Source organism: Bombyx mandarina, chromosome 13 (genome assembly GCF_030267445.1).
Source record: "Bombyx mandarina strain Sakado chromosome 13, ASM3026744v2".
In the NCBI taxonomy this organism is placed as follows: domain Eukaryota; kingdom Metazoa; phylum Arthropoda; class Insecta; order Lepidoptera; family Bombycidae; genus Bombyx; species Bombyx mandarina.
Window position 1 is genome coordinate 13203069 of NC_143220.1, and position 144179 is coordinate 13347247.

Genomic DNA, 144179 nt, shown 5'->3' on the forward strand with positions numbered 1-144179 from the left:
TGATGTCACCATTCCTCATGACGAGAACCTCGTGAAGGCAGAAAAGGATAAATTAATAAAATATTTAGACCTGGCCCACGAGACTGCCGCCATGTGGCATGTTGATTCCACCATCATTGTTCCAATAGTTGTGTCGGTACACGGCTTGATAGCGAAAAGTTTCGATCAACATCTTAAGAAACTTTCGTTATCCAGCTGGGTTAAGGGCCTAATATAGAAAGCAGTTATCCTTGATACTGCACGCATTGTGAGGAGGTTTCTCACTCTGGTGTCCTAACCACTGGTGGCTTGTGTCGTAGACACCGCCATCAGCGGCAATCTATTTTTATATAGTGTTTTTAAAAAAAATGTATTTTTAATATATTTATAAAAAATATAATGTAATTAATAAGATTTTAAATAAATATAAATAAATAATAATAAAAATCCTAATAATAATAAACATAAAATGAAGAAAAAAATAGGAATCGTTCTAAATAAAGAGCCAATTCTTATTTCCAACAAATCATCGGAACTGTCTTCACAACTTATTCGCTTCAAAAATAGGGTGATTCAAACACACCACTTAGACACCAAACAAGGGTGTATTAAGTGTGAGTTAAAATTTAAATTGATTCCACCCTCCCGCGGGAGGAAATTCAAATAGTGCAAGTTGTGATCTCGAGCGAGTAACGCTGTGTTTGTGGGATTCTTTTTTTGTAAATTGGACGCCTCGGGCTGTTTATACCAAAGAACGGGGCCGCTGACATGTATGCGTATGTGCATGCGCCAAACGATGCTATTACATGCTTCATTTGTAAGGGTGCAGTCCCTATCATCTCTACAGTCGCTTGAAGTGCGCGAAAAATTTACAAAGAGACAAAACCACGAAATATCATGAAAACAAAATCGTCGTCGATTTTTAATTTTACTAGTGGTAGGACCTCTTGTGAGTCCGCGCGGGTAGGTGGCCACCTGCCTATTTCTGCCGTGAAGCAGTAATGTGTTTCGGTTTGAAGGGTGGGGCAGCCGTTGTAACTATACTTGAGCCCTTTAGAACTTATATCTCAAGGTGGGTGGCGCAATTACGTTGTAGATGTCTATGGGCTCCAGTAACAACTTAACACCAGGTGGGCTGTGAGTTCGTCCACCCAGCTAGTTAATAAAATAAAAATAAAGAGGCAAAACCACGAATTATCATCAAAACAAAATCGCCGTCGATTTTTAATTAGTCACTCTCGGTAATTCAAAAGAAAAATTCAAATTTATGTTTCGAATCGTTTACCGTTGTACACAAAGCCTCGCGAACGGCAGATGAGCTGTAATATCATGCAAATTTCTACCGGTTTGAGTATGAAATTCATTTTATTTTTTCCTTTCATTTTCTTTAGGTTTCGGGGTCATGTCGTAAAAAGCTTTTACATTCGTCTCGCTTACAACATTCACAAAGGCGCGGCTGTTTTTCAAGGAGAGTACTCGATTAATTGACCTACAGTTGAAGTCATTAATGTTTGGGACTAGACAATAATAAGAAATGCCAATTATATTACTATTAATAGCGGTGTGATAAAGTTTTTTGTATTGCAAATCTTTGTAAAAGTCTTTGCAGGCTGGTTGAGAAAGCGTCGGTTTTTGGAACGAAGTTCCTTATGGGACGATGCGGAGGGGTACACTTACCGGGAAAAAACGTCCGTAACGTAAGATTTTTTCTATTTAGTTTGTTATCAACAGATGTCGCTGCACGCAAATTCAACAATTCCTGAATCGCGGTGACGAGATGTTACACAGTTGATAGAGGTTCTCGTATTTCTCTTGCTAAATCTTACTTATCTGGCGTAGAGGGATACCGTGGTCATGCAGACGGTTCGAGCAAGGCGGGGCTGCTCCATTGCACTGCAGAGTGGTTGACCCTTGCGATTATTTTTATTTTTGTCTATAAAAAAATTATAATAAAAAATGTATACCCGAATAATTATTTTCTTTATACCTCGAATAGAACTTAAGATTAATATTTTTATAATATGGAACTTCATTCCTATCCGGTGTCCCACGATACCACACATCTTTTTTAAGAGTGTTTATTTTCCTGTTCGTTCGGTCCGCGAGTCAAATAAAAACGTCGCATGGATAAAACTGAACTTTTAACTAGACATGGGATAGCCCTTTTCACGAGACTTCGCCCTTCAAACATCTGCACGAATCAATCTTAAATATTGAATTTGCTTCGTAATCTGATAGAAACTTTTACGGGAAACGAGTTTCTATTACGTTTTAAAGCAATTTGTTTCGCAATACGCACCTACATTTTATATATGTAGGTGTCGGTGCTTGAAACTTGTAAACTGGGGTGGTATTCCAAAATTTTAATTACGAACGTGAGGATGAACAAAATGAGATTTGTGAGCTCGTAATGTTTCAATTTATTTTCCTCCACTTATGAAATTGTTCGGTAAATGGAATGTTTGTCTATTAAATTATTAAATTATGAATATCAAAATACTGAAACACTTTTAAAATTTTCGTAATATCGTCGAAATCGCCATTCTATCATTTGGACATTAAGCTTTTTAACTCACTGAATTCGAATTTCAAATGTCTCATTCCTTAGTTTTACTCCCAAAGGTAACTAATTGAAATCGAAAAATTAACAGACTATCTAGAATACTTTAATCGGATTTAACTGTAAAAGCTTTTTTAGTTCTATTTAAGCCCAGCTTGACTCACTTCTGCATACATATTTTAAAAGAATTTTATTTAAAACCCGTTGTTCGTTAACTGTCAATTTCCAGAGCTTAAAAAAAATTACACAGCTTTTTTTATAGCGATGGGATTTAGACGTCGTGATTGGTGATCTGCCCAGAGAAACTTTTCACTTAAGCTTTAACAGGGCTCCTCTTTAATCCACCTTATTAATTAATCAGTTAATCGAACCTGGGTTTATTATTAAAGTTTAAGGGTGATTATTAAAAGGCTTTTAGTCTATTGTTTAGTATTTTATTATCATCTAATAATTAGTAAAAATATTTTATTATAAACTAGCTGACCCGGCAAACATTGTTTTGCCATATATAAGATTTCTAGGGAATTTCTAGTGTAGAAAAAAAACTAACTTATTGTAAGTGTGTAAGGATGTGGTAAATGAGTGAAAGAGGTATGTAGTGCTGTGAACGATGAGGGAATATATAATAAAAATAACAAAACCTCATTCAATCACATGATACCTCATTATAACAAAAAAAAATGTCCAAATAAAAAAAATATGTGAGGGGTGGACAACCCTAATCACTTAGGGGTATGAAAAATAGATAGTAGCCGATTCTCAGGCTTACTGAAAAAATTTCATGAGAATCGGTCAAGCGGTTTCGGAGGAGTATGGGAACGAACATTGTGACACGAGAATTTTATATATTAGATAAGTTATAATTCAGAGCTGATAAAATCAATGTATTCGAAGACATTTGTATCAGGATTGGAAAGGCGCCCTACACGTTCAAGTAATTTTTTTGGACAAGACAATACTTCAATTTAAAAATTTAAGAATATATGATCAGAGGAGTTATATAGCTTACAAATATATTTAAGTTGATTTGATGATTGCTAAATATCAAACATTGTTGTATTACCATGTGTCTTTAGTATTTCTTTAGTATTTCCTGAGCGCTGTACACGCGCATATCATTCTTGAAGAAATGTTTGCGAAGAGTACTTTGCGGTAAGCTTTGGCTTAGCCAGAAGCACTTTAGCATTGATGACGTCCATGCGCGATCAGGTGGGTCGTATGCTTATCCAACTACAATTGAAATAAAAAATATCTATTTGAAAGATAAAAAGCTTCCAACTCACCTGATATAAAGTGGCTACCGTCGCTCATTAGTACACTACCTATTGCTAAGAACTCTTTCCAAAATGTTTTCAAAATAAACATGTTACAGCGCCAGTTACAGGGTATATTAAGGAGCATAGCATTTTCACGTGCTAGGAGAAGATCTGCGTCAGTTAAAAGAATTGATAGTTATTAAAATACTTTCTTTTAAACAACCTATAATGTTTTTTTTCCTACCTATGCTGATAGCCTTGAGAGGCTATTTCAGCTTTACCCTAGCGTATAGGTGAGTTGTCGGGGCTCAAACCGGAAGTGTTGCTAACACTGGCCCTAGTAAGAGAATCTTCGCAGAATCTACCACCGGATCGGAAACGCGACCCACTGCGAAGATCTGGCGAGAAACTCAGTTTGCTGTGTCTATGGGTTAATTTAACCGTCGAGCCCTTCATCGCCAGCAACGGCTTCAGCGAGGACGGTGACCGGTGATTAAGGTACCTAAAAGCACCGTTGATGGATCGCGAGGAACCGTAATGACGTGTTTAGAGCGATGTCGACTGTTACCATCCTATGAGTATTAGCATTAAACTGAAATTTTATTCTAATGTTATTTTTGTGAATGTTCTCTAAATTGCTGTTTTAGAGTAATAAAGTTAACTTCAGAAGAAAACTCTTAAGTAATTAAAAATGTATCAAAAGTTATATAGCCTGAAATGTATTTACGGGAATTGCGTCATTTCTGTTTTGCCTGTTTGCTTCTCATAAATCTCACGCTATCTCTACAGCGATATCCATTAACGTTTCCTACTCCAAATTTAGGTAACTAAATTTTCAAGGCATTTTTAAAAGTATGTAATTATGTTGTAAATCCTTAGTAAGGTAACAACTTAATTAGTTATCTTGATTGTGCTTTTTTATTATATGGAAAAGACTCAATTAGGATTATTCGCTCGAAGCATTATCTAATGGATGTATGATAATAAAATAGGGAAAACTTGTAGCATACAAATATGTTGATAAATAGGGCCACATAGATTTTTCACTAATTTTCTCGCTGGATTTTTTCAGTAACACCGAAAAAGATGAAGCTTAAGCAGCTCTTTTTTATTACTTTTGTAGGCAGACAAGCCCACCTGATGGTAAGTGGCTACCGACACTCAAGGACCTCAGCAATGCCAGGGGCAGAGCCAAGCCGCTGCCTACCAACATTTCTATCTACATTTACTTGCAAGAGAGCAATCGGGTGACGAAAGACAGCGTTTTTTTTTTGCTTAGATGGGTGGACGAGCTCACAGCCCACCTGGTGTTAAGTGGTTACTGGAGCCCATAGACATCCACAATATGAATGCGCCACCCACCTTAGGATATTAGTTCTAAGGTCTCAAGTATAGGTAAAACGGCTGCTCCATCCTTCAAACCGAAACCCATTACTGCTTCACGGCAGAAATAGGCGGGGTGGTGGTACCTACTCGCGTGAACTCACAAGAAATCCAACCACCAGTAATTACGTATTTAACTAAGTACTTATTTCATTAGAAAAATTGGTACCCCCTGGGATTCCAATACCGGTGCATGGCTCAACACGAATGCACCGCACGCCTTATCTTTTAGACCACGACGACTTTAGGCTTAGGATATATCACCGAACGAGATGTCCACTGACTATTGTACTGAATATAGCTGGCTTGGTGACCGAGTGGAGGAGGGGAGGGATGAGCTCTGCGTGGATATTTCCACCCGCCTGCCTCAGTTAAGTTCTATTTCATTCGAGAATCGCTTGTTGGTTCTCAAGCAATTCTCTCCACTCCATCAACATGTAGATGTCACCTTGATGGGGTGGTTGGCTCATGTCGATTTTCTGATATACAACAAAAAGTATTGGTGATTATAATCAGTCATTATAAATACTCCATTCAAAGTTTGCAGTTCAAAAAGCTGTTTTATCGTTTTCAAACTGGAATGCCGTTTTACTTCAGAATATATAATTTTTTTTATTGCTTAGATGGGTGGACGAGCTCATAGCCCACCTGGTGTTAAATGGTTACTGGATCCCATAGACATCTACGGCGTAAATGCGCCACCCACCTTAAGATATAAGTTCTAAGGTCTCAAGTTTAGTTACAACGGCTGCCCCACCCTTCAAACCGAAACGCATTGCTGCTTCACGGCAGAAATAGGAAGGGTGGTATCTACCCGCGCGGACTCACAAGAGGTCCTACCACCATTAAAAAATACTTCATACAGAATACTTTTTTCCTCTTAACCATAATTCATTACGGTTAATTCTTGAAATATTTGGAGTACTATTTTTATAGCATGATGTTCTTTTTTCTATGATGTATCGAACCAAGTTATGGTGGAAAAACTACGATTTATATTGTCACATTTCATATTTGAAAATTAACTAGCAAGTACCGTTTCTGATCTGAACAACGTGTATATGAGCAAACAATGGGTCAGACATCATAATAGGAACAGACACCCACCGACGCGAGCTCTACCGTATTTTGCGTTGGGTTCCATTCAAGTGTATGGCTCAATTTGTAGTGCTGTGAATTTTACGAACTGAAGAGTGAACGTACAATTTTGTTTCGATAAAGTACTGCAGATACTTTAAATTATATACTTGAAACAACGGAAAAGTTCATATACCTGGGCTCCATAAATACCGGATCGTGCGAACCTGACATACGAAGACGTATCGGTATAGCAAATAGTGCCATGTCTCAGCTCGGTAGCATCTGGTCCGATAGTAACTTCTCCATAAAAACTAAACAAACTTGTGACCGGTCTGGTGTTTTCTATCTTCTTATTCGATGCGGACGGATCGACAATAAAGAAGACTGATCGGAGTCTGGTCAACGCGTTTGAGATGTGGTGCTGGAGGAAGATGCTGCGAATTCCCTAGACGGCACATCAATCCTGGAAGAACTAGACTTCTTCACAAGACTTTCCACCACCTGCCTACGAAGGATTTTCGAGTTTTTCGGTGACGTTTCGAGAAAGAAGGATGACCTTAAAAAACTACTCATCACTGGCAAAGTGGAAGGAAAGAGGCCAAGGGGTCGAAGTGCCATGCGCTGGTCTGGTCAAACTAAGACGATATTGGACAGAAAAGAATGGAGGAACATATTCGGAACTAAAATATTTTCTAAAGGTCACAACCTTCAGCATTGGGGAACACATGCAACGAGGAGGAAGATATGTCAATTCTTCAAATTATATCAATTACTTATGATTATTTATGCGACTTTTCTATTTTTGTTGTTTTGTTAATAATGAAAATTGAACCATTTGCCATGTGCTTAATGGTGATTGAGAAAGCGTTTTTCCTCAGTTATATTCTTTCTCCAACAGCTTTGTTTTTCAAACCAGTACGTCGAAGTTACCTGTTAGACTTAGTTATACTGTAGTTGCAATGTTCCGAACAGCGCGTCGGCCGTCGCGACGCCGGCAAATGGATTGGATGTCACCACTACACGGGAATGCACGCACGTAGGTAACGGATTCGATCAATAATTTGGGAACAAACGTTTTTATTTACTCGTTTTTAGACGGGGAAAAAACAAAACAGATTCCTATGTTTTTTTCCGATCATAAACCTATTGTAAGTCTATTCGATGTTTGTAAATTAGAATAGGTATACCAATAGCCATTATTGGTTATTAGAGATTCTCGAAATAACTGGTTATTCCACTTTCGAGTTCTGTATATGTTGCGACCGCCCTGAGAGAAGCCGAAAACAGAAGGAAATGGAAGCTGATGGTACAAAAAGCCATGAAGGGCTTTCAGGGACACGACCTTCAGCAATGAAGTATGCGACTAAAAAGAAGAAAAAGAGAATATACTGCTTACCCTCTGTTTATTAAGTGAGTTAAGAATGAGCCCTACAGTATTTTTTACGCCTGAAGACATGTTCTTCTTCAAACAAGGCGTTCGAAGAGTCATCAGTGGTTGTTAAGTAGCAGATTGACTTGGTATTGATATTCATGACGGGTGGCGACCGCTTCTCAGGCAGCATTTAAATTGACAACCAAACCTGCATTCAAATTTTAATAGTTTTTGTTTACACATCAAAAAATTACGCAGCGTGATGTTTTTAATACAATTAGCTGTTTTTTTATTCTGCTGCTTACTCTTCAACTACGTTTGGCTCAAAACTATTATTTAGCCTTTACTAGAGACTTATGGCGTGTACGAGCAAATTATTATTATTATTTTTTTTTCCCTACCTTTGCTGATAGCCTTGAGAGGCTATTTCAGCTTCGCCCTAACATGTAGGTGAGCTCACGGGGCTCAAGCCGAAGTGTTGCTAACACTGACCCTAGCAAGAGCAGTTCTTTGCAGAATCTACCACCGGATCGGAAACGCGACCCACTGAGAAGATCCGGCGAGAAACTCAGTGGGCTGTGTCTATGGGTTAATTCGCTCGTCGAACCCTTCGTCGTAAACGACGGGTTCGACGAGGACAATGACCGGTGCTTGTGGTACCTAAAAGCAAATTATTATAACGGTCGAATCTTGTCGGTAGGATGTTCTGTAGCCTACCCAGATAGAGGCTGGGTAGGTGGCGACATTTACATTATGATGCCTATGGAAATTTAAAACCAGGTCAGTGAAATATTTTAATATAACTAAGGTGTACTGCATTATGAGTTATAGTAGTCCTCAAAATTTCTGTCTTTACCTTTCTATCACAGCAATCTTTCTAGATTAAATGGGAAAGTTAAAGATGACAAAGCGTACTTTTCCATCCTGTATTGTTGGGTAGAAGGTTTTTTTTTGTAACAATTCAAAATAAACGGATGAATACTGCTACATTGAGTGTCAACTTTTTGTACGATTTTTTTGTGGCACTGAGGCCTTTGGGGGAGAGTGATTAATTAAAGAGGGACATTTCGAGTACACTGTGTTCATTTTGTGGAAGCCTTTCAGGCATTTCCGAGTGAATGTTTGAGTTTTACTTTTGCAGGAATTACGCTTTCAAAATAGTTTGCAAAGGGAAGGCTTGCCTTTTGTTCTTGAAGGCAGACGACCACACGACCTAGGTGATGGTGAATGATTACCGTCACTCATGGACGTCAGCAAGTATAGTCAAGCCGCAGCCTACCATTGCGTTTCGGCTTGAAGGGTGGGGCAGCCGTTGTAACTATACTGAGACCTTAGAACTTATATCTCAAGGTGGGTGGCGCATTTATGTTGTAGATGTCTATGGGCTCCAGTAACCGCTTAACTTGAAGTCGTCGTGGCCTAACGGATGAGACGTCCGGTACTACATTCGTGTTGAATGATGCACCGGTGTTTGAATCTCAGGCGGGTACCAATTTTTCTAATGAAATATGTACTTAACAATTGTTCACGATTGACTTTCACTGTGAAGGAATAACATCGTGTAATAAAAATGAAACCCGCAAAATTATAATTTGCGTAATTACTGGTGGTAGGACCTCTTGTGAGTACGCGCGGGTAGGTACCACCACCCTGCCTATTTCTGCCGTGAAGCAGTAATGCATTTCGGTTTGAAGGGTGGGGCAGCCGTTGTAACTATACTGAGACCTTAGAACTGATATCTCAAGGTGGGTGGCGCATTTACGTTGTGGATGTCTATGGGCTCCAGTAACCACTTACCACCAGGTGGGCTGTGAGCTCGTTCATCAATCTAAGCAATAAAAAAAAAACACCAGGTGGGCTGTGAGCTCGTCCACCCATCTAAGCAATAAAAAAAAACTCTTCATAAGCCTCATTTGAAGAAAGACCTGTCATAGCACTCATTAACGAGGAGGGGGATTCATTTCAAAATACGTACTGTGGATGAACACAGTAATTCTAGGTAATGTGAATTAACTCTGCTCTTGGGGCGGTAAAAAGTCCCACAACAGCAGGAACCAGTTGCTCTCGGAGTATAAGCTTCCCCAAAACGCTTCTATACAAACACCTTTTTGTTTCTTTAATAAGGATAATAATGAGACTACTCAAACTTGTTCTATAATACCAAATGTTCAAGACTTGTGTTTTCTCGAAAATGAAGCCCAGTTTTAGTTCACATGTAAATCACATTTCCATATCAAAACAAGGCATATGAACGCTATTCGATGTTTGTCGACCGCTACTACTAAACGGTTACAATCTAAGGTAGGAGAAGTAAAGCCGTGTCTTTAAGGCAAGCGCCATTTTTACTGAAAGTGTCAAGTCGGTGACCACAACTGCGGTCACTGTCCATTGATTGAAGTCAGGTATTGTATAATGGCTGCGATACCCCTCCTCCTTAAAATCGGAACACATGACTACTTCGAAGATTAAATGTTTAAGAAGGTTGTATTCATAATACATTTTACCGCCAATATAAATAGCACGCCCCGTAGCATCATGTCTTTAGGGGTCATTTGAATATAGGTCAGATACCAACTTTCGTTAAAAATTGTGCATTCAATACATTGTTGTCACTAAATATGATGTCCGTCATATAATGTTGGTGGTATATGTATAAAGGTATAAAGATACAGCAAAATCTGTAATAATGCAATGATCACATACATATTATTATCTCAAGACATGAGGCAGAATTCATAAAAACTATCAACAGGAGAATAAACAAACAAAGCTAAAAACAATAAAACAATTTACATTTCTACTTAAGCTACTACTGAGTTTAGTACCAAAAAACAACAATTTTTAATTTTAAATACACACACAATGCTAACACAAAACTTCAATTACATCGCCGTTAAATCCACAATCCGCTTGGGGTATCAACAAAAACATTCTATGCTAATGGTTTAAACAGAACATTAAAGGAAAAAAAGAAAGAGAATTAAACACTGAAAAACATTTCATTACGAAAAAAGAAAACACGGTTAATGCTCCAACGCGAAAAAGGTACAGATATAAGCTACCCCTCCCCATTAAAACGGCAGATAAGGCTTGAGAATACGAATACGAAAGCTAACAGAGTAACATTATTTAATTATAATAGTTTGTAGCCTTTTATTCAGAATGGAAAGGTCGCAACGCCACCAAATTAGCATTGTATCTATAAGTCTGATTTATGTAGATGTCTCCTGGAAAAATTATTATTAAGCCTTTCCATTATAATATCTTATTCATATACTGTAATCCTTTTTTTAATGTGTTTTTTAAATATTAAAACTTGTGTACTATAAGGGAAACAAAAACATCATAATACAAATCCGTTAGCTTCGGTAGATGCAAAATCAGGAACACCGTGTTTTTTTTTTAATTATGATTATGTTGAGACAATTATCTAATAATGATGGATGACCGATTTAGCTTGGGAAATGATTTTTTTTACTACTTACTTTAAAAAAAAGATCCATTTCCCATTAAACAATAAAATTGAAATTTAGTTAAAACACGGCATACTGCGAAGCAATTTACCCCTTTATGTTCTGCATCAAAAATGATTCGTTCTCAAAATTAAATACGATTAAAATTCTCACAATGTACTAATGTAATGAAAATTTGGTCTCTGTAACCAATGTTAAACACACGACAAGAGTGCTGTCAGCTCATACATCGTTAATTTCCCGTCAACTCAAGTTTTTATTGTGTGTAATTTTTCCTTTTCTCACGAATGTATATATCACTTGAGGACGTGTGACACGGCGAGTGCATTTGTCTTACAGAGATAATGAAATCTACGCTTCAGTGATTTTCTGGTCCGTAAGACAAAAGTAGGATGTTAAAGTGAATGGGACGAAAATAATTAATTAGCCTTTTGGATTTTAGCAAATTAAAGAGTTCGGTTCATTCTAATGATAGCGTTGTTTCAATTTCGCATTTTTGTTAATTTTAAAATAAGACTGAATTAGTTTCACTGGCCACTTGTAATAAACAATCTTATGAAACTTTAAACAATCTTATGAAACTTGTTTTATCCCTCGACACAATGCCACTTTCTTTTATAAAACAAGATATTCGAGCCCCAAATTTTATGATACCCACCCAGATTTCCAGCACTCACAAATGCGCCCTTTAACTAAAGACCCTGTGAAACATTTCTACCTGCTTCCGATATTGCACCGACATATGAAGACTAGAACTTTAGTTAGGCATATATATACGATGTTTAAGGTACAAGATGCGCGCGTCTGTTATTGGGAAGGCTCCTGGAGGCTTTAGCCCTCCCCTCAGTACTAGTTCAGCGGTCGGTGCGGACAAACGCGCTTTGGGCGGCTGAATATTCCGCCCACGAAGAGCGTAACTTGCAAACGATGCTGTTTTCAAGTAGATTCAGTGATTTGAAGTGCAGTGCTTGAACGAATTAACGTGAATGGACTTGTTGATGGTTTTTGACTTCTTATTGGAATTTTCACGTAAGTTTTTTGAAGTCGATAATGTGTTTTAGTCATTTTCTAATTTTAATAAAAGTTTCCAAAATTTAATGCAACAACAAAATGGAATTACGTTTGGATAAAAATATTAATGATTACAAGAAAGAAACTCAACGCTCATAAATAAATTTTATTTGAAAAATTTGTCTCATCGTGAAATTTGAATTTATCAGAGGATGTTAGAAAAGAAACAGATATAAGCTGGATATAACTAACAAAATTTTATGTTATTTATTAAGTTCACGTAAAATTATGAAATTTACCTGTTCTGTTAAAAACAGTGTAGGTTGTTGGCATTGCCGATGTTGATGAGCCATGGTAACCACGTATCACCAACCAGATTAGCCATACGCCTACCTTCGAAACTAATATCAAGACTGTTAAATATGATGTACCATATCCTAAGGAAGGTCGCACACGTTTGGGTGATAATACCTATTGTTACAATCTATTGTTATAAGACTATGTTTTATCGCTACCTCTTTGTATCACACGAACAGCAATTTATTAACAGCACACACGTTCTTAACGAGAAGTTTTAAGGCTCATTTTTCCTCGGCATTTCTTTCCAACCCGGAACAAATTGTTTTCTCATCGTCCGAGATTCGAGCACTACAATAGATTCAAATGACTTTATCCGTTGCGTCTTCATTCAGCATTGTCATGTACAAAAAACGCGTTGGTGTAAATTATGTTGGTCTTTTTAAAATTCGTGTTCAGGACTGTTGATACAAGTGATACGGATAGTGGATGTCCAAGAATAATATTTGAATAATAATCGGGAGGGTCTTGTAACGGCCTGTTTGAAGATACGCTTTTCTGTTTATTTTTAATTCTGTTGAAGTGCTTTTTTGTTACAAAGGCAACGTTTGTTTGTGATCGTCTTTGGTTGTGGGAATGAGAAGGCTACGTTCAACAGACAGATATTTAGATGGTTTGATAATACGAAGACTTGACTCGACCCACGAGAGTCAGAGAAGTTCTTGTTCTTTACGAACCAACGCTCTCGTGGAGAATCCAAATGAAATCAAATAAATAAATAAATATTTACTAACAATCACGCCACGTTAACTGGTCCCGTGATAAGTTCGTAAATAGCTTGTGTTACAGGTACCAGATAACGGAAATAAATGTAAGATTTTTATTATACACATACATAAATTTAATATACATCCATAACCCTGGAAAAGACATTTTTATGTTTATCATACAAATATCTTCCCTTGGCGGGATTCGAATCCGCGACCCCCTTGTGTAGTGACCATGTCACTTACCACTACACCAGACGGCCGTTAAATCAAACTTTATTAGCTAAAACACGGTTTACAAAGTTGTTGATAGTTATTTTGTAGAACAGCGTGTTTCTACCAGGTCGGCGTGCAAATATTATAATATAAAAAAATATATATTTACATTAAATGCAATCAGTAAATATGTTAATTAATTAAAATATCAAACAATAAAATAAATTAATTGAATAAGAATCAGTTATTTATTAAATAAAAGAAAAACAAAGAACAAAAAGAAGCGAATTTAAAATTAGCATAATGATTTTTCATTTAAAAAATCGTTACCTGCATAATAACATCTTAAGGTTAATAATTTTCCAAGAGTTCCAAAATCTATATCATTGATTTACGGCATTAGATTATGCATAATGGTATTAGACATCAATCCTGAGGTCCATAGTTTATTGTTTTTAAAGACAGACGAACTACCAGTAATCGAGTTACATCGTCAATGCCATATCATGGCTCTGCCCGTGGCGTTGCTAATGTCCATGGGCGACGGTAACCACTCATCGTCAGGTGAGCCGTATTATCGTCTGTTTACAAGGGCAATAAAAAAATCTGAGCTACTGTCTAACGTTTAAATAGAATTTGAAGAAGTCATAGTGCTCAGGCAATCCATTGTAGGGGATTTTATTCCAAGCTCTATGATTAATTTTTTTAAGAACTAGTCATTTTTTTATCTTTCTGTTGTAATATGTATTTTAATATAAATTAAATTTGTTAATTTTTTTTTTTTTTTGAAAAAATCTCATCTCAATTTATTTATTTCCCGACTGTCGAAGACCGAATACCTCTTTTTATTTTGTCACTAAATTATTATATCTTTATAATAATATCTTTACGAACATGGTTTTGCGATCGCGTATAACTTATCACAGATCGTTGTCATTAACTGTGATTTGAAATTTTTGAATATACTGTCATACCCAATACAAAACACAATGGTTGTATCTAACGTGTCGGACTTTCAGGAAAACTTTTGATACAATGGTAAGGCACAGTCTCGAACCTACAACCACGCACGTAGCAAACAAGGATGATTTCGCTGAGGCATGTGGGTGTCAAGTGATTTGACATGGAGTATACTAATAGAGCACGGTCACACTTCGCTGTAGCTTGTGAAATCTTTTATCAATTCTTTACATATTATAATTTTGTTGAATCTCTCCTCAATACGGCAGATTCAAAATCATCTGATTTTCCAGTAACCACTGTATTATACAGTTTCAACTGAATCGGATAATCATTAAAAAAAAAACAAAAATAATTATTTGATACACAAATTTTGTAGGCAGCGGCTTGGCTCTGCCCCTGGCATTGCTGAAATCCATGGGCGACGGTAACCACTCACCATCAGGTGGGCTGTATACTCGTCTGCCTACAAGGACAATAAAAAAAGGAGATTACTCCGTTTTTTGCCATTAAAATTAGCAGTTTGACTGACATTTTAGATAGAACAATTTATGTTTTTTATCGTCAGTAACATCAAGCAAGTATCTATTACGTAATTGCGTTTTGATAAATCGCCAAACATTATTACGGGCGGCGAAAGGAATGGAACCGCTCAACTCGGAACGACACTGAAGTCCACGCAGGAATCATCATTATTCCTTGTGCGATAAAGTTCATTCTTGATGGCATGAGAGAACGCGTAAAATAAACATTATGAATGTGATATAAAAACGCGCCGCGGATGCTCCGACGAAAGGGATTCTTTCAGGAAATTGAGTAAAGATGAATGTGATTAATAGGTGCTTTACGAACTTGACTGCTGCCTTGAATAAATAATTCGTTACCGTTTGATAGTACATTAAGACAAATCGATGACTTTTAGAATCACTCAAAATGCTTATACGAGTATTCAATTAGGTACAAAACCTTCCGATGTATTTTTTATATGGATGGCTGAATGAGCAGGCCCCATGATGTCAGCCGTTTCCCGAGCGCTATGACATGTCCTTCTTCATAAGAGGCTTGTGGAGAGTATTAAGCGGTAGGCAGCGGCTTGGCTCTGCCCCTGGCATTGCTGAAGTCCATAGGCGACGGTAACCACTCACACAGGGCTGCATGCTCGTCTGCCTACAAGGGCAATAAAAAAAAGCTGGTTGGACCTGGAGTCGAGGGCAGGCATTCACCGTGAGGTCTAAGTCTAAATTGTGTACCTAATGACAGAAACAGGAAAGATGATGGTACTTACCCGTGTGAGCAAACGGCCCACCACCAGTAATTAAGCCAGTCACAATTTTTGCGGATTTGACTTTATGACTCTTTCAACGTGGAAACAATTCGTGAATTTGCCGTTTCACTACAAAATTGGGTACCTACATGCGGGATTTGCACCGCTACATAGTCGTAGCGTTCGGTACGAGTACACTAAGTACCTTATTGTTTAGGTCTCTACTGTTTCTATTTTGTAGCGAAAATGTTTTTTCTTAACTGTTCGCTGGTAGCCTAAGGGACTATTTGAGCTTCGCGCGGTCTGGTGGTTAAGCTCGCGGGCTCAACCTAAGTGAATTTGCTAACACCAGCAAGACCAGTGCTTTGCAGAATCTACTACCGAATCGGAATCGCGACTCACTGAGAAGATCCGACTAGAAACTCAGTAGGCTGTGCTTATGGGTTGAACAGAAGTCTTGCTCTGAAAATATTGTCAAATCGGATGGTATCACCGCATACCGGATTTCTTTGTAAATAAAAAGGACGCAGCGATCCTTTCATTTTTTTTAAATTAAATACGGTTCAGCTATTGAATAGGAGATTCGCGACAAACGCTTATGACGTGACGAACTCTGTAAATCTCAGTATGTGACTGCTTATATAAGATTTCGTCTATATGCTATTTGTAGTAAACCACAATTAGGAAAGTCACCTTTTAAGTTAAATGTAAAATTTCTTTAAACACACACAAAATAAAAATATTTAACAAGCATTTCGGAAAAGATAAAAACCGCAAATGCTATTTTCTTTGTACGTCTATGCAGACTGTATGTGCTAAGCAATTTGTCACGTTACACCTCACACCATGAATTTTTATTACGACAGACTTAGCTATCCCGAAGCGTGCCACTAAATTATAAGCAAGGCTTTCTCGTTCGCCACCCTGCCAGGGAAATATGATCGCGTGTGTCTGCGGGCGCTCTTCGCACGCTATTCGGATATTTTCCAACTTGTACTTTTGCAGCCTACGTCGCAAAAAATAATCTCACGACCTCTCACGGCATCGCATCGTCAGAAGCATCGATTCTTACAGCACCTTGAAAGTTATTTTTTGTGAAGTTCGTACCAGTTTTTGCAAAACAATTTATAGTTTGAAGTCGTCGTGACCTAAAAGATTAGACGTCCGATGCATTCGTATCTAGAGATGCATCGGTGTTCGAATCCCGCAGGCGGGTACCAATTTTTCTAATGAAATACGTACTTAACAAATGTTCACGATTGAGTTCCACAGAGAAGGAATAACACCGTGTAATCAAACCCGCAAAAATTATAATTTGCGTAATTACTGGTGGTAGGACCTGTTGTCAGTCCGCACGGATAGGTACCACCGCCCTACCTATTTCTGCCGTGAAGCAGTAATGCGTTTCAGTTTGAAGAGTGGGACAGTCGTTGTAACTATACTGAGACCTTAGAACTTATATCTCAAGGTGGGTGGCGCATTTACGTTGTAGATGTCTATGGGCTCCAGTAACCGCTTAACATCAGGTGGGCTGTGAGCTCGTCCAATCATCTAAGCAATAAAAAAGTAGTTCACATGCCATTTAAAATCGGTATTAGAATCCTTTTTTTTCCTTTCTTCAGACAAGTCATAGTCTTGACGGCTTTTTTCTTCACTTATCAATGGTATTCTTTTAGTAATTTTATCTCGAAACAACCAACAACCAGTTCGCGTAAGGAACTCCAGAAATGTTATTCTTTTAATAATTTCATCAAAAACCAGCGAGCTACCCAGCTCGTGTCAGAAATTAGTTCTAATTATCACCACAGAAGTTGTGTATTTAGTTATAACCAGAAACTTCCCTGAGTAATTTCGTACGTGTGTACTGTTAGTGAACAAGGATCGGGACGATGTGTTAATTTGGAATGTCATGCGATGAGTAACCTACGCATTGTTGGGGTCGTCACAAAAGAAATGTTGCACGAAACTACTAAGGTTTTCTTGCGTGTTAGATGATTCCGGTAATAGATGTTTGTTTCAATTTCAATGTTTCAGCCCTTGCTTTATTTTTGTTTGGTTTTGCGATTGTTTAACGATTGTTTTTCGGGTTTCGATATTGTGATGCTAATTTTCTTTATTGGAGCCGTCACGATTTAATGCGTAATACGAAATCTTTTTAGGGGGCTAAATAACCTTTACTTTAATAAGTTATTGTTTTGGTCATAAATAATAATATGTGATCCCGATTCCTGAATCCTTTGTTATTATTTTGTCCGCCTCTAGAAGCAGATTTTTTAAAATTTTCCTGTCTAGCTCCCTAAGTCGAAACTTGATGTCCTGAATAGTAGTTGTTTCGATCGTAGTGATTACAAGTAGTAGAACCTGTGAAACAAACATACCCTCTGGGATTACGAAGCTGGATAATTAAATCCACTTTGCGAATTTCGGTAACCGCCTAACACCAGGTTGGAAATGAATATGCCCATCACAGATAACAGAAATGTTATGTGATTTGGGGAATTACGACTATAAGTAACTAAGCTCTAACTTTAGTCTGGTATTGTTTTTTTGTAGAACAAAATGCTTTGCTAAGCTAAATTGTTAGTGTTTGTGTCTTTGAATGATTCTTCATTGTCAGACAAAAATACTAACAAATGGAATGGAAATTACTGGATGGAACCGGAAAAAACTGGACGGAACTTAAATGAAACGATAAACAGCAATAAAAATACTCCAACCAACATGTTCGATCATTCAAACTAAGCCCACCTGTGTGCATTTACTCAACCTTCTGTATAGTAAAGTGTAGACCAGACAATTTTGAACATACAAAACGCATTTACGAAGGTCAAGGAAGCAACGAAGCGAACGTAAAAGCGTCAATTAGATTAACAGCAACGCTCCCCAACGTAAATTGTCTAGAATGGGGTGGCTATCCAACTATATTAGCTATTTCGTATACCTTTACCACGTTATGTTGCTTGAAGTTGTGGTTTTTTATTCTAATTGATTTTTATCTTTACGAAGGCAAGCCAATATTTGGCCCAGATTGGATTCCATTATCAAACAGCCGAGGAAGATAATTAGGATAAAATGGGATGAGGGTGTTACTCCTACGATTGGCTAATTGAGAACTAAATAGATTAATACAGGTGATCTGGACTGATATGACCTCTGTATGTTTGGACTGTATGTCTTCCTTAACAATCAGCCAATGGTGATGAAAACAAGTACAGTTATTATCAACACTTCAATAATGATTTATGTCCTAGTACCATCAATGTACGAAAGTTGACACCTGAGTAATTTCAATAGACGTTTTTCTTTCAACTCCGATTATTAAGAAGATTTATTCTAAGCGCTAAGAACATTGTAAAATAAAATCGCTTTTAAGCTTCATTTAGTTCTCTTTATATATAAACCACGTTTCCAGCTTATTTCAAAGAACACTAAAGTAATGGATTTAAATGCTATGATTCTAGTTAATTTACACAATAGACATTCCAACTTCTAATGCAAGCTTGTGGTAAGAGCAATCGAAAATCGGTGAGTTTGCGGTCAGACGAATTTACGACTTAACTTTAGATCCCAACCGATAGAAATTAGTACCTACATGAATTAATTACTCTTAATTGTTCTTCATGGCTTTACTTTAAGTGTTAATTTTCATTGTATTTGGTTAATTGAAATACGATTATATTGAGTGAATTGTTGATCTTTCATTTTCATCGAACTTATGCCTCTTCTAATGGAAAGTAGTTATTACCGTCACTTATGGACGTTTACAATATCAGGGCCATAGCCAAACCATAATCTCTTCCAATCCCGTTTGAAAAATGTTTTTGCCCCGTGGTGGAGAAGTTCATTCATGAGCTGGGTAGTACGGATAAAAAATGATGACACTGACCAAAAGTCAAATCGAACCCTGTGGTGAAATAAATTCAAAACCTTTAATTATTTGTTTTAAACGGATTGTCCTTGTCATGTACGTACTCTCACTATAAGCAATTTTGGTATCAAGCGTTGATGCATCTCAGTGGAGACGATAGCATAGGCGATGCATCTACGATTGAGACTTCAATGTTATGTTTAAGGCGGCGCCGCGGTGGTAGCATTCTTAAAGTGTCATAGCCTCTTACTTTTCCGAGCGATGAAAAAGTATTTTTAACGGCCTTCTGGTGTAGTGGTAAGTGATATGGTCACTACACAAGGGGGTCGCGGGTTCGAATCCCGCCAATGGAAGATATTTGTATGATAAATATAAATGTCTTTTCCAGGGTTATGGATGCATATTAAATATATGTACATATGTGTATAATAAAAATTCTTACATTTATTTCCGTTATCTGGTTCCTGTAACACAAGTTCTTTACGAACTTATCACGGGACCAGTTAACGTGGCGTGATTGTTAGTAAATATTATTATATTATTATTTATTATTTTCATTCTTAAAATCAGAGCGGAGATGCTGGTACTTACCCATGTTGGTGAAACAGTTGAAACTGTCTTATTTGTATTTTGAACCAAGTATGATAATATGATAAACTTGTAGAGGACAAAATGTACGATGCTTGCTAATTTCGTCATTATTACAAGGCTTTGAAGATTGATTTACAACATGACAATGTTACGTTGTTAAATAGTTTTTGACAAAATCTGTGAAAAAGCACAAAGGACCGGACCAGACCCCGAACTTTTGTAAAACTCAATCAGTCACGCATCGCGGTAAAAATATTTTGTCTTTTCATTCTAGCGGTGCTCTATTGAGTACACCGTCTATTTTTAGGAATTGTCGTCCAAACAATAAGGCAATGATTATGTTACAGCGGTCGTTTAAATCATGCTAACATCGTACTAAGCGGCCATTGTTTACATCGAAGTGGTTGTGTCAATACAATTTTATTTTACTCCCTCGATTTTAACGACATCTGTCTTACTGCACGGACTTAAGGTGCATTTTTGATTTTTTTAATGTAATTTCGACGGAGTATTTTAGAATTGAATCGCGTGGGGTACAGGGTAGTGATTTATATTCGTCTTTTGTTTTTGGCTGTTTAGTCCGGCAATGCAGTATCAATGCACACGGTCTCGGAAAGTCGTTATTCCTTGCATTGTACTCCCGGTATTGTCGACCAGAATCATCGTTAGTAAGGTGTCGGCTGACGGGTGGTCGCACATTCAAATTCGATGGTTAAACTCATAAATTATCGCATTAAACGAATCACATAATGGTTTCGATTATAAATTGATTTCGAAAACGATGTTTTCGACTATATTTTTTTTCTTTGATAGAGGATAGGCAACGATATTGCTTGAATGAAATCCCAGAGGCACTAAATCATGGCGAAAATAATCGTCTCCTCCACTACTTTTACAATGACTCCAAGTTCATTGTTGTACCTCAAAAAACTCCACAAAAACACATTTTTTTAGTGACAAAATCACATGTCACAGTTTGATATATCGCGTTAAAGACAACAAAGGGAATTCACGTCCGTTTGTCAAAATAAAACGGCTTCAACCTACGCGTAACACGGAATATCACTATCCAAATATGAAGCTCACACGCAGGTAAATCTTGCCGTTTAAAATTTTGGACTATGAAATAATTTTAGTCTGTGTCTTTTGATGTCAAAAAATATACGACGAAATAGTTTCTGCTTTTCCGTACCATACAAAAGCGAACTATTGTAGTACGGTGATCTGTGATGTCTACTATTGTAAATGGTTTGCGTTGAACAATGAGTGACCATCACAAATACTCCCTTTGTCAAAGGCAGATGTATATTTTTATTATAGACGATACGTATCGATACGGAATGAAGTTCGGGTTTCGATAAAGTGTTGTGCTCGATCGTGAAATATAATCGATGTGGGATCGTTAATTCTCTTTTTGAAACAAGTTGCCGGTCGATAAAATAAATGATTTTCGTTACTGTTTTTAGAAATTGTGATTATTGAATAAGGAATATATCTGTCTTTTGACTATTACTTATATTGATTTAATAGTTGAATAAAAATATTTAGACTATATACGAATCAATATGCACGCTGTGTGTCCTTTATCGTAATTGGGTATCTGTGATAATAAATTGTCTTATTCTTTCTTTTTCTTCTTAATAAAAGTCTTTCTTTTTTATAAAAAAAATTTGAACTACAAATTGGGTGACCATATAGTTATATAATCAATATAATTGCTGACAAAAGCCTCTCGCTGTGACTTAAATTAAAACGTAAATAATGATCTACCTTTTCTAAGGAAGTGGCTCTCCGGAGTTAACAGTAGTCTTTAAAAGATTTCACGAGCACTCTGTATTAACACAGCCCCGTTAATGAGGCCGCAGTGAAACTTTGGAAGCGTTCCAGAGTTGTCCTGTAAACACTACAGACGGGTGGTCACTTATCTCGAAAGTATTTTCGGATTCTGTTGAAACTTGTTTTCGATAAAATTCGTTTGATCGGGTTTCGATGCAATTGAGTTTCGTTTCACGGTAAAAGGAAATAGGCGAACGTAAATTACTGCCTATTGGAGTTAAATATGGAGCTTTAGATCTTAGGTCAAAGCCTTTAGCTTGGCTTAATGCTTGATTGTTGCCAATTTGTTGTAACAAGCTCCCTACATGTTACTAGTAGCCTCGAGGAGTTTTTTATTTATTTTTATTACCCTTGTAGGCAGACGAACATACGGCCCACCTGATAGTGAGTGGTTACCGTCGTCCATGGACTTCAGCAATGCCAGTAGTTACTTACTTATATTATATTTTATACGTACTTATATCTCAAGGTGGGTGGCACATTTACGTTATAGATGTCTATGGGCTCCAGTAACCACTTAACACCAGGTTGGCTGTGAGCTCGTCCACCCGTCTAAACAATAAAAAAAATGTTCTTCATTGTGGAAAGCAGCATACATTCTATTTCAATTAATATTAATTCAAAACCGAATAAACAGCTTATTTATTTTAACAGAAAATCTACAGTAAAAACACGACGGCGACATACGTGATACGAAATTGAAATTCTTCACGGCTTAACGCTGTGGAAATTAACATCGAGGGTTGTAAGCTGCAGCTCGATCCGTCCTCCGCGGAGGCTCGAGCACCGCTTTTCCTATTAAATTTTGAAGCCGAAATGTCTGTACAACTTTTTGCTTGAAAATTCTCGGTTTGTTGTTGTACTCATGTTTCATTACTTAATCTTAAATCTTAAACTATCATGAATTAACAAAACTGGATCAATCACCGCTCTCGTCGTCTCATCCGTCTCCTTGCCTATTGATGGAGTTAGTCTAAGAAATACTCTCTCATATATTTTGCCTTTTGAAATTCAACTGTGTCAAAAATAACGAATCATTTCCAGCAAAATAATATTTAATCAATGGATAAGATTTTTTTTAATAACGTATGTATATTGTTCGAAATTCAAACATACACGAGTAGCCAAGAGCGCAGAATGTTGAAGTTCTAATGCTGTCTGTTCACAGCGGATCGAATAATGTTTGGTCACAGAAATAGGAATAATAGTGATCATCACTATCGCCCATATACAAAATAATAATAAAAATAATTCCGAATTATCTGTGCGTCAGTGGGGATACGCGCTGTAGGCAATTTTTTTATTTATTGCTTAGATGGGTGGACGAGCTCACAGCCCACCTGGTGTTGAGTGGTTACTGGAGCCCATAGACATCTACAACGTAAATGCGCCACCCATCTTGAGATTAAGTTCTAAGGTCTCAGTATAGTTACAATGGCTACCCCACCCTTCAAACCGAAACGCATTACTGTTTCACGGCAGAAATAGGCGGGGTGGTGGTACCTACCCGTGCGGACTCACAAGAGGTCCTACCATCAGTTGTTGTATTTGTGAAAGAGAAATGTCGAATTAAACCTAGAGTATTCTCCGAGCAGCCTTCTTGGAATATATATCACAAAATAAAGTCAGCCTCAATTTCCTATCGCAGCCTAGATGTTTTCAACGATGGTACTGCAAACAATTGCTTATGCATATATTATAACTCCTGAGATATCTACAGTATATTAGAACCATAATAAATAAAGAATTATGAATATTGTTGATAGCATTGAATAATATTGAGGATTGATCTCTGGGAAACTCCGTATCGAATTTAATACGTGTGTGTTTTCAATTCCAACAGTTATTATCCGATGCGTCAGTAGAAATGCTGTATCATTGCGACTCAATTATTCAGTGCCACTAGTTTTTACGTTGATCTATTTGTCATTTTACCCGCATCCCGTATTATCAAAGACATTGACATTGATCCTGTTGTAATTTTTAAACGTGATAGTACGAAATCGGTGGCTATAATATGTAAATAGTCAAAGAATTGTATTTTTAAAACAAGACAACGTTTTAAAATATGATTTCATACTGTATTGGAACATGCGAACAATTAACTTCTCAGTGGGTCGCGTTTCCGATCCGGTGGTATATTCTGCGAAGCACTACTCTTGCTAGGGTTAGTGTTAGCAACGTCGTCATGTTTGAGCCCCGTAAGCTCACCTACTTGTCAAGGCTACGCTGAAATGGTCTCTCAAGATCATCAGGTTAGGTAGGGAAAAAAAAGAAAACAATTAATTATTATTATACCCTCGATGTTTGGTGATAAGTACTGTGAAGGCCTTTCACGTGCCACGGGATTCGGTATCAGTACTTCTCAGTCATTTTTGTTCCAGATATTTGGTATACACGGTCTGTGTGCTCTTATTTTATTCTGTTACCTTTATCACTTGGAGGTGCGATTGAGAGCAGTATTATGATATGTTTGTACTTATACTACTTTTATTTAGATTGGATATGAGAGTTTATAACTTCTTAGTATATGGACATATTTTAGTTCTATTTGTGTTATCGTATTGGGATTTTTGTCTTGATCTTTATTTATTATAACACCATCTGGAATTGGAGCATAGACCATTTAATCTACCTGAATTAGGAGTGTTCGTTGGAACTCCGTTATTAGAGACCATTATGGGTATCATGCTTTGTAATTAACACCGCTTTTCGATATTTCTCGAGCACTATGCTTCTTTTTTACCTTTTATGCTTTCTACGTGGTTTTAAATATGTCTTAGCGAGAAACATCCTCTTGGCTTGACGTTAGGTACCCTCTCGACCCTAATAACAAATATCATCAAGTGGGCTGAAATCTCAACTAAATATATCTGTTTTCTATGTTAACAAAATAATAGTATTCTCTTTTGAGTTTCACCAAACATAAAAGCGATATTTTTAAGTGATTTTGATATAATATTATAAAATAGAAATATAAAAAATAAATATATAATATGTAATTGGTAATAATTGAATTTTCTTTAGTCCCCTTTTGTGAATTTTGTAAATTATCATTGTTTTCTAAAGTCTTGATAAACTAATATCTATACTGTTAAATCAAATTTTCAACGGGTGAACCTCAAATTCATTGCCAATGAATTTATGAATTAAAAGCAATATTGATGTATTACACTTATTAATAATTCTAAATAAGTAATTATTAGTATTGAATTGTCAAGATCAGAGCCTGCATGGAAAATGCACAGTCAATCAGAAGTCTACAATTCTACGGTCCGCATAAGTCTCCGAGTTCCCGTTTTAGTATACATACTGTACTAAATTTAAACTAGATCAATACGGATTATTCTCGATTAGGGTTCGCGATGTGTATTGTTGAATTTACTTTTTTCCGAATTACGTTTTTTTATTTATCCACCTAAACTCATTAAGGAGGTGAAATACCAAAGCGTTATTTTAATATTTTAATGTCAATTAAAAGATTCAAGTAACTATAAAGTTGTTTAAATCGGACGAAACAAAAGTATCAAATCATCAAGGCTTCATTAATGATTACAGCAAATGCTTTTACGACTGAAGATTTTATTCATCTTTTTTGCCTGGTATATCATCTGTGAATATATTTAAAGAATTTAAATTGTTTATAGTTAATTAGTACATAATATAAAACAAAGTCGCTTTCTCTGTCCCTATATCCCTATTTATGCTTATATCTTAAAAACTACGCAACGGATTTTGATGCGGTTTTTTTTAATAGATAGAATGATTGAATGTATAATAACATCCATTAAATAGTGGAGAAATCAATAATAAATTACAGTTTCCGAAGCGAAGCAAGGGCGGGTCGCTAGTATTATATATACTTTCATTCCAAATTCACACATATTGTGAAAAGGAACGTGTAACATGAAATCTGACAACCCTATTTTGGATTTCCAGTGCGCTGATGCAGACATTTTATTAATAGAAAATTTGAATTCTATTACCCATTCACTACGAAATGGACTAGTAATAAGCATTACCATATTATGAAATGGTGTTTTTAGAACTCGCTGTTTAGGTACTTGGCCTCGAATGAAGACGTAAAATAGATTTTCTAACCGATTTGGTACATTTAAAGTAAGTACAATTAACAGTATTTTAGTATCAAAACGAGGTCAAAATGTAATGTTTGTTTTGGTAAGATTATGTTAAAAAAAACCCTTATTTATTTGAATTAAAACGGTTATAGATTAGTAAATAGAAAAAGCCAAATTTGTTCCTGAAATACTTTTAATATCCGAATTTTGTTCGAATGAACCCTTTTATTATAAATTTGATAGGACCGGTGGTAGGAAGTCTTGCGAGTCCGCACGGGTGGGTACCACCACCCTGCCTATTTCTGCCTTGAGACGTTATACGTTTCGGTTTGAAGGGTGGGGTAGCCGTTGTACTGTTAAAACTGAGACCTTACAACTCATGTCTCAAGATCGGTGACGGCATTTACTTTGTAGATGTCTATGGGCTCCGGTAAGCACTTAGGATACGGGAACTAGTTAGGAATACACGGACACACCAGGTGGGACGTGTGCTCGTTCGCAAAATTCTAAGCAAAAAAAAGACTTCTTTTCTATTTCCATTGTCGATTAAACTTCTAACTTTATAGTAAGGGATCGTCGCTCACCGACATCATCAATGCCAATTACATAATCAAACGGCTGTCTACTCTGTTGGAGCCATGTTCAAAGCTAGTCGAGGAGGCCACCTCCATGTGGCATGTTCAGCTGCCAGTTTCACGATTTGTGACCCAAATCGATGATTTCGTTGTCCAGTTGGGTTGAAAGCCTAGTATAAAATTACGTCGTCGACACGGTACGTATCATGAACTGTCACTTTGGAGTTATGGTCACTGGTTGTTTCAAAACAATAGTTAGGAACATGGTCTAATTTCGTATTCCTAATTAATGGATTTACGGTTGACATTACCTTGGAATAAGCTAACATGGTAATTTATGAGGATTGGGCATAAAGGCTTAGAGTTAGGTCGATCATGTCCTTACGAATCCATCAGATCCAATATATTTGCATTATACGCCTTCAGCTTTAACATTAGGAGCAGGCTTCGATACCCCGGTATAGAACTCGAACTCGACAAAGAGGTCGACGTGCAGCCTAACCCATGCATCAGCCCGCTGAGTTTCTCGCCGGATTTTCTCAGAGGGTCGCGATTCCGATCCAGTAGTAGATTCATTCGCGAAGCAGTTGCTCTTGAGTTGCTAGGTCTCCTTCCGAGGCGCTCGGGCAGCTGTTAGCAAATACCACCCCTCCTGACTGAATCTTTGCTCACCCACCTTTTCTGGTGAAACTGAAAAGGCCTTCGGGTCACCAGTAATCTTTCAATCATAAAAAAGGAAAAGTATGTCGAATAAGTGGTAGAAATCTAAGAAAGAATGAAATGCATTAAATGCTTTGATGTATTAGCTATTATTGTTTCCTAATACCAGGTTATTAAGCCCAACTGCTTACTAAAGATTTCCGGTGGAACAAAAAACTTATCATTCGTTATCTCATAAATTTCACATTAGTTATGTTAGAAAAGAGACTTCTAATTGTGAGTAATTACCAAGAACCAACCAACAAGTTTTCCCCGAATTAGGTGAGCTTTCTGTATTTATCAAATAGTTTTTCTTGGTTAATCTACGCCGGGGTTGGTTTGCCCTTGTCCCCCGCGTCGCACACAGCCCTCGTCTAGACTGCGAGCCAAGAGGACCAAGCCGATCTCAGTTGCTTCCCGGCCGGTATCTGGGAAGGTTGTGTCGCATGCGGTTCGTTTGGCGCGAAATTTAAAATTTGTATTGACGCGAAGTGAAAATTTTGTGATTGTTTGGATTAACTGTTTTTTTGTGTATTGTGTAATAGATTAGACAGTGTTGTAAGTATAAAATAGTTAATTTAAATTTATACGACGGTTAACTTAGTGATGTTATGTTGTTCTATATTTTAAAATAGATATTTGTTTTTACTTTTTCTATTGGTAAAAGTCAAACACTAACGTATTTTCGTAACAATGCTGTGTATCTAAATTATATAATTGATTTATATGTCAAAATGGCAATTGGCATAATTCGTTTAGTTTAACATAATATCACAAATATGTGATCTATTTCCTTTTTTTATACAAAAATTGCAAGTTATGAATAAAATACAATCTTATAGCACAGACGTCTAATTAGCGAAATACCTCGTTTCATATAAACAATAAGGCTACAACTGAACTGGGTACTTCAAAACTTCATAAAAAGGCGAACAGAAAATATCAGAGCGTCCTTAAAAAGAGGAAAGTCAATTCGGGAACATTTTGCAGGCCACTCGAGATTTTGCGGGAAAAAGAACTCGCCTTCCGGTCCAACCATCCACCACTTATCGACGTCGGAGTTCGAGTCCGTGAATTAACAAAATTTACAAAAAAGTTTTGAAACAAAACCAAAGACACATAACGAGTAAAACACGTAAAATTAAACTGACCGTAACTGATTCTAAAGTCAATTTTGCGTAGGAGAAATTAACTCTTTCTAAGTCTGTTTTTACAGTCATATTACTCTACATCTATACTAACTGTACTGTAACTGTAACTATACTGAGACCTTAGAACTTATATCTCAAGGTGGGGGCGCATTTACGTCGTAGATGTCTATGGGCTCCAGTAACCACTTAACACCAGGTGCGCTGTGAGCTGGTCCTCCATACTGAGCAATAAAAAAAAACCCATCGTAGTAGAGTTCACTAGTTTTACCTGGAATCACTTAGGTTTCGTTTTGTGCTTTTCTAACGATCATCTGTCTGGAATTAGCTGTAAGAGGGACGTACATTATCCCGGAGCGACGACTTGTCATTCTTCAAATGAAGCTCAAGGAACCTAGCCATGTCCTAGCTGTCCCTTCCATCTGTGTTCGAACCCCTCGCTTGCGACGAAGGGCTCGACGAGCGAATTAGCCTATAGACACAGCCGACTGAGTTTCTCGCCGGATCTTCTCAGTGGGTCGTGTTTCCGATCCGGTGGTAGATTCTCCGAAGCACTGCTCTTGCTAGGGTCAGTATTAGCATCACTCCGATTTGAGCCCCCTACTAGTAAAGGTTACGCTGAAATAGCCTCTCAAGGCTATCAGCTTAGGTAATGGAAATAAGAAATCTGTGTTTATTGCCTGGTCTATGGAAGACAATATCCACTTTTAACCAGATAGGTTATATCTTCTGTATATTTCGGCAAAAGTAGCACTATACAGAAAATATGAGCTTTTATACGAATTAGGTTCGCAGGTTACTTTTGACCCCTCTTGGTTCTAAGTGGACACCGGAGTCCATAGTGGCTGCAATTTAGATTCATTAATTAATCTCTTGACCTGTCCTTTTTTGCGTAGATCATCTTAAATACTAGTAAAAAAGCAATACAAAAGATCAATAACTTTTTTGACTCGACTAAAACAAGGATTAAAAATAATTATCTGCGGTAAGATGTCCATTAACTACTGTGACCAACTAAAATGAACGTATGCTTTCGAGCGTACGGTAGTAAGGTAGGTAAAAAAGTTACGTACCTAACTGAATTAATGAGCTGTTTAACTATTATTTTTGTCTTAAATTAATAACATTTTGAAGTCACATGCCTGCAATAATAGGGCACTCTGTGTGCTCAGCAGGCCTAGCGATGCAACCATACTATTGTCCTAATCTCTTAGGCAGAATTAATTTTTGACAATATATTTGGAATAAAGCAATAGATAAGCTAATTTATAATAAAACATATTATACTGGTGGTCCGACCTCTTGTGAGTCCGCGCGGGTAGGTACCACCGCCCTGCCTATTTTTGCCGTGAAGCAGTAATACGTTTCGGCTTGAAGGGTGGGGCAGCCGTTGTAACTATACTTGAGACCTTAGAACTTATATCTCAAGGTGGGTGGCGCATTTACGTTGTAGATGTCTGTGGTCTCCAGTAACCATTTAACATCAGGTGGGCTGTGAGATCGTCCATCCATCTAAGTAATAAAAAATAAATAAATAAAAGTGTTTATTTAATAACAAGAGGGAAATAAAAAATAAACTTCTCTTATAAGTTATTCGCCGTCAAACATCGCTACCAAGAAAACTGTAAATGACTGAATAATCTTAGAAACAAAATAAACTTGAAAGCATTTATTATATGAACGCGTCGCAAAAGTTCTTGAAGCAATGTTAAAGCGAATTATTCAACTTCAGCTCACAGCTGCTGCAGAAGCCGGATGTTACCGGATGTATTACAAATAGATACATTAGTTCTTGTAACATTACCGTTCGATGCTTTTTACCGGTAATGCGAGCCGGATGAAATTAAGTCTTTTAATAAAACGCAGTCGAGGCAGATCTTGGAATCTATTCTCAGCATGTTGATGTTTCATAATTTTTAAATGCCTAAAATTTTTATTGATTAATATCAACTTAGAGAGTTTCTCGATATTTTGGGTGACTTCGTACTGATAAGAATTCCGTTAAAAAAACTAACTAAATTCGATTTAAAAAAAAACTTTCAAATAAACCAATGGAAACAAGCCTTGTTATTGGCAGGGCGTCTTATAAGCTCGCATGGGTAGTTACCCTGCCTACTTCTAGCGCGAAGGTATAAATCTTTCCCATTTGAAGGGTAGGGGAACCATTGTCCTACCTACAGAACTGAGACTTAGAAATCATATCTCAAGGTGGGGTTGCTGTATTTACATTATTGGTGTCTATGGTATCCGTATACCCATCTAAAAAAAAAAAAACATTTAAAGTTCTAATATACATATTCCGACTCCAAACCTAGCAACCGCTTAGTTTTTATCAACTGAATTAATGTACTTCCAAAATATATGTCTTCTTGCGTTACATGTACACATCGTGTAACAAGGAAAATGTATTCTATTTTGAAACACACGTTTGAATAATAAAACGGGTAATGTATCCGATCCTGTCGCCCGGTGCAGAGGTCACCGTGTACCAAACGAATGCATCTCGTACTATTTGAGGCCAGTTTACCATACAATATACAATATGCGCATATTTATCATATTACGAACTCGTAACGTAAGAACTTCACATTTCACATATAACTGTGAAACTAAAAAAGGAAGCGCATTTTTGCATTTGGACCAGATTGTTGCGAATGTTGTTTAGCTTTTGTCATAGAGTTAGGAACAGATATGGGTTTCTTTTTTTTTTAAACAATACTCGAAAGATAAAACGAGATTTAATATGATTACAGATAGAAATAGATGGTCATTCACAAAAGCATTCGGCTAATATCTTATTTGCCATTGATATTCGGGATTACTTTTGTGACTGAAATTGGGAAGGATATTGCCCTTTGACTACATTGGGGCTTTTTTGATACGAGCTGATGAAATATCAAGCCTTGCATCACGGGGGTCTTAAAGTATCTCAGTACCGGTCAGTCAGGTCTGACGTTCTGTCTTTACTCCGACAGCTTTATTATTGTCCAGAATAATTTTCTGATCATCTTCCTGATGGGCCGTAAGCAAAAATGGCGTTGTTCATTTTGTTCTATTACAAAAAACAGGCTTACAAACCTTTACATTAGATAAGAAAAATTAAGGATCACCAACAAACAATGTACAAATAATTGAACTATAATTTCAAAAAGAATATTCATTGATAAATTTGCCTATTACGTGACATCAATTTTTCGAGTTCTCATTTCTTATTTTAACTTGAACTTAATGAACAACCAAACCTTGATATAGTCCTAAAGCATAAAACCCCTATCACCGCTTTACGAGACACCCAATAGCAATAAAACTTCTTATCATCTATAGTCATCTAATCCCCAATAATCAAAACGAATAGCCCCAGATATACCATTCAAGAAATCCGATATAGCGCCTCTAAAGTTAACTTTTGAAACAAATAGATCAGGCGGACGAATCGGTTCGGAATTTGGAGAGGTCACGTAATTGTTTCCCCCATTCGCTATCAAACCCTCTTCTTTAAAAGCCTATTCCTGTCGTGGAGATAAAGCAAAGATATCTCGCGACCTCGGTATATCTTTCGTTTTCAGGATAAGAGAAACAATGAATTTTAATTCGATAGAAGCGACCGCCCGAAGATCATAAATAATTCCCTTATCGAATAACGTAATTGAAGATGTGGGCGACCGCCTCCAAAAGGCTGATATAAGCAAAGGAACATACTACTTACTGTTTCTGTAAATTGAATTAAACGTAACGAGTGCGAGAGTGTTGGTAACAAAGTGATACAAATTAGGTGAATGTGAGGTGAAATTTTGTTACATTTTCTGTTCTTGACTTCGTTGAGTTAAAGTAACATAATAATATATATATTTTTAAAGTTAATTAGTTTCACTCGAACACATAACAAAGGCCTGGTTTCATATTTGAGTATACCGGCATATCGGATCGCAAACTGCCATTACCGGCGGCGGGGCGTATTATGTGAGCCTGTATGAGTAGGTACCGCCATGCTGCCTATTCTACTGCGAAGTATTCTAGTTGGGAGGGAGGACAAATATTAAAGAATACAATTGGAACTTTGGGGTTGCGGTAAATTTACACTAAGTGGGCAGAGGACTCGGTCACTCATTAAAAAAAACCGGGCGACTCACTTTAAGATCAAGATGACTCGAAAATTTCAGAGAAAATTTTAAGTAAGCATAGCAATGAAATATTTCGGTTTGACATTTTGGCTTTATCCTTAGCCAACTGACAAAGTCTGTTATAATAAGGAGCTTATCAGTTTGAAATGTAAATACATAATGTGCTACCACAGAAGTCTTGTACAACCAAGATAAGTATGTTTAAATATCTCACCGTATATAGTTTTTGTTTTACGATGGAACACCCAACTCGTTTAGTTAGTTCTTTCCTGTCAATTAGTACGTGGGCTTTGCGTAAATAATTTTGCGAGTCAACGTTTATGAACATGTTTATATCGCTTAAACATTGTTCGCATGTTGTTTGTTTCTCATTAACGTTTAAACCTTTTAGCATATATCCCATTTTAGTTTTCTATGTAAACGCAATAGCTGAAAGGTTTCATTAGGATAACATAGATTGTTATATTGTATTTACATTGGCTTACAAAACAGATTTTTTTAGTTTTCATCCAAAGCTAACAGAAGAAGGTCAAAATGGGTATGCTCAAGGTAGATACATTTTCCATGGGTGGATGGGAACAGTAGTATCTCAAGGATTACATAACTGTTTTATCATAATACAAGAGGTCCTGCCACCAGTAATTACGCAAATCATAATTTTTGCGGGTTTGATTTTTATTACACGACTAGCTGCTGTACCCGTCTGCTTCGCTGGCCATTTAAAATTAACATCATTATTTCTCACCCCCACAAAGATTCTCATCATTTACGCCTCTGCAACTGGTGTCCAACATTCATATAAATATTAGCCTATCCATTAAGTACATGATTTTCTATATGGATACCAAGTTAATCGGATGCATGGTTTAGTAGTTATAACGGAACATCCGTAAAAACCACTGTCGATTTATATATTAGTATTGATGTACCTGTAGTAAAAATCAGAACATTTTTAATTAATTATTTTTAATTTATAAAGAACTAGCGACCCGTCCTCGCTTCGCTTCGGAAACATTAAAACACACATGAAACAAAAAAAAAAAAAAATTAAAAAAGTAGCCTATGTTCATCAGGGACAATGTCGGCTTCTAATGGAAAAATAATTTTTCAAATCGGTCCAGTAGTTTCTGAGCCTATTCGAAACAAACAAACAAACAAATCTTTCCTCTTTATAATATTAGTATAGACAATACAGGTGACTTAAGTGGAAATGGCTGCCGTCATCAAGTCTATCAAAATCGAATAAAGCACAATTTCCCCCCATTACCGCCCTTCATATATTCCGTCATTTTACGTATCGCTTCCGAGCCCTAAAGAGGGTAAGATGTAAAGATGAAAATAATAAATCCGTATCGAATATGCACGGTTGGAGCGAATGAGAAAATCCTCCACCAGAAATATGATATTCGTCCGTGTAATACGCCCGTCGGGGTCGTCGGTGATCCATCAACAATTAAATGTTATGTTGTTACCGAAACATTATCAGACTTTCTGCGAATGTTCCTGATCGATGGCTCGATGCTAAACCGCCATGAATTCCCACTCTATTGGTATCACGCCATGACTACTGTCAATAATGAGTAATCGATTCTTAGTTCCGTTTGGTATTCAATCATATTATTTTTATTACAATATTTAGTAATATCCACACTAAATCCCTGTTTTAATAAACACCAGCTTTTATTATTTTAGTTAATAGTCTCAGTTAGTCTCATAACGACGAATCACGTAGGCGTAGCATACTTTGTAATTAATAGGCTTAGAATATACCGTTGAAATACAAAAGCATTTAGAAAACAATTTTTGCAAAAAATTATAAATACGTATAAGCTTAAACTTACATTTAAATTATATTAAATAAATTTAGTGTTTAATCTCGCTTGCTTATTATTAATTTTTATTAAATTATTTCACACGTTTTCAATGTATTACAAGTTTCGTGATTACGACCATTGATCTGTTCGCGGTGAGTTGAATTGAAAAAACAGCGAAATATAAACGTAAAAGTAATTTTAATTATGTCTATGTCTTTGCGAAAACCGACGAAAATACTAAGCTTAAGCATAACAACATTGACATGAAACTCCACTCTCATTTTAATTATTTTATCCGTTTGATCGTTAATTAGACAATGGCCGGTACGCTGCCTAGGTGAGTATTCAAGCTGACTCCCATTGTTATTGGAGCAACAGGGAAAAATCCACGAAGCTTCCGCTAGCGCCCCTTTTGGCATTGTTCGGCCTTCCTCCTCATTCCAATTTACTCAAAAAATCTTTTATCGCGTGACTGATGCATTTATCAATCGTGTTTTCAAATTTCCATCGCTATTGTATATTGTTTATTGGGCGGGCGAAACGAATCATCCTCAAAGCGTCTCGTCTTGATGTCTTTTTGATTTGGAGCCGAACTGCGGATTTGTAAGTATTTAGCGAGTTCGTGGGGTCGGTTCCCAAGGAATTGGGGGGTTACGCTATTTAAGTGCGTCGTCGTAGGGTAATTTACGATCGTGCGATGCACACAACTGTCCTGCTTGTAGGGTGCTGTTACCAAATAACGACTTTTCTAGTATTTGTCTCGCTTGGGAGATAAGCGATGGTGAACACAACTTTGGCCATCAAACCGAAGTGCCGTTGGTCTAATAGATTTAATCTGTATATTGATTTAAATTACAGTCTTTAGATGAAGAGGTTGGGTCTTGCCGTGGGCGATAATTACAATGATGTATTTCGTATTTAGTTCCATTCATTTTACACCGAATCTATTTTGTATTTAAAACTTTTTTTACCTAATAACTAGAAGTAACTTTTCATTACTGACTTTTTTAAATATTCAAATGCTATTATTACGATAATATAAAAATACAATGACATCAGTTATAAGAAAAATCTTGAAAATGCATTCAGCATGTTTTACTAATTGGAATATCTTTTGAACGACAAATACATTCTTAACAAGTACACTTAAATGTTGATCCGCTGAAGCAATTTGTACTCAAATTATATGCCAAGGTATGTCATTCCGTAAATTGTTTCCAGATTTAGAATCGAAGGGGTACGTCGATGCATCTACAGACAACGCTTAGAACGGAGACAATGTTAAACGCCATAGACATAGAAACAATTAGTACTAGACAAGTAGTTCTTTCATTAAAATAGAATAACGCTTAATACCTTTGAATTTTTTTTTAGTTTCTTAAACGATTTGTTATTTTGTAATGTATTCTAGTTTCTAACGTTTTTAAATGGGTCGTAATTATGATTTAAGACATAATGTATTGCTTTCATTCATTTACAAATTTAATGTTTTGAATATAATGATTATGCTATTTGCCATGGTCTTCCGAGAGTTAATATAGTCGAATTTGAATTGGACTTCGTTTAAAGGAAGTAAAACCGAGTCTAGCCGTATCGAGCGATGCTATTTATATCGGTGTTCAAATCTAACAGGCCGGTGGTAGGACCTCTTGTGAGTCCGCGCGGCTGGGTATCACCACACTGCCTATTTCTGCCGTGAAGCAGTAATGCGTTTCGGTTTGAAGGGTGGGGCAGCCGTTGTAACTATACTTGAGACCTTAGAACTTATATCTCAAGGTGGGTGGCGCATTTACGTTGTGGATGTCTATGGGCTCCAGTAACCACTTAACACCAGGTGGGCTGAGAGCTCCTCCACCCATCTAAGCAAAAAAAAATAATTACCAAGTTTTCTAATAAAATAAATATATGACCTAATGTCTTTCATAATGAAGAAAATCGTGTTAAAAGTGTAATACCCAAAAAATATAAGGTACGTAGTAAATACTGGTCGTAGAAGTTATTGTTAGCGGGAGCAGGTACCCAGGTAGGTAGGTCTGCTGTGAGATTTAATGTTAATTTCACATGAAAGTTATATTATTTTAAGAAGTAAGTAGTAATTTGTTTGATTTAGAGTTTGATCTTCACAATTAAGGGACTAAAGTTAGTTTATACTCGTAGCAAGATTCCAAAGAATTTTGTCACATTTGAAAGGTCTCTAGTTCAAAATCGGTTTCATAGACAAATATTTTATATTGCCCTTGTAGGCAGACGAGAGCATACGGCTCACCTAATGGTAAGTGGTTACCGTTATCTATGGGCGTCAGCAATGCCAGGGGCAGAGTCAAGCCGCTGCCTACCGTTAAGTACTCTTCCTACAGTTAAGTACTGAAGTCTACCGTTAAGTATGTCTAAATATTAAGCTACACAACTTGGTCTATAAATCTATAGATATATGACAATAGCTTAATCATTTTAATGTATTGCAAAACCTACACAAAAAACATAAGATGTTGCAGTCATTCATAACAGTAACTCAGAAAATTGCAATAAATCAGACGAGGTACTTTAGTATTATCACAAAACTCAATATCTTTTATGGCATCGGGCAATGTCACGGAAAAAGCAATGAGGTGTGATCTCGGCGCAGCTGGCGACGTTTTCTCGATAATGATACCCTTGCACTCAGCTTAGCCAATTTTGCTAACGACATCTAAGGTCTTTATGCACGAGTATTATTTTCAATCGTAAGCATTAATAGAATAAACAATAAGTCTTAATCTAGAGAAGACATTTTAAGGCGAAATGCTAACGATTTCCCGTCTTCACACTAAGAACCGTTATTTTGGTGCCTAAAAAACATTCATATTTAAACCAGAAGTTTATGAATGGGCCGGATTGTGATTAATGTTTTAACGTTTAACGTGCTATCCATTATTGTCGTGTCTAAACATAGAGTAGTCTGTGGGCATCCCTCCGGGAAAAGAACGGTAAGTTGAGTATATAAATTAGCTGTCAGGGCGCTAATCGCTCCGACAGGCCGCGATGAAACTTTAGAGTCCATCAGTGGTTGTCTGAAAGGCCTACGTGTGTTCACACCGAAATAGACAGACAATAACGCGAGTTATTTATTTTGTTATCCTTCTAGCGAAAGCCCCGGAGAGCGGATCGTTACTTTTAATGAAGAACATTGCACTACTGCATGCTTACTTAAGGCTTACGACGTTCGTCCGATAACCAGATCGTAGTGCATCGATTTTAAACTAATCGTAGGGATTAAGTATTTTATAATTTAAACGGAATTCGATTTTGATCAATACGACGGTTAATTGATCAAAGTCAGCGAAAAGTTCACGCGTATTAATCGATGTCCCCTTGTGCCAGATTCACACGGTCTCAGGAAAAATGGAGGCCTGTGGGAGAGAGCACAATAGGCCACAATTACGTTCGGCTCGGGTAATGAGCGCGCCAATGAGATAGCAATAAAATTTCGTCTCACAATACGGCCATAATTAGAATTAACTGTCTCATTCCCGCCCACATCCGATGGCCATCTCTATTTTGCCCATTACGCTCCATTGACGTTGAACAGAGATTTCTGAAGGCCGTTTCGCGATGGACCGAATTAACTAGTGAGTACATTGGAGACTGCTAAATATTATTATTATCATTATTATTATTTACGTACACAGGTGAACGAGCTCACGACCTACGGTCATGGGTATTAAGTGGTTACCGGAACCTATAGACATCACAATGTAAATTCCGCCACCCACCTTGAGGCTTGAGGTCTATGCCTCAAACGTTTAGCAAACGTTTTGTTGAAGTCGTCGTGGCCTAACGGATAAGACATCCGGTGCATTCGTGTTGAGCGATACACCGGTGTTCGAATCTCAGGCGGGTACGAATTTTTCTAAAAAAAAAACGTACTCAACAAATATTCACGATTGACTTCCACGGTGAAGGAATAACATCGTGTAATAAAAATGAAACCCGCAAAATTATAATTTGCGTAATTACTGGTGGTAGGACCTCTTGTGAGTCCGCGTGGGTGGGTACCACCGCCCTCCTATTTGTGCCGTGAAGCAGTAATGCGTTTCGGTTTGAAAGGTGGGGCAGCAGTTGTAGTTATACTGAAACCTCAGAACTCATATCTCAAGGTGGGTGGCGGCATTTACGTTGTAGATATCTATGGGCTTCGGTAGCCATTTAACATCAGGTGGGCTGTGACCTCGTTCACACATACATGCAACAAAAAAGCCTACAATTTTTTCTTAAATAAATTTGTCGCAAACTATGTATTGTACTTACAAATCTTGAGAGCACCCAAGTTGTTGTTGGTACAATTAAAGGGTTACAGTTTCCTTCCAGAGTTTGTTATTGAAATTCACGGATTGCCACTCGTACCGCGTACGGCCCTTCGTTTAGAGGATTTCGTGAGTATTAAGTGAGGAACGTTGAAACAGTGGATTCATTGTTAGTTTTTGAGAACAATACACTATTGTTAGTGGATATTGTAGCCTTTAGATGTTGCGGCTTTCACTCGTGATTCATAAATGTACGGAAGTGAATTCGTTGGTCGAGGCGCATTGTTTCCGATTTAATGTTAAACGTTTTGAGGAATTATTTTTGAAGTTATACTTCTTTAGGCGCGTTATGAAAAATTGATGAGAGTGAAATTTTACGATGCGCGCGCACCGTGACACAAAATTAACAGAATGAAGTTGCCCACTAAATCGCTCATTACAATACGACCGACATAACTTGGCGAGTCTGAATATAGCCGCAGGTGAATTTTCGCGCATGTACACTCGTAAAAAATAGTGTTATTAGCATTCATTTTTTAGTAATATAAATGACAAAGTTATTATTTAATATAATTCATACTAAGCATTATTAAATTATTAACGTTAAATATTTATTATTGATTATTTAATATTAAAAAAAAAAGAAATAAATTTAATAAAAATAAAGTATAACTTCTTACGCGCGTACATAAGTACACGCACCCTTTTTCTTAATTGAACATTTATTATAGCTTTGTTGCTTTTAAGTACAACATCTCGAAATAATATGGCTGTTGTGGAGTGTTATTTTTATAAACAGAGCTTTATTAGAACGTATGCTTTTGTGTGTAGAATTCTTGTTTCCTTACCTATTCACTGGTAGCCTAAGGGGCTATTTCAGTTACGCTCATACGTGTAGGCAAGCTCACAGGCTCAACCCGAGAGAATTTGCCATTAATAGCCCTAGCACGAGCAGTGCTTCGCAGAATCTACCACCGGATTGGAATCGCGACCCACTGAGAAGAACCGGCGAGAAATTCAGTGGGCTATGTATTAGGTATGGGCTAGTTCACGAGTTCGATGAGAACGGTGATCGGTGCTTGGGGTTCTAAAAGCACCGAGGGTGGACCCGGGGGATCCGACAAGACATAAGTCGTCGTGGCCTAAAGGATAAGAAGTCCGAGGCATTCGTATCTAGCGATGCACCAGTGTTCGAATCGCGCAGGCGGGTACCAATTTTTCTAATGAAATACGTACTTATCAATTGTTCACAGTTGACCTCCACGGTGAAGAAATAACATCGTGTAATAAACCCGCAAAATTACGATTTGCGTAATTACTGGTGGTAGGACCTCTTGTGAGTCCGCACGGGTAGGTACCACCACCCCGCCTATTTCTGCCGTGAAGCAGTAATGGGTTTCGGTTTGAAGGATGGAGCAGCCGTTTTACCTATACTTGAGACCTTAGAACTTATATCTCAAGGTGGATGACGCATTTACGTTGTAGATGTCTATAGGCTCCAGTAACCACTTAACACCAGGTGGGCTGTGAGCTCGTCCACCCATCTAAGCAATAAAAAAAACATGTTTCGGGCGACGACGGCTTTACGTTGATTCCTCGCCTACTTCGGATAATAATGTAGAATATAGCGTAGATATAGCAACATAGCTGACGCATAAAAACAGTCTAAAAGACAAAGCCATTTCTGGGAATCGTGCAATAATAATGATAATATTATTTGTGGAAAAACAAGACAGTAAAACGCGAATGGTCGTAATTAGTCGTGCCATAAACGTTACCGTTTTCATTTGATTCGGCTTCAATAAATAACGTAATGGAATCTTTGCCAATCTAGTAGCTAAAGCATCTATCTGTTTTGGCATCGAAGTCTTTATTTTCTTAGGTGCATTAAAATCGTATCGAGTCCACATTCCCACAGCTGTTACTGAGGTCCACGATTCAGCGTCACAGATGAATATAACGAACTAGAGTACTATGTGAATTTTTGTGCGTATCTTTGCAATTCTTCTTCATTTCCATTCTAGATGAAGCAATTGTTCAACCATCATAGCCATGTAGATAGCATCAGGTGGGTGGTGGTATTCACCACATTCGGTAGGCAGCGGTTTGGCTCTGTTCCTGGCATTGCTGAGGTCCATGGGCGACGGTAGCCACTCACCATCAGATTGGCCGTATGCTTGTCTGCCTACAAGGGCAATAAAACAAAAAAAAACAACGCATGCTGATAGATCCCCATAACCACTGAACACCATTTGCATCGTAAATTGGTTTAACCTATAATTTAAAAAAAATCTGGATAGTTGCCAAACGATTGATTTTCGTTTTGCTCCAGTGAATACCTTTGACCCAGTTTAACAAGCCAATAACTATAACAATAACAAATTATTAGCAATTTCAGACAATTATTTTTTATTTAACAATAATGACCTGCGCTGAAAATACCTAATTTATCTTAAAAAACAAAAAGAAATGCTTTAATAGTGCCGCATCAACTCTTATGCCTAAGCTTATGGTAATTAGCTTAATAAATATTGGAATTTTTACATCAGTCATTATCAAGAACACAGCGCTAGCGTAAAGCTATCAATCAAGTCTTTGAAATTGAATCTGTACTTTTAGACCCTCCAATTAAGCATAATTTAAGATAAGGCTTTAATTTTTTCGTCTCGGGTGGGCCCGAGGAAAGTGTAAGGCTTGTATTAAACGCATTTCCAAAACACTTTTTGTACCTTTTGTCTTGAGCATTATATTTCTCGAACATCATTCATAATGCATGAGATACTGTGTTCCTCATAGCAATTACGTGTAATAAATTTCAAGTTAGATCAACAGCTGATGCCTAAATTAATTTTACTTCAAACGGTTTTTTGGCGTGGATCGTTTTTGAAAATTAATTTGTTACACCTTCGTTTTTTTAAGACCTTTCCGATTGCATACCGTGCCCAAAAAGGTATTACAAAAACATTGTAATCACAAAACGCTGCCATTTACCTTAATTATGTTTAAGTACTTCACGTCCATCCTAACGACCAGAAATGTATTTGATTTTCGTTCGAGTGGCCCTCGGGGTGACCTAAAATAACTCAACACTGTGACCAGGCGCTATCTCTGAAAATAAATGACCAATTAAACAATCTAATTCATTTCGGTCGGGTCTGCACTCCGCTGCTCAATGGGGTGGAAGCATAAATCAACATGCCGTTGAGTGGCGATAAACAATTTTGTGACTCCCAACCCAGGTGATAAAACGGACCATTTTTTTGACAATGCACACGTAAAGAACCTTTGAAAGGGTGACATTTTAAACTGTAGCGGGTTTCTCGACCATTACTGCCCACCCTTCACAACCGAAATGTTTATTCCAAAAAAAAATTGTTGATAAATGATCTTGATGAGCGATTCGGGCTTCGGTTCAGCAAAAAAACTATTCAGTAGCTACAATAGAGAAAAAAAAATTAATTTCGATAAGACTGAATTCCTTAATTTCCATGCCGGCACGACGCCAGCTAACCAAATACTTACGTGTTTTTAACACAGCGCGCCGATACATCAAGAGCTGGCTAATAGGGTGAGCAAATAAAAGGCACACTTGTATTTAAAGTGCTACAAAAGTTGGCCGTGTATAAGAGGGTCAATATTTTGATAACGCGCGTGTACGGCCGCACAGCCGGTAGGTAGGTCCGAGCAAACATTGCGCCATTGCAACATCGATATTTCGACGAAGCGGGCTGCTTAAATCGTTGCCGTTGAAAGTCGTCGCCGAAACAAATGTGGTCATGTTTTCGGCACACTCATTCCGCGTCCAAAAGAACAGAGGTTTTAAATAGCCGCTTGGGATGAATCAACAGTGAGCACGAGAAATTCCTGGACATCAAAGACATTTCGCAAAATATCGGTTTTTTTTACACACCGCTACGATTGTAACTGTTTCTGATTGATGTATTTTTGAATGCCCTTTTCTAGCGCGCTTCTGCTTTTGCTCACAAATTCGTTAGGTTTGCTTATTCATTAATGAAATATCGTGTTAACAGTATCGAAAATAGCAAATTTATTGCATTTCCTCAGTGAGCAATACCATTCCTGTTTAATAGCGAGTTGTCTGTATTTTTTTAAATGTTGTATTAGTGGTTTGATGTCGCATTAATAATTCTGGAATAAATAGCAAAGGTTATTGGACCGTAATCACTGACACTTCGAGATTTAGATTCACTTTATGTATAATATTTTCTATTTCGGTTAAGTATAAATTTTAGTACTTAGTATAAATAAGGAAACGTAGAAATAAGGAAACGAAAACATTTAAGTCGTCGTGGCCTAAAAGATAAGACGTTCGGTGCATTTGTATGTAGCGATGCGATGCATGCATTTCTCTAATGAAATACGTACTTAACAATTGTCCACGATGAATATTATCGTGTAATAAAAATAAAACCCGCAAAAATACAATTTGCGTAGTTACTGGTGGTAGGACCTCTTGTGAGTCCGCACGGGTAGGTACCACCACTCTGTCTATTTCTGCCGTGCTCATTAGTAGCTCACCAGTAGCTACCGATTTTTGGGTGCGAAAGCGAAAAGATAATTTATGTATGTGAATTATTTGATTTGTTGTTTTAGGGTTTTTTTGTTGTTGTATAAATGTGTAACAGACTTATTGATTGGATAGTATTTGTGAAAGTGCATAAGTACCTACGCATCAAAACAATATAGGTATTTATTATGTTTGTTTCTGCGCATTTATATACTTACACCTGACTGTTTATGGATACAAGTATTTTAAATTATTGTAAATAAGTGCAAAATGATTCGATATCAATCAAAGACCCTTACATTATCTTTGTTCCGCGATCGATCATACAGCGCTACGCTGTACGCATCTAAATTGCCATAATTTTCTGAACACCAATTTAAAAGTTAAGGGCATGTTAAATTGTGTGGAAAATTTGACACTTCGCCCACGGTCGGCAGGGCTGCTGCAAAATTATTCTTGTTTTACTTTTGGTGACTGGTGCCATTAATTGAGGTCGTCAGCACCAAAGTGACCTAACCCACAAATTTTCATATTCGTGCTTAGATAATGCAATTTATTTAAAACATAATTCATTTTGATGCAAAACCCATAGACATCTACGACGTAAATGCGCCCCCCACCTTGAGATATCGGTTCTAATGTCTCAGTATAGTTACAACGGCTGTCCCTCCCTTCAAACCGAAACGCATTACTGCTTCACGGCAGAAATAAGCAGGGTGGTAGTACCTACCCGCGCGGACTCACAAGAGGTCCTACCACCAGTAAATGATCTATCCCTAGTTTGACCCATAGATAACAGATGGCTTTGTAATTATGTACTTATTTTGGCGCGTATTGTTTTTGCCAACGAAGCAGTGTAAAAATAATTTCAAACCTCATTATTTCCATACAAACTTTTTTTTGTATTTTTTTTTTACACTAACTATGATAAACTTAGGCTACTTTTGCGCAGAAGGCCTTAATTCGGGTATGTCACAAAACACTTAGTTGCAAAAATCATGATATCTGTATAAAAATAAAATAAAATATTTCAATGTATTGTATCTACATAATATTTAATATATTATACGATATTTACGATATCAATTTTCCAAAATTTATAAATAACATTATTGAACTCATCGAAGTGATTGTATGTCACACCTTAGTGTTTATCTAACCCCCTATATTTATATGACCCGAGGTTTTAGGATTAGAGGATCCATGTCTATTCTCCGAATGATTACATTTGAACAGAAAAACAAATTCTCACTCAAAAATAACAATATAAACACTCGTAGTACTTCGTAGGTTTAGTAATTACGGCACATATGCCGCTTGCCGGCTATAAATTCTTCACAACAAAACCGATTGTTCTAATCTAACAGAATCATCGTTATTGTTATAAAAGCTCAATACCAGTTTTGTTACGATAGCTCGAGAGATAATCCCGTTACGAGGTTATCAGGGCATTAATAATTCCTTTATCTCAACGATATTAATTTAGTTGTCGAGTAACGCACTTAACTGAAACAAATTTTATTTTCGAAGTAAATCACATTGGGTGTTTCGATAGTTTTGCTTATTTTGATACGTTTACTATTGAAAGAGATTGGGTAGTTGCGTCCATTCACTTCGTAACTAATAATCTCAAACTAGACGATGACCGAGCTTTGCTTGGTTTTTTTTTTGATAACGTCATCTTGGTTAGTTGCCCTCAATTAAGAAAAATAGTATTATTATTCGCCAATAGATGTCGGGAAGAGTTGATTATTGAAAACACGAATAAAACAACATTTCATTTTCTGAAAATAAATCGTAGCTAGATCGATTTATCGCCCCCGAAATCCCCTGTATACTAAATTTTATGAAAATCGTTGGACCCGTTTCCGAGATTCAGATTATATATACATACAAGAATTGCTCGTTTAAAGGTATAAGATGAAGATTAAATCAACGTATACTGTTATTTTACATATCGACGCTTGAAAGGCAAACGTGACTATGCGACAATAACTGCTTTGTACAAGAAGTATCAACTAGAGGAAAAATACACGTGATTTCAATCCATATGAACGCATTATAACTAGTCAGGTCATAAGTATTGTCACACAGTAAAAACTTTTCTTTTAGAATGCTGGCCACAAAAAAGTTTATTGAATTCGAATTTCGAATTGTTCATGAAAATAAAAATGTATACTTTTAGAATTTTACTCATTACACAAATATGGAGTGGACGCTTAAAGAAGACCGTGTTGCAGTTATTGCGTTGCATCGCTGCGGTTACGCGCCAATTCGAATTATTAACATACTGAAAAATTTGAATACAACCAAAAGATTCGTTTATCGTACCATCAAACGATACAATGAAGAGTCTAGTGTAGATGACAGGTCAAGAAGTGGTCGCCTTCGGTCTGTTAGGACTCCAGCAGTGATAAAAGCTGTGAAGGCGCGAATTCAAAGAAATCCCAAACGTAAGCAGAAACTGTTGGCCCTTCAGATGGGGTTAAGCAGAACCACGGTGAAAAGGGTGTTAAATGAAGACTTAGGGCTTCGGGCATATCGAAGAAAAACAGGACATCGTTTGAATGCTCGTCTAATGGACCTGAGACTGAAGAGATGCCGCGATTTGTTGAAGCGGTACGCGGGAAAAAAACATCGGGAAATTCTTTTTTCGGATGAAAAAATTTTTACCGTAGAAGAGAGCTACAACAAACAAAATGATAAGGTGTACGCACACAGTAGTGAAGAAGCGAGCAACCGTATTCCGCGTGTCCAACGAGGTCATTTTCCATCCTCGCTCATGGTATGGTTGGGAGTTTCTTATTGGGGCTTAACAGAGGTACATTTTTGTGAGAAAGGTGTAAAAACGAATGCAGTTGTGTATCAAAATACAGTCCTGACGAACCTTGTGGAACCTGTTTCTCATACCATGTTCAATAACAGGCACTGGGTATTCCAACAAGATTCGGCGCCAGCTCATAGAGCGAAGAGCACACAAGACTGGCTGGCGGCGCGTGAAATCGACTTCATCTGGCACGAAGACTGGCCCTCCTCCAGTCCAGATTTGAATCCGTTAGATTACAAGATATGGCAACACTTGGAGGAAAAGGCATGCTCAAAGCCTCATCCCAATTTGGAGTCACTCAAGACATCCTTGATTAAGGCAGCTGCCGATATTGACATGGACCTCGTTCGTGCTGCGATAGACGACTGGCCGCGCAGATTGAAGGCCTGTATTCAAAATCACGGAGGTCATTTTGAATAAACTTTAGTGTCATAAGAATCTATGTTTTGTCAAGTTCATTTTGGTATATGAATGGTTACATAATGAATAAACTTGTTTCAATTATTTTACATTAAACATGTGACAGAATTTATGACCTGACTAGGTATATTTCTAGATCTATTAAAATCATTTCAATCCTACAGCTAGATTCGTTAAAAAAGATTTTTTTTCAGGTATTTCAACTTTAAATTAGTCTACTGCAAAGTTCACGCATTGTCGCCTAGTCACGTTTGCCTTTCAAGCGTCGATAAGCATACGCATTTTGTTAATAAATCAAAAGAGAAAATATTTTCACTACTTTGATTTTTATCAATTGCAAAATTATGATCAGAACAATAACAAATGCCAATTTTGTTTTTTTTGACATTTAATTTTGATTTTTATCGTTACATTTTTGCGTACAAGTAGATATAATAATATTTTATCTCTGATTTATCTGCTAATAATTATCGTTAAAAAGACGACACAGTACTTAAAATATGTAAAGATCAAACTGGCACGAATATCAAAACACCACATTATATTTCTTTGATCGGAGTTTCACTAGTATAAATCAAAGAGATACGGCCATAAATATATTTTTTATCGATACCGATGCACTAAGATATTTTGTAAACCGCAAAACTGTAAAACTTTGAAAGTGAACACTCGTATCGATAAACCTAATTTTTTTATGTTCCTTATCATTTGACATGTTGATTACAGCTCGAAAACTAAAGTTCATAAATCATATATTGCGTGTGATATATCGTAATTTAGATTGTTAGAGATTTTTACGTGTGTGGTTCATGTTACAAAACATTTCAGTTGAGAATGATTAGTTTTTATAACGATAGCTATTTTTAATTTTTGTTATTGTTTTGTCTATAAAGATATGTCAAATATATTTATTGATGTAAGTTTATTAATGGCTTTAACGAAGTTTATATTTATATATGTATTAATACGTGAAGCAAAAACTTTGTACCCCTTTTTACAAAAATTGCGCGGACGGAGAAGCATGAAATTTCCCACACTTATAGAGAATATAGAGATGGGAGTGCATAATGCTAAATATTTTGTAGATTATGCCGCATTAATACATTAAATTAATAAAAGAAACATGACACACACTACCGTGTATTTGACACCCACACAAACACACGCATATATACTGTTCGTTTATTGTCAGACTTTTGTTATTGTTTAAAGTCTGCAGTTAAATTGAGAATAGATTAATATTGTTTGTCTATAATGTAGTCTTGGCGAAATCTGTGATTATAGTAAGTAAAATAAGTGTTTGACAATAGAAGCATAATAATATTCAAACTTTATAACTTCAACTAATTATAATCGAACTTCGACTACCGCGGGACCACTGGTTATTAGAAATCTGTGACAGTGAAATTAGATAACCTATTGAAATAAACTATGATCCCAAAAGGTGTGATAGTAAAACTGTCTTATCCGACTGCGACGGGGCAACGCAAAGTCACCTTCGCTCGAAATATGTCCTGTCGGATCCCCCGGATTCACTCTCAGTGTAGGCCTAAGAGGTCTAACCTCTTAAGCACCGGTCACCGTCCTCGTCGAACTCGTCGATTACGACAAAAAGTTCGACGAGCGAACCAACCCATAGACACAGCCCACTGAGTTTCTCGCCGGATCTTCTTAGTGGGTCGCTATTCCGATCCGGTGGTAGGCTCTGCGAAGCACTGCTTTTGCTAGGACTAGTATTAGCAAGTTCTCTCAAGTTGAGCCCGTGAGTTCACGTACCCGTCCGAGCGTTACTGGAATAGCTAGCTCCTTAGGCTACCGAATAGGTATGGAAAAAAGTAAAATTGCAAACATTTCTAGAATTCAAGCAAGTATGGTATGCGAAATTTGAGTTTAATAAATCTCGTGGGCGTTGAGTCGAGAAAAAAGGCGGAATCATTTCAATAACTAAAACAAATAAGAAGCTTATGATTTGCCTCATATTGTATTTCAAAACCCCAATTTCTCAAAGGCGTCCCAAGCCCAGACAATAATCTGTCGGTCGCTTTGTGAGGCCGTTTCCGTCGCGCACAATAGATGCATGCAAACTTTGTGAAATGGGTAAAAATAATCCTCTATCCGAGACTAATACATCACGCGAACTGTCAGTAGAGACCGCACGAACAAAAATATACCATTGTCGACTCGCTTTGTCAAAAAGCTTAGCGAAAACTTGCACAATTCGAGGACGCACGCATCTACGAGTATTTAGTACAAAAATATAGAGTGCTAAAGCAAAAAAGGACGCTTATTGTTGAAATAATTATTGTCATAGAAGCTTTCACACGAAATGACTATTTCAATTCAAATATTTCCATTGTCCGCCAAGTGGTTCGTTAACGTGTAAATCAACGTTGGTAATAAACGATTGATGATACCGTAATTAAAAAAACTAGCTTCTCTGTCGACAAATAACAGTACGGCATGGCATGCACTTAAAATTGGACCGCAGCGCGTCTCTTAGAAGTTCCACCACTAGCAATTAATCAATTCTAAAAGTGGAACAGCGTTAATATTTTTCAAGATTTGGACGATCAATCCCTCTTTGTGTGGGTCTAACTAGCGTCGACACCCAGTTCTCATACCGCCGTTAATATTGTAGTCCCGTCAAAACAAACATTTTTCAAAAAGTATGTTTTCATATTTTTAATACACCCACGTTTTTAAAATACTACCGCGTGTGATCGCAACGGGAGCGCGTTTCGTGAGAGTTTCATATAAACATTTGAGGTAACATTAAAATGTTTTCTTACATACTTCATACGAAGTGTACACAACTTGACTTATAAGGCTGCGACGTTTTGTAACACTTTTCACACAAACGCGACGAGAATTCTTCTACGAAAGGATCTTTTTCACTTTGCCATTACACAAATGATAGTCACAAATAAACTAGCAATAATATTAACCAGCGCGGCATACATACCTCAAACGTTAATAAGCCGTGTTGACATTTGTGTATGTGAAGATTAAACATTATGAAGCCCAACGCTTTAGTGCGTTTGCTAAAGCTATCTCTAAACCGCGCCTTGGAACCAAAAGAGTCAACAAGTCACATTATGTTTTGAAGTGTCGCTATAACACTAACGACTTTTGTTAGAACTACATTTATGGAAATATCCGGTACGCAATATATGCACATGTAATGTTGCATAAGTGAAACGAATTATGGGATATTTGATTATTAGACTACGGTGAATATCGAATGCTAAGAAAAAAAAATACTACTTAAATACGACAAAATCTGCAATATGAGTGCAAATACCACATTTGGCACTGTAGATTTTTGCTAATGGCACTTTCGATGGCACCACTTGAGCCCAGATGGATCGCTTGCATTCTTAGATAAGAATAAAAGCGTCATTTGTTTCGTATTAAACTTTGCAGTAAATCAAATTTATTAGGTACACAAAAATTATTAAAATTGGTTCGAACATTACACACTAAATCGTCACTTGAAATTGAATTAACAAACCTTTTCAAATATGAAACAGAAAACCGAGAACTCACTCAAGGGTATTCATTACAAAACACACTATACAATCTTTTTTACGCAGAAGTAACTCATTACTGTCACGAAAAAAACAATAAATTCTCACTTGTTTACTGTATGGAATTTAATGGCGCTTCGATAATGATTTGGTCTCCATCGAAAGGACCCATTGTTTATACAGGTCGATACTTTTCGAGTAATAGCAGAGCTGTCAGCATTCAAGTGGCAATAAATTATAAACTTAACCTTGGCCGTGCTTGTTTTGGTAGCCGTCACGGTGAAACGCACATGTTCATCGTGGGAACGCTATTTAATAAAATTTTAGATTTAAAGATTTCTTCATCACACCAAAATATGTAAACAACTGTCAGCAACCATTTGGTATTAGGTCAGTTTACCGATGTGTTTAAAATCAAGCCAGTAATTGGATATCAGCTAAGAATTTCTTTAATAAAAACCACGAAATACATTTTAAAGTATTTGGATAAATGCGCAGCGTGTATTCAAACTCAGATAATTGAAATAGTGACGTCAATATACGACGATAAGCATCCGATTTGGAATCAATCACTCCAATGATTTCTGTCATTCACTCGATTGTCGATCAAATTTTGTATCAAAATGAGATTACCCGGAACGATAATGAACTAATAATGGTGATTAAACTCGAACTGAACGTGAAACGCGCCTGCTCTACCTAGTTTGAGTAATTTTAGCGCTTCCAAATCAATTATATGGGCTGCTAATTAACTTAGTACTCCATATATTTTGGAATACTTGTGCTTGGATTATTATTGCACAAGCAAAGTTTTTTTAAACCGATGACCTTCTATCTCATTATGTAGTATCCGATTTTTTTTTTATTTTTTTTTTATTGCTTTGATGGATGGACGAGCTCACAGCCCACCTGGTGTTAAGTGGTTACTGGAGCCCATAGACATCTACTATGTAAATGCACCACCCACCTCGAGATCTAAGTTCTAAGGTCTCAGTATAGTTACAACGGCTACCCCACCCTTCGAACCGAAACGCATTACTGCTTCACGGCGGAAATAGGCGGGGTGGTGGTACCTACCCGTGCGGACTCCCAAGAGGTCCTACCACCAGTGATTACGCAAATTATAATTTTGCGGGTTTGGTTTTTATTACATGATGTTATTCCTTCACCGTGGAAGTCAATCGTGAACATTTGTTGAGTACGTATTTCATTAGAAAAATTGGTACCCGCCTGATTAGAACACAGGTACATACCGATACCCTAGATGTCACGCATCACACGATCGTCGACCATAATGCATAATTTTACTGGTCTTGGGATCACACAATATTTACGTTATTATGAACAGGTAATTTCCTTTTGCAACAGTTCCACGTCGTAAAATCACATCCGTTATCATTACCGTATTTAAAGCTTTATTATTATTTCCTTAATCCGTATATTTACAACGTGTATCTTGTATATCTTATCTGAGCTTGTTGATTTTAGACCCAAATTTACATCACATTAGTTAAATTGAAGAATAAAAAAAACCAAATACAGCTTTAAGCTTCATAAATTAATTGTAGTAATTTAAAGAACTTTCTATAAAAAATATATCTTTCTGAGTAAATTTTGTATTTTTGTATGGAATCAAATTTGTCTCCTAACACTTTCGATATTTACAAAATAAAATGAAACCTCAAACAATCGTTTTGCACTATGGGGTCCCATCGTACTAATCCCTAAAGGAACCTGTCAAGAGATCTAAGTCCTGCTAAACTAATTTAAACTTGACAATAGCTAAATCAGGGTCAGTTGCAGCTTCGTAAACAAATACTGCGACCATAAAGTATTTCTTATTGTTATAGGGTTAAGGCTGAAAATTATACTAGTTTTGGTTGTCACGAATATTTGTTTTCAATCAGTGGTATCAATAATTGGATCAATGAACGTACTGTCAGTTTTAATTGAGACATCCTTCCTATCAATATGTAAATTGACAACGTTAAATAATGTTTGGTGAATAGGATTTCTACTTCCATGTAATTGTGTTTTGACATTATTTTTAAAACGATGGCTTTTTCGATTCAACAGTATATAATAGCCACGCCATTATGTATTTTACATTTGACCTAATTCATTCATCACATTCGTCCTAACTCTTTTTTATCACTATACTTATAATCCTGCACATCCAGCTCTGTTAAATATTACACATCATTATAATTATTCACACTTAACCAAAAACTCATAATTTTTTATCAAAAGTATATGAAAATTAACGTATTTGAGATAATCATTTCTGGATATACAGTAACAGTTTTTTGTCGATTTTTTCGGCTTAATATGTTGTTTCTTAATATCTTCCTCTTGAACTGACTTGAACTCGTGTGTATGTTTAATGCAAATATTTATTGGGTGAAGTTTTCTTTCCTAGCTCAGTTAATCCCAGTGTCAGAGCACTTGTTGACGGAGTTGATGATCATCCAAATAAATATTATAATGTGTTTACGCTTACTCGAGGCTCGAGAATGTCACGGTTGAGTGCCTGTTTGTTTGTTTGGCTATATAACTATGAGAAAATTGTTAGAAGATTGTGGGGCTGACTTTAATCAAGATAATCAGAAGAACATCAAAAAATTTAGGATTTTTTCTATCTCTGATTTAGGAGAAAAATTAAATCAGTCCGTATACCGAAATACATGTGCATTTTTTTATTGCCTAGACTGAAGTGAATGAGTCCCGGTCCTGCTGGTGTTAAGTGGTTCTCGGAACTCATAGACATTAGAATATGAATGTCACCACCCACCTTGAGACATGTGGTCTCAATTGTCTACTAATTGCGCAGTTACAATTTTTAAAGATTTGATTTTAGTACGCGATGTTATTCCTTCCCCGTGAAAGTTATTTGTGAGTAAGTGTTAAATATTTATTTAATTAGAAAAAATGGTATCTGCTTGCGGTATTTTCACATCGGTACAGTCAGTGGAATTTATAGAATATTTCAGTATCACAAAGAGTACACCAGGCAACTTATTCATTAGGCAACAACGTCGAAATTACTCTTAAGCTAAGCAGCGAGATATCATAGAAAATTAACGAAATTTAAATTATAAATAAATTATTTTTAATTTCAAATAGTAAATGGATTTCCATATTCAATAGTTGCGAACAAGTACCTAATACCAAATATATTTAACAATGATACTAATTCGGACTGGAAATCATACTAAGATCCAGTCAGTAGTCAAATGCACTAACCACAACCCCATCGGGGAGATCAATATTACGTATTTCTCAAAGTAATTAGCAGTGGTGTTAGAGGTTTTTTGATTGCTACAGCAACACAATTGCTACAGCAATAAAAACACCTACAAACAAAGACAAAGTCTACAGGCTAGCTTTACGTTTACTTAAAACTTGAACCCAAAGATCTACTAATTATCGGCCTCGACCTTAAGACTCCATTAAAAGTGACTCTCAATATGATAGCTGTGATTTTCAATTGAAATCTTTTGATAACTTTACGGTAGAAAGAGGCAAGAGAGTTGACAGATACAATAAAGTTTATGATCCATTGCAGTAATCATTTGTGTTAAAGAGTTAAAATAGACAAATCTTAAAATAACATCACCCCATAAAATGTAAGCGAATACAATTTAAAATTTGAGAATACATCCAAATCCAATAACCAAAATATGTATAGAAATATATTGTGGACGGATGAATACGTCCAAAAATAGCCTAACAAATTAAACAGTAAGATACGAAGTGTGGGTCCGGCTGTACCCATTATTCAATAAAGGTCAAGGGTTTTATGAAATTCGAACGTCGAACGAACAGTAACTAAATTACATGGACCCTTAAAGGTATAAACCTAACGAATTCTCTCTATTTACAAATATACCGTTTTCTACTTTATTAGGAAGGTTCAGCGAGAATTTGTGCGTTGGAATTTAATCAATATTATATTAATTAGCGAATATTTCTTGGTAATCTAAATAGATAAATCCCAGATATTTATAGTCCAGAATGTAATGTATATTGCATACATATGATTATCATATTATAAGAACCGATGCGTCATAAATGAAGATCAACAGAATAAAAACCTCATCATAAGCGGGAATACAAAAAAATACAACAAAAATAGCGCGTAAAGTTACATAAAACAAAAAAATTAATAAAACCAAAAAGAACGACTGAATCTGTGGGTATATGAGATTAAATTTATGAAAGGATTTTTTCGGTAAATACTGGGCGAATATTAACTACTTCATTTCTTATTTCCAGATTTCAACGAAGACAGTTCACTGTGAAATGAGAATCATAAGATTAAGCCTCTAAGCTGAAAATGTGGCAGTGATTCAGTTATGGATTCCTTGGCTCTTGTGACGTCACTGCTTGGACTCATATTTTTTTTGGGTAAGTTTTAAAATCATTTTTTCTTTTTTTATGAAACCTGCGAGCTGCTTTTACATATTAAATGCTTTAAAGATAACATTTTAATTTAAAATTCTATTTTAAAGTGCATTAAGTGTTATAAAGTAAATATTTAATAACACACACAAGATATTTTCACATTTTAAATTATCTGACATTCTGAATCTCGCTATTCTCTTAAAGGAAGTTTATTTATTAGTCAAATAGAAATAAAATAACAGAGAGAAGTGAAGTCAAGGTTGAACCAGCACTAATAGCTTGGCATTCGCCCTCCCATGGGGTTGCCACCCCCGCACTATTTGATATTTAGTGCCTTGCGGTACCATCTTAGATTTGTGGCAACACTTAGCGACGAAAATAACCGTGTCACTCCCACGGAACAGCTTTTATTTATCACTGACAGCCCAAATTTGTTACCATTTAGGCGAAAAATGAAATATAAGTATTTTAGGTGTTTTAAGCTTAGTAACGCAAGTTGCTTGCCTAGAATTTAAATCTTTATTCCCTGGCTAATATCTCCCCATGCAATTAAATTTCTTGTTACGCTACATATTTTAGAAACATATTTTGAAACTACACTCAACATATTAACTTTAATGAATTGAACGACTTAGATATGATTTTTTGATTTAATGTATTCTTCAAATGTTTTGGTAAGCATAAATCTAAATGCATAAAAAAATAAACTTAAAAACAATTAAATTTCGTGCAAGAACTTAAGATAAGGTAAAAAGAAGAAAAAAAAACCGCATCTTTTAAATAAACACGGGATAACGACACTTCTGGGATTCAACAACACAACGGAACTGTAACTTATCGGCTAATCCAATTAAGTTAACAAAACACACATGCGTACCAGACCCACATCTGTCTATCGCATATATTCTACCTTCAGTAGTGTATAAAAAATCTGTCCTTCGCATCATCCAGCCCCAGTCCAATGTAGTCGGAGTACGTTAATAAATTCTTTGTTGTAAAAAAATAATAATGTTTAGCACCCCTGACTATCAAAGCGTAAAGAAGTAAAGCTAATGTTAAACGACGCCCATCTTTTGTCTGAATGTGTGATGGATGCTGCGTAAAATTCAGTGAATATCTGTCTATAGTATAACGGATAATAAAACGGGGTACCGTTTTGAATTTGGAATACTAAATTGACAAGTTTAGATTATACTAAATATTATAACGTCGAATTCCCATATTTATTTATGTTTTGTCTTTGTTTTTTAAATTGGCACAACAGATTCTATGAAAATGTTCTAGATTTTTTTTAATTATGTTAAATTGTAAAGGATTACGGATTGGCACTATTGTTAGACAAGTAAGACAGCTGCTCTAACCCAAATATAGAATATTTTTGCCAAATCTCCGCCGTTTTGAAACGGAGCATGTGAACAGTACTTAGTTCTTTCGTAGTATCTTGCCATGATCCAGCGAAATTTGCTGGGTCTAGGGGGTGGGTACCTTTTACATTTATTACATAGGTGAGTGAATGGATTTAGTTGTTGTAATTGTGTTCACGGGGATAGGAGCACGACTGTTCCGTACTATAAATAAGCCATACAGTAGTACCTCGGGTCCTACTGGTCGAATATTACAGTATGTTGGTATAAAGATCAGGGAACGCTGTTGCCCATCCACTGGTTAGTTAGTTAGTCGCTTACTCGCTTTTTACGACATCCACGGGAAGAAATAGGCTGGAGCTGTTCAGGTTGACACCGCACAGAAAAACCTATGAATGGTATAGTAGAATTTTTTGTTTTTTTTTTGTTGGAGATTTTTTTTTTTATTGCTTATATGGATGGACAAGCTCATAGCCCACCTGATGTTAAGTGGTTACTGGAGCCCATAGACATCCACAACGTAAATGCGCCACCCACCTTGAGATATCAGTTCTAAGGTCTCAAGTTTAGTTACAACGGCTGCCCCACCCTTCAAACAGAAACGCATTACTGCTTTACGGCAGAAATAGGCAGGGTGGTGGTACCCACCCGCGCGGACTCTCAAGAGGTCCTACCACCAGTATAATATATAATATAATATAAATATATATAATATAATGCGTTCATATGGATTGAAATCACGTGTATTTTTCCTCTAGTTGATACTTCTTTTATTATGCCTTATATTAGACAGCATTCACGATTGCAGTGCTCATTAATTTTGCATATATATAGCTTCTACCCAATAAAAAGAATAAAAAGAAACGGTACTCATAATTGGGGTCACGTTACTAATAAATTAATGAAAAGCATATAATTTGCGTTCGAAACTGTTTTCATGTCTAACAGAATATGCTAATAAAAGAGGAATCCGCCCGGCTACGGTGGTTAGGTGAAATACGACAAAAATAAACAGATTCAATCTTCCCGTTCTCACAAAGGGTCTAACTTATTTTACAGCGGGTCATTGTGTTGTATTCAATTGAAGAATGGCCGCCATCTAAAAACGTTAAAATTTTGACTTTTATGAATATTACCGCTTGTGACCTCTATAAAAGTTTACGTCTACGCATGAATATCAAACTGTGTGTATTGGTAAATGAATTTGACAACGGAAATTACAAATTATGATTTGACAAAGAAATACTATTGTTATCGAGTATATTTTATTCGTTTGAATATTTTATTTATTTATTTATATTTTAATTTGTTTACTGGTAGTAGGACGTCTCGTGAGCTTACTAAGGTAGGTACCGCCGCCCTACCTGTTTCTGCCGCGAAGTAGTAATGCGTTTCAGTTTGAAAAGTGGGGCGGCCGTTGTACTATACTGAGATCTCAGAACTCATATCTCAAGGTGGGTGGCGGCATTTACGTTGTAGTTGTCTATGGGCTCCGGTAACCACTTAACACCAGGTGGGCTGTGAGCTCGTCCGCCCATTTATTCAATAAAATATTTTTTTTTAGGTAGTTGTTTAATTGTATAATCACTTAAATGATCAGACTAGAGCAATAAAGATATAAAGATATTTTTTTTTATATATTTCAGACGTGCAACAGGTAAACAATAAGTAAATTGATACGGAATATAACGAAGCTTAAAGACAAAATAAAGTTTAAGTAAATGATAATAATATATAGTATGAAATGACAATGAAACAATGTATAATATATTTACGTTTTCCAAGATTTTATTTGTACGCTGTAGTCAAAATTAAGATTTTTTTTACGTTTGTAAATTGCGTTGTTTTTCCGTGCATTTTAAAATCGATAAAGTTGTCGGCGCGTAACTTTGAAAATTTTAATCCTGCTATATAGATGTCACTTTATCAACTGTGTTATCAAAAAGAGCGATCGGCAAAACACTTTTTGTACCGACTTCCTCAAAGCTACGATCAGATAGCCAGTGTTTTGCAAACGAACTGGTTTTTTACTTGTCTCGCTCGAGGTAGCCTTTGTGAGATATATTTATCTTAATAATGAACACAAAAAAGCGAGTTAACCAGCTACCGATTTTGAATCTCGAAATTTATTAGAACGCCTTTTTTGTTAGACAAAAAGGTCATACATTCCGGTTGAAAGAATAGTCATACCACAACAACAAAAAATCTTCTATCTCATATATCAAGATTATGGCACTCATTTTGTAATGCCTATGGGCTCGAGTAACTTCTATCTTTTTATTTCCTACCTATGCTACATACGATAGCCTTGAGAGGCTATTTCAGCTTCGCCCTAACGTGTAGGTGAGCTCACGGGGCTCCAACTGGAGTGTTGCTTACACTGGCCCTAGCAAGAGCAGTGCTTCGCAGAATCTACCACCGGATCGGAAACGCGACCTAGTAAGAAGATTCGGCGAGAAATTCAGTGGGCTGTGTCAATCAACATTCGCTTGCGACGAAGGGCTTGACGAGGACGGTGACCAGTGCTTGTGGTACCTAAAAGCACCGTTATTGGATCGGGAGGATCTGTAATGACGTGTTTTGGGCGACGTCTACTATATTATTATATGATAACATTATTCTATAATATAAATTCATTTCTATCATACATTCACTTTACGAAACTATACGGGTTTTACTAATTGCGCATTTGTTGAAGATTACTTCAAATGCACAGCTCCAACTGACAAGCTAACGTTTATTTTCTATTCGAAAGTGGGCAGTCAAGACTCCGTATCGTAAATTAATGTACAATATGTCTTCTTTGGACAACATCGCAATTTGTTATTTTATCTGCCCACGCGCGGGTCCAACAACAAACTGGAGAGAGAAACGCCGCGTCGCAACTGTCGGCGACGCATTTCCGTAAACTTTGTCACAGAAACGGCTACAATACTAAACCGAACAAACTTCAATCGTAAATCACAAGTTTGCGTCTTAAAGCGACGCGATAATGTTGAATATTCGGTGAGCGTAATTTTATTAGCGACACTAAATAATTTGCCGTTCCAATAAATGTGTGTCACCGATGTTGCCCTCGCCCTAGGCAGGTAAGTCGGACCCTATGAAAGATGACACTATATAAACAATTTGTCTCCGCGTGCATTAGAACGCGTTACAAGACAAACATTGTAACTCACGAAACTCATATTAAGCTAATCCGTCGTTCCGCCGAAGCCGAGCGGCTAATTCTTAGCACATGTGAACATTGTTTTTTGCATCGTAAAACATAAGTGTTATTTCATTAGTCGTAACATTTCTCGAATTTTGTTGCTCGTGTCATTCGGAACACTCGTTCACGAAATATCTGTTTCACGTGTGCATGTGAGAATAGTTTACAACGTTCTAATTTAATGATGTTCTTTATATCGTGCACTTTTTTTTTATTACTTAGATGGTTAGACGAGCTCACAGCCCACGTCGTGTTAAGTGGTTACTGGAGCCTATAGACATTTACAAATGCGTCACCCACCTTGAGATATAAGCTCTAAGATCTCAGTATAGTTACAACGGCTGCCCTACCCTTCAGACCGAAACGCATTACTGCTTCACGGCAGAAATAGGCAGGGCGGTGGTACCTAGCCGCGCGGACTCACAGGAGGTCCTTCCACCAGTAAACAACAGCACACATAGCACACAACAATATTATAGTGAAACTTCATTTATAAGCATGTCAGAAATGATTACCGTGATTACCTCAATTAGGGCACAAATTACTCAACTAGACGACGCTGGTGCGCAATAAAGGCTCTATCTCAAATTGCAATTAGGGTCCTAAAATTGAACACGTGTTTGAAATTCGAAAAATCATGATTACCTCCTAAGGGAGCCAATCACAGCCATTAGAATTAGATATTCCAAGTTCAAACGGCTATCATGTTACTTGGGGTGACATTTGTGAGCATTCGATAGATATGAGCTTTTGAAATGTTCGTTGAGTGTGTTAAATTTGATGTGAAATATGAATTGTTAAGCTGCGTAATCGATTTCTTTCATCTGAACAATTCAAATCCTATCAAACTATGTAAAAAGTTAAACTGGTTACGTATACCACACACCAGCCTTGCTTTAGAATGGTTTTTGTGTTTTCTATTCGATTTTAGTTCAGTTTATTTTTTATTTACACAAAAAAGATTCCAGCATATGATAGCTATCGATTTCAGATCAACAAAAAAAGAACACTAAGAGTGTTGTTCAAACGACTTCCAATATACAGCAGCGGACGGTCGCGTGGCCGACTGTTCAAATGTGAAAACCGTGTCTCCATGACTTTTTTTTTATTTATTTTTTCTAGCGCCGCGTGTCAACATGTGCCTTTAGTATTATATAAATTAGCGAGGGGACCAGGCACCCTTGCGATTTTTTTAACAAAGATATTTTTAACAATAGAGCGTAACTACTAGTGTGTAGTTGAAAAATCATTCCCTCTCTTAGTCGGTAGATCTATTACGTTCTAAATAATTAAGACAAAATGTTAGTGTAAGCATAAATCATCAAGCTGTTATTTACTAGTACATATTAGGTATATAATATTCATAAATTGTAAAAGTTTATGGTTACCTGGCAATTAAAAATCAAAGATTTTTTTTTTTATTAAACTTTAAATAATAATTCGCTTAGATGCGTAATTAAAATCATACTCCATCTGATTTCCAGCGGCTACCGGTGGTCTTAAGAGAATGCGAATTTAGATCCTCATGTTAAGGTTTAGATTAAATAGTAAACTAAAACAGGCATTGTCCTACCCTTGGTCTCATGTAACGCACTTTCTAGATGACATTAGATAATAATATATAGTTATAATATGTGTATTAATGTATTTTACGTGTTAAATATGTGCTCTGAAACCTGGAAAAGAAAATAGGCTACTAGTCATCCTACAGCTGAGTACGAGTCTTCGTCCCAGATATATAAAGCTCAGTCCACATGGACGAACCGAGCGAAGGCTAGCCTAGTTTAAAATTGTATACAACTGGAACTGTCAGAACTTTCAGTCCAAATATCAGAATTCTAAAACTAATAATTCCATACGATGCATCGATCAGTTTCAAACACGACTACGTAGCAGTAAACTCGATTTTATGTGCGATAAACTACCTCATCCAGACAAAGCATAAACAATATTTTATGTCCACACAATCTGCAGAATCTTATTTTTATCCATTTACGTCTCGACGATATCGGTGTTGCCGTATCGCAGATATCTGTGACTTTATGACTTTGACAGTTAATGTATTGCCAGCGCACATGACGCCGCTTGCTTTTATATTTCGCTCAGTTAACGTCCCTATCTATGAATCATTCATTTAGTAACTTTTTCTCGAGTTTTTTTTTGGGACTTCTCGCTAAATTTGCTTTACATGATTTTGATTAAGCTTACTTGGTGTTAAGTGAATATAGAGAATGTGAAGTCGAATTCTTTTGTGTATTACGGTTTTTTCACCCTTCAAATCAGAGTGAATGACTACTTCGCAGCAGAAATCGGTAAGCATACGGCCCACCTGATGGCGAGTGTTTACTGTAGTCCATGGACTTCAGCAACACCAGAGGCAGAGTCAAGGCGCTGCCTACCGTAAAGTACTCTCCACAAGCCTCGTTTGATGAAAGACATGCGCTCGGGAAACACCATTTATATTGTGATTTCAATGGGCTCCGATAACCACTTAATACCAGGTGGGTCAGGATCTTCATCACCTATATACGTAAAAAATATATTAAAAAAATGATTCCCGTGATGACCCACCGTACCCTCTACAATCAATAATGGGTATCATTTTCACTTCTGTAACATGATGCTATTTATTCGTCATGAAGAATATGGATTTCCTTACAAAAAAATTAACTTGCCAAATATCATAATCGCATCACTCAATATGAGGACTAAGATAAGAAGCGTTTTATTCATTAAACACCAAAGATTTACAATTCGAAATGTTTATTTGGGAATAATAATAAAATATGTTTCGACCTCAAACTGACTGTACAATTGTATATTACAATTGTATTTTCAAAATTGAGGAGAACGTTAAACAAATTAAAATTAAGTAAAATCATAGTAACCAAAATTAATAATATCAAAAAGGGTCTTAATGGAAAAAAAATCGAACGATAGCAAATCGAATGGAGATTCAATTATAGATTAGCCCTTGTAACGTACCGCATTCAAACTTCGGGACACGTGAATAAATAAATACAATTACAAAGTATAAAGAGAGTAATCCCCATTGATTTTGTATCAAAAAATACAGCCTTCTCTCAGGAATCGAATCGCGAACCAACCGATCCGCCTAAAAACGGACACCGAATCAAAAGTTTTTTCCATCATCGATTTTTACTTGGCAACAATAATAGTGAGGCACAACAATAGACGTACATCAATTCAAGTGTCAAAAACTAACATCTGCGCGTTCGTTGTGTGCATTAAAATATTAGGGTACCAAACTTCCCAACAGCTCAACCTTGGGGGAGTCCATGTTTCGGCAAGCCTGTGTTTATAGCTCATTATTGTTGTGCTACGCTTTAGAGTAGCTGCAAATGACATACTCCATCTATTATTAAAGTAAGCCGAAGCACTGAAAAGGCTTTTGTTACGTAAATTAAAATAAAGGCCCTGGAATCGCAATAGGCGGGATCGTGATAAACTTATGTTGCCTTTCGGTTATATGGGCGACCCGACACGCTAACTGCAATGTGTACTTAAGTCAAAATTACGTGGAAATACAGAGCAGGGAAAATGTTTTTACGTTAATTATCAGATTAACTGACTTCAATCGCTGCCCCGTCATAACAACGGACATTATGTAATGACTTCATGCTAGAAATTGGCAAGATTGTGGTTTTCTGAAGAATGATCAAACAGCCATGATCAACAATTCATGGATCATATGATCAAATTTAAAAAGTATATTAAAGTAACATATCCTTGACAGGTTCTGTTGAAGGCGGAATGAGCGATGACTACGTCACCAGCGGGGAGGCTCCTTACATAATTGAACAACCACTGGACGTAACGGTTGCTAGACACCAGCCAGCAACTCTGAACTGTCGTGCTGGTGGATCTCCCTCTCCAGCTATAAGATGGTACAAAGGTGGTGTTTTGGTAGTCTCTGATACTCATAGAAGCATACTACCAGCTGGAGGACTTTTCTTCTTACGAGCCACGCACGGACGAGTACACTCGGACGCTGGTGTTTACTGGTGTGAGGCGACAAATTCCTATGGAACGGCAAGGAGCAGAAATGCGACTCTACACGTTGCCGGTAAGAGTTAAAAGTTTCAGCATACGAATTGCTTAAATGATTTTTCGTCACCAAGGCTGTGTACTCATTTTAATACTATTTTATTATTTTCATTTAGTTCTTCGGGAAGAGTTTAGACTTGAGCCGGAATCAAAGCAGTCAGCGCAAGGAGACACCGTAGTTCTTGAATGTTTGCCGCCAAGGGGCTCTCCGGAACCGAACGTGTATTGGAAAAAGAACGGTCAAACTTTGCTCTTTGATGGTGATTCTAGGTAATTATAGATTTCAATGGAGCTTATCGATTATTATAATCAATTTTGGAACCAATGATACCAACAGACTCTGCTATAAGTAAAGTTTCATGATAGGTAGGTATGTTTGGTAAACTCTTTGTTGGATAAAATGTAGTTTGAAGTGAATTCGAAATCTTTGAGTGATACTAGAAGTTAAGCGGGATGGTCGAAACCCGATATTCTTGTGAGTAACTCAAATAGTCGTTTGATATTGGATATTATTATCTTGTAAGGCGTTTAAGTTTATCGCTCCACGATTTGATGAGCAATCATGTTTGTTAATTCACGTAGTGTATTAACGACTGTGCGCACCTCGTTTTATGATCTTGTGACTTTGTCGTGGCCGTTTTAAAGTTCTCCGTGTGATTACGTTTTACACTGAATTTGATGCGCTCATTAATGACTTTTAACATTTATTGCAGTAACATTATTTGGATCACTGCTTTGATTTCTTTAATAGAATACTGAACGCCGTCAATTAGCTGGTTTATTGCCAATTTATTTAACTACATTCGACGCCTATGAATTTTTATGAGCTTCAGTTTACATCTCGGTGAAGCGTGTTGTTACGTATGGTGGAGCAAAAAAATAATTAACATCCGTGGGGAGGGTACATCAAAGTTATAAAGAAAGGGGATATTTTGAAGAGCTCAACAAGCAATCAAGTAAAATCTCAATAGTTCTGACTCAACGGACCCCTTATTAAATGGTGATTTCACATTGAATAATTCCGCCCAACTCTTCAATGAGTTTTTTGATGAGAATCAATCACGAGACAGTGTAATTGTTTTATTTCAATGTTTACAATAAACAAATTGTTTCATAGTTAATTATTGTTACGTCAATACAGAATGCATTTGGTGGACGGTGGAAACTTAGTAATACAAGATGCCAGACAAACTGACGCCGGCAGATATCAATGTATCGCAAGGAATGCGGCAGGTACCAGGGAATCGACCATAGCTACACTTAAAATACATAGTGAGTATCACATATGTTTGAAACTGTGAAGTCTAATTAGTAGTAACATTGTGATGTGTATTTTTGCAAATGGTTTGCAAAAATATTTTTTCTAATCTTACTTAATTATATAATTTTACGTATCCTAGTTAAACCGTACTTGATCACGGGGCCTGAAGATGTTGTCGCGCAGACTGGTAGCAGTGTGACATTTCAATGTCGCGTTGGTGGAGATCCTCTTCCCGACGTACTCTGGCGACGATCAGCTGGAGGAGGCAATATGCCACTCGGACGCGTCAAAGTCTTGGACGACGGAAGCCTTAGACTTGATAATGTCATCTTGGCCGACGAAGGAGAATACTCGTGCGAAGCCGAAAATTCCGTTGGTGCTGTCAGCGCCAGCGGATATCTTACAGTATACGGTAAGTTGTAGTTTGAACTGAACTTGAAACATTTGTAAAAGTACATCATTATAAAGTAACATTTTTTTTTTAATCTTGTTTTTTTTTATATTGTACATTATTGTGTACTTGTGTTTGCTTAAATCTAGCTTCCTTAATAAAGTATAACATGTTTCAATTTAAAAAAAGGAAAGTAATAATTTGCTAAACTCAAACTCCAGTACATAAAGATTGGTCGGTCTGACGCTGGTGTGCGCGTCACTTCGCACGTGCCGGCGGAAGATCAGCGCCGCAGTACCGATTGTTTCGTTACTGTTAGGTATTGCAGAGCCGGTAACCGTTTTGTAGCCTCGTTATGTTTCTTATTTTTGTTTTTACTTTTTTGTATCTAATGTTATTCTTATTATTATTTTAATTTATTTAATTTCAGATCCACCATCAATAAATTTAAGCCCAAATTCTGTCAACGTAGAAAGTGGTAATGTTGCTAGATTTACATGCACTGCAACCGGTCGTCCTGAACCTACAATGTTCTGGAGTGTTGAAGGAAATAGGACAATAATTTTCCCCGGTATGTCGAGAGACAAATACCACGCTACGGCTGTCTTCGATGGAGTTACAGTACTTACAATCAACGATACTGACAAAAACGACAGTCGAAATACCATAGTTTGTTCGGCGGTTAACTATGCCGGCAGTTCGTTTGTCCGGGGGAAACTAACCGTGACGTCAGACGATGACCGCCCACCGCCAATCATAACAAACGGGCCCTCTAACCAAACTTTACCTATAAAATCGATGGCAGTTTTCCCCTGCACAGCGATCGGTACACCTGAACCAATCATAGCATGGTATTTCGAAGGGGAAGCATTAATACAAAATCATAGAAGGAATGTGACTAATGACGGAACTCTCGTATTGAAGGATTTAGATAAAAGCGATAGCGGTACCTATACTTGTGTTGCATCTTCTCGTCACGGTAAATACGTGTGGAGCGGGGCTTTATTAGTCGATAGCCCTATAAACCCGAACATTCATTTTTTCCGAGCAGCTGACGTATCATCTTTACCTGGTCCGCCGACAAAACCTATAACTCACAATGTTACAGATACTAGCGTAACATTATCTTGGAGTCAAAATAATAAAATTGGCTCCTCGTCCATACTTGGATATCAAGTGGAGGTATTTTCAAGAGAAACCCTCTCAGGGAATAATACGCCGAGGAATTCTCGAGGATGGGTCGTTATTGCGAGACGGGTTCATCAAACTCATTACGTTGTGAAATCGCTAATTCCTGGAATCACCTACATGTTTATTGTAAGAACAGAAAATTCACATGGCCTGTCTGGTCCTAGTCTGGTTTCCGATTCGGTTACCGTCGGCGATGATTCGAATTCTTTGTGGGAAGGTACCGGAGTTTCTAACAGTACAGAGTACAGAAACAATATATTGACAGACCACATTGTGGAACTAATCGAAGCAACGCCAATAGATTCAAAAACCATTAAACTAATGTGGGAAATTTTAAATTTTTACTATTTGGAAGGGCTTTTTATATACTTCAGACCCCTTGATAATATAACGATCGAATACGAAATGAAAACTATTTTACATTCCAACGATGTCTCGGGGTTCGAAATCACGTCGTTGAGGAAGTACACGAAATACGAGTTTTTCCTCATACCTTTTTACAAAAAATTTGAAGGGAAACCCTCAAACTCAAGGGTTGCACAAACATTAGACGATGGTTAGTATGAATCAACTGATAATTGTTTTCATTGATATTAATTAACACCTTGTAACAGTTGTGTAGTAAACATCTTCGTTTTCAGTGCCCGATGGTCCGCCAATAAATATAGAAATGCTTATTTTGAACACGACAACAGTACATCTGAAATGGTCACCACCAGAGCTTCAATTACAAAATGGTATAATCACTGGTTACAACGTTGTTGTGAATTGGTTGGATGTGCCAGCGAATAAGTCTATGGTAGCAATCAACACTACCGTCCATCAAGCGACTAGCTTAATTATGACTAACTTGACTTCTGGCGTCAGTTACTCTGTGCAAATCGCAGCCGAAACTATAATAGGTTTAGGGCCATTCAGTCAAAAAGTTTATTTTAATATTGATTCTCGATCTGTTGGATTGGATCTTCTATCAAGGTAATTATCGAAAAGTAAAATCAAACAAATTCCGAGATATAAATAAAATGTTTTATTAAATCCACACACATATATAATTATCGATAAACACAAATTTATTACGCAGGTATCCGATGAATGGAGAAGTTTCTATAGTTGCTGGTGACTTTGTTATGGAAACGTGGTTTTACTTTTTAATTGGAGCGATTGTGTTGTTCAAAATAATTGTGATCGCAGGCATAATTTATGTACGAAAATATAACATATTCGCCAAAAAGTCTGCACTTCCGAACATTTATGGTGGGTAATTATTATAATTCAAATTAAATCCGATTTTTTTTCATAAAATAGAAATAAAAAGGTTAAAAACGTCAGTTATTAATAGAATTTTTACTTTGTAATAGAGTAAACGACAAGTCAACAGTTATTCAGCTTATCTCAAAATGTTAACTTTTTCGTGGATAAGCATGTGAATTTCAAAATTAAAAACATTCCATGGATGTGTGTGTGTGGGGTGGTGCAGGGCGCCGACGCTTGTTTGATGGAGGCTTTGCCATGCGACGGGAAGGGAGGGCGCTAGATTACTTTCGAGTTGAAAGGTAGCACGAGTCCTCTCTCCCGAGCGCAGTGGATCTCTTTCACTTTGCATTCACATTCGGGGCACAAAGGAATGATACAAATCCGAGAAATAAAGACCCAGTAAATTTAAATGTTTTCTGCTTTGTTTTCTCTAGGAGATTCGTTTGTTCACTCATCTAGTTACCGTTAAGCCAATTACTTGTAACTCTCTTCGTTTTTCTTTTCGTTGATGCTTGTTAAGCCCTAAGTAAACGAGGTATTTTGAATTCCAATTATGAAATTGACAATTCATTAATTTCTATTGCACGGCATTTACATAATTTTTGGTTATTGTATATTTTAGATTCTAACGGAACGAGCTTAGTGACACAGATGAATATCAAGGCAGCTGTTTCACTGTCGCACCCGTTAACAAGTTGTTACAACAAAAATACGGTGACCAAGACTGAGTCGTTGCTCTGGATGGAAAATCAACCGGGCGTCTGTTTGTCCGGAAATCAAACATCGCAAAGTAAAGAAAAGACTAATTCTGAATACGATAAAGTGACTCATCAACTACCAGAGTATGCTGAAGTAACATCCGCTAGAGCCAATGAATGGAATACAAATAAGACTGCAACTTCTCCAGCTGCTTATGCTTCTGTGACTTTAGTTGCAAATACGAGACAATGTGTTAGTTCATTGGTAAGTAACAATTGAGTAGTAGTACAAAATTTTTGACAAAAAATATCCAAATTAAAATGACAATATCACCAATTTAGTCGAAATCAATTATAATATATGCATTATTAAGGATAACAACTACTAGTCGGATATTGATAAAATTTAGCACTTATTAAGCACCAGTTTTCAAGAATCATCAAAATTCATCATTCATATAAAAAGGTCTGAGGTAACATAAAAAATACAGACAAAATCTGAACTTTTTCGTTTTTATGAAGTCGGTTCAAATGAACCTATTGTTCCTGAAGCTTAGTCTTTCAATGTGAAAAATTTAATTTGGCTTTAATTTAACAGGGCTGGTTTCCTCCTGGTGGTAAAAATGTCGATACTTTCGACAATCGATATGGGGCAGATGAAGAGCTGTATCCTGCTAGCAATGGTGGATATTACAATCGAAACGTTTACAGTGAAAAGTATTTTCAAGGACATCCAAACGTTTTGAAATTCTACGATCTACCTTCAATGGAGAAATCACAAAAAGCACAGTTGAGATACAATCAAAGCCTAGAAGAGCGGAAGGCGGATAAAAATTCCAAGGTGGATGTGACGCAATCGCTTATAGGACGAACATATGGAATTAGTTCTAGAAAAAATTCTGAATCTGAAACAACGTACCGAGCCTTTGGTGAATTTGAATCAGACGAAGAATCATATGATCATAATGGAGGTTACGATGAGTTGCAAGCAATGCAGTCACAAAGACAACGACCACAGCATCAGTACGAAAGGCCTAATTTTGACAACGATGGTACGAGGACGTTAGCTCGTCTGACGTCGTTCAGGCATGGGCAAGGAGTGCTTACCACGGTTTCAAAGTCGTCGCACCCACCGACACATCCACCACCCGCGCCCCATCCCCGGGTAGACTCCGTGACCCGGTAGTATCACGCTCCGCCGGTTTTCGGCGAACTGTGCCAAACGGACGTGTAGATTCAAAAGTTTCCTAATATTGTAGTGACTTTTCACGTATCGCAGTTCTTCCTCACGTTACACTTTCGAAGTTAAGTGTCGCAAACATTGTGGTGACGAGAAGTGATAAGTGATTTTTTTTATTTTCGTGATTTTACTGGCCTGACTGATTGGAAGCAATGATGTAATTTCGGCCTAAGTCTCTCTGTCTTTTTGTTTAATATTCATCTAAAATATTCCTAGTCTTTTGTAAAAAGTGTAAATACTGTAAATATATCACAGTAGCATTAGGATTTGAATAATTGTCTTGAAAAGCGGTTACGTCATAAAACGAATCCATTCTGTTATTAAACGATCTATTGGAATTGATAACATTCAATTGATATGTCCGTCTGAATATCATTGAACGAATTTGTATTCTTAAAATATCATTAGGTTAAGTATTATTAAAACTAAATAAAAAAAATACCCTAAATAAAACGCTTAGCAATAACATTGAATTTATTGACACAGTAAAAAAGTAGTGTAATAGATAATGTTTTCTTGCAGTAGCTATCTCTGTAAAAATATAAATTCCTTTTTTTAGAATTTAATTTAATTTTAGTTTTATTAAAGTGCCATACGTAGTGTTTTTTCCGTAGTTAAATTATTAAGGTAACATTGGAGTTGTGAATGTATTTCAAATGAAGCTTTTACAAATCATAGAATATATAATCTACGTAAGATAATGTGATATGAGTTTTTATATAACCACTTGTTATAATATCTCTGATTAGCACGACTTGTATAATTGCATATCAAATGTAGTTATGTATTAGTTAACTGAACTTTTATGTATAAGACTTGATCATTGGTTGACAGCCCGAAGAAAGTAGCCAAGTGTTTGAAGTTGATATTTGATTACGAATAGTCTTAAACTATCTAAATTAGACCCATTATTATAAGTATGAGTATAACGAGTTCTTCCTAAGATTTTCACATTTAATGATTTTCTTTACTACTATATTTTCACATTTAAACAATCTACCGTGGTGGTACCACGGTGCTTAAATGTGAAAATCGTGGTAAGAACTCCTTAAAGAATAGTCCATGTAAAATCGATGTTTGATTTTTTTAAATTGATCAAATTTGGATCCGATTTTTTCTAAATCAGGCCATTATAGCCGCAAATAATCTCGCGAACTGAGTGATGTCACGTTCATCCCATATTCAAGTATTACAAGTTCGAAATTCAGCATGATAATTTGTGATTGGCATTGATCACATACACCACAGTTACGTTTTAATTGCGGTCTACCAACAAAGAAGAAAATTTAAATTTCCACTAACGACTATTACTTGAATCAATATAACGAAGTCTCAAAAGAAGAAATGTGTCTAAATGAAACATTATTTTCGCAGAGGGGGACTTAATTTGACAAGTGTTTGAAATTGTGATGAAATAAAAATAAGTTGCGTTGCTGAATGATATGTACTATGTCATTCAACACTTATACAATCTCAATTTTAGGACAAAATAGACGATAAGTGAGCCCACTTATCTAAATGTAAATAGGAAGCCTTTAATAAATCGCCTTCGTAAGTTTAACAGTGATCAATGAGTAGACTGAAATTCGTTTAAGAGTATATTCTATTCATTTACTTCTTCAATTTTATTTTTATTAATAATATATATAATTAAAGAATGTATTATTAAAATCGTGAAAACTATGGATAAAAACATTTTGTTGGACAAGCAGCCAAAAAGCTCGCATAGCAATGGCGTGGCTATAGAGAATTGTAGTTTCGATATTTTATACCAAAGCTTATCATTTGTATTGAAAGATACTATGTATAAGATGCTATAAAGATACTATTACTACACAACCAAACGTATTTTTCACATATACACATAGCACAGTTAGATTGCACGAAGCAGCCATTGTGGATAAAATACTTCTTAAAAATCTGTCGAATGATTTTATTAAGAAGACACATTACCAACGATTTTTATACATAAAGAGCTGTGTTTGGTTCTCTTCTTTTAAAAAAAATCTTATCCTGTTCACTGTGCCTCTGAAAAAGTGACTTTCTTTTTAAGCTACACAATGAGGTGTATATAGCGATGTAATAACTTTCCAAGCTTTTACTGTGGACTTAAAAATTCCTTATCTATCATTTTTTATTAATTCATTAGCCAATATTCAATTTCGAAAGCTTCGTTACTTACTCATTCTGGTTTAATCTGGATTAATCGCTTTCCTACAGAGCTTCCTAAACCTGATTACTTAATCATGTGATTTCGATTCTCAATCGGTTCCGGTAAATCCTAGTTTAGCCACTACAAGTTTCATAGCTCCGGTATTTGTGTTATTGCGAACACCAGGTAAACCTCTTAACTCGATATGGAACTTTAATTCATGTGCTCATATAGAGTAATATAAAACTCACATTTTTACTACCCAGTTAGGACATATTCTGTTAAGCGATGTTTACCAAACTAATTAGTGGTATGAAACGTTAAAGTCCCTTGTATTGTGTAACCTACACAAGAAATGCGTTCCGTCTAATGTTTAAATTTTACTATTATATCGCTAAATATTTAAAATATTGTGATATATTAAAAAGTGACGGTAATATTTAATTTCTCTTGACAGTAGTTAACCATACTGAATAGATATTAAAAGTGAATAAAACTAATATAATATAATCATTCTGCCCCTTTTTTGGTAGTCGTTTTATGCAATTCTAATCATATACGATTTCTGTTTATTTCTACCCCTTTTCACCTATAAAAAAATAATTAATTAGGTTCAGTTATTAGATATTTTAAGAACCACTGGTTAACTTAATATTGTATTTAAATGACAATACGCACTGCAGTGGTATAGTAATTATATTATAATAAGATATTGCCGAGAAAGCTGTAAATTTTAATTTTATGCTCTTATTACAGCGGTCGATGTAATCAAAGTACATTGTAACAGTATTAAAAATATAATTTATTTAATTACATTATAGCGGAGACCAGTTTATGATTAAGGCTGCCTGCCACATTCGGGCGACAATGGCTTGACACACAATATCATACGTGTCAAATATTATCTACTAAATTTATAGATTGTTAAAATGCTGTTTTTATACGTTGAGATCTTTTTATAGGTGTCCAGTGTCATAATGTTAACAAATGAACTCTAGTAGTACTACTGAATTGAAAAAATAAACGAAATGATAACGCTTTAAAAATTGTGTTTTGCGATATCCGATCTTGGATAAATAAATTCGTAGTGGAAACATAGACAAACTATCTTGTCCTTTTGTGGCCTCATTGTTCAAAGAATTTTCGTCCGCATTGGATACTCGCTTGACAGATGTTGTAGTGACGAGTGCTTGAGGACGGATCCAAAAGGCAATAATCGCTGGAACAATGACGTTGGACTGTCATTACCTATATGTGTCTCACTTAGAAAAACCTGTAAGCGATAAAGTTTTCTAAGACCGACCTCTAATCATATTCTATAACCAATAAAACTGATTCATTTTGTGTTTGTCTTTGAATAAATATTTTTAATAAAATAATGTAAATCACAGATGCTATTGTTTTATTACCTTTAAAAAATGTTGTAGATAAGACAGACTAGCGCACAGCGTGCTTGATGTATAGTTATTACTGGAGACAACTTGAATACCGTTATCCTTCTTGAGACACCAGGTCAAAGTTTCAATTGTATTTTCAAACCTACCCAGAGAACTTCGCAAACTTAAGAAAGTCATGACAAAGATAGCAGAGTTGAACTTATCCTAGAGCTAAGAAACGATACATTCTAAAAAATGATACCTTGAAATGTTCTGTGAACAGTAAATGTAGCAAGAATTAACTCTGCTCCGATGGCAAACTATACGATATAAGAACACGGTAAGAAGTCCCTTGCAAAATATGGGATTAATAATGGAGAAGATGAATGCCTTACCGAAACAAAAACATTTTATACGTTTCAAGATCAATTCAATCATCGAGATATAACAAAACTTAAAATTAATACATAATAAACAATTTATTGCATTAAAAAAAAAGTAGCAAGGCCAAACAGTGAAAGAGTTGCAGAAAAAAGGAAACCCTCTGTCCAAAAAACAGTTCATTTAATTGAAAATGCAACTTTCAATAGTGGACAATAGAATAATAAGCAGCCGGTAATGAATGGAATTTAAATCACGTCAAACAAAAGTAGTATTGTCGACGTATTCAATTTACGAGCGATTCATAAACCGAATCTCGGGTCTGCAGTCACCGTAAGTATATTGTTGGGCGGTATTTAGTGGCTTGTGGGTCGTCGAGTCGCCTGTCTGTAGGCCAGTGATAACCGTCATACAAATGATATTAAAGCGTATGGTTATTTGATACCATCCTTCGTATTGTTAAATAGCGAATGAGCTTCAATCAGTTTCGAGCGATATAAGTGATATAAGCGAAAAATAACATCAGATTCCGTGAAGGCCAAAGCAAAACGAGTTCTACAAGATAAATAAATAAATAAACTTCGAGCGTACAGTGCGCGCTATAAACTTTTTCGCAGTGAAGTAAACGTATGAAAACCAAAAGTTTTTTTTTTTCTCATTCGATCCCGTTTTTTCATATTTCTACAATAAGCGCGACGTGCGGGGATCTCGTTCGCCGCGGGTATCGTTTTAATTTTCCGCCAGCGTGGAAATTTACACGGACCGAATGAACCATCTATTTTAATGAGCATTAAAAGTTAACTGATCAACCGCCTCACCGGAACTCGGCTGCGGAGAACGTGAACAAGTCAAAATGTAGGGCTTCGGAGTGAGAGCGAACAATATAGCGTGCTCATAAGATGAATTACAGGCTTCGTTTTGATATTTAAAATCACGTACGTAATGGTAAGGAACGGGTTGCGTGATATTGATAACTTGCCAATAACCGATCATCAAATCATGAATCAGTGTTTTTTGAAAGTACAGTATTGCGGAAATTTAGTCAAGACTTTGACAGATTTATTAGCTCTAATGACAGGACTTAAAAGGGTTATCCCTCGATCAAAATTAATAAAATTTTAGGGATGAGTCATTAAGCTTTAAAACCAAAACGCTTTACGCCCGAAATGATGATCGGAAAGCTGTCGATTTCAGGTAATGCTCCCCAGGCCGGGGTCGGCATCCGCTCAACGCTCGATGACGGATGTAATTCAATTAGATATTAATTGCTTGATTAAGTTGCGTAGACCATCGAAGGGTCTTGTTCCATAATCGAAATATGAGTTTGTCAGGTTAGGTGCGGTGTTTTTCGGAATCAATTACCGTGATTAAAAGGTTTTAAGCCAATTAAAGGATATTGTGGGCGGAAAAGGTTTTTGTGTAGAAAGAATATGTAAAATTACAAGACGCCTGAGTGTTATAATTAAAATTTAAAATAAACTATCTGGTCGTGTATAGACAATTTTCAAGCGATAACTCTGGCATTATATGGAGCTAATTATATTTGTAATTATATTTGCCTACTAATCAAATTAATTCAATAAATTGAATCAGCATTTTAGGCAGTGGGTCACGATTCCAGTCCGCTGGTAGATTCAGCGAAGCACTACTCTTGGTAGGCTTAGTAATAGCAAGTGCTCCCAGGTTGAATTTCGTGAGCTCACCTAGCGGTCCGTGAGTAGTTGCAATAGCTCCTGAGAGATAAGACTATCAAAGATTTGTTAGGGAATGAAAAGAGTACTTATATTATCGGAGCCAATGTATATCACAGCGTGAATATCGCTCCACATTGAGACATAAAGCCAAACACGATTGTATTGCATAACAACTGTCCCACGCTTAAAGCTGGGGTTCATTATTACTACAGTCCAAAAATAGGTGAGATGTAGGATGGCAGAAAATACCCGTGTGAGCACACTAGGGCTTACGACTTTTAATTAGCTCAATTATTTTTTTTATGGATTGCATGATGTTATTATTGCTTCATCGTGGCAGTTATTCTTGAATAAGTGGTATTCAGTAAAAAAATTGGTACCCGCCTGTGGGATTTTAGCGCCTGCAGAGTCTCGTCGCCGAGTACATACACAGTACACAGTACAGTAGCACCTAATTCTTTGGACCACGACAACTTCACCCCCTCCTCACCTATCTTCCTATCTAACTTCCCAATAAGTTTCTGGGCACTATTATAAATTGTCGTGTTTCTCTATGCTTTAACTACACGTGAATGAGTATCACATGTTTTCGATTTGATAAACCATACATGTTGCCCAATAATCTCACCATTAATAGTTTTATATTAGGTACATTGATCATCTGCTTGTTTTATCCAGTTAAAATATTGTCATTTCGACAGAAATTGATGACACTTAAAGATGTTTCATTATTCTTCACTCTTACACTAGCAACGAAAGGAGATTCATCTGCAAACGCCATTTAAAAAGGTAACATTACACCGCCGATAAGAGCTCGTGGGTAGCGAGGGCGCGATATTAAAAGGCTTACGAGTGTTGGATCTGAAAAGGCTCAGAGCATTTCTGAACCTCGCCCACTTAAACACAGTATTAAGGGCACTTTGGACTTGAGGGCTGTCGTATATTATCGCTGCCTTCCCCTATATGTATAAGATATCCACATTAAGTAAATAAGTAAGGCCAAAATTATGTGTAATCCTAACTTAGTTTATTTGTGTGAATCGTTTATTGTAAAAAAATGGATTAATTATAATTGGACAGGGTAGTCTAATCTGAAAAGCGAGTGTAATCTTAATTTCGTTTTCTATGAAGGAATTGTCAGTTATAAAATCACAAATTTAACAAATTTATGCAACTGATAGTAGTCGATCAGTTATTTTCAGGTTATACTACATTCAACGATCCCAAGCTGGGATCTTCTCCTGTGTAACGGATGACCGGACACATGTAACGATAACAAGAAAAAATGTACCCCAATAGGATATTTTTTACAAAAATTCCAACTGAAAATCGTATTCGAACCTCTAACTGTAGTTGGCAGGTGCACTAACACTTCGCCATAGAGCTGTTTTTTCCGATTTGATGATTTGCTCAGCCGTGGTGACATTCACATTGTGATGTTTAAAGACACTTATCACCGGATCAGCACTGAGTTTATCTAATAGTTAAAGGTTTTCTACATTCAAATAAATTTTCCTAAAGATTAGTTGAGTTGTAGACTTATCAACGGCCTGAAACGTCTTAAAATCGGATCTTTCACACTTTTCGCGATCATAGATTAAAAAAAAATACACTTAATAGATAAGCTTTTATCCAAACAAATATAAAAAAATCTTGCAAAAATATTCGGAGCTTGTCTCAGAAAATGCGTATTTTTAAAAAATTGCAAATCACTTTTAATAGTATAACGTAATGATACACTGATCCCTTAATTAAATTAGATCATTTCCGTAAGTACAAAATTATGCATTCAATAAGGCCATTCTATACATCCCACTTTGAACACGAAATACCACCATGGATTTCAAAGATAATCCCCAATTCAACCCTCCGATATTAACCCGTCTGGGCTAACGAGTCCACTATCGCTCATGGCACGCACATGCGTTTGACAGAACTGTTATTACATCATTAATAAAATTACAAAACTGCTCCATGTGCCGTTGGTGTTTTGAGAAACCATTTCGCTCCCTGCGCCCAAAGGGTTTTTGTGTGACCAGACCTACATTTTAAATAGATTACTAAATGAATTTCATGGAAAAATAAAAAAAAAACACGAGTGAAGTTTTTTCGTACTGTTTTTAAAAATATATATTTACCTAGTTATAATTTACTCTAGATCATAAATAAAAAATATATTATAATGAATAAAATAAATTTAAATTTCCAACTATCACCATATAGTAATATTAAAAATGTAATAGTAATTTCAGTATTATAATACAATGAAGAAATAACTCTTTTTCGAAATACACGAACTACAGAAACTCACTTTTAACAATATTATTATGAAAGCTGATCGTATTTTTTTCAAAATAGTATTATTATTATTAGGTATATTATACTCGATTACTACTACATATTATAAGATAGTTATAAAATTTTCGCCAACTAAAAAAAAACTGGCAACATTTTTGGACGCATTCTGTAATTAAATTTGGGCAATCGTCATCGTGTCTTTATTAGTGCGTCACAGTTGACAATGACCCAGAATATTTGAATTAAGTGAATTAAGAATTATCACGTTGGTAGGGTTGTAGCGTTGTAACATGTTAGATTGTAGTGAGTGGGGACAATGGCTCCATCTTAAATTGTATTACGTAATAAATTTCAAGACCGTATTCAAAAATACATATATTCAAAAACACTCAATAACTTAGACATGAAGGACATTCATGTATTTTTTATTTACTTACACCAATCTACAATTTGTACACCCTGTACTAAATAGGGCAGAATAGTTGAGTGAAAATGTCTATAGTTCATTAGTGATAGTGATTTTCCATCAACAAGGTGGCAAAGTTACAAACCATCGTACAAATTCATTATAATATTCACAGCAAGCCTTCTTATAGACTGTATATAATCGTAGATCGTAATCATACTTAGGAATACAAATATTTTTACTACAATGGAAAATAAACAATAAAATAAAATAAAAAAATAAGCCATTTATTTCCTGCTTTTACAAAGTTTAAAAAAAATAAAATATAAATATATGTATTAATATTTAGGATGCAAAATAAGAGAGTTTCGAAATGAAATAGTTGTTGTAAAATTTAGTTAGCAAGAACCCCGGATTGGGTAAAGGCCTCCTCCAAAGATGCCCAGGCGTCTCTATCCTGTGCTACGTCTATTCAGCTTGGGCCAGCTGTTCGTGTGAGGTCATCTTCCCATCTGGTTAGTGGTCTCCCTCGACTTCTCTTGCCCGTTGGGCAGCTCCAAGATGTTACTCTCGCAGTCCATCTCTGGTCTGTATATCTCGCGACATGGCCAGCCCATTTCCATTTTAGTTTTAGTGCATAAGTTAGGGCGTCGGTCGCGTTAGTGGTTTTTCTTATCTTAGTATGTCTTACCACTCCATCTTCCTTATATTGAGCATACTCCTTCCCATCCCCCTTTGACAGGTCCTGATTTTATTTGTGGTTTTAGAGGAGAACCTCCTTGTATGGCATCAATACGTCAGGCATCAGAAATAAAATAAACAATACTTATGAAATAATTATTTCAGTTAAAACGGCTATTTCGAGAAATTTGCTGATTGCTTACACTAACAATTTCTTTATAGGATTATGTTAAGTTTCACTCCGCATTTACTTAATCATAGCCGCCAGTAATGACTTTACCAATAACTATTAAATCAACTATATTTAAAAGACATGAATTTCCTAGGAAATGTACTAATGAATAAAATAATAAAAATAATAATTTAAATGTTGCCAACTGTTTTTATCCTACCTATTTGCTGACAGTCTAAAGGGTTATTCCAGCTACGCTTCGACTAGTAGGTGAGTTTACGGGCTCAACCTGAGAGATTTCGCTAACATTTACCTTACATCCGTTGTACTGATAAATTGAGACTTAAAAATCGTCTCTCAGGGTGACCGGCGACATTAACCACTAGGTAAGCCATGATCTCGTTCAGCTTAGAAATAAAATAAAAATAAATAAAAGAGTGGTTTAGTCTATCCTATATACCTGGTTATAATTTTTAAGCCAAGGCATTTGTCTAAACATTTTCTATAATTTGTCGTCAAATATACTGGGTGTTAGGAAACCGCTTCCGAAAACGAAGACAGACAATAGTACTAATGACAACTTTGATGATGGCACGGAAAAAAAATCGATCCTAAAAGAGAATCATATTTTTAAAACATTTTAGCAGCATTATTTACGCTCCATCATGTTGGTACAGCTAAATGAAACGATAGTTTCATAGAAAATACATAACTGTACTAAAAAAAAAAACCAGCAATGAAACAAAACATCAAAAACAGCTCGATCGCACAAATACTTATACTTATTTACAACATTTGTCTAAATAAATCCATCATCAAAGGTGTCATTAGTACTATCGTCTATCTGCGTTTTCGGAAACGGTCTCCTAACACCCATTATAACTAGTCAGGTCATAAGTATTGTCACACAGTAAAAACTTTTCTTTTAGAATGCTGGCCACAAAAATGTTTATTGAATTCAAATTTCGAATTGTTCATAAAAATAAAAATGTATACTTTTAGAATTTTACTCATTTTTAAATATGGAGTGGACGCTTAAAAAAGACCGTGTTGCGGTTATTGCGTTGCATCGTTGCGGTTACGCGCCAATTCAAATTTTTAACATACTGAAAAATTTGAATATAACCAAAAGATTCGTTTATCGTACCATCAAACGATACAATGAAGACTCTAGTGTAGATGACAGGTCAAGAAGTGGTCGCCCTCGGTCTGTTAGGACTCCAGCAGTGATAAAAGCTGTGAAGGCGCGAATTCAAAGAAATCCCAAACGTAAGCAGAAACTGTTGGCCCTTCAGATGGGGTTAAGCAGAACCACGGTGAAAAGGGTGTTAAATGAAGACTTAGGGCTTCGGGCATATCGAAGAAAAACAGGACATCGTTTGAATGCTCGTCTAATGGACCTGAGACTGAAGAGATGCCGCGCTTTGTTGAAGCGGTACGCGGGAAAAAAATATCGGGAAATTCTTTTTTCGGATGAAAAATTTTTTACCGTAGAAGAGAGCTACAACAAACAAAATGATAAGGTGTACGCAAACAGTAGTAAAGAAGCGAGCAACCGTATTCCGCGTGTCTAACGAGGTCATTTTCCATCCTCGCTCATGGTATGGTTGGGAGTTTCTTATTGGGGCTTAACAGAGGTACATTTTTGTGAGAAAGGTGTAAAAACGAATGCAGTTGTGTATCAAAATACAGTCCTGACGAACCTTGTGGAACCTGTTTCTCATACCATGTTCAATAACAGGCACTGGGTATTCCAACAAGATTCGGCGCAAGCTCATAGAGCGAAGAGCACACAAGACTGGCTGGCGGCGCGTGAAATCGACTTCATCCGGCACGAAGACTGGCCCTCCTCCAGTCCAGATTTGAATCCGTTAGATTACAAGATATGGCAACACTTGGAGAAAAAGGCGTGCTCAAAGCCTCATCCCAATTTGGAGTCACTCAAGACATCCTTGATTAAGGCAGCCGCCGATATTGACATGGACCTCGTTCGTGCTGCGATAGACGACTGGCCGCGCAGATTGAAGGCCTCTATTCAAAATCACGGAGGTCATTTTGAATAAACTTTAGTGTCATAAGAATCTATGTTTTGTTAAATTAATTTTGGTATATGAATGGTTACATAATGAATAAACTTGCTTCAATTATTTTACATTAAGCATGTGACACAATTTATGACCTGACTAGGTATATAATTCTCATAAGAAATATACCCAACTAAAACCTCAATCGAAACACGTATATTTTCTTTAATATTAATCAACGCGTATTCGTGTCTGCGAGTCATAAAGCACCGCTTTAAGATCTTCCGTTCTACTATTACGAGACAAGTTTGTCACGAGCCCTCGCACCGTCATGGTGACTAGACACGTAAAATTCGCATACGTTATTATTCAATAATCTAAATGATTCTCGTGTTTCATAAGAAATAAGGTATTATTTGATCGTTAGAACAAAAAATAATACGGGTAGTTGAAGTTTTATCACCCTCCGGTTTTTGGGCAAGCAGTGTATGAACTTGTTGCTAAACGTTTCCCGAATCTATCGACATCACTCCATGAATTTCAGCATCCTTGAAACTCACCCGTTACTGGGATCCATACATATATTAAAACTCATGACCGGTGTAATCGTACGAAACGATACGGCTCTAGCGGTCTTCAAAATACCAACCAGAGGCGCCATTTTTTCTAAGAAAATGCGTATTCCCGATGGAAAAAAAAACTTCGGCATAAGTATATGTTTAATTAATTATTTGTACAACTACTAACAGTGATGCAAGCCCACACTGAAATGGATGACCGATCTGTTTGTTGTCGTGAAGTAGTCTTCCGAATTTCGGCATGTTTCGGTGTGTGAGTTATCCACGTTGTGAGCTCCGGTAACCACATAAATTTTTTTTACTACTTATGCTGATAGCCTTTAGAGGCAATTTCAGCTTCTCTTTGACGTGTAGGTGAGCTCACGGGGCTCAAACCGGGAGTGTTGCTAACACTGGCCCTAGTAAGAGCAGTAAATAATAATAATAAATAAATATTTACTAACAGTCACGCCACGTTAACTGGTCCCGTGATAAGTTCGTAAAGAACTTGTGTTACAGGTACCAGATAACGGAAATAAATGTAAGATTTTTATTATACACATACACATATTTAATATACATCCATAACCCTGGAAAAGACATTTATATCTTCCCTTGGCGGGATTCGAACCCGCGACCCCCTTGTGTAGTGACCATGTCACTTACCACTACACCAGACGGCCGTTAAAGCAGTGCTTCGCAGAATCTACCACCGAATCAGAAAGGCGACCCACTAAGAAGATCCGGCGAGAAACTCAGTGGGCTGTGTCTATGGGTTAATTCACTCATAGAGACCTTCGTCGCAAGCAACGGGTTCGACGAGGACGGTGCCGATGCTTTTGGCACCTAAAAGCACCGTTAACGCATCGGTCCACATAACATCAGGTGAGCTAGGAATATATATGAAAATTCGCCACTCAAAACAACCGTTCGATCTCTTAATAATTTTGTACTAACGACCCCTCTTTTTATATTGAAATTAATGGCTAATTGTATGTTTTCCATTTGAATCAAAATATAAATCGAAAGATCGTATTTCAGTACCTCAAACCACAGAGACACAGCGACGAGCCTGTTTACACCGGTCAGTGATGTCGCCGACAGATAAGTGGCGCTCGATCCATCATTGCATTAGGGGACGCAAAAATTATTGATTTTTCACCCACTTTGTACGGAAAAGTTTGGATAAAGTGACAAAGAGCAATTTATCTGTAATATTTGGTTTTACATTAATTCAAATTCAAATTACATCTAGGTTTCATATTGTATGTAAGCTTTAGTAACTAAAAAGTTTCATTAGGAAATTGAAAATAATACTGGGTAAAATTAATTTTTCAATCGCTCTTTGTTTTCTAAAATTTTCAGTTCGCTGTCTATTTCGCTCTATTAGTTTTAAACAATTGTTAAAAGCAGTTGGGCAAAAACTAACAAACACACATATGGCGCTTTATTTTAAGAGCCAATTTTGAAAACTAATCTATATTCTTGTAAAGAGCTTTCAAGATTTATTACATTTCCTACATGCACACAGATTGAAACAGAAATAGCCCTTTTTAATTGTTCTGAGAATTCTCAATAAGTTTACTGCTGCTGTTTTCCAGGGTTGACATTTTGTATATTTTCTAGGTTGATATTTTATTATAAAATTTTTGTAACAAATATGTAATTAACATTAATTTTCTTATTTTAGGGTTTTATCAACACCTGCCCCCTTTCGTGCATTTAAACGTATTTCAACTCCATTCTTCCTCGCAAATATTTTGTTGTTTTTAGCTAAATACACAATGAAGGAAAATTAATCAGACAAATCAAACGATAAAATAAAAAATTTCAGAATTTAGCTGTTATAGAGTTTTGAACGTGTCCTGTCGATCCTTGAAAGAAATAGAAACTTACATAAAAGTGACAGCCCTACGAATTCTTAATAGTTTATGCAAATCAATGTAAAACGACTCCGGTGATATGAATCGTTCCGTCTCTCTTCCACGCTGATCCAGCAGGAAAACAAAATCCTGATTTGCATGTGCAAATAACGTTGTAGTGAAAACCAAACAGCAATTTAGCAGACAATTGCAAAGTATCTGTGCCTTAGAAATAGTATTAAGAATCTATAGAGCTAAAATTTTAAGATAATAAAGAGATAGATATGAGTGAATCATTTATTTAAAAATAAATAAAATGTGATGCTCTGTTTCTTCCTTATATACAGTTATATCAAATAAAAAGACTATAAATTGAATTTTACAGACTTTCTAAAAAATTGTAATCTAATTACTATTATACTGATCTTTTCAAGAAATTGTCAATATTCATTCGCTTAATATGATAATATGGTCTATAGTGGCCAACAGCTTCATTCTGAATTTCGACTTTTTATTTTTAGGAAAGAAGGATTTCTAGGACAAGTGGGCTAGCACGGGCTCAGCCAGCCCAGCGCCTTTGAAGGAAACCTAACAGCTCAAGGACAGCGACTTCGTGAATGCATCCACTATCGGATAAGAATTGCGATGCGCTCCGAGAAAATCATCGGGCTGATGTATGTTTCAGGTTGCATGTGAAACACTTTGGCGAGTTTGACGAATACGATTACCAGGGTCCATAAGCTTGCTACCAGCACTCTAGCGCGCTGCCAAGGAGTTACGAAAGAGCGACCGGTTGGCGGTGTATCGCGTCCCGACCCGGCAGGCTGGTTCTGGTCCAGCGGGGTATTCCGGGACACCAGCGGCACCGTCTGGGCGGCCTAACGGGCTGCCGTACCGAGACGGCCGACGTTTCAGAGCCTTCGATTCGCCTCGAAGGCTCCGTCGGCTGGGCGTCCTTGGGGTGAGGCGCGCTGTCTGGTTGTAGTGTTGACCGCAATAACCCCCCTACCTCATCCGGGTTCTGACCTCGGAGGGAATCGGACGTCGGGTGTAAGAGTGCAGGGGAGTCGCTTAGTAGGTGGACCCTAAAATCCTTGGGCCCGCGATCTGCTCTCAACACCTGCAGATCGTTGAGTCTCACATACTCCGCGCGCCCCTTGTGAGCGGGGACCTCGTAGGAGGTTCGGCCCCCAGCCCGAAAGAAAGAAAAAAAAAGGGTCCATAAGCTTGCTCCCAGTGTCTGCTGCTGGAGTCTGACAATAAAGTTAATGGAGCTAATGGATCCGAAAGGACGTGTCTAGGGTGTCGACGACAACTGCTTCCTGCGCGAGCCCGACTCGAAGAGTAGTTAGCGGTGACAGCGGTGACAAGATCACCATCTATCATCATATCATGACGCAGGTTTGACGTACCGTTCCGACACTGACTTCAGGTGAATCTCGACTCTGTTCCATTTCGCCCTTATATACTGACGTTACGGCGCTTATCCTGTATGTTTTGGTTTTAAAGTAAACAACTTCTTATCGTTTAAATAAAAATAAAATCTTTATATGAATTTTTTTTATATTACAATAGTTGTTCTCTACGACATATATAACATTCTGCTTCCCATTGAAATACAAAGGGCGTCAAACGCAAGCATAGATTTGGTAACAGTAAGTTAGTAGACCGATTTATTATCAATACAACCCCGAAAACATAAAAGCGTCATGTGCATAATGCACCCTATAAATATTATTCCCCGCGGACACACATAATTCTGCTTAGTATCTCTCCGGAGATGTAGGTCACTAAGTTATCTATGCATTTTTCATGTAAGTATTTTTATTTAACACCCTAAGCTTTGTGACATAACGTTCAAAATTTACTTTCACACAGAAGTTTTACAATGAAAGTGATATTCACTCTTTGTACTGTGAAAATAGAGTGGTAAATTGTTCGAAAAAGTCATGAATAATTGCAACAAAGGGAACTTATTCATCTATTGCAAGGGAAATTCTAATGGCAATGACGTGCGTCTGCTAAGTACACGAGTGTACTTAATTTATGGCCGTAAGAAAGGGTGCAGGATTGTCTATTGTAAACATTATCTTAAATATTTTACGCCCAATTAAGTTTCACTATAGCAAACCATAAATTTTAGATATCATATTTGATCGGTTTTGCGTATGGCTCAATGTAAATCAATTAGATAGAAAAGATGAATGTGAAATGTACAAAAATTTTGTGCATAATCTTATCTATCCCTTCTTATTGTAGTGCCTCTCCATTAACAGAAGTTGAACTTTTATTTGGAATATTCCGTTTATGTGCCAAATGGAGTAGCTGTTTAGAGTTCCTGAAATAATCTACATAAGCCAAGTAATTTTAGTTGTACAGTCTACCGTAGTGTAGTAAAAAATCTTTGTACACCTTGCACCTTGCAAGTCAGAGCGTTCAACTTGTTGTAAAATCCTAATCCAAAATGTATCTTAAGTTACGATTGAGGACAATCACCCTATTTCTGTTTACACAGTAACCTACATTATATCGCATGAGGGATGGAATCATTAACAATCACATGAGGCCCATGATTGGGGAGTGTGCGGTCCCTCCGTGACTATGAATGCATTGACAATCTGCGCTGTCATATATTTTCGCTGAAATTTGACTGAGCTCTGCAAGTAATTACGAAACTGTCAAAGTTAAAATTGAAAGCTGCGAAATTTTCAAGGTTCGCGCTTTGTTGATGTAGCGATTAAAATCTTAAGTGGATTGTGAATTTCGCTGTTTCGTTTCACACAGATTTCAGAGTTGTTCAACTTTTAGGGAAGATAATTATGAAAGAAGATAATTCTGTTAACTGTGCCAAGTATTTTTAGGTTTTCGCGAGCCGTAGACAAGATTAAAGTACTGATACTGTTCCAGTTGTGCAATTGTACTAGATATTACGACCATAATTGCTGTTTTTAGTAATAATATAGGATAGTTATTATTAAATATGACATATTAGCTTTGGAAGGTTACTAGCCAGTGAAGTAATTAACAACCTTAATTCTTTTTATCGCATAAATAACCACTTTTTTTCCCTACCTAAGGTGATGGTCTTCAGAGACCATTTCAGCGTAACCCTAACAAGTAGGTGAGCTCACGGGGCTCAAACTTGACGTCGTTGCTAACACTAACTCCAGCAAGAGCAGTGCTTTGCAGAATCTACCACCGGATCGGAAACGCGACCCACTGAGAAGATCCGGCAAGAAACTCAGTGTGGTGTATCTGTGGGTTGATTTATTCGCAGAGTCCTTCGTCGCAAGCGACGGCTTCGACGAGAACGATGACTGGTGCTTGCGGTACCTAAAAGCACCGTCAGTGGATCGGGAAGATCCGAAATAGCATGTTTTGGGCGACGTCGACTGTTTACCATTCGTTCCGCAGGATCGGGAATGTATTAAATCATTCTATTGCACTTAAGGTATTTATAGTGTTGCTTTTATAATACCCTATAATGTAGGGATTTAAATTCTACAACTACGATCCGAGAGTGCATAAAGAAATGAGCTTCTATTTTGGTATCAATTCGAATTGAGCGCGCATTGTGAACGATGTAGAGGTCGGAAGTACCAACGGTGGTCATTCCCTTTCAACAGCATGCTCCATTCAAATTTTTACCCTCCGAGCTCTGGTCGACGAGTGCTCTAACGTCCGCTCAATGCAATTTGATGAAGCCGACCCGGTGTGCGCTATTCAGACTGAATAGAATCGCCCACGACAATGCGGTGATTTAATAGAACCAATCCGAAATACCCCGTTTACGTGCTTCTGCCTTGTTTTCTGGACAGTGGGTTGCGGTTTGTAAAATTCAATTAATCCGATTGGTATTTTCATTGTTATCGTTAGCATGTTATAGAGTCTAATCTGTTCAAATATTATGAGTCCATTTAGTTTGTTTTGTACATAAAAGTAATCTATGTATGAATTTACACAAGTATAAAAATGATTGATAAATTTTTGTAATTGACATAAATATGATTTGGTACAGATATCCCTCGAAACTTAGTTGCAGTCTTGGCTTTAATAGTTTAATTGACCCTTACTTGGTCTAATTAGTAGTCGATGCTCTAGTAGCTGTGCTAGAGTATACTGTGTATTCAATCCTAGGTTAGATTTTTACCTTACATGTAATTGGAGAACGACTGAAGAAACTTTGACTGGGCTTTATTAGAGAATCTTTAGGGAAAGGATCAGAGGGTTCAAATTAAATTCTAGATTGGAATCAGTAATTGTTAGATGACGCAAGAATATCCTATCACGAGGCTGTTGAACTTATAACTATAACGTTCAATTAATATAATAAGTACTCGATAGTAAATCGACGATCAAACCAATCAATTGGCACCCCCTTAAATCCATAGAAGCTAACCATAATAATACCAGCGACATCTTAAAGGATTTCTCTAAAGCAATAAATCTGGCAACGACGAAAAACAACTGAAACTGAGTTATAACAACAAAGTCAAATTACCGAAGGAGTTTACCGCGTCCAATGGAGACGGGGGTAAAAGACACCGGGAGGGGACGCCGTCTGAATACTGATGCAACGCTTCGAGACTCCTAACTCTCCCAAGATTTTCGGATCGGGATTTTCCTTTCTTTACAATGGGCCTACTCTTGGGGCATATCAATTGCACGCGGTTATGTCGTTAAAAACTTTCTTGTGGGGGCTCAACGACGCCGCATCGATTTTCAGGCTTAACGCCTAAGCGTTGTTGGGATGTGGCCAATACTATCGAAAGAAGTTGCGAATAAGATTTACTTAGATACAAAATACAGACGTATGCTGATACTATTATACATAGTTAACGTGTTTTTATTTGTTTATTTTATCATATCTAAATTTTTATTAATGAACACACGATGAAATATCTACTTTTATTATCGGTCCAGTCCCCACTGGAATCTATTTTTAATTCCTGAAACCACTGCACTTATTAGACACAAACGATGTGTTTTAAAACATCAATATGCCATTTATGACTATATTATTATCAAGGGCTTTTACAATTTAATTTAAGATTTTTCAAAAACTGGTATTAATTGTTTAGTGCTGTGAACAGTTACGATAAATGTAAAGAAATCTTAAAACTAAATTTTCAGCAGCTTCAAGTCATCCAATCATTTTGAGCACTTGCACCCGTATGGAAACGGTGATAATCATACTCGTCATTGTTGTATTTTGGCCTAATGTAAAGACCAGAATAATCATACTAATTAGTTAATTATTTCTTTAGTTCAATTTGTGACTGAAGGCTATTTTTTATACTATTCACTTTTTCATTTTTTTTATTATTATTATTATTTTTTATTGCTTAGATAGGTGGACGAGCTCACAGCCCACCTGGTGTTAAGTGGAGCTCATAGACATCTATAACTTAAATGTGCCACCGACCTTGAGACATAAGCTCTAAGGTATCAGGTATAGTTACAACGGCTGCTCCACCCTTCAAACCGAAACGCATTACTACTTCACGGCAGAAATAGGCAGGGTGGTGGTACCTACCCGCGCAGAATCTCAAGAGGTCCCACCACCAGTATATTATCCGACGTTACATAGTGGAAAATATCGGTGAGGTTGCGTTAGCATTCTCTTAGAAAAACTGGTGTCTTTCTGCGAGATTTGAACCCAGCATAGCGTTCCCCGCTCGATTTGAACGCCCAGGACGGCCACGGGTTTTGCTTTTTGGTGACACAATCACCTGTTTCGTATAAGAATAGTATACATAGGTTTCATTAGTCCATACATTCTAAAAGTAAGGCGAATTTGCTAAATAATTGTTTACTACGCCGGCTCAAAAGAATTACCATACTACCATAAATATAATCGAATTTAATTATCAATATCCTTTCACTTATTGACACAGTTGGCTTGCATTAAAGGATTTTACTATAGTTTTAATAGAACAATCGATCTTCCCCGTCTAGTACAACGACACATGCGAGCCCTTCATTTAATTTACATAAAAGTGGTGGCCATTCGTTTTTCTGTAAAAGGGGATTATCGGAACTAAATAGCTATCCCTCGGGCATTAACTCTATTATGATATACCGAACTGACATTAGTCGATTCGGTCTAGGGTAGTATAGGTTATCGATTTATCGCGCGTAAATATAAAAATACGCTTGTTCTGTGATATCATTTTTTGTTTTATAAGAAGATTAATCATTGATTTGATTTTAGTTAAAATATTATATAGAATTGAAATGTCAAAATAGCACTGAAACATAGCTATGTTCTCGGAGGCTAAAGTTGCTTTCAGACTACGCTATAATATAATATCATATAGTATATTATAGCTCATAGCAGCGCACTGAATTTCTCGCCGGATCTTCTCAGTGGGTCGCGTTTCCGATCCCGTGGTAGATTCTGCGAAGCACTGCTCTTGCTAGGATCAGTGTTAGCATCACTCCGGTTTGAGCCCCGTGAGCTCACCTACTAGTTAAGGTTACACTGAAATAGCCTCTCACATAGCACAACAATATCGCGCACCATACACTGTTAAGGATACGTTCATCCTGTACTGTACTGTATATTATTGGCTTACTATACGGCTTACTTACTATTATATAAGTATACTATATGGCACTATAGTATAGCGTAGTAGTAGTAGCAGTAGAAAGCAGCTTGATACTTCAAATACTGCACATTAGCTGGAATAGCCCTCTAGGTTACCAGCGAATAGGCAGGGACAAAAAACTGCACATCAAAAGTTTGAATTTGATTAGTTCACTTCACACGTTTTTAAATGTTCGCCGAAGCGTGAAGATACTACACAGGACAAGCGGTCGCTCACTTTGAGAGATGAAGCCGTCTTAACTGTTGGCATTATAATTACACCTATAATTATTACTGACTGACTGATGACTTACAAAACTAAAAACTGACCCGAAAATTTCTATTAATTGATTGCTTGTGCTATTTAAACGAGGAAACACAAACTGCAAAGCTGCTGTGTGGCTCACCTTTAAGATGTTCAACAAACAAATTCAATTAAAAACTAAAACTGGAACCCTTAACAAGTGTTGTTTTTTATTTCCCTAGTAGGCAGACGAGCATAAATACCAACTCCCCCCCTCCCCCCTCCCCCCGGCGGTGGTTACCGTCACTCATACACGTCAGCAATGCCAAGAGCAGAACCGAGCCGCAGCTTACGTCTATATGATGGTACTCTATCCATTTTGATTGCATTATCTACAACGACTAAAAAAAAGAATCCAATGACATTTCGAACGTGACAGCATAAAACAAAAACGAAAAAGTTGCAAGGCAGGTGGCAGTTAAGAAAAGATCCCCGGATCAGTACGGGCCCCGCCTAAACTCTGTTCACGGACTTGGAAAATTGCATTCGTTATCGCATATCCGTATCCGACTGCCTACTTTGTGCATTTTTCACGTTTGACCTAATGTGGATATTCCAATTCATTTATCTTTATTAAATTCAATGGATATGCCATGAAATATTCTTCAATTACATCGATATAGATATGACGATGGTGTATGTTTTAATAATGAACAAACAATAAAATGGACATACTACTATGTACCTTGTGCAGTTATTAAGTAAAATTATTTCTTATGTTAATGTCTAAGCAAATGACGCATATATTTTTGTGTTCTTATAATACTTAACTGCACAAACAGGTGAATAAGTTCACAGTACAATTGGTTTTCAATGTTTCTCAGAATCCTTAGGTGTCATGCCACCACTCATAATGTCTCAATATTAAATGTATAGTGGTGTAGCTATTTCAACTTTTCAAATAGGTAGAGTGCGGTCTTCCAATACGCAATTACCACTAGTAAATTTGCAATGAGGTATCTGAATACGGAATAGTCACATTGCTCGATACTGCGCATCAAATGCTTAGGCCACGATAACATCTTCTTAGTATATTTTTTTAATTGAAATGTAACTGAATGTTGATTTATACCAAATAAATAAATGTATGTTATAGGTAAGTAAAGAAAAAGCTTTATTATTTGAAACACTTAAAAAGGACTCATTCAGCAAAAAGAAAGTTCAGTTTGTTTAAAATATTAATTTTAAAAGAGGTTAATGGCTTTAAATGTTGTTTTCTTAATATATAACAGAAAACGCCATTAAGTCTTTTATTGTTTATTAATTCTGAAGTACTCCATATCATTATAGGTATATAATAAAATGTGTAACACATTTTTATTACATTAATTTTATCAAATAAATTTATTCCCAGACATATCCATGTTTCACTATTGGTATTGTATCCGTATCTGCCGTACGAAGAGGTAACAAATGTCATTCGGGCTTCGTAAATAAATTCCCTGTACAAATTGATTTATTACTGATCGCGTCTCCAATCGAGCGTAATGTCCAGCTGTGATGGGTCATCATTATTGCTAGAGGTGCTGGGAAACACCTTTTTTGTGTACCTCTCTTTTGATTGACTGCATTTTTATACCTATTTTATGTCATTTGGGATATTTTTCGTGATTAAGTTACAAGGTAAGAATATAGTGACAGAGCTATATTCTTACCTGGCTGACCGCGTACATTTGAAAAGCAACCAAACACAGGCTATTTTTTATTAGGACAGTAACTACACTTAGGCATAGCATTAGGCAATGTTTCCAAGTGGTGTGATATGTATGTCTTCCTTCAAATGGGATTTGAGGAAAATCATCAATGGTAGGCTTAGCGATATTCCTAGTATTCCAATGCGAAACATCTGTTGCCTTTGAAGGCAAGAAAAAAGGAGACGCCAAGATGATGGCAGTTGTGAATACATGTGATGGAATTTTTAATAAAAAAATCTTTTGCAATATGTCCATGGGGACAGATGAAAGAGAAAATCACCAAATTATGATTTACGAGATCCGTAGAAAGAACTCAAATTACCAAAAACCTAGAATTTATAAGCATCTCATATAAATAAAAAGATAAATGTAAGTCTATAAGCTGCAATGACATAATTTATTTTACAATGAGTATGCATTTAACAAAAATATAGTCGGCGCTTTTAGGTGCAGGACACGACCCCTTACTCCCTCCCCCACATTCTCTTCCGCGACAGTCGACATCTCGTGAATGACCTCTATTCATTCGCAGGCGCTCATTCTGCTAATGGAGTTGCCTTTTTAAGGTGCAAATAAATAGTGACAGTCTTCAAAGAGCCCTTAATGCGAAGTGCTGGCTAATTAATTAAAATTTCTCTCAGACTCACAGACCTTTTGATGCTTACTTATAAATTTTGAGTTCAATTAGGTATTCTAGTGCTAACTATCTGGACATTTTAATCGGGACAGGCTCACTCTAATTTTTCTACAATTAATGTCCGAGCATAATTTGCATTACGTATAATGATGATGATGGTGATAATGATGAGTTAGACCATTTTAGCATCTATCGTTACGACTTGGTTTCTGATACACAGTAAGATGACTAAGAACTATATGAGTTTTTGAGATGATCAGTTTATCTATGAAAGCAATGAATTCTAATTCTAATTTTATTGTCGAAATAATTTTATTATGAATGGATTTCAAATGGCTTAGTCTTTGTTTAATACTATAAAAGGGTCATCTACATATCGTTTGTATATCAATGGTTAAACAGAAGCAGATCGCGATTACCTTATCTTCAAAGTCTTTAATGAATATTTCAGTCCCTACAGGTGAAACAGGGGATTCCATAACGACAGCACCATTACGTAGAATGAATCATTGTTCAGAAAACAACCATTTATGCGGCTATGCTGAAGTTAAGCATATTTGTATTTGGTGTTCATTTAGTTTCATTTTTACCCAATAGACACAGCCCACTGAGTTTCTCGCCGGGTCATCTCAGCGGGTCGTATTTCCGATCCGGTGGTAGATTCTGCGAAGCACTACTCTTGGTAGGGCCAGTGTTAGCAACACTCCGGTTTGAGCCCCGTGAGCTCACCTACACACGTTAGGGTGAAGCTGAAATAGCCTCTCAAGACTATTTTCATATTTATCTACCTTTTAAACCTTCTCTGGACTAACACAAATAATTCAAGACCAACATTAGCTAAATCGGTCCAGCCGTTCTCGAGTTTTAGCGAGACTAACGAACCGCAATTCATTTTGATATATATAAATACATAGATTAGTCTACTAAAAAACTTTACAGAGCTATAGAAGTAGGGCACTACGTACTTCAGAATCTGAATTCGAAAATATAAGAAAGTTACCGCTTCTTTCTTACGATACGAGACGGAAATTTCGAAAACAAACCGTTTATTTTTTCGTTAAATCAATATAAAAACGCAAAACACTCAGTAACCTTACTACTGCGCTTATTCGGGGGCCGTGAACGAGATTCAACGTGGAGGCACCATGAATGAGTAACGGCTGTACTCATGAATGTTTTATAAGTCGCCTGCTATGATATATAAAGGTCGATGACACGCCGATTGTCGGTGATAGATGAACGTTAAACATGAGGTGTGATAACAGTGTACCTAACGAGTTTCTCTTGTGTGAATTATCATAATGATTTAAGCCTTACGTTCACGTAACGATATTTCTATGAGTTTCTTTACAAATGAGTAATGTTTGTTCTTTACAATTACAATTTTGTAGGCAGCGGCTTGGCTCTGCCCTTGGCATTGCTGAAGTCCATGGGCGACGGTAACCACTCACCATCCGGTGGGCCGTATGCTCGTCTGCCTACAAAGGCAATAAAAAAAAGAAAAAAAAAAGATCTCAGAAGCGTAATAAATATGTAAGTTAATATGTGTTTAAATGTAACCTAATAAAATTTGTGCCGTGAAGAAATTGAGAATGTGGTTTAAATAACAACAGTTTTTTTGATATCATCTCTAGGCGCGTTTCTATTGCAGTCCATAGTAGAGTGGTGACGGGAATATTTGGTTGGTACCAATTAAACGCTGCCATCGATTTCAAAGTGGACCGAAGTTGTCATTGCACTCTAAAGGGTCTGTTTCGGCTCCCAAACATAGATGCGTGATTGCGGCAGAAATGGGCTTGATAATGGCACTTACCCGTGAGTGCGCCAATCACGGTGGTGGCATTCTGGTTGTAGATCTATCCAGCTCGGATCACCCATCCACTCCTCCAACCTAAAAGAAGTTTTTTGATAGATCTCCATATTATTCATTAAAAGTCAATTTCGTCATGACAAAATTTAAGCGCAACGATTCACAAAATCGTATAGAAAAATCTGTAGTAACTATTTGTCTTTTTCTAAAATTGTTTTAGGTGAGTTTTGTGTCCAATCGATTTTCGTATTTAAGGAAGCGTTTATTCCGGGCAGCTTAATCGCGCGAAGCCGGCATATCATTGAGCGAGTGAAGGGGTCGACAGGTAATCATATGTTTTGTTTAGAGACGCCCACGCCGCACCTGCTATTAAACTAGAAACTCGCTTTATGGGGTGTCAAAGGCTTTGTATTTCAAATTTCACGAATGAATATCATTGATGTTTTTGTTAGACTGCATTGTTTTTAAAAGGACGGCTCAAAGTTATTGTTGTTTTTCATTAATTGTTTTATTTTGACCATTTAAATAGTTTTAGGTTTTCATTCGTGTCAATGAAACTTAAAGGCTGGCTGAAGTTAATTCAATAGAACTATGTTCAGACATGTAACGTAGAGTCATTGATTAATTCACGATATTTTGTGAAAATACTTTCAAAAGAACTGAAAACGTTTTGAGAAGGTACAAATTAATAAAGGCAGAAGTGTAGGCGTTGGACGAAACGAAGTTAGCGTTCGGCTCCAAGTCAAAGTTCGTATCTTTGTTAAGGACGTTCAGTATTCATGGTCTCGTTCCCATCTAGTTTTTGTTTCCGGTATTCGTAACACAGGAGACAATTCTAGCTTAAGAGCACTAAATGGTGGTTTAGCCGTTATACAATACAGCTGGGACTACGATCTCATGACTAGAAAAAAAACTTATTTAGGAAACTGATTTTTTGCAATAAATGCACCGCTGTTACTGTTTAACAACTAATAAATTGTAAGTTAAGTTTGTCATGTTTGAGGTTTTAGTCTTCATTTTTTTCCGCCTTATCGACCAAGGACGTGACGTGACGTCACCAATGATGATGTCATAATATTATGTTAAAGCAATGACCGGTGTTTCGACTTAGAATCACATATTTTGTAAAATAAATTAATCTATATATATAAAAATGAATTGCTGTTCTTTAGTATCGCTAAAACTCGAGAACGGCTGGACCGATTTGGGTAATTTTGGTCTTAAATTATTTGTGGAAGTCCAGAAAAGGCTAAAAAAGTAGATAAATATGAAAATGCTCGTTCTTTTTCCTTTGATGTGTCCCCCGTCGGACGGATTCCTTTTGTTTGTTTTAAGTTTATTTTATTCAAAAGCTTAGTTCTTTTATTTATCGATTGAGGCACTACGAAGTCTGCCAGGTCAGCTAGTAGATTAATAAATAGTAATGAAATAATTTATTGCCTTTGAGACTTAGATTGTTAGAGGTAAATAAAAACATTGTTAAAAAGGCTAAGAAAAGTGGCTCAGCTGATAGTGTTCGAAGTGGATGCATTGAGCAGCGCTGCAGCAGTATATTTCAATCACCTCCGGTTCCCTTTGTTGTAGGATTTAAGGCTAAGTAAGTGTGTACAGACATACAACGTGATATACATTATAACAAAAAAAAAAACGCGAACGTCTTTATCATGCTTATTAACACGTCATATCTGTTTCCGTTTTAGCCGGAACTACGCACAATATATTATATAATTATTCATTGCACGTGGGCATTGCATGAACGTATTAAAAAAAAAACCGAGCAACCTTGAATAGCTTTCAAAATAACAAAATTGCTTTTAAGAAGCCTCCAAACCGTAATCTCGAACTTGGGAACATCAAACGGATATCCCTCAAAACTCAAAGGTCACCTTAAATGAAAAAAAAAAACTGAAATCAATTTCGTTTGAATTAAAATAAAAAAAATCTCAATTTCGAAAAGGGAAAAGTTTCACGAGATTAATTCTCTTGATAAAATTTCACGGTTCACGAAATCTAACTACTGGTTGCGTGGAGCGCTCAACTGAATTCGTTTTACTTATCACGAATTATACTGAATAGATTTGTGCAAAATCATCTCATTAAGTCTAAATTTATTATGGTGTTTTTTTTTACACTAGCCATGTCTTATTTTAGATGTATGGAAATAAAAAAATATTTTTGTGATTTATAATAATTGCAAGACGTGTTTATGCTGGGAAAAAGTCTGATGAGAGACGTATTGAAAGCTTGTACTAAAGGATACAAACCTTCGTACTCATTTCTATTGCAAAACAGTCATGTAATCCACTTTAAATATTACAAAGCGATAAGCTATGTACATATATGAACAATGATTAAAGGATCTTATTGATAGTGCATCTGGTTATTGATCAGAAGATATTCGTACGCAACATCAGCCTTTTTCTAGTAAAAACTAATATTTTTCTTCACTATTGGGTGGCAGTAGTAGTATTCTCACATTACTTAGCTAGCTACCGACTTCGCTATTTCTCTTATATTTTTATATCTAAGAATAATTTTTACCGTCTTGCTAATACCTGAACCGATGTAATCAAGCTTTACTACTTTGAGACGCTTTTTGAACTGCAGAGCGTAGTCATTGCAAATAGTAATGAAATATAACTAACCGTGTACAGAGGAAAGCATCCAAGTAAGCAGTTTGAGAACTAGTCGACGATAAAACTTAGTATCGTAAAAAGCGTAGAGCTCAGAAGACGTAGCCTCTACGACGCTGCTACGTTGTAGCAGAGCTACGACTCCCAAGAGAGCCTCCGTACGATGTTCGACTCGCTTAGAGCAGCAGCTATGCTTCGGTTGTAATATTTTTTAGGAAACTTTAAGACGTCCTTACCGGAATTTGTAAATAGAAATTTCATTTTTATTCCTAAAAATATTGATGACGGTAACATTGTCATTATACGACAATTTTTTTCCTAACCTTAACCACCTATTTTTCCGCAGAAAAATTAAGCTTGAGTTAGTAGTTATTCCAATGCAAGTGAGATTTAACTTTTCACTATTTATGCAATGTTGTACTCAGCACAACAGTTTTACTGATTAGGGTGCAAAGTAATCTTTCCCAAAACAAAAAAAAAAGGATTAATTAAATAAGTGCAGAATATTAGCATTCGTTTGATAAGTGAGGCATATTCTAAGGTTAAAAGTAGCTTACATAATCGTGGTCGATATAAGTCTTCTGATTTTAATCGGTATTATAATCATGTACATGAAATTCTGATTTGGTTTGGCTAAGCCCAAGCCCCAGTCATTACAGACGTCTATGTGCAACTATGACCAGCGCGCATTCAAGAAAGCTGAGGTAACAGCGGAAATGATAACAAGGCAAAAGCTTTTTATACCGCGACTGCTTTTTTTGACTAGTGGCTGGCTTGCGCAAAAAAATGGCTTTGGAGATCAACTTTCTCCTCCTTCTAGTAATTAATAATTATTGTATATTCAAACGCTTCGCCGACTTCATAAATTGTTATTAATAATACATTGCATCACTAGTATAACTAAGCTAAAGAAGCGACCAAAATTTACCATAAAAATTTATACAAAAAAGACGGCTTATAAGTGAAGAAAACGATAAAACTATCATTAGAAGACTATCAAACGAAACAAAAGCATTAATTGATAACATCCATTAACAATAAAGGAAAACTTTTTATTATTTTACACTATTAAGGTCAATCCTTTTACGGATTCAAATGAAATACTTAATGGTACAAATCCTTTCATTAAAATCACATTTACCAACAATACAACAAATTAAATATCAAATTAAACCACAAACTGCAAGCGAACAGTTTCAAGACGATATTATTTTAATTTCCAAAGATCTTATGTTATTTGATACTGGAACGGGCTAATAATTTTCTAAATTATATTTTATTGATCACGTCGTAAATATGACGAAGATTATTGCTATTAAGTTTTCCATTGAGAGATTGTTTAAAGACTAGCCCACTGAGTTTCTCGCCGGATCTTCTCAGTGGGTCGTGTTTCCGATCCGGTAGTAGATTCTGCGAAGCACGGCTCTTGCTAGGGTTCGTGTTAGCAACGTCGTCAGGTTGGAGCCCCGTGAGACACGACACCAGACAAACCTTATGGATATTCCTTTCTGAAATGATTCGATTTACAGTGAAGAAGCTCTCAGTATTAGATCGCAATAGCCTAAGTATTTTAAAAAGGATGCTATGGGACTGACGTAAATAGATCCTTATGGGTCGCAGTGACCGATTGTTTTGCAATACCATTTCCCCGTAAAATTCACAATTAAAACAAAATATTACCCTATTATAAATATGTATTTAAAACAAAGTGCCTTCAGTGTTACCATTAGTGTCGATTGTATTTTTCTTAGTCCGCCTGTATGATAGACAAACAATAAAAAACAGTAATGACACAGCTGAAAGCTTTATATCCTTGAATGTTATTGTAGTTGAAGTTACAAGAAACTTACCACTTGGCTCGAGTCACATTACTCCGCCCTCAGACTGCGAGGCGAACCAAGCTTGTGTTATTTATACTGCCCAATTAAACAACAATAATGTTGTATTCAACTTTTATAGATCTTGGACAGCTGTTATTTTCTATTTTTAGTCGACTTTTAAAAAGAAGAAGGTTTAATTTTCGGCTATATTGTATATGTTTGTCAAAAATTGCTTTTTATTTTTCTTCTATTGTTAACTTTCATTGATGTATTTCACTTTTAATTCTATTATTTTTTTAAAACACATTTATTTAACTTAGCCGTCTTATTCTAGAACACTCGAAGATCGATCAGTTGACTAGCTAATTTAGTCTTAAGTGGTTACTGGAGTCGACAAATCATAATGTGATGGCACCAACTACTTTGAAGGATCGATGTCTTAGTTTTTGGGTATTGTGGCTTGTATGCACCTCAAGCTGGAACGTTTTAATATTATCTCAAATTCCTTACATTAAAAACATTTTTCATTTTTTACTGGTGGTAGAACCTCTTGTGAGTCCGCGCGGGTAGGTAACACCACCATGCCTATATCTGCCGTGAAGCAGTAATGCGTTTCGGTTTGAAGGGTGGGGCAGCCGTTGTAGCTATACTGAGACCTTAGAACTTATGTCTCATATTTAGGTGGCGTATTTACGTTGTAGATGTCTATGGGCTACAGTAACCACTTAACACCAGGTGGGCTGTGAGCTCGTCCACCCACTTATGAAATAAATAAATAAAATATTCTGCTTGTACGTAATACTGGGGCAAACCAACAAACAAACTTTCGTATTGACAATATTTTACAATAGAAATGATAATTAAGATACATGCATAATAAAACCTAAAATAAATTAAATGCGATAAATTCTTCCCGATGTCCCATTTAATTCTAAACATCGGTACACTTGTTTAAATAGGTTGTAAACGGAATAACGTTTCTGAAGCCTTCCCCTGAAATAAGGGGTCCGACTCTTCTTAATTTACGAGGCGGGGTGGAGAGGTCGGTCCGCCACGGACACATCTGGTTTCCTTCAAGAAACATATTGTACCCTATGCTTCGTAACATTGGAAAGTAAGTTATTATAGTTTGAGAATAAAGTTATCATTAGCGACTTCGCATTGCTAAAAATACTAGTGATCCCCCAGTAGTCGAAATTCGACTATAACTAACTGAAATTATAAGTTTGTACACTATTATGATTCTATTGTCAAAGATATACTTCTATAATCACAGATTTTGCCAAGACTACACTTCAGACAAATATTGATAAGACAAACAATATTTAATTTTAATCTATTCTCTCAATTCGGCCACAGACTATAAGCAATAATAAAAAGTTAAATTTTATCAGAAATTTTGAAGGTGGTAAAGCCATACTAAAAACTCTATGTAAATGATATTGTGTTAGTGCTTTCGAAAAACTGAAAACTAAAATATATTCTGCATTAAGTAGAATTAAAAATGATTAAAGTATGTTGTATAAATATGACTAAGCAATACGAATAATATTATCTTTATTATTTAAATATATAAAAAAGTGTAATGATGATTATGTGCAAAAATAATATAATTCAAAATAAAAATATCATAACATCAATTTCGTAGGCATTGAGATAATTAGGTTCGCAGCCCAATTTATTCATATTAAGCTTTTACCGTTATAGCATCACAACGTGATTAGCGCAGCCCACTTCGCGACACGAGATCGAGGTCTCGTATTCCAGAAATAGCTCTTAATAATACAATATTTAAAATCGTCAAAAGTGGAAATGATTTTGTGCCCACTCATTTCGCGAATACGTGGAATAAACTCCTCATAAAAATTGTAAGCTCAGAGAGTGGTGACAATTTAGAAACATACTGGTAGTAGGACCTCTTGTGAGTCCGCGTGTGTGGGTACCACCAAACCGCCGTATTTCTGCTGTGAAGCAGTAATGCGTTTCGGTTTGAAAGGTGGGGCAGCCGTTGTAACTATACTGAGACCTTAGAACTTATCTCAAGGTGGGTGGCGCATTTACGTTGTTGATGTCTATGGGCTCCAGTAATCACTTAAAACCAGGTGGGCTGTGAGTTCGTCCATCCACAGAAGCAATAAAAAAAAACTGCTGCTAATAGACTAGATTTGCGGAAGAAGGTCTAAAGTCTAAAAGAAAGAAGGTCTAGAGGCTAAAAGTTCAATGTGCTGATCGGATCAAATACACTCTATTCTCAACGCTTCAGTCCACGATGCCATCCGCACAACCGTGGATAGGCAGAGCTGGCAAAGGATAATCCAGGAGAAAGTTATTAAAGGAGGCCACGACCCTCGGCATTAAGTATTATCGACGCAACGAGGAAAGAAAAATTGTAATGGTACTACTCTCTACTACTATACTACTACTATGTACTCTGGTATTCTAATTGCTCGACAGATGAGTTCATTTCAATTATTTGTTGGAGACGGTCATTAGTTTGGAAGCTAAACGAAATGCAGCACTATTCACTAGAGATTAAAAAAAAAAGTAGGCAGCGGCTTGTCTCTGCCCCTGGCATTGCTGAACTCCATGGGCGACGGTAACCACTCACCATCTGACTCACCGTCTGACTACAAGAGCAATAAAAAAAAAAAGATGCCAGCACGATTGCGGTATCGTCGGAACTCGGCTAACTTCGTGCTACGACAGAGCCTAGCTGACGGAGGCGCAAAGACGCCATCACACTGACCAGCCATCCTTCTTGAGGAGCGGTGCCTCCGTCCCAAGAACTGTCATTCATTTTCATTTGCTAACGTCAAGAGAAGATTTCTAAATTGTTCTAAGACAGCAAACGTGATTGGTGTACTCAATATTTATCTTAGCTCAATCACCCTATTCATACCTATTATGTCTGACGATGGTGTTAATAATTTTGTGGCTTCTCCGACATGTAATATATCATATAACAGCTGATCCATTCGTTTTGTCACACTCGTAAAAAAAACAGCAAGGGAGAGTGCTAGCGAATTTTTTTATTTAGGCTTGTTAATTATAATTCATGTTTCGCAGCCTCCCACTGTATTTCAGCAAGTTTCGTAATGGAAAAACTTTTTTAACTGCCTCGGAATCACGAGGACCTTTCATAAATAACTGTTGCAGCAAGCTGTTACGCACGGCCGGCTTATTCTTTCTTCCTCAGATTGAAATGAGGGTCAGTCCGCACGTAGGTAATTATTTAAGAACCCCCCCCTCTCACGGTTGTATAAGAAGATTTTGTGAACGTTATTTTCGGTCGTAAAACGTGAAAAGAATGAATTTTCCTCAACGATTAGGTGCGTTAAATTAGATTAAATGCTTGAAGTGCTCTCGGTAATGTTGATTCGGGTGTTTATTTTGCGTTTTCGTTGATTTTAATCTGCTAATCATCCGTCCGTTGTGTTGATTGATTTATTAGTTCAAGGTTAATTGACTACTAACTGAATGAGAAATTATGAAATTCAAAATATTTTATACATAAAATATTACTCGCGGTATCGCTGCACCCGCGGTATCGCTTGCAATGAAATTCTATTTTATACTAGAAAATAAAAGCCTAAAGACCATTCAGAAAGCTGACTAGTTAAGATAACTTTAGATGAACATACATACTCACATACATTCTCTTTTATATACTATACACAAATATGTAATAACTTGATAACATTTGGTGTTTAAGATAGCCAGCCATAAGGAATTAAAATTTATTCATAAACTTATAATTAATAAATTGTTTAATTTTCTTTTTTCTGATTACACTAAGACGCCTCGTTTCCATGTTCACATCAAGAAAGAGCTATGTAAAATAACTAAAATCAATTATACTAATACGGTTTAGCCAGTCACATAGAAAATGAAGTCGAAATGAAGATTCAAAGGTTGAAAGCAAATTCCGTATCAGCAACGGATATTCCACTTTGAGTTATGGCCTTACACTTCCGGCGAATGTATATCCGGCCTATGTGCGCTTGTGGTCGCCGATCTCTCGGTTAATTGCTCAATGAATCAAGTCTAATCAGTGGAGGTGTTGCTCTCAACTATTGCCTTTTGCTGTTTTAGCTTTGCAACATGAATTCCGTGCTTAGAAAATGGCAAAACGTTTTCTTGTGTATTTTTTTATTATTATATATTATCTTAAAGTGGTGGTTAATATATTAATATTAGGGGTTAAAGTATGAAATTGCCGATTTGTACTGAAAAATTGAAATTCTTTTGTGGAACGAAGTTCTTTATGGGACGATGCGGAGGGGTATCCTAACCGGGAAAAAACGTCCGTAACGTAAGATTTTTATTAGTAATGCACACAGTGTATGACTTAACTTTGTAATAACGTACAAATTAGTAATGCACACAGCGTACGACTTAATTTTGTTATAACGTACAAAAAATATCATATTTTTTAATAATTCATTGACCACGATCTCAGAGCGTTCGTTTCCGAAATACACTAACTCTTATGCAAATAGCCGTGAATGAAGTGTACCACAATAAGTTCACACGTTTCCGAATGACCGATGTTGTTGCGAAACCTCCAGTCTTATTTTCTTTGTACCTCGGATAGAACTTTAAATCAGTATTTTTACAATAGGGACCTTCGTTCCTATCCGGTGTCCCACAACACCATACATATTTTTCTTTCATTTAACATATTTATTTAATCAAAATATCTACCATTATGATTTATACATTGCTGCCAACTAATAGAAAGGTCATTTATGCTTTTGCAATGGAACTCTGGTGATCTAGATTCTACATTGAAAGCATTTTGTAATGCCTCCTGGGAAGAAAACTTTTTATCACGTAGAAAGTTGTCCAAATCACTAAAAAAATGGTAGTCCGTTGGAGTAAGGTCTGGCTTATACGGAGGGTGACGAATGGTTTCTAATTGCAGTTCCTGTAGAGTTAAAACGGTTTCTCGTACTGTATGAGGTCTCGCGTTATTATGATTCATTAGTCGGGGTTGTTTGTTTCACTGCAAGTTTTGCATCATTGTTCGAAGTTCGGCACAGTAGAAAAAAGTTTCACTCAAAAATTCTCAAACCATGAAGGCTCTATCTCAATTCGAAGTACCTATTACAATAAAACGGCAATTTCATACTGTAACCCCTATTAATAATAACGATAGTGATTATAATAATTGTGAACAAATCATGCACGGTCATCCGGCCCCAATTTAGGATTCTCTCATTCCGATTAGGGAACTCCGATTTAGGGAACCAGAGACTAGACATACTACAAATACTAGAGCCCGCATATACCACGGCGAGATTTCGAAGCCAAATTTGAATTTAGACTGATGTCTTCGATTTTCTTCAAATTTCTCTAGTTGTAGATATAATAACGACTGTTATGGTTTAATTTCGCGGTTTTTTATTATTACTATATTATTTTCAACGTTTCGATTACTTTTTTTTATTGCCTAGATGAGTGGACGAGCTCACAGCCCACCTGGTGTCAAGTGGTTACTGGAGCTCATGGACATCTACAACGTAAATGCGCCACCCACCTTGAGATATAAGTTCTAAGATCTCAGTATAGTTACAACGGCTGCCCCACACCTCAAACTGAAACGCATTACTGCTTTACGGCTGAAATAGGCAGGGCGGTGGTATCTACCCATGCGGACTTACAAGACTTCCTACCACCAGTACTCACAAGACGCTAGAGCGTTCTGTGAGCCCGCCCAAGTTGCGTACTAACATTCTACCTATTTCTGCCGTGAAGCAGTAATATCTTGAGCAGTCGTTGCACTATAAAATTAAGTTAGTCAAATTAAGTTTAGAAGTCATCAATAACCATTTAACATCAGGTAGGTAGGCCGTGAGCTCGTTCACTCATCTTAGCAATAAAAAAAAATATTAGTCACCAATACCTAACAAGACTAAAGAACAGAATAGTGACCTATCACTATTCTGGCAGAATATAACAGAATAGCCTAAAAGGCGATCGTATTGTTACGCCGGTAAGAGCAACGCCATCTGTCGTCGAATGGCGGAAGCGAATAACAAAGGAACTAGTAAAATCGAGAACGTTCGAAAGTAAAGCGCCATCTATTGTCAGATAATGGAAACACATATCGAAGCTACTCGACCTGCCAGAAATGTTCTCGATACTTGTGGAGAATATCGACTATAGCGCTGCGGAGATGACACGAACGCAGTTAGTAATCGGTACTACTCGAAGTGAAACAGCGAACAGATCACCTGAAGTGAAGCGGAGGAAGCGAAGTGTTAGAGTTTTAATTTGTACTTCGGTGGAAGTTTTATTTATCCCGAGCACCAGCGCGTAACAGTATCAACGTACGATCGTTACTTAAATAGAATCACGCAACATTTCGAAAAATGATATTCCGCACTGTCGTTACACGTTCGTAAACGTTCACCAAACGCACCGACACGTCCAGCATCGGACGCACAGATTGTGTCGTTTATTTATAGCGGGTACACGGCCCCGGCAATTTCGATGCGGGTCCCGGTCCTGCCCTTCGTCCTTATATTCCAATTTCGCAGGCGGAAAAAAATATGACGATATTATTGAACGAGTCAAGTTATGAGTCGTCCGTGGGCGGTCAAGCAAGGGGTGACTTTTCATCTGTATGCCCGACGGAAAAGTTTCAGCGGCGTAATGTAGATAATAGCGTTCGGGTGCAATTTTTTTTTTCAGTTTAGCTACGTGATTTTTGCTTGGCGATTTCATTTTGTCATTTATAATGAGTCGGTCTGTCTTCGTGATTCGTTTTCATATACGTATTACAGATCGTATAACTAATGTATACGATATATTTATACATATGCGGTTGAGCTACCAGCCTATATATAGCAATAAGTTATTCCACTATAGCATTAATCTTGAAGGTAGTAAAGCACATTGTGAACTCAAGCGGGTGACCAAATCTACAATAAGAGTTTCAAAGGTGGGATTGAAGTCGTCGTGGCGTAAGGGATAAGACGTCCGGTGCATTCGTGTTGAGCGACGCACCGGTGTTCGAATCTCCAGCGGGTACCAATTTTCTAATGAAATACGTACTCAACAAATGTTCACGATTGACCCCCACGGTGAAGGAATAACATCGTGTAATAAAAATCAAACCCGAAAAATCATAGTTTGCGTAATTACTGATGGTAGGACCTCTTGTGAGTCCGCGCGGATAGGTACCATCACCCTACCTATTTCTGCCGTGAAATAGTAGTGCCTTTCTTTTTGAAGGGTGAGGCAGCCGTTGTAACTATACTTGATATCTTAGAACTTATATCTCAAGGTTGGTGGCGCATTTACGTTGTAGATGTCTATAGGCTCCAGTACCCACTTAACACCAGGTGGGTTGTGACCTCGTCCACCCATCTAAGCACAAAAAAAGTACATAGCTGCACATACAATCCTATTGAGTTCTTTTGTGTCAAATTTTGTGTTGCTCAAAGTGGACCTAGGACCAAAAGTGAAGATCATCTACCCAGTACAATGACTAAATTAAAATATACCCTTCAAACAGACGATATAGTGTCAACAAATTCCATTAAATAATAAACGAGTTCACGTAATACTTTCTACTAAGGTATCCTAAATAAGTCTTTCATTATTTACTGCCTTGTCTTATTGACAGAAGAAAAAAAAAACATTCAAATTATTAACTCAGATGCCGTTTAAACGCATACTCAACATTTCAAGTTAGCGTTGCTACAATATTTGCATTACAATCAATTCAAATTAAATTCCATAAGATTCCTAAGTCTTCGTATTTTGCGTTACAGAGAACAGAATTTTTAAACATAAAATTTGCTTCTGTTGCCCTCGACGGCGATGCTTAAGGAATTTAATAAATAAGATCAAATCGACATTTCGTCGAGACAAATGGAATTCCTGACCTTTTTATAAAGTCTCTTGAATATTTACAGGATTGGAGAAGAGCTTGTGATACTGTGAGTCCCGCGATCAAAGCGGAACCGATATTGTGTTCGTTCCCGATATGAAAATATTTTTCTATAAGATACCTCGGATAACAATTTTTAGTTTTCCCTCAGAAATTTTCAATAAAGAGGGCATATGTTGAAAACCACGTCTTTTATTACTATTGTAACCATACTCATGCGAAATTACTACTTCGCGTATGAACAATACGTAGTTGTCAGGCCACAGGCTCAGTATTTAAAAAGGGTTTTTTAGACAGGCCGTTCACGTCCACTTACAAGTATTTCTGGAGCTCATCAAGCAGTAAAAGGTTTTTTTTGTTTTATTGCTTTGGTGGGTGGACGAGCTTACAGCCCACCTGGTGTTAAGTGGTTAATGGAGCCCATAGACATCTAAAATATAAATGGGCCACCCACTTTGAGATATAAGTTCTAAGGTCTCAGTATAGTTACAACGGCTGCCCCACCCTTCAAACCGAAGCTCATTACTGCTTCACGGTAGAAATAGGCAGCCCGTGCAGATTCACAAGAGCTCCTATCACCAGTAATTACGCAAATTATAATTTTGCGGGTTTCATTTTTATTACACGATGTTATTCCTTCACCGTGGAAGTCAATCGTGAACATTTATAAGATCGTGTTTCCTTAGAAATAATTGGTACCCGCCTGCGGGATTCGAACACCTTTGCATCGCTAGATACGAATGCACCGGACGTCTTATCCTTTAGGCCACGACGACTGTGTAATACACTGGACTACAAGAATTATCCTCGGCAGAAACAGGTACGAAGATTGGAACCTTATCGCTTTGCTTACAAATATCTTGTTTAAATGAGTTCTTACTTGATTAGGATATAAATATGAATTAGTCACATAGTTATGAATTTCACGGTCCCATTAAAAAAAACGCCTTGTCACTTAGTAACCGACTCAGAACTACAAACCAGTTAAATTAAAATAAATATAAATTGAGGCGAACTTGCCGGCGAGAGGCTCGGTTGCTGCAAAGTCCGCGACCATTACATATTTATGAGTTTTGTTCCGGACCAGATCGGGGAAAGAAAGTCAAACATTAATGAACGTTTAAATATTCCGTACATGTAGATAAAGAAATGAATTTTTACATCATAATGGAGTTCACCGCGGAAGCATTGGCATGCAAATCGAGTTGACCCGAACGGTCCCGTATTTTTTGGCATGTTTACAAATTTTCGAGAATCTTTGGTCAGAAATAAACGGGATTTTGTTATTATATTATATAATCTGTGAATTCATCTCGGTACATCATTGAACCTTATATTTCCATATTACAAGAATTCAAAATTAAATAGAATTTCTAAGAATTACAGTATTAAGTATTTCAATTACAGTTCTTTATAGATTTTGATCTGTAACAAGAGTAAGTTGTCCTTTCGTAGTACTACTAACCTTTTTTTTTATAACGCTGGGAATCGATTTACTGATACCCGGTCGACGGGGGTAAGAGACCGGGCTATGTCGGACTCCGGTGCCTCCAGAGAAGAACAGGGAGAAGAAGAAGACCGGGGTCCTGCTCTTCTTCCAATTCCTGCCGGGAGACTACGCCTTGAGAAAGGCACGCGAGGCACTGCACGGCGTCAGCCACGCAAGAGCTACCCCGCAATACCGACTACCGACTAAGCCCCATCGAACCCCACCACTCCGACTCCACGAAACCCACGGTACCGCACAGTGCGCGCCGAAGGCTTGCCGTCGCCGGTGCCCGTCCTGATAATAGGACGGAATTCCATCACCGGGAAACACCCGCAGGACGTCGGTACTACTACCCTGAACAACATGCATCCAACCCATTATGAGCTATGCAAGAAAAGCTCACATGAAACATGCCACCTTCAATCCCATTTTGAAAATTAGCAATTGTAGCGCTGTTCACGAGAAACATCGATCTTTACGACGATCTCGTCTTGAACCCATCAGGAAACTTCTGAAGTCAGTGCTGGATCACTACTTAGTACAGCGATACAACACGATAATCCACCCTTATACTCCTTATTCGAATCACACAGAGGACAGTTATCATTAACGCCCTGAGCATATCCATGCGGATCTACGCACATTATTCATATTTATTAATTAGAATTAGTTCTAACGCTGGAATTAGGTATTAGGCATCTCACCGTATCCGTCATACTTGTCGATGCGTTCGACGTAAAACCTAGCTCGTGGCACCAACCCGTTAAGTTTCGCACCGGCTCTGTCCGGATCCAGTAGTAGATGTATTGGCGTAAAAGCTACCCTTGAGCTTGTTAACCAATCTCACCCCTCCTGCCTGAGCCCAAGCTCACTCACTTGTAGGCGAAACTGGAAAAGCCTTCAAGCTACCACCGATCCTTTTATCCTGAAAAAAGATACGCCAAAGTAGTTTAACTTTGATCTTATACATACAATGACATGTTTCGTGAAGAACAGTTGCATGCATGATGTAGTGATGTCCTTGGACTTCAGTGACTGCTTAACGTTAGGTGAAAGGCTAGTTAATTTGCCTATAAGTGCCTATAAATCTAGAAACAAAACTAGAAAATATTCATTGAAGTAACTGACAAAAGTTTGATAACAATGTCGTTCATTGTTGAGCGTATAGTGCCATCCATATGCCCTCGATGATGCACAGCTTTACACAGACCATTTCACGTCTAATTTGGCTACGTTCCAGTGCAGTTCGATTGGTCCGATCCGATTTTGACTGAATCTTGGTTAAGTAATTTGAATTGTTCAGGAGGTATTCACTTAAAGCAGAGAACTCCGTAAATTTACATTTTAGAATCACTTTGTATGAATTAAAGAAATTTCGAAACTACCCAATACTATGGAATAGCAGACGGGTCCTATGTTAGCATGTTGTTGTGATGTTACCAATAGACATTACGATCTACAAAAATGAAATCGAACTTTTTGTTCGAGCTTTCCGAGTCATAGACATATTTAAAATGCCTTTACGTTTTATTATTGCATTTTTATTCTTATTTATTGTTGAATAAGATCCATAAACATTTAACTGTACATGTAGTTATAATTTTAAATAAGATTTCAAACTGTTGCTCTGTAACAGCATTTTAATTTATTTCTTTCAATGACATATCAAACTACCACTACCATTACTATGCTAACCTGTAAACAGAAAGGATGTTTAAAGTATATTTTGTTTAGTAAATTCATTTACCATTCTAAATAGAAATTAATTACGTAATTTCACTGTTTTTTTCATTTCGGTCATCGCTGTTTTATTGAGAATTCCAAATTAATTCGAACTGGTTTTCAAATAACACAAGCCCGGAAAATTTCTCTTTAACAAAGGTCCAATTTCTTTACAATTAAAATGTATCAGGTATTCCTTTGATTACACTAGCACTTTAAGTAAAATCTTAACTTATACATTCAAATGTATACCAGACTCAATAATTAAACAATATTTTTATTATTAATCTAAATATAAATATATTATTTATTAGATCAAAATGCAAGGTAGTTTAATAACCTAAAAGTACATATTATTATCCGCAGTCATTAAGCTATAGATCTTATGTTACGCATTTGGTTGTCATTTATGGCCATTAGTCATAATTTTTGAATGTACCATACAGCTCCTACGGTCGAAACATGGCTTGTGAACATTGTCTTGAAGTGATTTAATCAAATATTGTAGAGGTAAATGAAAGCCTCAAAAACTGCTTATTATTTCCTTATTTTTCAATAAACATCAATCTTTATATATGAAAATGAATCAACCGTTCTTTTAGCAAACGATAAGTTAACAGTTCTACTTTTGTAAATTAATATTTTTGTAGCATCACATATTTTAGGGGGCTACTGGTGGGCACAGAGGCATGTAAAGGAAGCAAGATCGAGGTTGGGCTCGGTGTTTGCCCACGTGTGCTCTCCCACGAGGCACTGTTATTCAGCATTATGCTAATATTGTGCACACACAGCATATTATTTCTAACTCACTTTTGTGCTTGACGCTACTTTTTGTGTCATGTATTTTGTACGTGACGGTGTATTTTAATGTGGATTATTGCGAAAATTTGGAAAACTAACAATTAACTAGTAAGATTTATTAAAAAAAACTAGTTGTACCCGTCCGCTTCGCTGGGCATTTAAAATTAACATTATTATTTATTGTCATTATTATTAGGGAGTCCAACTCATATAAATATTAGCCTATCAATAGATACTTAATAATGTACATGTTGGCTTGAGGGTAGATATTATTTTGTTGAACACCAAGTAAAACGAAGTCACCTTTGATTTCTAATTTAATCAACAATATGTTAACTTGACAATTCACTTTAACACTTGTCCAACTTTAACCAGTACGTACAACAGTCACTGAATCACACAACGTAACAACGATATAGTAAGTGCACCGGGCAAACGCAGTCGAACGAATGTTCATTTCAAGGCACGTTCCGCCTTTTTATACTAGCCGGCGCAGCTGGCTTATGAGTCACTTCTGTTGCAGCTGTTGTTTACGAGTGGAACGACACGGCCGGCGCACCTGGCTTGTGTGAGTCACTCCTATTGCACGTGCTATATAACATAAATATCGTTAACGCCGTCACGGCCATACTGACGTGCGCTCGTCCTCGTGCGCGCATTCTTATGGTATGTCTGTGAACAACAAACGTGTTCGTTCATCCTGACATTAACGGATGCAACTTAAAACGTGGTCTATGATATTAACAATCTAGTACGGTTCGGTTCGCATAATTCTTCAGAAAATCCTATACTGGCTATAAATAACCTTCAGACTGCTTACATACCTGGGCCAGTTCATTTAAAACTCTTCAGGTATGTAAGTATGTCCCTTTTAACTTAGACCGGAATTGTTATCCCTTCAGTTTTTCGAACTGGACCGGATAATGCTAGACCGAATCGCAATCCCTGTAGCTAATTGTTGTGGCTAATCTGGATGAAAATCCCTATAGCCAAGCCATTGGACCGGACAGACCCTTCAATGACTTCACACATTCTTTTTTTCTTTTTTTTCTCTTTTTTTTTTTTGCTAGTCCGGATTAACATCTCTCTAGCCACATACAATTCTCTTTCTTTTTTTTTTTTTTTAATCTGCGTGTACGGTAGCGTTTGTTAAAACATTTCTTAAACCAGAACATTTATACGGAATTTCTTCAGAAATAGTGCGAGACCGACCATCGTTTTCTACATTTCCAACACCTGCACCTGAGGTGCCTGCGCTTACAGACATTGTATCACTACCCACAGACTATGTTTGCTGTATCGCTATTTGCGAACAAAAATGTCGCTTCTATTGTCAGTGATAGAGTCGTCATCATTAAGATCAGTTTCATGAACAAGATTAATTAACCCATCTGTGTACGCCGTCACGTCATCGTCACTATAATTTTCAGAAATTTCTAGTAGGCCTGACGGGCCTCGAGGTATTTCACGTAAGTTTTCATGGGGAAATTTGTACACTCTATTAGAACTATTTACATGTCTCAATTTATACCTATCGTTTTCCAAAACTGCAGTAATGTTGAAGGGACCTTTACATTTTCGGTCAACTTACGAAAACAAAATCCCCAGCGGAAAAGAGGTTGACTTTAGCTTTGCCTCGACTAAACCAAGCTTCAGTTTGTGCCCTTTTTTATTATGTTTTCGCCGGTCTTCGACCGTGCTAAATCAAGATCTAATCTAGAGGGATTATCACTCTGTTGAAACTTTAAGATATTTCAAGTGAACTACCCTGAACGGCAAACGTCTATTCTATTGGAGTAAACCCTGTTACTCGACAACGTGCACTATTAAGGGCGAGTTGAATATCCCCTAAGTGCTCTTACCATCATGATTGGGTCTAAGTTACTTTCAGATCAAAGAGTGACTTGTTCATGAAACCGCTTACCGTTGAATAAATTACTATGACTTTGTTTTATAAGACTACATTCTGACCCTGAATGGAACATAAAGGGGAAGCCAAAACCACTTATCTGTAACACACTGAAGCTCTGGAACACACGTTGACGTCTCTGGTTGCACCTGCCACAGCACCTGGAGCAGTGTCCGTTTTTCTTCTTGTAGCGCATGGAACACCCAGAAGCTACATGACTCGCATCACCGCACACGTAACAGCTGACTTGCAGGCGAGAGCCGGGCGCCCACGGATGAGGAGGTTGTTCAGGTTTTGCTGGAATATCGAAAAAAGTTTGAGAGCAGTATCTGTCGCAACACCCTTCGGCACGATGCCCAGGTTTTCCGCAGAAATGGCAGCTTCCACGAAAAAAAACTTCGAGAGCGTTTTGGTTCTTTATCAGGATCTTCGTTTTTTCTTTTGGGGTAAAGCCACGTAATGTGTGAAATAGACGATTTTTTGTGGTAATAACGACAGAGTTCAATTCCCGACGGATTCTTTCATCACACTGCGACAGTATTGATATAACAAATCCGATGGCTATTTGTTCTGGCACATTAGCGTCGGGAATCTTCTTTATAAGTTGCCATAGCCGGATACCGGCTTCAGCAGGTCCCTTTTTGCTTTCCATTTCAAATTTAATAACCAGGTCGAAGTGGTCTTGCATCATTAGATAATTTTGTCAGCATCTCTTTAATAGTAGGCCAGGATATCTTACCAGGCTGTATTTTTGCGAGGTAAGTAGCAGCTCGAGCCTTAAGCGAATGTGTGAGAGTCAAAATTAAATCGACACCATCCAATACTTCAACTACTTTAAACGGCCCTTTAAACTTCGTATCTAATTTCGTTTGATTATGCTCTTCGTATTAATGTGTGGACGAGCTCACAGCCCACCTTGTGTTAAGTGGTTACCATAGACATCCACAGCGTAAACGCGCCACACACCTTGAGATAGAAGTTCTAAGGTCTCAGTATAGTTACAACCGCTGCCCCACCCTTCAAACCGAAATACACCACTGCTTCACGGCAGAAATAGGCAGGGTGATGGTACCCGTGCGGTCGATGGCACTATACGGAGCACCCGTCTGGTGCCACGTCCTTGCCCACGAGAACGTCGCCGCGCTGCGACGCCGGCAGCGCGCGATCGCAGTCAGAGTTATTCAATGATACCTCACAGTCTCCTACGAGGCGGCGCGCCCTAGCGCAAGTGCAGCCGGAGCGCGGGGGCTCCAATATCGGCAGTCCGTGCTGGAGGCGTGGTCTCGTCGTTTGGCGGACCCGTCGGCCGGCCTCCATACCGTCGAGGCGATCTGCCCGGTTCTCGCGGACTGGGTGGGCCGCGACCGCGGAAGTCTCACCTCCGGCTACCTGTGCAGACTCACAAGACATTTTACCACCATGCAAACTTCTTACCGCAACAAATCTTACCAGCCACCACGCAAACTACAATTTTACGGGTTCCACCTCTCTTACACGATGTTACTCCCACACTGAGGAAGCCAACCGCGAACACATGTCAAGCACGCACAAGCACGCACTTCACCGGAAAAACCTGCATCCGCCAGCGGAACCCGAACACCGCCGCATCGCCAGACACGAACGCACCGGACGTCTTATCTTACAGGTCACGACGACTTCAGATGTGTCAATTTTTCTTCCCCACGGAAACTTGCTTGCTTTCTTGTTTGCTTGCTTGCTGGAGCCCGAAGTCATCGAACGTGTAGTGTTATTGGTATTGAATCGAGTAGATTCTAAAATTTCAGCGACAATTCACAGTCTCATGTCCTGGTTTACTGTACTAGTGCCATGTAACTCTAGCAGTAGTCATTGACTTAAAAACGATTCGAGTCGGAACTACCCACTCGTCATGACAGATCCATTATTGCGATCGAAGTTTCACTTGAGATTTGCACTTGCCTTAATTTCTTGCAATAGCTTGTTACGTGTTGTATTTCCGTTAGTAAATGCCATGTGATGAAGTCGACAGTCAAACTGGGCAACATGAGCCAGAACGTAAGATGTGACGATTTCTTCGTGGCTCAGATCTTCCATCGAGGTAACAGAGACGTTATTACACGACTTACGTATGCTGCATTCACGCTCTTGTGGCGTACCACTACTAGTATTCTGATCTGCATCATGTTTTTTTTGCTGTACTTCGAACATGTTCAAACACGTCACGCCAGTGAGAGTAGAGTTCTGATCTCACTTCTGATGTTGGCTGTTGTTTACGAGTGGAACGACACGGCCGGCGCACCTGGCTTGTGTGAGTCACTCCTATTGCACGTGCTATATAACATAAATATCGTTAACGCCGTCATACATTTATTTTCTACATGGTTACCCAGTTTCAAGTCAATCGGATGCATGGTTCAGTAGTCATAACGGAACATCCGTAAAAGCCACTGTAGATTTATATATTAGTATAGATTGAGGAAAACCCCAATACGGCTGGTCACCGCGGGGTCACCAGTATTCCTAAGATCTCGGAGATTTTGACTCAAATTTTTTTATTAAAAATGTAACTTAAATTAGACTGTAAACAAAGGCTTATAAATAAATAAAAAATTGATTGAGACTTCAATACCATATTATTATGTAAGGGCTTGTAACAGTATTCACATCGGATACATAAGGATTCTAAGCCACTGCAGACTAAATGAGCCATGATTCAATCTGCCCGTCCAGAGCACCTAAAAAGTTTCGGAAACAAGATGACCTGGTCCATCAAACAATAAAATTTGGTCGCAGTTATTGTCGCTTAGTCACGTTTGCCTTTCAAGCGTCGATATCATATCCTACGCAAAGTTTCTCTCGCGTAAAACAGTCAAAATTAAGGCAAACTTGTTGAGCCCTCATAGCCGGCCGAAAAGATCTGACTTTGCACGGTAATATTTTAATTACTTCCCTTATTATCTCAAAAGTTTGTAACGTCGTACCGCCTGTTGCCTAATTAAGAAGAAGGCATTTAATTAAACTTTTACATATATGGGTAGTATGTGTGAATCTACGCGTCTCGTTTGCGAGTCTATTGTGAAAACCATTCATAATATGTTGAATTCAAAATTACATAAGCTCGATTGTGTGTATGCTTAATGAAACAAATAATGTATAATAAAGCTTTTTTTCTTCAGTATTAGTATAGTTATGTTACCATGGAAGTATATTCAGGCAAATATAAAAAAAAAAAAACTATGAAAACCGTATATCTTTAAAGGAATTCTTTTTTAAATATAAGCAGATAATAGGCGCTCTGATGTTGTGATGGTAAGAGCTTCATAAAAGAATACCACCATTCACCTTCAGATTAGCATAAAAATTTTAATTTTTTTATTTATTGCTTAGATGAGTGGACGAGCTCACAGCCCACCTGGTGTTAAGTGGTTACTGGAGCCCATAGACATCTACAACGTAAATGCGCCACCCACCTTGAGATATAAGTTCTAAGGTCTCAGTATAGTTACAACGGCTACCCCACCCTTCAAACCGAAACGCATTACTGCTTCACGGCAGAAATAGGCGGGGTGGTGGTACCTACCCGTGCGGACTCACAAGAGGTCCTACCACCAGTAATTACGCAAATTATAATTTTGCGGGTTTGATTTTTATTACACGATGTTATTCCTTCACCGTGGAAGTCAATCGTGAACACTTGTTAAGTACGTATTTCATTAGAAAAATTGGTACCCGCAAGCGAGATTCGAACACCGGTGCATCGCTCGATACGAATGCACCGGACGTCTTATCCTTTAGGCCACGACGACAATTTTATTATATTATTACAGAAAAAGTTGCAGGGTCTTAAAGGTGAAATAAACGAGGTGTTTTTGTCTGAAGCCAGTTCATCATAAAGAATAGAATAGTGTACTTTAGACTGTTTTGCAAAACAAACAGCTAATGGCACCAAGTGTTTGCAATTAGTATATAGAAAATATGACAATATGTGCTTTTTTATACTTGGTACAGTTACATATGAATTTAAAATCCTCCTCCTCCTCCTTGCGTCGGTTTCCTCATTACTGAGGGTCGTGGTCATGGCCTTGAAACAGTTTAAATGTTTCTCTGTCCATGACTCTCTTGGGATGTAATTGTGGTGGGTTCCCACGTCCTTCCACATCAGTATTTCGAAGGGATTTAGTCCTTCACGGCAACTGGTCCCGCTCCGGGTCTCTGTTTGGATCCGGGGACTGGGTTATTTCCCGCCGCCCAGTGCTCAGCGTTGACGTTTTACGGTAGGAATGTCCAACTCTACTCAACCCTCCTCTTTTCTCATCCATCAATTTAAAATAAATAAATACAAATTAAATTCGTAAGTGATTTCATAAAATTAACTTGAAACAAACAGAAGCACATGGCAAAGAACGTGAAATTGTTGACTGATTTTATTAGAATATTAATATGGATTGTCTGCTTTAACGATGTTAAAAGACAAAAGTGAATTTACATATGCATGTTTTGAGGGGACGTCAATTTGAGAAATATACGAATTCGACGTCGTCTAATGAAGAGTAACCTGATATACTAGAACGTGCATGAGTTATGGGATACAGATAATATAATCTTCAATGCGATATTTAGGACTGGAATAACATTCTCAGCAAATTGGTTTAAGCTCCTTATATACGTTTATATATATTTTAACTGTGTTATTAATAACTGTGAAGATCTAGATTTTAAGAGGGAAGTATCTCCGGTGACAACTCAACAATAGCTGAGTCCTGACCTCATTTACGTTTTACGCTACTAAAAAAGCTCCCACGGGAAATTCACGATATCCGCAATACTGTTACATTACCGCTTACCATTATTTTGTATAAGCATATAACATATACTTACAGCGCTTTTAAAAGCAATATAAGTATCCACTCACAGAAAAAAAGTTCAAGAAAATTGCAGAATTATAGACCGGACAACCGGTTACTGTCTAGGTAATTGCGAAATCGTTATGCAAAACCTACCCGTGGGAACTAAAGCTTGGTGGAAAATTGATTTTTATTGTGGAACTACTCAATAAAACAGTTTTGCAACTGTGTCACTCACTTCCAGTTCAATGAACTTCATGTTGTAAAAACAGAAATTAGCGTTTGCTAACACGAATAAGTAGAAAATATTTCATTCGCTGGATATTTTGCTGCAAAATTTATTGTCAGTGCAATAGAAAATGTTGTTCAAATCGTTTCATATGTTATCATCTTATTTTATCACTAGCGGCCCGCTTCGTCTCCATTCGGGTCTTTAACAAAAATTTCAACGATATTTGACGTTGTTTTATTTTTTTTTATAAAAGAACACATGTTGTGGCATAACTATAGGTATAATAGGTAGACATATGCTGTCGCGACACTTACTGTAAATAATAATGTGTTTTAGAAAGTCGTAGTACATTATTTTATTCTATCATCAATAGTTTTCACGGGGCACGCGATGTAAAGAATATTTTAGGTAATTTTTTTACACCTTGGGTAACATTACTAGAGCTTATTAAGTAAGGATCCCTAATTTTTATCAAAAAAGATTATAGCCTATGTTACTCGGGAATAGTGTAGCTTCCAAACAGTGAAATAATTTTTCAAATCGGTTCAGTAGTTTCAGAGCCTATTCAATACAAACAAACAAACAAATCTTTCCTCTTCATAATCTTATCTTATATAATTTATCTTGTCATCTTCAGTTATCTTATCACATAAAACATAGGGTTTTACATTAAGCGTCTATTCTTGCCCTACTAACTGAATGTTCTAATATTGTTGCTAATTTAAAATCCAATTGATGTTAAGCAATGGTCGGATCTAAATGTGTTCCCACAATAGGACTCACACATCTACTAAATCGATTTTATACTTGGCAAGATAAATGTGGTGAGTGCAAACACGAAAAGGTTACACAGTGAAACGATGTTCAAGGACTCCATTACTCTACTTCCGATATTCATCAATAGGCTACCTTGTTCATTTCACATTCTTACGTAATCAGAACTATTTACGTATAGCTCTTTCAAAGTATATTTACAGTGGTAATTAACTTACAAGCCGAAGATTTTGAAACTTCGTGCCATCAAACATAGGCCAGTCTAACTTATGGATAATACTCTACAATTTGGCCACAATTTTACCATTTGTAAGTATTAAAAAACTGAAGAAAAAATAAAGAATATTATTATTTTTAGTATAAATTAAAAGTGGGTTAAGTATAAGTGAAGCTAAAACGTGTTATAAAAGGAATGTATTCTATTAATTTCAAATTTAATTATTTAGGTAAAATTAAATTTTCTATAAAACAAAATTTCCAAGCTTAGCATTGAGAAATTAGATAATTATCTTTGAATATTTCTTACGAGTTTCTTTCTTTCTTTATTACCCTTCCTTATAATTACGTCTTTGTTCATCCAAAGAGTTCTTTTGTTTGTGGATAAGTAATAACAAAAGGCAGGGGTTGGGTATGAAAACAATGATGCCTACGTCACCGTGGTGGATGTATTTTCCCTTCACATCCGCAAGAATCAATAAGATATTAAAATGTACGATGAATACGTAATTATGATTTCGCGTACCTCCATATAAAAGCCTTTTGTTCGCTGGCTACATTTCATGCGATATTTGAGAATCTCTTTTAATATTTTGTTAATTTTGTAGCTAAATAAATGATATTTTAGAAAGTAATATCATTTATCACGTATTGAAAAAACTATGTTAATACATTCTATACATATTTCTTTTATTTTTTTAGAAACTTATAAATAATTCTAAAAGCCCTTTAGAAAGTACTTTTGCTTGGAAAACAATGAACAATAATTTATATGTCGTAGGCGGGGCGGGGGATGGCTGAGCGGTAGGTTCCGTCATCACTCGTATTCGATTGAACTCAGTTTAGTCAATAAAACTTTTTAATAATAATTATTGAAACTCAACACCCACAACTTTCACAATGACAGGATAAACCGACAGTTTCGTTGCACATACCGACAGACCGACTGACTGACTGACTCACTGACTGAGACGGACGGAATTACTGTCTGACACGGAATGCCACGACTCTGTCCACGTACCGCCATTTTATAACTGTGGCGTTACGGAGTCTACCCTTCATTTTGTGATATTTATCAAAACAACATTTCATCATTTAAAATAATAATCAAAACCACCGTCTTAATATTACTAAAAGTCGTCAACCACGACACGGCCATTCTGTCACTTTGACGTTTGTGTATCGTTGATATTCCGAACTATTGACCCGATGCGACACGGCCATCCTGTGTTACACACGTCCTCGTGTGTTAATCTGAAACAAAAGCCAATACCGCACAGTATCATTCACGCTCGGCCATATCTGACCACTCTACTAAAATAAAAGTCTTGTGTCATCACAAATTCTATAACGACATTGAAAGATTACACAAACGAAAATAAGTGATTTACTACTGCTGCAAGTTCTCCCCGTACAATTCATGTACACAGTAACTAAGTCATCCCTGTGACTACAAGTGTTCAATGATAGTCATCCCTGTGACTACAAGTGTTCAATGATAGTCATCCCTGTGACTACAAGTGTTCAATGATAGTCATCCCTGTGACTACAAGTGTTCAATGATAGTCATCCCTGCGACTACAAGTGTTCAATGATAGTAATCCCTGTGACTACAAGTGTTCAATGATAGTAATCCCTGTGACTACAAGTGTTCAATGATAGTCATCCCTTTGACTACATGTGTTCAATGATAGTCATCCCTGTGACTCACATATCAACAGTCATCCCTGTGACTCACATATCAACAGTCATCCCTGTGACTCACAAATCAACAGTCATCCCTGTGACTCACATATCAACAGTCATCCCTGTGACTCTAATCAACAGTCATCCCTGTGACTCTAATCAACAGTCATCCCTGTGACTCTAATCAACAGACCTTTTATGAGAACCATCGCATATAGATTTCTCGACAAGAGAACATTCGGCACCAAAATCCAAATAAAAATAATACGACTCACCAGATTGTTCTCATTTACCAAAAATACTCGATATTACACAGCTACCGGCATGTCGCCCCGCTCGGCCGGTGAATAGTTGACCCATCGAGCGCCGACAGACGGCGCTTGCGTCCCATATCTCGTATTGGCTGCAGCAATCACGTGTTGATTGCGACACGGTCTTCCTGACTGTACACGTCCTCGTGTGATGGTTAACCCACGAGAACGTCGCCGCGCTGTGACGCCGGCAGCGCGCGATCGCAGTCAGAGTCATTCAAGGATACCTTACAGTCTCCTACGAGGCGGCGCGCCCTAGCGCAAGTGTAGCCGGAGCGCGGGGGCTCCAATCTCGGCAGTCCGTGCTAGAGGCACGTGGTCTCGTCGTTTGGCGGACCCGTCGGCCGGCCTCCGTATCGTCGAGGCGATCTGCCCGGTTCTCGCGGACTGGGTAGGCCGCGACCGCGGAAGACTCACCTCCGGTTACCTGTGCAGACTCACAAGACATTTTACCACCACGCAAACTTTTTACCACAGCAAATCTTACCAGCCACCACGCAAACTACAATTTGCGGGTTCCACCTCTTCTACACGATGTTACTCCCACACTGCGGAAGCCAACCGCAAACACTTGTCAAGCAGGCACAAGCACACACTTCACCAGAAAAACTTGCATCCTCCAGCGGGACCCGAACACCGCCGCGTCGCCAGACACGAACGCACCGGACGTCTTATCTTTCTTCCCCACGGAAACTTGCTTGCTTTCTTGTTTGCTTGCTTGCTGGAGCCCGAAGTCATCGAACGTGTAATGTTATTGGTATTGAATCTAGTAGATTCTAAAATTTCAGCGACAATTCACAGTCTCATGTCCTGGTTTACTGCACTAGTGCCATGTAACTCTAGTAGTAGTCATTGGCTTAAAAACGATTCGTGTCGGAACTACCCACTCGTCATGACAGATCCATTATTGCGATCGAAGTTTCACTTGAGATTTGCACTTTCCTTAATTTCTTGCAATAGCTTGTTACGTGTTGTATTTCCGCTAGTAAATGCCATGTGATAAGTCGAGAGTCAACTGGGCAACATGAGCCAGAACGTAAGATGTGACGATTTCTTCGCGGCTCAGATCTTCCATCGAGGTAGCAGACGTTATGACACGACTTACGTATGCTGCATTCACGCTCTTGTGGCGTACCACTACTAGTATTCTGATCTGCATCATGTTTTTTTGCTGTACTTCGAACATGTTCAAACACGTCACGCCAGTGAGAGTAGAGTCCTGATCTCACTTCTGATGTCGGCGGCGGCAGCGGCGGGGATGGCTGAGCGGTAGGTTCCGTCATCACTCGTATTCGATTGAACTCAGTTTAGTCAATAAAACTTTTTAATAATAATTATTGAAACTCAACACCCACAACTTTCACAATGACAGGATAAACCGACAGTTTCGTTGCACATACCGACAGACCGACTGACTGACTGACTCACTGACTGAGACGGACGGAATTACTGTCTGACACGGAATGCCACGACTCTGTCCACGTACCGCCATTTTATAACTGTGGCGTTACGGAGTCTACCCTTCATTTTGTGATATTTATCAAAACAACATTTCATCATTTAAAATAATAATCAAAACCACCGTCTTAATATTACTAAAAGTCGTCAACCACGACACGGCCATTCTGTCACTTTGACGTTTGTGTATCGTTGATATTCCGAACTATTGACCCGATGCGACATATATATCACCAGCTTTGATCAATTTCTTTAACTCAGGGATAAAATTATCACTAAGCCTCCGTTGAAAATTTTCCATGACCATTTGTTCATCTAGAGATAGTTTTTCATCTCAGACACGATTCTCGATTAACAACCCGTAACGGTCAAACGGAAGCTTGGCCGCCATGTTGGCGTCGCGATAGCGGAAATATATCGCCGGAAGTGAGCACCCATTACTCTGGAAGAATACCTTCCGTTGTCACATCATAAGCTCTCTTATTTCAGTAACATCTCCAGTAGAAGTGATCTGATTCAATTAATTATCAAATCGGTAGGCATCGGTAGAGAGTTGATGATATTAAAGAATGCTTAATAATTTTTGACATGTCGCTTATTGTAAATCATGATTCACATAGAAAATATACTGTTAGCAAAAACGAGATGACGTATTCTGTTGAAAATATACTTTTTACCAAATTACTCAAAATAATTTTATATTTTTTTTATTGCCTAGATGTGTGGACGAGCTCACAGCCCACCTGGTATTAAGTGGTTACTGGAACCCATAGACATCTACGACGTAAATGCGCCACACACCTTGAGATATAAGTTCTAAGGTCTCAGTATACAACGGCTGCCCCACCCTTCTAACCGAAACGCATTACTGCTTCACGGTAGAAACAGGCGGGGCGGTGGAACCTACCCGTGCGGACTCACAAGAGGTCCTACCACCAGTAATTACGCAACTTATAATTTTGCGGGTTTGATTTTTATTACACGATGTTATTCCTTCACCGTGGAAGTCAATCGTGAACAATTGTTAAGTACGTATTTCATTAGAAAAATTGGTACCCGCCTGCGGGATTCGAACACCGGTGCATCGCTATATATGAATGCACCGGACGTCTTATCCTTTAGGCCACGACGACTTCAGATAATTTATATACATACATACATACATTATATACATTTAATGTTCTGGTAAGTTTTCGAACAAAGAACCTGCACATTATTATTGGAAGCTAACTAAAATATTTCATAAATATAATAAATGTCGACGTTAATTACAAAATTGCATAGCAATGAAACCACTCTGTCGGTTCGTTGAAAACTTGAAAAGTCAGGACTATCCACATTTACCCCTTTTTCTCTCGCTAAAACTAAACGTAAGTGACAAGATCGGGGCGATAACATTATTAGAATACTGTTCTCAGACTGTGGGGCGATGCTTAATAGTTTTCGTGGTAAGGGACAATTGATTTTTAATTAAAATCAATTTTACGGTTTCATCTCGCGGATTTTTTTTAATTATCTATTTATTATTTCCGACATTTCGAATACTTTATATCTTTCGCGGTCACCCACGACTGCCTGACGAATGACAATAAAATGCGAACTTAAAACGTAAAATCATTTTTAACTAGTGGAAACTTAAGAAAATACGACGTCGGAACATCTATTCACAAAACATTACCACTATTATTGACTTACCAGTCAGTGGTGTAGTTGTTATCGTTCATGATTGTTGCACCGAGGGTTGTGAGTTAGATTCCTAAATCGGGTAAACGTATATGTATAAATGTGTATGCCTGTCATTGCCTGTCTCTGGCACCTATAACATAGAGAATCCTAATTTGGGGTCGGATAACCGTGCGTGATTTTTTCTCAGTTATTTATTATTATTAATATTTAATTATAGTGTATTATTTATTCATATTAATAATTTAGATTAATAATATTAAGAATTATAAGAAGAATAATTAATAATTTAGATTTCACTGAACCTATAATCTAAGTATTGAGGTCCAAATCGAAGTCTTATGTAGCATATGACGGGCTCCCTCACACTCTAGGAATACCGGTAACCGTTTCTCCAAGCTGATTTTTAATTATATTACCCGTGATTGTATTAAAATTTTTTTTTTTTTGTTCCTGTCCTATTCAGCCTTCTCTTTCGGTTCCTATACATCATGTTTTTCTGGAATTTTAATAATAATGCAACTATACTTACATGGGTTGATAAAATCACGTCCCACCTGGTGTTCAGTGATTATCGGAGCCCATAGACATCAGTAATGTACATGCCGCCTCCCACCTTAAGACATGAGTTTCAAGTCTCATTTTATAGTATAACGGAGATAAGCCTATTGTATAACGGAAATGCGGAAATAGACAATTCGGTGGTAATTACTACTAACGTAATTAAAGTGTAGAAGTCAATTAATATATCTTTTAATATACACTAAATATCAGCTTTATCTTGTAAGTAAAGTATAATATATAAGGCATTAAGATTTTTGTAACCTGAATTTTCTGTTGCTTTAAAGTATTTCCATATATTTGTTGATTTACATAAAATAATATAATTAAAACAAAGAAAAGTAGATAAACGTAGTCGACATAAAAAAGCTGTTGTCTGTCTGATAATCATAAGATACATAATAAGTGAGTAACGTTCTAATGATAGTTGTTTATCATGGTGCAGAAAAGAGAAAATACAATAAGAATTAAAACTTTAACCCAATGACTTAAAGTTGAAGATACCATTTACTTAATATAACCACAGAATATACTCATCTTTAGCAGTAGATGAAAATAGTGATAGTGAGATAAAAAAAGATGTGTGGTGTTGTGGGACACCGGATAGGAACGAAGTTCCTTATTATACAAATATTAATTTTAAGTTCTATTCGAGGAATAAAGAAAATAATTATTCGGGTATACATTTTTTATTATGATTATTTTATTGATAACAATAAAAAAACTACTTTACAAAATTTACTTTATTTTATTCACAATGATTTTTAAAAAATATGTTATATTTTGTACGTTATTACAAAGTTAAGTCGTACACTGTGTGCATTACTAATAAAAAAATTACGTTACGGACGTTTTTTCTTGGTTGGGTACCTCCGCATCGTCCCGTAAGGAACTTCGTTCCAAAAAATCGCTTTCGCATTTAACTTAAATGTGTGTTACGAACAAAAAACTTATAGCCTGTCCCCAGAGAGGAGTCTTGGAGCTAATGACGTGTTCTCCGCCTGACGCGTGCCTGCCACGTGCCAACATAACCTCTAATGTGTATTACATACATACACTAACGGAGATTGGAAGTGCTACCTCTTGGCAAATTGGTTACGACCGAGGGAAGAATGCGGAAACACACTAAAATTTACATGTAAAATATAGACGAAAACTTGAAACATGTCAAAGATGTTTTCGATTTTATATATGAGAATTTAAATTAACTAACAACTAAGTAATTAACACTAACTAGATTAATAAAGTTATCCCACCGCTGCGCTAGAATTATTCGCTTGTCGCCAAGCACAAGTTGAGTTTAATTAGAAAGAAAAAAAAATCCAAAAGCTATTTTTGTGCTTTAAAACTTTTTAACTGTTTTCGTTTATTCTTAAATCTTGTCCACTTATCCCAGCACTGAGATTTTGGTATTTCATTCGATGTTCAAAGATCGGCAGCTATATAAAAGCGCCATGAAAACTTTACTCTCAGTCGTTTCGTGATTTAGCGCTCGAAATAAACAAGTGCCATTTAACTGCGCAATGACTTCAATGTAATGAGTACCCAAGTGCGTAGAAATAATGAAGGTTTATCGTATTTAATAATATGTAGTTTGTTATTTCTTATTTATTTTAAGTAAGGTAGACAGGTTTAAATAGATGATGCTATAGTTTTCGTGAGACCGTAAAACCATATTTTACAAGCATGTGACCAATCCGAGATTTAAGTTTTAATTGCATAGGCAATACGAAATAGACAATGTCCTTCTTCAAGCAATGTTTGAAAAAGTCTTAAGCGGTATGCTGATGTTTATGAGCATCTGTGATCACTCACCATGAAAAGGGCTCTATGCTTTTTTGTCTATTAAAGCAACAAAAACAGATTTATTTGCAAAAGGAACACTTATCAAAATACGTACTTTGACCGACGACAATATGAAATATTTGATTTGAAGAATAAAATTGGTGGATAAAATTGGATTTTACTTTTAAGGTACTTTAGGTATAAGCGTTAAACTGTTTATCAAATAATAATTTTAATATGCGGTACTGATGCGGTATCGTGGTAAATTAAACAAACAAATACACAATTTGATTTAACATGTCTTATAATTAATTCTGACCTAAAAAGTTTTTATAAATTCACAGCATCCAACATAAATGAAAAAATACAATTAAAATTTACATTTCATTTTTTTCCTGTTATTTTTCCAATTTGTATAATTCTTAAATAGGTATTGTTACTTAACAAATTACCCAACCCATATTACATTATTGCATTTCGAGCCGAATTCGTAATTACTTACGCATTAATAAATTATCGAAAGTACACCATTACGTTCGGTGAATTGACGGAAAATTCTGTTGTTCAGTTGACATTGAGGTGTTGTTTATCAGAACTGCATCAGAGATTGATTGATAAATAAGCCAAAAAGCATTGGAGGGGCCCATATAATTGAGCGAATTTCCTCACGTTCCACAAAGAGGGTGTTATCGTGCTGTGTACCAGCAACCGCTACACACAGTCTTTATCTTCATCCAACTTATTTCATTATTATAAATGGCTATCAGTAAAAGTTAAGAATAGTATTCTAATGCGTTTGAACTGGTGCGCGAGATTGTTTTGGTAGTTATATCTCTGCACGCTTTGATGGAAAAACGCTGATGGTAGGAAACTCCAGACTGGTAAGTTTCAACACCATATTTATTTTTGCAGCGGAGAAACCATGAGTTCGATTTTGAAGCTGTAGAATAACTGTTATATAAAACAATTGAGACTACAAAAACATTTCTTTACTCAACTTCAAAATATACTTGATACCACTGGTACTGTTTCTTAGTCTGGAACCCCAACTCCTCATACCTTAGGATGTTATACTCGTATAGTATACCAGCGGAACAATATTCTTCTAGAGTTTTTAATTCTATTATTTCTTGAATATTATGTGATTGATCAGATTTTAATACAAAATAACTGAATGTTTAGTGCGCATCATATTTTATTTTCAATCATAAGGTACACTAACAAATTTTTTATTCGATTTCAGCTAATGTGTCTAACACTCCTATTTACTAATAGAGTAGGGAGTTTATTACATTGTATCAACGTATTTGAAACCAGAGTAAGATTCGAAGTGCAACAACATTTTGAAATTTTATGAAATTTGATATTTAGAAAAAGCTCCTTTACCTTTACTGTTCCTCGGTCCATATCTTTTTCTCAAGAAAAACCTTAAAATAAGTATGAATTGTCATGGCATTGTTGCTCCACACACTGTCGAGCAGCAAAACTGTTGCATCTCTAGTAGTATCGATGTCAATTTCCACTTTTCATCAGATGAGCTTTACTTAGTGATCTTTACTATAATTCATTATGATTACTGTAGATAATACAAACGATTAACTATATGTACATAATTGTATCTGTATCTCTTTTGAAGTAGCAAACTTACCGTTTTAAATAAGCAATTAGATAAATATTAATATTGTCGACATAAGAAGTACCGGACAATGTCAACTTGCTTCTCATCAGAAAATAGAGTCTTCATCATTTAAGAAGAAAATCTGAGGATACGCCATAATAAAGTTCAATAAGCAAATTGAGCGGGAAATAAAAACCGTTGGCAGAAACCATAACGCGCACGTGTGTCTCGCATATTAGGGGTGTGCATCGTACCGTGCGACATATCTCAAATTAATTCATGTTTTGTCATTCCCTCGCTTTATATTCCAAGCTTAATGACGTGCCACTATAAAACGTCATAGTGAAAGCCTTTATCCAGACTAAGATATCGCGAACGCACACCGATTGAAATGGGAAAACACGGGTTTGCTCTTACTGGACGCTGGTGGGCCAACAAAAACCAATATTTGGAAGGGGTCCCATTCAAAAGCACCCTTTGGTTACAAAAAATCGTGCTGAATAACTTTTGATTAATATATTCCAGAAGTTTAAGTGGTTTTTTTTTCAGTTTAAACCTCAAATCCCGGATATCGCTTAGCGTTTTAATTACTTATCAAATAAACCCGTTTGTATCTTTGCAATTCAATTTCGAATGTGGTTTTTAATCAAGCGCATCGTATCGAATATATGCGGTCAGCGTTCATACATTCATTAAAACAACTATTTTAATTATTCACTGAGAACGGTCGCGTTTTCAGCGAGCAAACTTATTTAAAATGTTTCCGACATTTTGTAATTATGGATACGGCAAATTTTATTTAATGTATTCAAAAGCGAAGCACGGCATCGGTAACCATGAAAGTTGAATATGCTCAGAAGTTCTGTAAGATTTATTAAAGGTATTAGATGGAAATGTGCAAACGTTATTCAGACGCAGGTGTGCTGACAATTCACAAATTTTCCGTATTCTTGTTGGAAAATTGGGTTTAGGACACTTTGAAAGGTTTTTTTTTCCTGACGTTATTTCATTCGAATAATTTGATTAAATTCGAATAATTCCATAATTCGAAAAATAAATCGATCACATTACAAATTCACTAATTTATTAAAGCAACATTTGGCAATCACAATAAGCTGAGAAGCGACAGAGAAAAATCGTCATGCAAAATATTTCACTTCTCTGATCAAGGTATTTTTTAGTTAACCCTAAACAGATATGAAATATAAAATAATGGTGTATTTTTTTTTTAAATAAGCCTTAAAATCTCTAAGCTTACATGCAATTGTATAAAAGACAGCTAACCATGACGACGCTTTTTTGACGAAGCATGTTGCTGATAACTCTGTTTCTATAATCTGACGAATCGTGTTGCGGATGTGTACTTTTAGGTTATTAAAATAATATTATTATTTTGTGTAAATATTTGGAAATAAAGTTTATATCTTACCTATACTTATGAGTAGTATTAAAAAGCTAACCAGAGTTTCTGAAATCCAACTTGTAATACTGCAACTATTGAGTCTAAAAGAAGAAGTGACTTGTTTTGCAAAAAATCCTGTCATCGAAGGCTGTTAAAAATATACGAACATCCATTCATATGTCGTCGAACTAACAAAACTGATACAGCGCTCTAATAGCCAATGTGCGAAGCCGAAATTGCTTTCGAACGACGTTTTCTCTAACTAATATCGAGCTAATCCCATTATCGCCGGATTCTATTACACGAATATCGATACTTCTCTTTAACAAGTAACTGAGTCCGTTTTCATTAGATATCTGATAGCTTTCGGTACAGATTCTTTTCGTTTTCTTCGTTTTGGTTCATATACACTCGTATATAAACGCACTGTTCTCGTAGGTACTCTAAGAAAGATTACAATGGGATAAGATTCGTGATTAACGAGGTTTCGAAGGATTCGGATTGCGAATGAATAAAATTGTACTTTCCATAAATTTACTCTTTTATCCATAAGTTTAAACTATTTTAGTTAAATAGCTTGGATTGAAACAATTTGCATTTTTAAGTTCAGTATCACCGGAAAACCGTCCATAACGTCCACTTGGTATTAAATCGTTTACGTTATTTATATGAGCGCACAAATCATAAACAAATTAAATATTTTCAAAACTGATGGCAGAGCGCGTATTTTTGTCCCGTGCCGCTGGGCACTACTTTTCTGCATATTTTTGGTGTTTTTTGGTAGTGTTTGGTGTCAAACGTTTCTGGGTTTAAACAGCCAATACAATTGATTTTGATTTTAATAATTTTAAGATTTTTCAAATTTTAATCTAATGTGGATCTTATAGCTTTTAATGTACCTTGAGCAATCACAACACCAGCGATGATTTAGTTGAATATAAAATGTAAAATTCAGTTTCCACTAATGCAACGACTGCTTGCCGTGGACAATTCACTGCGATTCTTCCGCAATCCTATTCCTTAGAATTCTATTCAACAATACAGCTCTTTTACATAGAAACGTACTCGCTTAAAGGAACTCCGCACTGTTTAAGTGTTTTTATATTTCTTACTCCGAGTAAATTGTACGGCGTGACTGTAATCTCAGTGTTAGTGGAAATTTGTTTTCTAGACTTTTTGTTCATTTCCCTACAAAGTGTTTTTGTAGTATTCCTTTTAAGTGTTCCTATTGTACCTTTTGGAACTACACGGCACTTAAAAATAAAGCGTACAAGTTTTATAATTCTGACTTTTTATTACGTAGACAACTGAACAAACACTAATGTATTATGTATGTTTTTTTTTCCTACTTATTCTGATAGCCTTGAAAGAGGCTATGTTAGCGTAACTCTGATGTGTAAGTGAGCTCTTGGGGCTCAAACCTAGAGGCGTTGCTAACACTAGTCCTAGCAAGAGCAGTGCTTCGCAGAATCTACCACCGGATCGGAAACACGACCCGCTGAGAAGATCGGTTTCTGTGGGTTAATTTACTCACCGAAGTCGCCGAGCCCTTCGTCGCAAGCAACGTGTTCAACGAGAACGGTCTTGAGGTACGTAAAAGCACCGTTAGTGGATCGGCCGGATTCGAAATTACGTACTTAGGGCTACGTCGACTGTTTCCCGATCGGTCCGCGAGATCGGGAAGGTAATTTGCGGCGGCCACGACAAGTGGGCTTTCGTGTCGTGCCGCCTTCTCAAGAATATACTTACTGATGAAGTCAAGCTCCAGGTCATCATGGAGATCCACGCTCTTCATGAACTCTGATGAGAACGGCTATACTGCGAAAACGGGATTGAATGACTTGTAGGGGTTTCAAGTTAGTGCGGGCCGCCTGAGCGAACACTACACTTACATAGGTCATGACTGGGCGTATGCAAGTTTTGAAGAGTGTCACCTTATTACGAAGGGACAATATTTTTTGCTTGCAAATCATCGGATAGAATGTTATATTATACAATTGAGGGTATGTCCTCAATTGTATGGCGATAACATCTGTCCAAATTGATTTGCTGCCGAAATAGTTTGAACAGAAATACCAGCTGTCACATTGAGGTATCTAATTTAAATTCTTAAATGTGCGATACGCACTAAGTTACTCGCTTATCAAACTTTATTCAAGCGGTTGGCTATGACATTAAATTCTCTATAAAATAAAGACGTTTCACGTGATTCATTATCTAGGGCTCTCTATGCATTATTTGAATGTATGTATTACTCTTACAATGAAATTTAATATCTTTGCCTTTGATACTGAATTGTTTTCCAATGAAATTTCTGCAAGTTTGTCCTAGACTTATTTCCTTTTTTTTTCAGTTTATGAGAGTCGTAAATATAATGAAAACTACTTTATGGTTTTATCTCGCGCTTAAAAATTTTATTATATTATTTCTGACTTCGAGTATTTTATAGTTTTCGTGACAAATAACTCTCCAATCGACCGTGACCACGAAGGCCAATAAGTTATTTAAAAGCAATGACAATATACTTTAAGTGTTGATAGTAAATAAAATAAAAATAAAAACATAACATGATATTAAAGTACATACCTTCAAAACCTTTTGATCTGAAGATAAAGTGGACACACTCAAATCTAGAATACAAAATTTCTGATTAGAATCTTTTACTTATCGACTCACGTATCAACGGCTCAGGAAACCCAAACGGGAGCTTTATATCCGAAAACCGTAACGAAATGCCCTTAAAAAAACAGCCTTACCCGGGTGGAATGTAACTACACAGTGATATGAATATAAATGTCGTTCAAGTAAGCAAACGCGGTTTTTTCGGCACCGGTCGTTCTTGTATGGCCTGTTTTTGAACGCACCATTGTAACTGAACATAAGGTACGTCGCAGAAAGAGGATAAATGTATTTCTGAACGCTGTGAAATCAAATCACGTATTTAAAGTGCAAACAATGTCATTGTTGGAAGAAACGATTGTTGAAATATCCATTTTTCTTGTTTTATTTGGGTTTTACGACTTAAATCCTGCTTAGTGATAAGAAGTTTGAAAATTTTCGCGAAAGTTAGGAACAGTGTCGTAGTGTTACATACTACTACATACCACATCAGTAACAATAAGAAAAGGATGGGCGGAAATAGTCTGGGTATTGTCAATTTGTGTTCGGATTTTGTGACTATCTTTCCGTCTATAGCATCATCCACGTGGAATGTTTTTATATTGCGTAGGCCGAGACAGTAGGCAGTAAGATGAAAGATAACTTATATTCTTTACCAGGACTCTAACTATTTCCATACCGAATTTCATCAAAATCGATTTTATGGTTTGGATGTAAAAACGTAATAGACAGATTCGAATTTCTTTCTAACAATAAACACGATAAAAAAAATATATATATAAAAGTATTTAAATGGCTGTAACTTTTATAGAATACGTCTGTTTAAGGAATTAATGAATATCTGTTTATCTATGTATAATAAAATTCAGGACTGTATTCCAAAAATGGGCGCGAACAAACAAACAGACACAAAGACACAGACGTAAAGGGTTTTTGTTCGATTACTCTTTTTAGTTATCCTTTTTTTCTACCTTTTTTAATACTTTTATTTATTACCTATATTTCAATCTGCAGATGTTTGTATAAAAATGGCAATAATTATATAAAAAAAATACAATAATTATATTTCAAACTAAAGAGTCGTATTTAACTAATTAGCTTTAAGCTTAACGAGCCACTTAACGAACGATTACTCGTATTATTCACATCGATATTCTTATTTCTACCGTATCATCGACATTTTTCTATCTCAGAAAATTCAATTCTCTTATATTATCCGTTCCTATTCAATAAGGTATTATGTGGTACTTGAGTCGCTTTCAAAAGCACCCAACAGCGCTAACAATGAGTTTATCCGAGTTTTTATGGCGACGTTGTTAGTGCATCTCCTTACCATAATTTTCGTGCTAACCCATCTTAAAATCACAAGACATGACATTTTTCTCTTCGGTATTAGACGACGCAGTACTCGTGTGAGGGGTGTACTGTGAATATGCATATTGTCTGCGACGAGAGCTCGCGAGAGCACTCTACAACGGCAACAATAGGCCGGCGTAATTCCAAGTTTTTATACCTTTATTGTTGGTGCATATGTCTCGACGATATCACAATGTACGCTGCAGTAATAAAACAATTTCTTGTATTGTTTTGAAGCCATGTTTGTGTACAGGTAATTTTCCTCAATGCTGGTGGGAATGGACTTTCATTGTTTCCCGTAAATTTACTTTTCCATGAAAATAGACGAAAAAGTTTACGGCCCGCACGGTGTAAAGTGGCTTTTGGAATCCATAGACAGAGACAACGTTAACGTTAGGCTTTACTTTGAGACACGAGATTAAAGTTTCATAGTGATATGAAATGGACTTTGTTATTGTTCAAGTTCAAAGAATACTATTTAAATATTGAAGAAATGGCAGCTTGATTAAATCATCGATAATCTTATCTGTAAGACCCTACACTTTACTCATATTAAATGGCTGGAAAAAGACTCAAATCGAAGAGAATTTATTTTTATCTGAATAAATAGTACATATTATCAGAACTGTATTCACGAATATCTTCTGATATAATTTAAGTAAACGTGTAGTGAGCATTAAATTGAACCAAACGTAGATCCGAATCTGTTTCTATTAACCAGGGTCATTGACCAGTAGACCAACAGGACAAATTTAAATCATTCTAACAGAACCTGCCTTGACAAGTATCAAATTTTTTAGAACAGTTAATGACGTCATAAGCCTGCTTATTGGCACCATAATCACATTCTTGCAGCTAGAATTGTGAGCTAGATGTTAAATCGAACATTCATTATTCAACGCTATCAATTTTTTCATTCCATTCAAGCATTGATCTTTCCATCGACCTAAATCCCGATTGCAGTGAAGCCTCGTGTGAACCAAAAGATTTTCCAACAGATAGCTATCGAAATAATGGCTGCATTTCCTGATCTTCAGAAGCTCGGGCGCCGACTGAGTTCCGGCTTTGTGCACCACATAAATAACTGACACGAGCCGTTTCACCATGTATAAGAATTAGACTTTTTTATCTAACAAATTAAAAATAAATATGAGTATACGTTTTGTATGTATAATATTTCCGAACATTTTGGATGCGATATCATCCGGAAATAATTATATGTAATATAAGAGTACAGAATACTTAAATTGTTAGGATATTTTATCTTTTCCTACTTATGCTAGCCTTGAGAGGCTATATCATCGTTATCTTCGGGGCTCAAACCTGGCCTTAGCAAGAGCAGTGCCTCGTAGAATCTACCACGAGATCGAAAGCGCGACCCATTGAAAAGATCCGGCGAGAAACCCAGTGGGCTGTATCTATGGGATTTGAGATAAGTGATATGACACAAAATCGCAGCCCCAACATCGACCCATAAATGGCACACATGGTACTACCCATCACGACCAATTATATTGAATGGTGTAATGTATTGGTATAAATAGGGCATTACAATAAGTACCCGGAGTGGCGACTGAATGATTAGGCTTATGGCCGGCCACTCATTGTGGTCACTATTCAGCGTTCTAGACGAGAAAAAAAAGCTTTTGATAATTTTGTAATTCTAGTTGTAAGTTTATTGGTTCTTTTTTGGTTTATAATGTTCTAGATTTTTTACGATAGTGATACACAACACTCTCCTTAGGCTAACCACAGCCAACAATAATAGGGTAGAGTACAGTATTCTTACCGCACTTATGTCATCCTACTATATAATAATAATATCTAGACTTTGTATATAACGTTTATTGCGTTTGTGTCACTGATTCATTTTATTTAACACTCGAATGCGACTTGTATATTTATTTTTAATCTCTAATTGCAATTCTCATCCATTTTAACGATAATACTGTAAAATGTTGTTCTCATATATCATATCGAGGCTATTTGGTTTAAACTTTTTTCAACTTTATAGCCACTTGAAGTAAAAAAAAAAAAAAAAATTATCACAGTAAAACTTCTACAACTATTTGAATAGAGTAAACTTAACGGAAGTTCAATTAAAAACGAGCTGTTGATGCTAATAAACAGACCTTTTATTACAAAACTAAATGTCGCCTAAAGCCTATCACCACTGGGTATAATTATGTATGTATCTTACAAAGTTTATCATAAAACAATACATCGATTCGCCCGGTACCGAACGGTCTTATTCGGGAACGGTCTCACTTAGGAATGCATTTCAAACGCAAACAACGAATTAAGCACATATTTCCTTTTCCATGTTTCATGCTACTAATATAGCTCAAGCATGCCATTTACAGAATATTTCCGGATAGAACTGAGATCGCTATTTTAAGTACGTGCGAAAGTTTCCCCAGATTCTTGTGTATATGAAACATTCTATTGACGTGAGTTGCGGCCATGAATAAAGCGATAAAGTTGTTGTAACTAATGTAAAAAACTGCATACTTTTGTTTGAATATAAAGAAAATTATATAATGTTTCAAAAAAAATATTATAATATGATAATTGTTTGATGATTTTTTTTGTTTATTATTTTCCAATTATTCTCGCGACAGTTCGCCCAAGTATAGGTCAATTTTCTGCAGTAATTTTGAATTTTTTTTTTATTGCTTATGTTTGTGGACGAGCTCACGGTCCACCTGTTTTTAAGTGGTCACCGGAGCCTATAGACATCTACAACGTAAGTGCCGCCATCCACTTTGAGATATGAGTTCTAAGGTCTCTGTATAGTCACAACGGCTGCTCCACCTTCTTGCCCCACCCCCCCCCATACTTCGATGTACGCAAATTGACATCTTACGTTGACGTCAGTGTAGGACTAACGATAGGATTATAATGAATTGAATAAAAATGTGTATTTTAAAGAAAATTATAACAACGTAATAGTACACTTTAAAAATATTTTTGAAGATTTATTTGTTATAGTTATTGTATTCTTTATTCTATATTATGGTCATGGTAAAGAATTTACATTGGATGTTCAAGAATGTTTGGCACAATACTAAACTATTAGTTGATGGTAGCGTATTAATGAAAGAAAAAAAAAACTTTAGGTAAATACACGTATTTACTTCCTATACATATTTCAATAATATTACTACTATAAATTTTGTATTATTATTAGATTTTACTCAATGTAGCTCGTGTCCATAAAATTACTATTAAAAATACAGATTTAATTTGTTTAACTTTTTTACGGAATTTATAATTATGTAGTTATTTCATTTTATCTGAGCATATTGGTGGGAATTTTTTAGTAAGCTCAGAACAACACTTTTTAACAACAAATCATTTGCCAATGTTGATTTGATTCAATGAGCTAGGAGACTGAAGTCGCTAATTCTATGGCCATATGCACAGCACTACACAAAGTCGGGAAACGCGGTTAAAATTGCGAAAGCGTGCGCACCGCGATACTGAGTCGGCACATTGTTAACACCGTACACGGCTGCCAACGAATTTAATTACAGCTTATTAAAGTAATAGCCTATAGAGAACTCGACTCGTGTGCTAGCAAAATTTAATAAAAAAAATTAAATAAAAACAATGTAAAATTAATTTTGATTTGTAATTATTTTTGCTTATATAGATAAACGATCATACTACCTAATGATCCCTCTCAGACACAGCCCACTGAGTTTCTCGCCGGATCTTCTCAGTGGGTCGCGTTTCCGATCCGGTGGTAGATTCTGCGAAGCACGGCTCTTGCTAGGGTTCGTGTTAGCAACGTCATCAGGTTTGAGCCCCGTGAGCTCACCTACAAAAGTTAGGGTTACGCTGATATAGCCTCTCAAGGCTCTCAGCATAGGTATGAAAAAAAAAAAAAAAAAACCTAATGATCAGATTGTCAATGTCGCTTAAGGACATTACAGCAAAGCCAAGCCACTGCCTCTATTAAAAGCCTTGTTCACAGCTCAAATGTTTATATCACATTTATTCGTTGACGATACATATTTATTACACAAGAAATTTTGAAGTAAGTGCCACGAGAAGCGGATAAAAGACTTATGGATACATCATAATTACAATTTAACAGATATCTCCATGGTTATTTAGGCCTCAAAGCAATCGTACAATAATATAATGCAATCGAGGTGCAGTCGAGGTAGGCAGCGATTTCCCGGGGCCCCTGTCATTGCTGACGTACATGGGCGAAAAATAACCACATACCGTCAGGTAGGCCGAATGCTTATCTGCCCACGTAGGCAATAAAAAAGTCTCAAATATTAATTGTACAAGTGGACCAACATGGCTATGTCGATTGAATTCTGCCTATATTGGCCGCGAAACGTTCACTATTTCTGTTAAAATTGAGACTTTGATTTCATGTCACAAGGTCGTCTCAGGTTGGTTTTTTGTTTCAAGTAACAAACGCACAAGCAGACAATGAAAGTACAGCATCAAAACAATGGCTAAAAATTTAAAAACAACTTTAAAAGTATTACATCCTTGTTCATTGCATATTCATTACATTCATATTCTTACATTCATTACATTCTTCTATATTACATATCCTTCTTCAAACGAATCTTATGGACAGTACTTAACGGTAGGCAGCGGCTTGGCTTTGCCCCTGGCATTGCTGAAGTCCAGGGCAACGGTAACCACTTACCAGGTGGGCCGTATGCTCGTCTTCCTACAAGGGCAATAAAAAAAGAAGTAAACAACAATAAAGCATTAATTCTTCGAACGCTAAAAACAAAACAACTTCTCTAATTAAATTACACATCACTTGAACAATATGTAAAACATCCATCATTCTCGTAGATCGACCTCGTCAGGTCCCCTACTAATGAAATAAACTTTCAGGTAGAAAGTAAAGTATTAATATTCATGACGGTCCGTTCTCGGGCCGTGTAAATGTTTTATTCGTTAACGAGTCCACTGGATTAGGGTAATCATGTCACGTCGTATGTACGAAATTAATTCTCGGTAATCAATTAGCGCGCGATAATGTGATTGCATGTGCCTTTATTGCGTTTACCGAAGTCTGGTACTTTACTCATAAATATATTTGTTTGAAAATATCTATAAATTCAATTTCTTATTTATTTTAATTTGGCATTGCCGTATTTTTAAATGATTGTATTTAAAAAGTGTTGACAAAAACGACGCATTTTTAACGAATTTTGAAGGAACATTATTTGTTGATTCTTGGAAAAATTTACATTAAACCAATTATTATAATAATGCTGACTAAAGATCCACGTTCCAATTATCTGGACAAATTCAACATCCTAACGCTAATAGCGGTATCAAGCTATGAAATTAACTAAAACTATTTGAATTGTTACCCCAGTAAGAGTGACGCCATCTATCGCCGAATTGTCGAACAAATATCGAAAGATCTAGTGGCATCTAGAACGCTCGACAAGTACAACGCCATCTATTGTCAGATAGCGGAAACACGCAATACTCGACTTTTGTGGAATATTCTCGAGGATTCTAGGGGATTACGTCTCGACGAATTGAGAATTTTAAAGTGTTTTAAGTGTTCTAAGTGTTGAATACAGTTTTTAAGTTGTACTCCGGTAGAATTTTGTTTATCCCGAATTCCAGCGCGTAGCAGTATTTAAAAAAATAACTCGTAATGTACTCTAAAGCACGCCATCAAAGTAATTTTTTGTAAAGTAACACGAAAAACTGTTTTTGAAAATTAAAAATTCGAATTAATAAAACACATAACAAAAATACGAATAAGGAAGATTCAACTGACATCAATGTACGGTAGCAATTGACAGAGGGGCGACCACGACCGCCGATATTATAGCAATCCGTTTCATTTCAGTCTAATTTGCGTATTATTCCGGCTGAGACCCGGCACCGGGATTAACTGCAGGAGACGTCTCGGCCGTCAGCGACTGTAGGCTTAAATTTTCATTATGTTTATTGGATAATTCGCTTCAGGAGGCGGCGTGAGGCATGGAGATACGGGGGATTGTCAATGCAACACTGAACATTCGCTAAGCGGACACTATAATCTACGCTTACCGTAAACGGTCACAGACAATGGAGGTTTTTCTATTGAAATATTTTAAGTGCAGCCTTAGAGTGGATTTCGACTTTTGTGCTTAATTTATTGTTCTCAATCGTCTGCGACGTAAGTGTGTACTATCATGAATCGAAAAGTATTAAAAAACGGCTTTAAAAAGGCTTTTTACTAGCTGAAAATTTTAATTTCACAAAAGCGGTTACCGGTTCGGTTTTCAGATAAATCTTATTATTTCCTGATTCTTGAGGAAACATTCATGTAAAGTTTTGTAAATGAACAAACAAGTTATCGGTAGCCCTTCTATAAAACGGTAGGTGCGTTCCTAAAAGTTCCCGTGTTGTGCGTAATCGTGTTATATGAGACTAGAAGCCAGTACAAAAAGTAGACTAATTTTACTGAATGAAATGACGGTTTTTCTCATATAGGTTTTGTGTTTTCATAGTAATGTAATTTTCTAAATAATTTTAGATGAGGGTTTTGGGGATTTTTTCTTTTTCTGTTAGAGTGGAACCGTATTGTAAAATACCGTGTCATAGGAAGGCTACCTGTATTAATAAATTTGTCCTTAACCTAAATGGCACAAAAAACAGAAGTAGCAAAGATTATAACAAATACGTTCACACTTGACTGTGTTCAAACTCAGGAAATGATTTCATTTTGAATATCAAATCCCCCTTATTGGGTGACGGAAATAAGAAAATGACGCCTCGGATTATTACGTGGACTCTGTTTCAATATTTCAATAAAAACAATATTGTTGCCTTACTTTTCATTCCAATAATTCCCCTTGTTTTAATTTTTTATAAATGTTTGTATATATGTATATAATATATATATAAATGTACATAATATATAAGATTGTATATTATTCCCTACTTTCCATAGGACAGAAGAGCCTAGTTTGGGGCCGGATGGCTGAATGTAATTTTTTTCCTGATTGCTTATTAATTATTTAGTTAAAAATATTTGGAGAAAAAGGATAGTTAAGAAACAAAAATAAAAAATCTTTGGCTTGAAAGTTATTTTATAATAAATATGAAAGTTATATATAAAATTATATAATACTTTATGAAATAACTTTATTTGAGGCAAGTTTTAAGAAATTCACAATTATTATTAGATATTTTTTAAGCATCAAGAATTTCAGAATATTTTTATAGCTTTCATTTTCATTAGGGGTTTTGATTATAAAACCTAGAGCCAACTAGCTTAGGAACCATTGCACAGCAAAAATAACAGCCAAGTATGGTAGTTACCAGCACTTCTGATTCAACCGGAAAAAAAACGCGAAAAACCTCCTACGCCGCGCTGAAAATCGTTTCTATATGCTTTTCTTAGAGATATACATATGTCCATTATAAAAACAATGGCAAATTGTTCTCTTATTTTAGGTAAATTAGCTTAATTTGCATTAAACCAGGTAAATTCAATTTGTCAAAAACTTCACACGTTAATCCAAATCACTTTGCTCATCACGATTATCGCAAATTGCTCAGTTACAACTTCAAGTACTCTGAGTGGTTTCATTTAAATAAATTGGATGTTACATTTGAAACGCAAATGATAAATCTTCTTAAACAGTCATGAGGTCGCAGATGTTCCGGATATTTTAGTAAATGAGCCCTATATTTGGATTGGTGGAGTTAGGAAATACATATGATGTGAACATAATTCGGACAAGGTATTTTATGAACCTATATTTCGAAAAAAATTTATAATTATCATTACGAGTATGTGACCATAGTATACAAGTATAATATAATACAAGTAGAATATAAGTATAATAGTATATATTTTTTACTAGTGGTAGGACCTCTTGTGAGTCCGCACGGGTAGGTACTACCACCCGGCCTATTTCTGCCGTGAAGCAGTAATGCGTTTCGGTTTGAAAGGTGGGGCAGCCGTTGTAACTATACTTGAGGCCTTAGAACTTTATATCTCAAGGTGGGTGCCGCATTTACGTTGTAGATGTCTATGGGCTCCAGTAACCACTTAACACCCGGTGGGCTGTGAGCTCGTCGAACCATCTAAGCAATAAAAAAATACAAAGACAAGCAAGATGTCGCTATTGACAATATGCTCAAAATGGCAGCAACGTATAATATAAAAATAAGAGAATATGGAATCATTGAATTTATTCATTCCGTTTGCTTTTAATTTTGGCTTCTATTATGACTGATTTTCCGCTCTTGTTAGCAATTACCAGAAAAGAGACAGAGATACTGTAAAAATCGTAAAGAGTAGAATTCACTTCGAACATGCCTTTGGAACATGTTTTAGTATCGAATGAACTTTTTATAGAACACCTTCCTCTGCGTTTACAGTTGATATAAATTAGTATAATGTAAAATATTTCATTATTAAAGCTGATACAAGTCTACCACATTCCGTGAACCATAATTTTGTATTTCATTGATCTAACATTCATAGTAACTTAACACGTGATGACGTCACCGTCTGGTATATATTCCTATATACATAAACAAAAAGCGAAGCGAAATATAAACATTTTTCAAACATTACTTTAAGTTATAAAATATTTTTATTAAATAATTAAAATTATTCGAAAATTCTATTAAATCTTAAAAAATAGTCTAGAAATAACTTTTTCTTTTTAGTTCTATTTAAATTTGCCATATCCAAGATCTTAAGTTTTTTACACAGCAACGCCGAACGCGTCGCGAATAGCCATCTGTCACAGCGTAACCGGGGACAGAGTAAATTACGCGCCTTCATCATCCCGCGGGAAACTGACCTGGAGCCTTCCAGTTTTGTAAGGATTCCTCCGGCTTTAATTCAACATGAACTATGTCTGTTTCGGAAATGTTTGTCGTTGACATGTTGACGAATTATGTTCATTAAGAGTTTTGCTCAATTTTCGTTTGTCACGCCATTGACGACGTTATTTTGAAATGAAATAAAAAAAGTATATATAAAATTAATTTAATGCTGTTTACCAAAATACGCTAGATTATTTAAATTCTTCTTCTATATTCCACTACATTTATTCCATTATATTAAATCAGACAAAAAAAACCTTTATGCAAAGCCAGTGTAACTGGTGTAAGCCAGTGTAAAAAAGTTTAGCACTTTGATGTTGACAAGAGTGAAACTCACTAGCTCACTTTTCGGAATTACTGAAACAGCGCATTATAGCTGTGATGATAGATCGATGAGTAAGGATAGTAGATGATAGAACGGACATATGGTAGTGAGACGTGGTCGCTCACAATGGGCCTTATGGGAAGGCCCAAAGTTCACCCAAAGAGCAATGGAGAGGGCTATGCTCGGAGTGACCCTGCGAGATCAAATCAGAAATGAGGACATTCGCAGGAAAACCATGGCAACCGACATAGCCCAAAGGATTGCGACATTGAAGTGGCAGCGGGCAGAATACATTGCTCGTAGAACGGATGGCCGTTGGGGCCAGAAAGTTCTTGAGTGGCGACCGCGTACCGGAAGAAGTAGCGTGGGTAGGCCTCCCACAAGATGGACCGACGATCTATTGCTCGCGGGGATCCGCTGGATGCAGACAGCGCAGGACCGGTCTTTGTGGCGAGGCTTGGGGGAGGCCTATGTCCACCAGTCTGTGGGCTGATAAGAAGAAGAAGATAGCTAAAATATCTCCTTTGGTATCAACAATACGTAACGTACGTAATTTCAATTAAATCAACGACTCGAGAACGCGAACAAACAACTTTTTTGCTAATTAATATTTGAGAACATAATTCACATTTTTTTTAAACTTATTCAAAAAGTTGATAATTACCATAATAGTAATATATACAAAACCATCTGTTCAAATACTAGAACCAGATTCATTTCCCAAATTTTATTTCTAATAATCGAAATTCCCAGACACGGCACCTCCCAAAATCTTCACTTGCATCCAGGTGTAATCTTGTACGTGAACTTTTCTGTTTATTTTCTCTTCCAATTTCGTCAGAGTGCCTCCCGAGGTGTTGTCTGATGGTGGCTTACTGGCTCGAATATACGGAAATCAATTCGCTCCGTCAAAACTAATTAGAACATATCCTATCATACCATTCTGCAATGTGTGACAAATGTATGAAAGAGCGCTTGTGGCTCTGAGGTATAAATGTTTGCTACAATTTTATTTATTTATTGCTTAGATAGATGGACGAGCACATAGCCCACCTGGCGTTAAGTGGTTACTGGAGCCCATAGACATCTACAATGTAAATATGTCACCCACCTTGAGATATAAGTTCTAAGGTCTCAGTATAGTTATAACAGCTGCCTCACTTTTCAAACCGAAACGCACTACTGCTTCACGGCAGAAATAAGCGGAGTGGTGGACCTGCCCGTGCGACTCCCAAAACGTCCTACCACCAGTAAATTCACAAGAGGTCCTACCACTAGTTAGATTTTATTCACTAATTAAGATACAATATTTTATTTACTAATTAAGATACAAGATTTTATTCACCAATTGTATTTCCGCTAATTGCTTTACATGAGGAATCTCATAACAAACCTGAAGTTATCTGGTTACCGGAGCCTATAGATATCATCAATTAATACCGCTACCCACGTCGACACATAATATCGATAACTCATAAATGCTGTATTGTCTATTTATCCATTCTTCAAATCAATGGGCAAAACTGCTTCTCGATAGATAGGATGTATACTGTGGTATATTTCCTTACGTGTCAGTTAAAATTTTGATCTGTATATTCTCAAGTTTAACCAGCTTTTAAGTTTACTTGCAGTTTCACGTCAGTTTTCAACTTTGTTTTTTAAATCTACAAAGTTTCAACAAACTCCGCGTTTGCTTTGCTTTTATTTATTCTATGTTATAAACCATATTATACTATCAATTTTTGAACGGAAATCTTACGAATATAACATTGGATCACGTAGTATAAAACTTAAAAGTTACGTGCGAACTCTTTTGCTTAATTTCAATAAATAAATATGCAAATCAAAGTAGACTTATTTTGAAAATCGAACATCGTGATATAATATCAGAAAACAGCAAAGCTTATTAAAATTTTATCTTCACAATTTACATTAGACTTCGTGCTATGTTTTATGGGTGCGGAAATTTCTCACATCGTATATTTTGTAAACAGCGACACGGCGGAAAATAATTGGCATTATAAACTAAGGTCAAAAATATGTTATTTATCGAGCAAAGAAAACGTGCAATAACTTAAAACAGAGCACGTAAAAGGCGGTGAAAGGGAAACATAAATACAGGAAAAGGTTTGAACGTGTGCCTCAAAATCGTTCTATTATTTACGAGCCGTTCTCCACAACTGCATGCGTATAACAAATACGTGTACTGATTTTATTTACGAGTGCCAAACGAGACGTAAACTTTGTTCCCGTTATGACAGATAAGGTTCTGTTAAAATTCATTAGGAAGAACTAATTATACTCTACTAGTGATGCCCTGGTAGTCGAAATTCGACTTTAATTAATTGAAATCGTAAGTTTGTACACTATTATGATTCTATTTTCAAATACTATTATACTTCTATAATCACAAATTTCGCCAAGGCTACACTATAGAAAAATATTAATAAAGACAAACAATATTTAATCTATTCTCAATTTGACTACAGACGTCAAGAACAAAAGTTTGACAATAAATAAATAGTAAGCATGCGTGTGTGCGTCAAATACATGGTAGTGTGTGTA

At 36.7% G+C, this 144179-nt stretch overlaps 1 protein-coding gene across 2 annotated transcripts; it reads left to right on the forward strand.

The window, feature by feature from the left end:
- The first annotated feature begins 11964 nt into the window (after positions 1–11964).
- LOC114241760 (roundabout homolog 2) lies at positions 11965–72558 on the forward strand. Of its 2 annotated transcripts, none has more exons than XM_028172715.2 (11): positions 11965–12132; positions 54210–54341; positions 62671–63000; positions 63098–63251; positions 64123–64253; positions 64382–64654; positions 65064–66380; positions 66466–66799; positions 66906–67078; positions 67701–68041; positions 68375–72558. In XM_028172715.2, exons 2-11 carry the CDS (start codon positions 54290–54292, stop codon positions 68960–68962), a joined length of 3693 nt encoding a protein of 1230 aa, XP_028028516.2. In that variant the 5' UTR covers positions 11965–12132; positions 54210–54289; the 3' UTR covers positions 68963–72558. The 2 variants fall into 2 exon arrangements, with proteins under 2 accessions (XP_028028516.2, XP_089588770.1); XM_089732644.1 differs by lacking the exon at positions 11965–12132 and adding an exon at positions 27462–27824.
- The last annotated feature ends 71621 nt before the right edge of the window (positions 72559–144179 follow it).

Excerpts from the sequence above, each read along its gene's own strand:
- LOC114241760 (XM_028172715.2), top strand. The coding sequence starts at position 54,290 with ATGGATTCCTTGGCTCTTGTGACGTCACTGCTTGGACTCATATTTTTT. Across the intron at positions 64,254-64,381 it reads AGCTACACTTAAAATACATA|TTAAACCGTACTTGATCACG; the intron begins GTGAGTATCACA and ends TACGTATCCTAG. Across the intron at positions 64,655-65,063 it reads CGGATATCTTACAGTATACG|ATCCACCATCAATAAATTTA; the intron begins GTAAGTTGTAGT and ends ATTTAATTTCAG.